Below are 144,179 nucleotides of genomic sequence, written 5' to 3' on the forward strand. Positions count from 1 at the left end.
CTAACCCTAACCCTAACCCTAACCCTAACCCTAACCCTAACCCTAACCCTAACCCTAACCCTAACCCTAACCCTAACCCTAACCCTAACCCTAACCCTAACCCTAACCCTAACCCTAACCCTAACCCTAACCCTAACCCTAACCCTAACCCTAACCCTAACCCTAACCCTAACCCTAACCCTAACCCTAACCCTAACCCTAACCCTAACCCTAACCCTAACCCTAACCCTAACCCTAACCCTAACCCTAACCCTAACCCTAACCCTAACCCTAACCCTAACCCTAACCCTAACCCTAACCCTAACCCTAACCCTAACCCTAACCCTAACCCTAACCCTAACCCTAACCCTAACCCTAACCCTAACCCTAACCCTAACCCTAACCCTAACCCCTAACCCTAACCCTAACCCTAACCCTAACCCTAACCCTAACCCCTAACCCTAACCCTAACCCTAACCCTAACCCTAACCCTAACCCTAACCCTAACCCTAACCCTAACCCTAACCCTAACCCTAACCCTAACCCTAACCCAAACCCCTAACCCCTAACCCCTAACCCCTAACCCCTAACCCCTAACCCCTAACCCTAACCCTAACCCTAACCCTAACCCTAACCCTAACCCTAACCCCTAACCCCTAACCCCTAACCCCTAACCCCTAACCCCTAACCCTAACCCCTAACCCTAACCCACTATTAACCACCATTAACCACTCACATTAAACACCATTGACCATTATTAACCACCATTACCACCGTTAACCCCCACTGACCACCAGAAGAACGTACCAGAAGGCCCTGGGAGACAGGAAATTTGGATGGACAAAAAAACCAGCATGCTAAGAAAGGAAGTTGGGAGTATGATACAGAAGAACGCAGCAGTAGGCCCTAGTGGACAGCTAATTTGGACGGAAAAGAAGTCCACAGTGGTAAGAAAGGAACGTGGGGAGGAAAGATTAAGAACGGGCCATAAGGCCCTGGGGGACATCACATTTCAACGGACAGGAAGTCTGCCAAATATATTTGGTCGGACAGGAAGTTCGCCATGCTAAGAAAGGAAGTTGGGGAGGAAGATTAAGAAAGACGGACCATTAGGCCTGGGGCACAGCAAATTTGATCGGGCAGGAAGTCCGCCATACTAGGAAAGGAAGTTGGGGGATGATTAAGAGCAGACAAAAGGCCCTGGGGGACAGCAAATCTGGCCGGACAGGAAGTCCGCAATGCTAACAAAGGAAGCTGGGGGGATGATTAAGAAGAACGGACCACAAGGTCCTGGGGGATAGCAAATTTGCTCGGACAGGAAGTCCTCCATGCTGGGAAAGGCAGGTTGGGGGTATGATTAAGAAGAACGGACTGGAAGTCGGCCATGATGGAAAGGTCGTTTTTCAAAGGCCGGGGGGGGGGCAGCAAGTTTAATCTGACAGGAAGTCCGCCATGGTGGGAATGTCTCTGTGAAAGGGGACGCTCTGCCCTTTGTGGCTTCGCTTTTCGGAGTCCCGATCCTAGGCAAAAGGTCTACGACGGCCTCAGTGTTAATTTTATGGGACGGGAAAACGTGCTTTCCTGTGGTAAAACCGGGTATTGCGGCCGCCGAAGGAAATAATCCTTTTTAAATGGCATTTTAAGTTTGTTATCCTCTATCTTTATTGTTACCGCCTTATCAGTATAAATAGGGAGACGGGTGGCCTTTTGCTGAGACACAGGCACAGAATAAGATGGCCTAATATTGATAAGGTTTGATTAATAAAGAACAATAATCTTAAAGCGCCATTTAAAAGGTCGATTTATTTTGGTGGCTGCTACGCCGCCTTAGACCGCAGGAGGGCACTCTTTTCCGTCCCTTAGCGATAGCGGCATTGAGGCCTTCGAAAAGGCCTACCGTGGCCTCGGTGCTAATGTTATGGGACGGAAAACTGCCACCCTGTCGTCAAAGAGGGAGTTGCGGCCGCCAAAATAAATAAATCTTTTTAATAGCGTTTTAAATCTACGGTCTACTAACTCGTTGATCGGACGTGAATTCCGCCGTGCCCACAAGGTCGCCGCGAAAAGAAGTTGGAGGATGACTAAGAAGAAAGGACCGGAAGTCGACCGTGATGGAAAGGTCGTTTTTCAAAAGCCTTGTAGGACGGCTGATTTGTTCGGACAGGAAGTCCGCCATGTCGAGAAGGTCACTGTGAAAGGAAGTTAGGGGAATGATCGAAAAAGAAGGGCCGGAAGTTTCAAAGGCCTGGGGGACGGCCGATATCGACGGACAGGAAGTTCGCCCGGTCGAGAAGGGCTCTCGGAGATTACTCGTGAGGAATGAGCTGGCGGATGTGCGCGGATGGACGATGGAAGTGGCTCGTCCCTTTCGGAGGAGCATAGAGTGGCGACGCTTTGGCTGGCGCTCTGCGCTTTGGGACTTCGCTTCTCGGTGTCCCGATCCTAGGGGAAAGGCCTACCACGGCCTCGATGTTAATAATGGTGTGGGACGGGAAACGGTGCCCTCCTGTGGTCAAACCGGGTTTGGTGCCGCCGAAACAAATAATCCTTTTTAATGGCGTTTTAACGTTATTCTTTTTTATTAACGCGTTATTAAATATTAATATTATTAATATAAACGCCTTATTAATATTAATGTTCAAAGGGAACCCTGTTTGCTGCAATGCAGGCGCAGAAGAAATCCTTCTTCAGAAGCCTTAAACCGAATTAAGGCCTACGTTGGCCTGTTAATAATTGTAATAATAAAGAATAATGATTTTAAAATGCCGTTAAAAAGGTTTATTTTTTTATTTTTTTAATGTACTTATTTTTTGAGGGAAGGATTCGGAAAGTCATCTTGCTCTGCAAAAAACATTTTGTTGCACCATAGTTAATTTCCCAGGAAATTATTGGTTAACGATATGGGAAATAACAGATACTGGCAGAATTGCTAAATTTTGAAAAGTGTGGACCTGATCAATAATTAGGATGGAAACGCTGGGAACCTTACGTAAAATGGAAAGATGAAGTAAGGTTTATTTTTAAAAGGCTTCCTAACGCATCTTAGAGTAGAATGGAATATTTGTGACCATTCAACTATTTAAATTATTTTGGTTGCGTGTGCGTGCGTACGCACGTGGGTACACAAATTCAGACCTACCCTTCCGCATGCACGCAATTCTCTCTTTTTCTGAAAATTCCCCGCTTACCTTATCTTTAGAATATGAATAAATTAATTTTAATGTTTGGCCTTCGGTTTAAAGGAATTCCACTTTCATCCTGATAAAAAGCACAAAAGCTCTTTCCTGGGTGGAGGATCTTGGTCTCTCTTCCCCCCCCCCAGATCAGCCCCCTTAAAGAGTGATGCTAGGTGGGCATCAGGCAGTAAGAGCAGAAGACCTGTTGGCGTTTCACAACTCCATCCACTTGCTTGATATCCACCTGCGCAGCACTTTAGTATCGTTGCAATAAAATATTGCTCCTATATCAGTGCAACAATAAAAATAATGGGACTCAGAAATAATCCTTTACAATTTCTGTTTAATCTATAGACTGTTATTGTTTAGTGTTATTGTTTCCTACTCAGCCATTTCCAACAGGTGCACTAAGGAACTTATAACCAATCCTTACTGAAGACAATAACCCTACAATGGCTCCAAGGTCTTCTGGAGTTCTCTTATTTCAACAGAGCCAAAACTGACATGCTACTTCTCTTCTTTTTTGGTCCATTAATTTTTTGTTGTTTATTCAGTGCAAGCTTTCAGTGATAGAAGAGATGGGTGTGTGTGTAGGTGTATATTTTTAAATATTTATTAGCAAGGCTGGGTTGAACAGCCGTTGAACAAGACGTTTTACATAGGTTTTCAAGATACATCCTGTATACAATCACTAAACCATGACATGGATTTTATAGACATCTGAGAACTCATTTAAAAGCCTTTCTTGTTTTGGACATCCTTGCAGATGTTGATGAAATAATTTGAAAGGTTTCTTTTTCTTGGAGGATTGGAAGGCAAAAATGAAAAAGATAATTTAACAAAACACTGCAGAAGCATGCAACGTTCATTGTGGAAATATTACATCTCTTTACATTATAGGATGGGTGTGCATTTGGTGCTCCTGTTATCATTGTTATTCTTTTCATTACTACTCCAAATATCAGGAAAGTTATGAATTTTGTCTATCAGAAGGATGGCATTGAGGTCAGTTGTCACTGCTGAGCGCTCACATTTTTACAAAATACAGCCAACTTGTATTGACAATGACATGCTAAAATAACAGATGAGGTCTGGAATCTAAACTCAGCTGTGTTACTCAATACAAAAATGTATATTTACAAGATGATAACATATTAAGGAAACAGCTTAACTATATGTTTTTTAAAAACCATCAGGGTGCTTGTGATGTTGCAGAAATAAGTAAACAAATAAATAAATAAAGGAACTAGCAGTAAACAAGTTACAATTAGAAGAGAGAGTATCCAGATATTATTGTAGCCTAGTAGCATTTTCTAATTCAGGATCTTGCCCAGAATTACACACTCAATTTTTCTTCAATTTCTTCATCACATGAAAGAGGCTACTATTTTGTTTACTTTTTTCCATCACAGATAGAGCCATGCTTTCATATGTAGAATGACCTATAATTTGAATATTTAATTATCAGGTGCAATTTTAAAAAAGGCCAAAAATACACTTTTAAATCTACATGAAATCTTTAGAAATGGAAATTCTGAATAGTTGTATATCAGGCAGACTAGCTTACATACAATATAAGAGATGTTTACTGTTGACTTTTTCATCCTAAGAAAAAGAAGCCATATCAGCTGGTTACCAGCTACAGATTCACACTCCCCATGTTGTGCCAAACAAACGATATAGGCATTTAGAAAACACAATTTAAGTAACAATAAGGAGCTGGATTTTAATTTTACTGGCATCTCCAATGCACCCACAATGAGACACCGCTATTTGTTCTGGTAGGCACCCCATGAGGTCTTTCAGAGTGGAGCAGGCAGGGCAGAACATAGAACAAAATAAATAGCATTTGTGTTGCTCCTTTAAAGAATTAGGATAACAAAAAATATTTTAGCATTCATCACAGGAACTGAAACACTTTGGATCAGAAACTCAAGCCCTGTGGCTTAGCAGATGAAGGTCTGTGCGCACACATACACACATTCACAGAAATGATCCCTCACTTGTCAATACACATACACATTCTGTGCTTTCACTCATATTTCAAACTATTTTTCCCCTGAACAAGACTTATTACACAACACTATTTTTTACCTTCAGCTCAGTAGACTCATGTGATGTACAATAAAGCTCATTGTGCCACCAACAAGACATATTTTCCAAGAAATCCATATCAGGAGAAACTTCACTCTCTGATAAAAAGTCTTGTTTTTGTCTGATGGAAGAAATAAATATAACACAATTTCTCCCAATCCCATCAAGAGGAAAACGTATACACTGAAATATCTATACATTTTCTTAAAATACTAAGGTTCTGTGATTTTTCTCTGATAAAAAAATAATTGCCATAAGGATTTTTTTTGTCTTCATTAATAAAAAAAGAAACTCCATTGCATAGAATGATGCTAGTACAATCCAGATACCTGATCCCGAGAAAGGTTTCAGAGGCAAGTGCTAGTCCTAGCACTGGTGCAAGAGGGATCAGCTGATGGGCAACATCTTCAGTAGCACTGAATCGTATTTGAAGGACGTGAGGAGAAAAGAAATCCTAGCCTTTAGACACCATTTTCCTAACAACCACAAATTGTCACAAATTAGGTACATTCCTCGAAGCAGGGCTGTTATGGTATGAGTAGCTATGACAGGTCCGACACAGTGGAGCTTGGTCCCATGCAGGCCAGTGACTGAAAAATCTGGAGGGCAAAGGACACAACCCAGGGCAGCAGAATTAAGATTTTTTTAAAAGAACAAATACATGAATATTGGTATTCACATAAATAGTCACTTGCTCTTGACTTCCTCAACCCATAACAGCATTGCTGCAACAATAGCCTAACTTTCTCAATTAAGAGTGATAATTAAAGACTTATTCATAAGCCTTCTAATTGTTTCTTCCTAGTTCTTGAAATCTCCATGGCAACCACTGGAAGAGTCATTGTCTTTGTTATAAACATTGAGAAGAACAAAATTGTCATTCATTTGTACAAATTGCACATTTCATAATTTAAGATTCACTCACTCACATCCCTAGACACCTGACTCAGAATGAGGAAACTGGCTGCCTCAGAAACTTTCAGAGCTATAGTTCCTGTCTATGTCAGACATTTGCTCTCCTTCTCTTGTACCCATAGGCTGAAGTACTAAATCATTTCTGCATGATTTGGGGGAATGGCCATGCCAATTGTCCTCAAGGATCCAATTAAAATAGATATAATTATCAGGAGACAATTGAAAGTCAGAATGTTGGCTGGTTCCATCCGTTCATATACTCTATTGCCCCCCCCCCCCGGCAGTTCATTATAGCCACAGGATCAGATATAAGTAATGGCTACAAACAAAATCGGGACTGTGAACCCTTTCTTAGTTATTTATTGGCTCATGAGGTATTCCTTTATTGAAACATAAAATATAATTTCAATACTCTCCTTCCAGCATTTATTTTCTAGCCTCTGGAGCTCCTGAAAAATGTCCACTGATTAAATTAAATTAAACAGATTGTTGAGAATTTATTGTTGTTCAATTTGTAATTTTCAGATATTTTAACTTTAAAGGTAGTATGATAATCACTGCCATTTGAAGTCAGATTGTTACTTGGCTGTGCATATGGGCTTTTGATACTGCACAAATCCTATAATAAGATCAGAAAGCCAATCAGCATTGTTACTGGCTAGGGCTAGCTAGCCCATTAATTCTGTTTTGGCTGCAGAAGCCACAGGCTGATTCATTGGTACTCCTTCTGCAAAATGCCCAGCGGGTGGCAATGAATGCTGCAGGCTTAGACCTTTCTACAAACGCCTCCATCGCTTTGGGACTAAGACCTGTCTTAATGCAGAGACCACACAGAGCCCTCCTCTCTGCATTGTCCTTTTACCCAGCAGAACGGCGAATGGAGGTGCAGATTTGGGATGAAGTCTGTAATATGGCACTATGCCAACTATGGAGGGTGGTATCACATTCTAGAAGTCATTTAAAAAAAAGATTCATAACTCCAGAATGAGCTGAGGACCAGTGGCATAGTTAGTGAATCTAAACCACGGATAGCTTCAGACATTTTGAGTCTCGGTTGCTTGTGGTCAACAACAGCAAGACCGGCAGGCAGTGACACACAATAAATAGGCATGTCTGTTTAGAAGCCCTTTGAATCATTAACTCCATTATTTGTAAACAAGAGACTGAGAAAGGCAGGGAGGACTGTGGCTTCTTCCACAACTCAGGGCTACGTTTTATTTCATGCTATGGTGGCAACTGTACAACAAATCCTGATTCTCCCCCCCCCCCATTTCTCTCTCTCCCTTTGGACTTAATGTTCTAAGATCGTGATTCTGCATTATTCACACGGAGAAACACTGAAATTATTACTCTGAACTGGTACTCCAAGAAAAGAAATATAATCATTGCTACTATTTAAAATAAAAACAAAAGATGCTGCGTTTTGCCCCTAGGGCACCATCTTACTCTGAACGCTCTAAAATACAGAAGAACAGAGCTGAATAATCTTCTGATCGGTGAGACTAGGAAGGCCGTCCCTGGGTGCTTTTGCATAAAAGGATCCCCCTTCTGATGGCACAAGAACACCCAGGTTCCATTCTCTGGGAGTCTTGCCTTCAAACGCAGCCAGAATTTCTGCATTCCAGCTGCCTTCGCGTGCAGGGGCACCGTTGTTTACGTGGCTACAAAGGTTTTAACATCGCTGAACCCTTGATTCGTAGTCCTTATTCCAGTGGACTTGTATAATCATCTGAGCCAAGGGTGATGCTTTTCTTTTGCTGCCTTGTTCTAGCTTTTTACACAGTAAAACCAATGGACTAGCCTTCATAAAAATGTGCTAGATAGCCCAGAACGGGTGTTACTTGTTTCATATTCTGGAAAGCCTGCCTAAGCCTAACATTAAAGTGGAGTCCTGGGATCGCACAAGGAGACTCTTCCAGCTTGATCTGTCTGACACCAAACAAGGACATCTTTGCTCAATGGGCTTGTGTGGAACTAACTAAAAGTTTGTGCCAGTTTACAATTCTTTTCCTAAGGTCCACTTTATCAAGCCAAATATATGCTTCACCGATCAAGGTTTTCTTCATAAACTTTCCTCCATTCGAAACAAGAAGAATCTAGGAAAAAAAGCAAAAAGTGACATATTTCATATGACATTAAAAAGCAGAGTACACTTTAAAAAAAGCGATCCAATCATTTTAACACTTTGCATTAAAAAGGCTATTGCACAAAACATTCCACATGGGTTCATGTCCAGCCCTGTAGCTCAATATTGCCATGGAATATATTCATCATATATGTCGTTTATTTGAGCAATGGCCTATTTTCCCCTCAAGAGGCAGTTTATGGGAAACCTCCATCCAATGAATGTTATTACATCACAAAGACACACATTGGAGTGAAGGACTACAATACACACACGTGCACACACAACAACCCCCCGTTCCTCAGTGCTTTCAAGCTCCAGTCTGCAACCTAGTGACTCTTTTTCAGCTTTTTAAAACTGGTAATTTTAAGGAAAATATAGAAAAAACTCATAATAATAAAACAACAATTAAGAAATATGAATAAGAAATGTAATATGTAGCTATTCAATTGGATCATATATCAAATAATTAATTTCTATTACCAAAAACAAAACAAAGAACAAACAAAACCAAAGTACGAATTAATATTAAATTAATATAAATCAAAATATATCAGATAAATTAAATAATCCATACGTCTACTCTCATAGAATATTATTTATTTAGCTTGTATAGATCATGAAAACTATGTGAAAGGGAAACATTGTGTGACAAAGAAGAAACCAATCTTGATTGAAAGAGGTTTTACATTTACTTATCACTTTGATCAGGACGTGTGTGTATGTGTGTGTATACATACATACACACACCTTTTTCTTTTACAAAAAAAGCACTGTGTGTGTGTTATATATATATATATATATATATATATATATATATATATATATATATATATATATATATATATATATATATGTAGATCTTTGGTCATTCGGGTTTTTTCCTACGTAGAATTGAAGGTGTAAGAGCAACGTTTCGACGAAATCTCATCCGTCATCCTCAGGCTGGTGACTTCACATTCCTATGCAACTGCCGAGATCAAAATTTAATCCCCACATCCTTCCAATTGAAATTCCACTAACCTCCCACCCAATCAGAGCACACCTCCACCCACAGAACACACCCCCTCTGGCAGTTTAAAAAAGAGGAACAAACAGCCACTACCACACACTTCTCCCAGAAGAACGAAGCTGAAGCCACCAGCCTGAGGATGACGGATGAGATTTCGTCGAAACGTTCTTACACCTTCAATTCTACGTGGGAAAAAACCCGAATGACCAAAGATCTACATACAAACACCCGTGAAAACCTCAGAAAACACACACACACACACACACACACACACACACATATATATATATATATATATATATATATATATATATATATATATATATATATATATATATATATATATATATATATATATATATTTATATATATATATACGCGGTGGCTCAGTGGGTTAGGACGCTGAGCGTGTCGATCAGAAGGTCGGCAGTTTGGCGGGTTGAATCCCGAGTACCGCGTAACAGAGTGAGTGCCTGTTACTCATCCCAGCTTCTGCCAACCTAGCAGATCGAAAGCATGTAAAAAATGCAAGTAGAAAAATAGGGACCACTATGGTGGGAAGGTAACAGCGTTCCGTGCACCTTTGGCGTCTAGTCATGCCGGCCACATGACCACGGAGATGTACTCGGACAAGTGCTGGCTCTTCGGCTTTGAAACGGAGATGTGCACCGGCCCCTAGAGTTGGAAACGACTAGCACACATGTGCGGGGGAACCTTTACCTTTAATATATCTTGAGTGTTTTGAACACCTTGCTGGCCCAAATACGGGCCAAATCTTTTTTTTTTTTTGCCTGTATCAGCCCTTACTCAGGCAGTCCATAGGCAGTAGTCACAACTGCGACAATCATTATTTTGCATAAATGTTTTGGATTGCTAACAAAGAATTAAAGGGAGACTGATATAGCCATTTCAAACTTATTTGTTCTCATCAGTCAGCCATACCCTTCTGAGATTTGAACCTGGGCCGATTGCACATTAGGCAATTGTTCTAACCTTTAGGCCACAGGCTCTTTCTCGCTTTGTTAGCTGAGAGGCAAGGGAGATATGTGTTAAGTGTTTGTTAAGTATTTTAGAATACCTTGCTAGGCCCTAAACACGGGACAAAGCGGCCCAGGTTCGAATCTCAGAAGGGTATGGCTGACTGATGAGAACAAATGAGTTTGAAATGGCCATATTAGTGTCCCTTTAATTCTTTGTTAACAATCCAAAAAATTTACACAAATATGAGCTGTCACTGTTGTGACTACAGCCTGTGGATGGCCTTGGGTTAGGCTGAAACAGGCAATAAGATTTGTCCCGTGTTTGGGGCCTAGCAAGGTATTCTAAAATACTTAACAAACACTTAACACACAAACACACACACAGACACACCCTCAGCACTGGAAAATATTGTCGGCTCTTTCCTTAAAAACCCAGAGTTACAATACCACCAAAACAAAAACACTGATAATTTGTCAATGTTGTTGGTTAATGTTGAACTATAGGATAACTGAAATATCTTCCAAATCGTTTGTTCTCTTTTTTAAAGCAGAAACAAAATGGGATTATCTCCAGTCTACAATATGGTCCTTTCAGCAGTTCGAAGAAGGCTCCATGCCCATTTGCACTACTCAGGAGACCCTGGGGACACAGGAAAGCCTTCAGGTGGCCTCAACGACTGTCTAAAAGAATGCAAATGAACACCTGTTTGCAAGGAGTATAAATCCTTCCATTCTCCACCATCCAGTCAGAGCTGAAGAAGCTTCTTGGATGAGAAGTGAAACGTCTTCAAGGGAAAAACAAGAAAGCCCAGTTGCCTCCTGAAAAAAGCAGCTTTAGGATAACTCTGATCTGGATGACTGAGAATCTCCATAAACAAGATGGGATTACAATAACCTCAAATGAGAACTTTTAAAATCTTCCTCTAATTTTTCTACTCAAAATGTCACTTGAAAAATTCACTTATGCTGAAGTAGAAGAGCATGGAAGTGCTGGGGAACGTGGTTTTCTGCAGACAAAATTGGAAGCATTGGTCAAGGTGGCTTGCTAAAATAAGCAAAATAGCTGACAAAATTGGGACGACATTCCTAGAAACATTATAAACACTAGGGTCGGGTGAGTGGATAAAAGATGTATTTCAGAGGCAAATGCGGAAGGTGCGCCGCGTGCCGGGAGTGAGCCAGGTACCTGGAGCGAATGGCCGGAGGGGCTCAGGCCGAGGCGGAAGGTCTCATTGAAGGAAGGCTCCCGGTCGTGCCGGCACACTCTCGTTTTCTTCTTCACCACCCTCTTTTGAGTCCCAAGGTTGACTACGTACAGCTTTACGTATAAATCTGTGGAAACAGATGGTTTGGGCTATTTTATAGAACACTCAGAGATTCGTAATTAACTCAGGGTAGCAAACTTTCACCCATCATTAAGATCTGAAAGGGACTCCTCTTGGCCCTTCCTCCCCTCAGAATCTTAACCTCTGGCTGTACTTTGAGCCTCACGACACCCCCTGTGACCCCAAAGCTGTCCTAGTGGCTATGGAATTTACTGAATAAAATTCTGCAGAAATCTGTATATGAGGGTAAGGTTAAAAGCCCATGAATATTACGAAAGGGAAATAGGGCTATGATTTATTTCAGGACTCACCTTCCACCCACATTAATTCTGTGAAATTCTATTTCTACTCTATTTCTATTTCTTATTCTATTACACCAAGTGGCCTTTACCTGATTAAAATTATCAGGCAACTAGGTTTATTGGATAATTCAGTTCACTGTGTGAGTAGGTTTTAACTTGAATCATATGAATCAGATTGATTTGGTATGAATCAATTAGAACAACAATGGATGAGATTCAAATGCATTTTTGTTTGGAAAGTCTTTTTAATTCACCTAATGAGCAGCAATGAGTTTAGCAAAGGAGGTGAGTGGGGGAGCTCCTACTCCCCCCCCACTCCATCCAGAAACAGATTTTGAGAGCTCATGACCAGGGCAGCAGATGAGGGAGGTTTCAGGGCAGTTTAGCAGGGGGAATTGGCAGCAGAGGCTCCAACTACCGTAGGCTTTAAAGAAGGAAGACCCAAACTACGCCTTGCGCTATTGCAAGGCTAAGCTTGAATCTTTATTGGATGGGGAAGTGAGAAGAGTTTTTATATAGCAATGCATCAGGAAAGTTTACAATTTCCTTGGCAGGCCAGCTGTAGAAAGAGCATAAAATGAAGAGGAAAATCAGAGAATAGTGGGGTGGGGAGTCCCTTTGTCAGACACAAGTACGTGGAACCAGGATAACTCAGAGAAGCAAAAAGTCCAATATAGCATCAGACTTGTCCCCTGGTGGACATTCCACAGTAATCTCAGCAAACCTTTTTATGGAAGAAGTGGAAGATGCTTTGGCATGCCCAACCTCTCTGGGGATTGGAGAAATCCATGAGCCACCTTGAGAAAGTAGAGGCATAAAATTGTGTAGGATGTTCCTCTCCTTCTTTTAAAAGGTAGTGAGATGTCACTGTATAGACTCACAATAGGATGTTACAGGGGGTCTGTTATCGTCCTGTTTTCTATATCTAGGATGTAATGGGACATTGCTAAGGCTATTAAGAATCCTGGGGGGAAATGATCAGGGGCAGAAAAGACTCTGAACTAGTCTCTGGAGACCATAAAAGCTTAGAAGAGGAATGTATTAGAATTGGGACCACAATTTTTTCCCCCTCATCAGATCTTCTGTTCATAGCACAATTGTTTGAGTGGCCATATCCCCAGGCCTGCTGATTTAAGGGTCCAACGTTAGCTCAAGAGGGAGGAAGCCTTCAGTGGGGAGGCCACTAAGTTCTGTCCTAAGTTTGTGCTGAACAACATCTTTATCAACAATCTGAATGAGGAAGTGGAGAGGACATTTATAAATCTACAAAGCTGAGAGGGGTGACTGGTCCTTCAGAAAGCTCTAGAAATTCAACGATTGACAGTTTACAGCGAGAAACATCAGGGCAGGAAAAAGTTAGTGGGTCCTGCGCTAAACAGGGGTGAGATTACATAACCTCCAATGTCCTTTCCAGCTTTATAATTTTAATGGAAAAAAAATGGGACAATGTAATGGACAACCACTTCAGTAGCTCTACCAAGATGTTCCATGGTGGTGTGTGGCTGTGTATGGGGGGAATCAGCAGCTCACCTTAACGTTTGCACATTAAAAACAATTTCACCCAAAGGACAGTCAATTTATAAGAATAATCTTTTCCCCCTTTGTATCTCATGGCAAAAATCCCACTATGTTATTGCTGTACTTAAAATAATTAATATAATATGTGGTTGGGGCCTGATTATTTAAAAATATTTATTAAAATACTGGCTCATGAACAAATGATACCTGGTAAATGATCTGGAGATTTAAACTTGTAAGTTATATTCCTGCATTGCAGGATTTCCACTATTAACTGTTCTCCATCAGTCTTCATTTCCTTTTTTAAGGCAATCTTTATTTCACCCATTACCTGAGTTTTACCTGTAATAATAGAAGAAAGCAGAATTAATTTAGCTCTACTAAAAGGAAATGCTGCTTTTCTGCCAGATTACGCCGACATCCCAGAATTTGGAACAGAAAGAGTAAAAAGGGCAAGGGAAAAGGAAAAAAAGAAAGAGAAAATCCAAAATATAACTAATAGGAAAGAAAGTGTAGAGACGTGACTTCCAACCTTTATCACAAGCACAAACAAGTTTTACCTCTCCTCCATTAGAAATGACTGTCTCTTTATACCATATCCCACCTCTTATCCACTGCACAAGCCCACAAAACATCGTATTTCCTATCCCAGGGTCAGCAGAAAGTTCACAATGAGTTACCAGAAGTAACAATATGATTTGTTTTAATCTTGATCAAGTAAACCAACTTTACAATCTTTCTTTAGCTCATTTAAATATTGTTGCAGGATTTGATTTCTTCACATTCTACCCCACCCATCTCACCTAAGTGACATTTTAGCAAGCCTGTTTTTTAAATCCAATAAAACATATTATCCAGGTCCCTTTCTTGGTTTATCATTTGCATTTTCCTTGATGTCCAGTTTCTTTTGTACAGTCAGTGAGATTTCTTTTCCGAGTCATTCTTGGATTTCATTTTAAAATCCACTTTTGGGACCACCACTATCTAGTCAGATAAATTTATCCCACATTTGTCATTTCTTCAATGTCATGTTTTGGACAAAATGTATCCATAGAGGAAGGCATCATCTATGACACTGTTGATATTGTGGCTATTAATTTCAAGCTCTGTTCTTCAAAACTCTCTAATATTTTCAGTGTTGTAATGTTTTGCTCATTTTTAGGTCTCAGTTAATTTACAAAAAGTAGATTTGTGGTCATCCCCCCCCCCGCTTTTAAGTCTTTAATCCCCTCTAGTGTCTATTTTTTGAAATTATAAACTTATTTATCTTAGTTATGGCTTGCAAAAACCAAAATATATTTATTTCCCATGAGAAGTTGTCTGTTTTTTATAATTGGTTCTAAAATCGTATTGTAATAATTTCCATATTCTAATATTATCTACATCCTTAGTCTGTTTATAACTTCCTAAGATAGGAGTCTTCAAACTTGGCCCTTTTAGAACTTGTGAACTTCAACTCCCAGAATTCCTCAGCCAGGCACGCTAGCTGAGGAATTCTGGGAGTTGAAGTCCACAAGTCATAAAAGAGCCAAGTTTGAAGACCCCTGTCTTAAGATAAAAATCTTATTTAGTTTTTTCCCATTTATTTCAAAGTCTTTCAATATTTAAGCTTACAATTAAAATTTCATTTCATTCAGGATTGAAGGCAAACTCATCTGACATTTTCTAAGTTGTCATCCTGAAGCTCTCTAATAGCTTGCAAGAATTCAATAAACAACTTCCAGAAGTTATTAGAAAATGAGGTTAGTGAACAGTGCCCTCTTAAAGGTCTCAACTGCAGTTGCAAGCAAGAAGGCAATTCTTGTCATCTCCCATCACTTACACCTGTCGGAGACCCTACTCCTACATTCTCCTTGCGAGAAGCAGCCGTCTGGAGCACAGGTGGGCAATCTCCTGCTCTGTCCTTATTCTGAGGGCCAAAGCTTCCCAGATGGGTCAATGGGGGCTGAGCCCAACAGGATATATTTTTCATAATGATTCCTATATCAGTATAACTAATTTTATATACTAGTTTTAATTATCCTTGTACATCACTGGATGGGATAAATTGTCCCTTTTCTCACAATCTAATTGGAGATGCATGCAGTTTAGATGAATAAGGTTTTCTTACTGACAGTAGGTTCTTTACACCAGAGGTCCCCAACCCTTTGGGCACCAGGGACCGGTTCCGTGGACAGAGGTTTTTCCATGGACCGGAGGGTGTGTGGTTTTGTGTGCTGCCTGCATCCCGTGGATGGGTCTTTGCTTGTTTGTGCGGACCGGTTGCTGGAATGCCACTGTCTGGTACTGGTCCATGGACTGGGGGTTGGGGACCCCTGCTTTACACTGAAAGGGCTATCATTGCTACCATCATAGCATTTTTGAGTACAATAAAAAGTAGAGTTTATTTCTTACAAAAATAGCATCTAGATTAATAGAATAGCAACAAATATTTTCTACAGACTCCTAGATAATTCATTTTGAATTGAGATAGACACTTTACCTTCAATTTCTGTTAATCCTACCCCTGATTGCTTCAAGGCTTCTTGTCCATTCTGGCTCATCTTTCCTCTGTTGAAAAACATAGATGGTCTGCTGTTAACAAAGGCGATTCTGTAAATGTATAAATATATAAATATAGAGAACTCCAAAAAAAATTGCAGTTGATCACAGAGAAGTAAGTAGCATAGTAAAAATATGCAAGGCTCTTGATTCCCTATTTGAAAAAGGCAGCTGCTTTCAATAGAAGAAAAACACTCAGAGCTGCCACATCTGGCCTGCAACGTGATGCGTAACTACTGAATGGCGACAAAGACGCGGCAGCAGCTTTAAAGTTTTGCCACTGCGCAGTGTTAACCTCACTGAATATGAGCCAAAGCCAGTGGCACCAAGAGCCTGCTGAGCTTTCTAGATTAACCAAGTTGGGCTCAGTGCTGCTGCTGCCGACGAAAGAAGCCACTTGCAGCCCCCGTGTGTGCCACAATGGCCCCTCGTGAATGGTCCTGGCGTCCTTGAGGAGACTCAGTGGCTGGAAACGGGACGGGAGGGCAGACAAGGCAGCTGCTTCCTGCTCTCTCTTTTCTCTGTGATTAGCAACAAAGACAGCCCACGATAAAAAGCCCGTACATTCTTGGAATGGGGAAATGGTTGCTGTCCCCCGTGGCGGTGGTGGTGGTGGTGGCGGTGTTGCCGTTGCTTCCTTCACTGTCCACACTGTATCCGCTGCCAAAGGTGCTGGTGGATGAGCCAGTGGAAGAGACCGAGCTTTCTCCTGGCCTGTGGTTGGCAGACCTGGCTGTAGGGAGTAGAAAGAGTGACAGGGATTGGATCCCACCAGTTGGCTGAGCTGATAAAACCGTAAGCAATTTAATTAAGGTCTGGCAATTTGCAAGATGGAATGTAAAGTATGCTCACAAGATTCTCCCGCCTTGTGCTGAATTTTGGCTTTAGGGTTATGCCATACCTTTTCTGGGTGGGCTACCTGGGTGTAATTGGGCTGTAATTACAGAATCTGAAGTTAGCATAGCTGATGGCTATGTTAGCTAGGGCCCTGGCGGAAGGCTACTCTGGCCAAACAATACATTGTTCCCATAATTTCCTCAGAGTTATTGGATACTTAACTGCATTAATCTATCAGTAAAGATGCCATTGTAGAACTAAGTCTTTTTAATTCAGGTAGCTCAAATATTACAATATGAACAACAACTGTTAAAAATACAGTAAATAGCCAATTTGATTGAAGTCTTATCAGTTAAATCTCAGCTATTATACAATCAGTTTCTTGACTAAAAGTGCTTGAATATATTTCTTCAGCTCTAGTTAAAACTACGCGCAACCATTGGGACTGTTTAATTTCAATTCCCCAAAATGATCTAAGGAAACAATACAAGTCTGTAGCAAGTCATCTTGAGAGACCTGGAAGTTATGTCAGGATGCTTTTTGTTGACTACAGCTTGGCTTTCAACATCATTTTGCTGAGCATTCTCATTGAGAAGCTGACTGACTTGAAATTCTCCCCTGCCATCTGCGCTTGGATTCAAGACTTTCTTAGGGATCGGTTACAAACAGTGAGGGTCAGGTCTGCTTTGTCCACCCCCCTGAAGCTTTGCACGGGCACGCCACAGGGCTGTGTGCTTAGCCCCTACCTGTACTCTTTATACACTTATGATTTATTTATTTATTCATTGAATTTATATACTGCCCTATTCCCGAAGGACTCAGGGCGGTTCACAGGGCATGTTAAAACAATACAAAAAGAGAGAATAAAATAAAATTAAATTAATACAAGCCCACAAAATTAAGATAACATTAAAATTGAAATTGAAATTGAAATTTAATTTAATTAATTTAATTTAATTAATTTAATTAATTTAATTTAATTTAATTAATTTAATTAATTTAATTTAATTTAATTTAATTTAATTTAATTTAATTTAAAATCCCTCAGTCCAGGCCAGACAATTCAAACAACCAGGTTTTTTTGTGTATCATCATCATCATCAATCAAATTGGTATCATCAGATTGTGTATCATCTGACCCATCCACTGCGATAATCAAGTACGCAGATGATACGACTGTGGTGGGTCTTATTACAGGTGGGGATGAGACAGCATATAGGGCGGAGGTACAAAAACTATCCATATGGTGTAGTAACAACAACTTGCACCTAAACATTGGCAAGACGAAAGAGATGGTGTTAGACTTCCGGAGAAAAAAGGAGGAACCTGCCCCACTTTACATTGGGGAGGACTGTGTGGAGAGAGTTTCCTCCTTTAAATTTCTGGGAGTCTATCTCTGTGAAGATCTGACCTGGAAAGTTAACACAACCCAGGTGGCTAGAAAGGCCCAACAGAGGCTTCACTTTCTTAGGGTCTTGCGGAAGGACAGGGTAGAACAATGGCTAATGACCCTCTTTTACCGGTCCATTATAGAGAGCGTCCTCTCGTACTGTATTGTGGTTTGGTATGCTGGTCTGACAGCCGTGGACAGGAAAGTATCACAGAGGGTAGTGAGCACAGCACAAGACATTGTGGGCTGTCCCCTGACACCACTGGAAGAACTCGCCAGGGCTCGTTGCCTTGGAAGAGTGAGGAAGATTCTCAGGGATGACTCACACCCTGGACGGTATCTCTTTACTCTCCTACCATCGGGTAGGAGATATAGGAGTATAGCCAGCCGTACCAACAGGCTGAAAAATAGCTTTTATCCGTGGGCTGTTAGGCTTTTGAATGGGATATAATCTCTGTGAACTTATGCAGAATTGACTTGGGAGGCCGGTGTGTGGTGTAGTTGGTTCACATGGTGTGGTAGGATGGAGGGTTTGTTGTCACTGTGTGTTGGGGGGAGGAAGCACGGGGAGAGGCTCAGCTAATCTCAATGTACACATGTTGTACTTTGACAATAAAAGGTTTATTATTTATTTATTTTATTTATTATTTAATGATCCCAAATTCAGGAGGGGGAGCCAAAATGGAGAGAAGGCAGAAACACCTATAAAGAACCCCTCCTAAAAGTTTACTTTTTTATCATCTCTTTTTTAAACTTTTGTTTTAAATAGCCCATTTTATTTGATGTTTATCCTTCCACTTCCCCCCCCCCCACAATGGGACAGACTTATGCTGGCCTATTGGAAGCTTCAACATATAGGAAGAGTAGAGAAAATCTTCATAGAAAAAAGAAAAGCGAGAAGAGGCTCTGACCACAACATGGCCAGGGAGTGCTGACCACCCCTGCAGAGAAGGGTGAGAAGGGAGGGGTCATTCAGCTGGGGGAGAGAGGTTTAGGTTTAGGTTTATTAAATTTTTATACCGCCCTTCTCCCGAAGGACTCAGGGCGGTGAACAGGGCATATCATAAAACTACAAAAATACAAAAGTTAAAAAAGACTTAAATTATTGCCCACAGTAAAAACAATAGAATATATATATAAATATTAAAACCCTAAATAACTCCCCATCAGGCCAGGCCAGCTTGTTCAAATAAATGGGTCTTTAACCCGCGCCGGAAGGAGCGGAGATCCGGTGCCATCCGGAGCTCAACCGGCAGCTGATTCCACAATGCCGGAGCGCCCACAGAGAAGGCCCTCCCCCTGGGGGCCACCAGCCGACATTCTCTGACTGGAGGCACCCTGAGGAGGCCCTCTCTGTGGGAACGCACGGGGCGGAGGGGAGTCGACGCCGGCAGCAGGTGGTCCCCGAGGTATTCCAGACCCATGCCATGTAAGGACTTAAAAACCATCACTAAGACCTTGAACCTCACCCGGAAGACAACTGGTAACCAATGCAGCTCGCGGAGCAAAGGTGTAACATGGGAGTACTGGGAAACTCCCAAGACAACTCTCGCGGCCGCATTCTGTACCAGTTGGAGCCTCCGAGTGGTCTTCAAGGGAAGCCCCATGTAGAGAGCATTGCAATAGTCAAGACGAGAGGTCACGAGCGCATGAGTGACCGTACACAGGGCATCCCGGTCTAGATAGGGCCGCAACTGACGCACCAGGCGAACCTGTGCGAAAGCCCCCCTAGTCACGGCTACTACATGATCTTCTAAGGTAAGCCGTGCATCTAGGAGGACTCCCAAGTTGCGAGCCCTATCTACGGGGGGTAAAGACTCACCCCCCATAGAAAGTGATGGAACATTTTGAATGTCCCGGGATGCCGGAATGTACAGCCACTCAGTCTTGTCAGGGTTGAGTTGAAGTCTGTTCCTCCCCATCCAGACCCGAACCGCCTCCAGGCAACGGGACATCACAGCGAGGGCATCACTGGGGTGGTTTGGGGTCGAAATGAAAAGTTGGGTATCATCAGCATATTGATGATTGTTGTTGTTGTTAGTTGCGAAGTCGTGTCCGACCCATCGCGACCCTATGGACAATGTTCCTCCAGGCCTTCCTGTCCTCTACCATCTTCTGGAGTCCATTTAAGCTCACGCCTACTGCTTCAGTGACTCCATCCAGCCACCTCATTCTCTGTCGTCCCCTTCTTCTATTGCCCTCAATCTTTCCCAGCATTAGGCTCTTCTCCAGTGAGTCCTTCCTTCTCATTAGATGGCCAAAGTATTTGAGTTTTAGCTTCAGGATCTGGCCTTCTAAAGAGCAGTCAGGGTTGATCTCCTCTAGGACTGACCGGTTTGATCGCCTTGCAGTCCAAGGGACTCGCAGGAGTCTTCTCCAGCACCATAGTTCAAAGGCTTCAATTCTTTGGCGCTCAGCCTTTCTTATGGTCCAGCTTTCACTGCCATACATTGCAACTGGGAAGACCATAGCCTTGACTATACGTACTTTTGTTGACAGGGTGATGTCTCTGCTTTTTAGTGTGCTGTCTAGATTTGCCATGGCTTTCCTCCCCAGGAGCAAGCGTCTTTTAATTTCTTGGCTACAGTCCCCATCTGCAGTGATCTTGGAGCCCAGGAAAATAAAATCTGTCACTACCTCCATTTCTTCCCCATCTATTTGCCAGGAATTGAGAGGGCCAGATGCCATGATCTTGGTTTTCTTAATGTTTAGTTTCAACCCACATTTTGCACTCTCCTTCTTCACTCGCAACAAGAGGCTCTTTAGTTCCTCTTCACTTTCTGCCATTAGAGTGGTATCATCTGCATATCTTAGGTTGTTGATGTTTCTTCCGGCAATCTTAATTCCAACTTTTGATTCATCTAGCCCTGCCTTTCTCATGATGTGCTCTGCATATAAGTTAAATAGGCAAGGCGACAGTATGCAGCCTTGCCGGACTCCTTTCCCAATTTTGAACCAATCAGTGGTTCCGTGTCCAGTTCTCACTGTTGCTTCTTGGCCTACATATAGGTTTCTCAAGAGACAAATAAGATGGTCTGGTATGCCCATCTCTTTAAGAACTTGCCAGAGTTTGTTATGATCCACACAATCAAAGGCTTTAGCATAGTCAATGAAGCAGAAGTAGATGTTTTTCTGGAACTCTCTAGCTTTCTCCATGATCCAGCGTATGTTAGCAATTTGATCTCTAGTTCCTCTGCCTCTTCGAAATCCTGCCTGTACTTCTGGTAGTTCTCGATCCACATACTGCTGGAGTCTAGCTTGTAGAATTTTAAGCATAACTTTACTAGCATGAGAAATGAGTGCAATGGTGCGATAGTTTGAACATTCTTTGGCACTGCCTTTCTTTGGAATTGGAATGTAAACTGATCTTTTCCAATGGAATGTAAACTGATCTTTTGATGATACCCAACTCCAAAACCACGAATGATCTCACCCAGCGGTTTCATGTAGATGTTGAACAGGAGAGGCGAGAGAACCGAACCCTGAGGAACTCCACAAACGAGAGACCTAGGGGCCGATCTCTGCCCCCCTGCCAACACCGACTGCGAACGTCCCAGGAGATAGGAGGAGAACCACCGAAGAACTGTGCCTCCCACTCCCAATCCCCTGAGACGCCGCAGCAGGATACCATGGTCGATGGTATCGAAAGCCGCCGAGAGGTCTAATAGGACTAGGACAGAGGAATATCCCCTATCCCGGGCCCTCCAGAGATCATTCACCAGAGCGACCAATGCCGTCTCCGTGCTGTACCCGGGCCTGAAACCTGATTGGTACGGGTCCAGATAATCCGCTTCATCCAGGACCAGAGGGAGCTGATGCGCCACCACACTCTCAACAACCTTCGCAAGAAAGCGAAGGTTGGAGACTGGACGAAAGTTGTTCAAGACAGCTGGGTCCAAGGCAGGCTTCTTGAGGAGAGGTCTCACCACCGCCTCCTTCAAGACGGTGGGGAAATTACCCTCACTCAAAGAAGCAGATATCACCGCCTGGAACCAGCCTCGTGTCCTCTCCCTGGCTGCATAAACCAGCCAGGAAGGGCACGGATCCAATAAACATGTGGTGGAGCTCAACCTCCCCATAATCCTGTCCACTTCATCAGGGGTCACAGAATCAAACTCCTCCCAGATAACATTGACAAGACCGCCCGTGTCCTGATCGTCAGACTCTGCCCAGCTGGAGTCCAAACCGGTCCGAATCCGAGCGATTTTATCCGACAGATGTTGACCAAACTCCTCGGCACGACCCTGCAAGGGATCCTCCCTCACCTCCTGATTAAGGAGGGAGCGAGTCACCCTAAACAGGGCGGCCGGGCGATTATCTGCGGACGCGATGAGGGCAGAGAAGTAATTGCACCTCGCTGCCCTCATCGCTGCGAGATAAGACCTAATATAGGTTCTTAACCGCAACCGGTCGGATTCGGATCGGCTGGACCTCCAGCAGCTCTCTAGGCCCCGTTTCCGACACTTCATCTCCCGGAGCTCTGCGGAGAACCATGGAGCTCGATGGGATCTGCACCGGGTCAGGGGCCGCAAGGGTACAACTCGGTCCAGTGCCTCAGTGGCTGCCCTTTCCCAGGCTTCCACTAAGGCATCCGCCGAGCTGTGAGCGACGGAGGCAGGTGGGGATCCCAGCGCTGCCTGGAACCCGTCAGGGTCCATTAAGCGTCTGGGGCGGTACCATCTAGTTGGTTCCGCATCCCCACGGTGGGGGGTGGCAAGACGGAAGACCAGCCGCAGGAGGTGATGATCGGCCCATGACAGGGGCATAATAAATGGAGAGCCCCCACCAAGATCATCCAACCACCGTCCAGATAAAAAAACCAAGTCAAGGGTGTGGCCTCCCTCATGAGTTGGTTCAGAAATTACCTGCGTCAGGTCCATGGCCGTCATGGAAGCCATGAACTCCCAGGCTAACTCAGATGACCCTCCCAGGGATGGTAGATTGAAGTCACCCAAAACTAGAAGTTTGGGGAACTCAATCAGCAAACCGGAGAGGACATCGAGTAGCTCGGGCAGGGCTGCCGCTGTGTGACTAGGCGAAACATACACCAGCAGCAAGCCCAACTGCGCCCCCGAACCAAACCTCAAAAAGAGAGACTCACACCCGACTATCTGAGGAACGGTGGTCTCCCGCGGACATAAGGTCTCCCTAATAACTACCGCCACTCCCCTGCCCCTACCTTGAGCCCGAGGCCGGTGTAGCGCTCGGAAACCTGGTGGGCAAAGGTCAACCAAAGGGACCCCACCCTCTGGACCCAACCAGGTCTCGGTGATACAAGCCAGGTCCGCATACTCGCACTCCACCAGATCCCGCACAAGGGGAGCCTTATTAACCACGGACCTGGCATTCAGGTACACCAGCCGGAGCTCAGGAGGCTGCACATCCTCGCTCCCGGCACCTCAGGGAAGAACCAGAGGGTCGGAGCGCCTCACCGCTTGCAAACAGCGGAGACGGCCCTCCCGGTAACGATACGGCCCTCTGTCCATACGCCTGCTGCCATACCCCAGTGTCGTGGGAATCGGTAATCGGTAAGAGAGGGGCGTGAATTTTAATTTTAATTTTAATTTAATTTTAATTTGTTTAATTGTGGGCTAGTCTTATTTAATTCTATTTTAAAGTGTACTTATTTGTATTGTTTTAACTCGCCCTGTAAACCGCCCTGAGTCCTTCGGGAATAGGGTGGTATATTAAATCAATTAAATAAATAAATAAAGCCACCAATATTCCCTGCAGCCTAATCGAGACGCTCTAGGAACATCAAGTCATAGAGCCGTGAGAAGACAACAGGGACCTAAAAGAAGTTATCTTGTCCTGAAGCTTCCTCAGCTCCATCTCCCTTTGTTTTTTGGAAGCCCCTCAAGATCCGGCTTGAGTCACTTGCAACCATCAGATGTTGAGCTGGCTTGCCAAGAATAAAGAATTTTCAAACAGAAAAAATGCCTCACTGTGGATATCTCTGTGCAAAAAGGACAGCCTTTACCAGTCCCAGATCTGAGCAGCTGGCCTCCAGGGTTAAATAGGGACGGCTGTGGCTGCTGTGGGACCAAGGCTGGCCGGCCTATGAGATCTCTTAATGGTGGGTGGTGGTTGGGGAGCAAAGTTGGAGCTGGCGAAGGGACCCTTCAGGAGATGCCAGAATGGGAGAGGGCGGGGGTGAAATAAAATAAACAAATAAACACTGAGAAAACGTTTATGTGAGGCCCAAAGTCCTTAAATATCTTTCACCAAACTGAGGTCGCTGTATGAAGATAGTGGCACTGATGTACTAGACATTCAACTTTATTATTGGGCTTTCTTGTTATTTTCTATATTGCTATGAAATGAGATTTTTTTTGTGTGAATATTGCCCTCTTTGGGTCAAATTAGAAATATGTGTAACTCTTTTGAAATCTTGACAAGTTTTAGTCGTTAGGTATATTAATTAGGGATTATTTGCTTCCAAACTTGGAAGCTGCTATGCATATTTGATTATTAATATTTAAGATCTGAACTAGAATCACATGAAAAATTGACACCATGGAATAATCTATGATTCGAAGAGAAGATGTTTTATTAGAAAGCATGGGTTAAAAAGGGATAAAATTGGTTTATTTATAATGGTTGTTTTAATGATTTGCTACGGTACGTTCTGACTTTAGGACTTACCCAGAGTTTTTGCTTGGCATTATCTACAGCTGAAACATGCATTGACAAAATTGCACAGCCCAGGTACCTCAATGGCTGGAATGCTAGTATGCTTAAGAAATTCTTGAAGTGAATCAACAATTAAACTTTACTTAGAGTTAAAAAAACTGGATGAATATTACCATAATTACACACTGGAAATGTAAAAGGAGGAAATATGCATCCTTAGAAAATTAATGGATCCAAATCTTAAGAAATGTAAAATATACTTAAGAATGAAACTAACTCAACAAAAAAATACTGTTTCTTTTTTATTCGTTCTCAAATAATGTTTGAAAATGCTGGTTATTATATTTGCATGTTTGCCTTTGCATCCCTGAATCTTTTTTTTTTTAAAATTCCATTTATATCCCGCCCTTCTCCGAAGACTCAGGGCGGCTTACAAGCTTAGCAGTAGCCTTCATTCTATGTATATGCCTGCTTGTTAGGGCTTTCACACACACCCCAAGCGGCATTATTACAAAGTCAGCTTAATTGCCCCCAACAATCTGGGTCCTCAGATGTTCCAAATATGTGTTTACAACACAAAGTGGAAAGCGCAAAGCAGGCAGCGTACCCAGCACAAAACCTACCTAGCCATTCACAGCCAACATCTGACTGAGTTAGAATGACATTGCCCTTCCTTGTGGACGCTGGGAGGCTGATTAAATAAAGGCAGGGAAGAGGAGGCCACATAGCTAATATGAGGAAAAATTGTACCTCCTGTTTATTCAGAAAACAATCAGGTCGTTTAGGTTCCTGGAATGGCGGAAGGCCCATCCTGCTTTTTGATCAGGATACAAAAGAGTTTGGGAACAAGCTAATTTCCAGCTCCTCTTGTCTACCACACCACGAACAAATGAACATACTCCAGTTGAAATTCAATGGTTGCCTTCACTGAGTCTCTCTATTCAACTTCCAGGGAAGAATTTTCTTTTGAAAGGTAGATTTTTCACAGCAGAATACATAACATATGTCAAAGTGATAGCACCAACACAACAAAACAACAACAAGCCGTCCATGTTGTAATTCATGTATGCCACAACAGACTTTAGTTATACAAAAAGATTGGTTAATCATGCTTAAGGAGTTCAAATTAAAAACGCATGCCATTTATTTGGCAATATCAGCATGATACATTCGAGATTTGGAGGAGGATGGACACTCTCTGTGTTAGAAAGCTTAACTATTTATGTGTCTAGCACTTCAGCAATTAAGAAGTCTCTTTTAACCCAGTAGAACAGGGGTATTTAAACGTGGCCCTTTTATGACTTGTGGACTTCAACTCCCAGAATTCCTCAACTAGGCACGCTGGCTGAGGAATTCTGGGAGTTGAAGTCCACAAGTCATAAAAGGGCCAGGTTTGAAGACCCCTGCAGTAGAATATTACCGCTACGAGCGGAGGAGTAACTTCACTGCGCAATGAATTAGCAGGCCCGGCCAGAAGGCATTCAATTCGGGCCAGGGGCTCCGGGGCCAGATGTCTTTCTGCTCACCTCCTTCAGGGTTGAAGGGTCCATCGGACATCACTTTCCTGAGGGCTAGTTGGCTTTGCTCTTTGCTGTCACTGGCTGGTGGAGGCAGATTGTCAGACTGAGTTCTTTGAATTGGGAGGACTCCCGCTACGCTGTGTCTGTGCAGCTTCCTTGCATGATTAGACTGACCGCTTTTATGGTTAGCTGTGGCAGTTATGGGTGAAATGGAAACCCACAATATGTACCTCAGATGGAACCAGCTTAAATGTTAGTCATGCAAACAGAAATAGGGAAATTCTCTTTTCTGCATTTAAATAGGCAAGTTTCTTTGAATTCCAAAGAGACATCACATGAAGAGCAGTAAATGGTAATTAAACTGGCTGTTTCTTTTTAATTAAAATAAAAGGATAAAGAAGACAGAGGATTTTATTTCCTGCCTTTTGTGTTACGCAACAGTGACTGGGCACCAATTATAATGGAGACAACAAATGGTTGCCACAGTTGGATTATACTAATTTGCCACACACTAAATCCTCAACCTCTAATTCCACGAAAGAATGATTTACACGTGGTGAAATACAGAAAAGCTGTAATTGTTAAGCCTCATTGCTAACTAACATTTTTAAATACCCCCATATAATATAGGCTTTGTAGGGATAATGATTACATGGTTAACAAAGCCAGTATCTAATTTTAATTGCAGCCAATGAATGTCTGTCTGTGTGATTGTACTATATTATCATTGACTGAAGAAAACATTTTAAGGCTATTGCTTTTTAAAAAATAATTTTGTCAAAAGAAAAGAACATTTACCAGTATAAAACTGAACCAAATATATTCTTTCATTTTGTTTTTAAAATTCTGATACTTTACAACAGATCTACCCCATTTGATTTTGAAATTCAGTGTGCTGTTTTTACAAATTTTCCACAATTCTCAGCTAGGGGTAGAGCTGGAAACAAAGTATATAATATTTAAATTAGTTGAGGCATTTAGTGACACCAAAGGAACAAAACACAGCAAACCTTTCCCATAAAGAAGTGCAGGACTGTGACATACTGAGCAAATGGAATACATGCTGGAAAAACAACCAGTTTAGTGGCATTCTATATCTCAGTAGACAAGGAGAGTATCTTCTATTTCTATGTATTTACAGACAAACACACAGAATGCTGAAGAGGTGAAATGCACAAATGTGCCCAGAGCGGAAAGAAAAGGCCAGGAGCAGGGAAGACAGGGGAGGAGGGCGGGGAAGGCCACAGATGAGAATTAAGCTGCCATGCTGAGGAATTTTATTTGTGCCCTTTACTTGGTTGGAGACGGAGCTGTTGGACAGCGGCTTCAGCAGCAGCGATGGCTGCCCCAGCGTCTTCAAGGTGAGTTTGAGTGACACTGGTTTTGCTTTGGCTGCGAGATGGTCCGTGAGAACGCAGATGTCCCTCAGAGGAAGATTTGGAGCTTCCCGGGCTGCTGTGAGACTTCTCAATGGTGGGCATCTGCATATCTGGCAAGAATTGCGGGGGGAAGAGGGGGGAAATACCAGGAATACAGTACGTTATTCTTCTCCCACCTCAGAGCCACAGAGTGATTGTGCAGGCCATATAACTTCTCCTACTCCTTCATCCCTCCACTGAAAACCACGGGCGGGCTCTTCTCCTCACCTTACTTTGTTGTGTTGAGAATAAGAAGCAGGGAATAATGTCCGACCCTCTAACCCTTCCGTAGACTCTGAAGAAACAAACTTTCCCCACTCTCTCCTGCCCCCCGTGTCCCTGTGCTACCTGCTCATTCTGGACATTTGCTTGGTTGGATGCAAATAACACCTCGTGGCCAGAACAGGCTAGGAACTGTATTGGCAGAAATCCTTCTCTTAATTCCCCATCACTTCCAAAGTGAAAATGGGGTATGTTTCTTTGCTTCCCTTTTAAAGTCTCCTTTTCCCCATTATATGCCCCCCCCCGCGACTCCCTGTCTTTGGGAAAATGCCCTTCCGTGGGCCGCAAGGTAGCTCAGCTGTTCACTTGCTGTTTGGCAAAGGAAGAGCCACCCCTTCCAGCGGCTCACCGAGGGCTCTCATAGGTCCTGCACTCCTAAGAGGCGGTGGGCTCAAAGCATGGCAGAAGCCTTCCCCCCCCCTTTAACTATGAGCGGTTTCTCTCTCTCTCTTTACCTCTCTTTCTCTCTGGACTGAAAAATATCTTAAGGTTATTTCTCTGTCGTACTTAAGAAGTGGAATAACTTCCCGGGTAAGGCAGGGAATCCACTGTGCCTCACGTCTGATTTCACATCAAACGGTCTGCATAAAGCCAGAGTTTACCCTGATGTCCGCAAAGAGGGCCCAGGGGAAAAAAGTCTTACCTTTGGACGGGTCGGGAAAAATACTATGACTTCTGCTCTTGATGACTGACGGTTTCGGAGACTGCTGGCTACCCTGCCCTGAGTGGGATCTCCCGTGCTCAAGGCTTTCACTCTGCTCCTTCAGAAGGTACCAGCGAGGAGTGTTATCCAGGGGGCAGGCACTCGACAGCTCGATTAAGACCTACACAGCGACAGAGAGCAAACCTCCAGTTTTGTAAAAGCAACACTATTCTGGATGCACTGAATCTCAAAACTCACCCCAAACCCGTTTTATACAACATTCTTGTTCTGATGATTGTTCAGTGTTAGTGTGCAATGTCCTTATTTCAGGAGATTAGAAATTAAATTATGGGAAAGAAAGAAAAAGAAAGAAAGAGAGAGAGAGAGAGAGGGAGAGAGGGAGAGAGAGAGAGAGGGGTACCTTACCTGCAAGTGAAGTAAGTAGAGTTTAGCTAACTTCTTGATGATTTTACACTCACCTTGTTTGCAATCAGCCAAGGCAGCAAGACACCGCGAAAGAAATAATGGCAAACTATCTCCTTATTCTTGGCATGAAAACGATATGGAGGACTTACCTCAAACTCAATGGAAATCATACTTTGCTTATAACTTTACAGCCTAATGCTAAGTCAGTTTCTTAAATAAAAAAACGAAGGTTACCGGTAATTGCTATGATGAATTTTTTAATGTATAGTTCAGGGGTAGGCAACCTCAGCTCTTTTATGACTCATGGACTTCAACTCCCAGAATTCCTGAGTCAGCTGACTCAGGAATTCTGGGAGTTGAAGTCCATGAGTCATAAAAGAGCCGAGGTTGCCCACCCCTGGTATAGTTAAACCCTAATAGGTGGGTTTGCACTTTTGGCTAAGCCAAAAACAAAGAAATCCATGATTTCCTAAATGGATAAATGTCACAAGACATTACTGTGCATCTGTCTCTGTCATGGGGCCTCCATCTGGACAAATGTTTCTTGGGATTTAAAAAATATATCATGTGATTGTATTGTCATCTGAGGAAAGGAAAAATTAGCAAAATCAAGGAAAATAGCAAACTTACTTCACCCAAGAAGTCATTAGAGGAGAATCTATCATAATCCCAGACACTGACTTCCAGAGTTTTCTTTTTCAGCTGCAAAAGATAATTGATTTTAGTTCCCACTGTGCAATTCACAACCCAGCCCACAAAATATGCTTCCCTGAATAATAGTTGCCTGTAACCCTCTATGCACGGGCAAGGTGACCACCTAGCAATCATTGTCCTCACATCAACCTGGGGGGGGGGGAGGAGACCTTGGGGACCAATTCCAAGTGGAGAAGTTCTTTGGTCAAGCTTTGACCAGGGGCATCCCATTAATAGACCATAAGAGTGGCAATCTGGAAAAGTGTAAGAAGTATTCTTGTCCAACTCCTGCTCTGATCATAATTGGCTAAAGTACTTGGACGGATGGATCCGTAACCTGTTTATTAATGTCTTGATTTTTTTTGAAGGTGAAAGGAAATTTAGTTCATAAAGGTATCATGGCATAACTGAGCTTTTAATTTAAAGACCTGATTGAAAGGTGTTTTGATCTAACGACTCCATGAAATTCAATATTCAATTTAAATTGAACACTTTTGAATCAATCTGGTGGTTTATTAGATTTCTATACATGTGTAACCCACTTTTTATCCAATCAAATTGAGTTAGACTCAACTTCATTGAAGTTGACCTTTCTTCAGATTAAATTGATATACTGTATTTTGATTTGAACTGATTTATTGAACTGATTCAATTTGGATCTTGAATGATTGGCATATGCATAATTGATTGTGTGTGTGTGTGTGTGTGTGTGTGTGTGTGTGTGTGTGCAAATGCCACTGTTAGACATAAATCTAGAGGATTTGCAAGGATAGCAGCCACAGATACCCCATAACTTTGCCCTATAGGGGTGAATGTATACTACCGTCCTACTGATATATGCTACTATGACACAGAATGGTTCTCTACAATTTCCTAAGCAAAGGAAGATAATATTAATAATAGTAAAGTTGGAAGGGACCTTAGAGGTCATCTAGTCCAACCTCCTGCTCAGGCAGGAAACCCTATACCATTTCAGACAAACAGCTGTCCAGTCTCTTCTTAAAAACTTCCAGTGTTGGAGCATTCACAGCTTCTGGAGGCAGGTTGTTCCACTGGTTAATTGTTCTCACTGTCAGGAAGTTTCTCTAGGTTGCTTCTCTCCTTGATTAGTTTCCATCTGTTGCTTCTTGTCCTGCCTTTGGGTGCTTTGGAGAACAGCTTGACTGCCTCTTCTTTGTGGCAGCCCCTGAAATATTGGAACACGACTATCGTGTCTCCCCTCATCCTTCTCTTCAAACCCAATTCCAGCCACCGTTCCTTATATGTTTTAGCCTCCAGTCCCCTGATCACCTTTGTTGCTCTTCTCTGTACTCTTTCTAGAGTCTCAGCATCTTTTTTACATCGTGGTGACCAAAACTGGATGCAGTATTCCAAGTGTGGCCTTACCAAGGCATTGTAAAGTGGTATTAATACTTCACATGATCTTGATTTTTTTTGTATATATATTTTATTAGAATTTTTTAACATAACATAAATCATTCAGTAATTTGTAAACAGTATGTTGTCTGGGTAACATTAATAAGACAGTCCTTAACAATTAATTTCTATGATCTATATTCCATATGTTAATTTCATTTGATTTCCCTTTTCCCCAAAGTAACTTTCTTTGCAAAACTTTAGATTAAGACAATTCTCATTATGTTAATTAACAATTAAGTATTTAGTTTCAATAATCCTATTTGTCATTTTAGTTGCCTTATCATAAATCCTGTTACCGTGTTTATTTCAGCTTATTTCTCCCCCTAAATTCTAAATATTCTTACAAGTGACAATCTTTTCAACAGTTAACTATATTTACATTGGTGGATTTAATTCTGTTTTTTCCATATAAACCCTCTCATGCTTTTATATTTCTTAATCAATAAGTAAAAAAGTAGAAAGAGAAAAAAAAGAGAGAGACAAAAAAGAAGGAAAAAAGAAAAAGAAAAAAAAGAAAAAGAAGAAAGAAAAGGGAAACAAGAAAAAGAGACAAGAGCACTGAGATACAAAAAATAACATATAACTTAAAATATGTATCCCTCCTAATTTAATACATATTTATTCCCTCAATTTCTTATTCTTTTTGACCATAGCTAAGAATGTATTTAATCTGTTTAAACTTTAAGCATTCCATTCAATAGTTCTAATCATCTAATCCTTTAACTCTCATACAAAACACATTTTTATGCTTTTCTTATCGTCACATTTAAGTAACTAAAACATTTGCTTTTGTTTAAATCATTTCAACTTTTTTCAGAAGGAAAAAAACATATATTAGTTAAGAAAAAAAATTCATCCAAGAGTAGTATATTTCAAAGTTTTTCCATTACTTTAGCCATATTCAAACAAATGTTTCTTTTTAAGTATTCTTTCTGATAAGCTCCATCATCTATTTTCTGAATTTCCATTTTAGTCTTTTTTCTCTGGCCATTGCCTTTCTTAATCAATATGTTTTGCTGCATCATTTGTTTCCCTGTAAGGAATTTTTTCTCATTATTTTCCTTATCTTCAAAGTTGCTTGGACGTGTTGAAATATTTCCCATTTGGATTGAATCATAATTTTTTATTTTATATAGTTCCATCTTCAAGTCTCTATCCTCAGAATTATGTTCAGTCATCTCTACTGTATTTTCTTGGGAAATTTCTTGGAGTGAAATTAAGTTGAAAATAAGTTGATTCATACTCTCAAGGTTATTCTGCATTTCCTTGTAGTTTAAAGTCATTGTCCTTTGAAATTTTTGCCGCTTATCATGTTTCCTTTTGTGAAGTGATCATTTTATACGGTTCCATCTTTAAGTCTCTATCCTCAGAATTTTGTTCAGTCATCTCTACTGTATTTTCCTGGGAAATTTCTTGGAGTGAAATTAAGTTGGAAATAAGTTTATTCATGCTCTCAAAGTTATTCTGGATTTCTATGTAGTTTAAAATCATTGTCCTTTGAAATTGTTGTCGCTTACTTTATTTATTTATTTATTTTATTGGATTTGTATACCGCCCTATTCCCGTAGGACTCAGGGCGGTTTACAGGGCAGTTAAAACCATGAATACAAAAAATTAAAAACAATTAAAACAATTAAATTAAATTCAAGCCCCAAGAGTAAATCTAAAACCCAGTTAAATTAACAACCCCACAGTCTGGACCAAACAGATCGAAGAGCCAAGTTTTCAGGTCCCGGCGAAATGAGCGAAGGTTGGGGGCAGTCCTAAGTTCTGTGGGTAGTTGGTTCCATAGGGTAGGCGCACCCACAGAGAACGCCCTTCCCCTGGGAATAACCCGCTGGCATTCATTAACCGGTGGTACCCTGAGAAGGCCCTCCCTGTGGGGGCGCACAGGACGATGGGAAGATGATGCCGGCAGCAGGTGTTCCCTTAGATAGTCCGGACCCAAGCCATTTAGGGCTTTATAGGTCATTACCAGCACCTTGAATCTCACCCGGAGGGCAACCGGAAGCCAATGTAGCTCACGGAGAAGAGGTGTTACACGGGAGTATCGGGAAGCTCCCATCAAAACTCGCGTGGCTGAATTCTGCACCAGTTGAAGCCTTCGGGTGGTCCTCAAGGGCAGCCCCATGTATAGGGCATTGCAGTAGTCTAACCGGGAGGTCACGAGCGCATGAGTGACTGTACGTAGAGCATCTTGGTCCAGATAGGGACGCAACTGGCGCACCAGGCGAATCTGGGCAAAAGCCCCCCTGGTCACGGCTCCTATATGATATGTTTCCTTTTGTAAAGTATTCATTGCTTCAGCTTTGTTACTCTCACTTTGTTTACACAGCTGCATTTTCTAAAAACTTTGAGGGTCAGAGAAAAAATATCTTCACCCACCAGCAGGTGTCAGCGTTTGCTCATTTTTCAGGTATTTCTAGTCTTTTTTCTCTCTCTAAAGGGTAAGTTTTGTGGCTAACCAAAAGGGAGGGAGCAGAGTCCCCCTCCCCCTTTCCTTCTTTGGAGATCTCTTATTTTGGGGACTTTCTTCTTCAGGAAAATAAGTAGGGTAGAGAAAATCAATATTCTTACCCAGATTCAAGCATGCTGTTTTAAATCCGCTTAATTTAAGAGCTTGTGACTTCTGTTGTTTCCAAACTATGGCTGAACCTGCAGTTAGTCAGCCCTTTCTTCTGTTGGTTTCTGGGAGGCTTCTCCTGGACCATTTGGAGAGACCACCATCCCTCCTAAGTCCCTGGGATTTCCTTCCTTCATTCCACCCCTTCAGGGTGTTTTCTGGCCCCTTAGGGCCCCCAACAAAAAGAAATTCCAGCCGAAGGATTCGGCATTCCGAATCTTCAGACTGCTCGCTGGAAAACAGGAACAGGAAGTCCCATGTGATCTTGATTCTATCCCTCTGTTAATGCAGCCTAGCACTGTGTTAGCTTTTTTGGCAGCTGCAGCACACTGCTGGCTCATATTTAAGTGATTGTCCACTAGGACTCCGAGATCCCTGCCACAGTTGCTACTATTGAGCAAGGTACCCCCCAATACTATACCTGTACATTTGGTTTTTCTTGCCTAAATGTAGAACCTTACTTTTTTCACCATTGAATTTCATTTTGTTAGATAGTGCCCAGTGGTCAAGTCTGTCCAGATCCTCCTGTATCTTAAGCTGTCTTCTGGAGTGTTGGCTATTCCTGCCAGCTTAGTGTCGTCTGCAAATTTGATGAGTTCCCCATCTATCCCCTCATCCAAATCGTTGATGAAGACGTTGAAGAGCACTGGGCCCAGAACAGAGCCCTGGGGCGCCCCACTACACACTTCCTTCCATGTAGATGTGGACCCCACACTGAGTACGGCCAATCAGCCAGCTACGAATCCATCTGGTGGTGATGCTATCTAACCCACATTTTTCTATCTTATCAAGTAGTAGGTTGTGATCTACTTTATCAAATGCCTTACTGATAACGCAGTTGCTTCTCATTTAACTTGGTTTTCCATTTATCTATTTATTCACTTCCACTGCTTACCCATCCTGCCATGAGGCGCCGTTTTCTCATTTCCCATGCTGCCTTGCCAAAAATATAGTCTGGCCCTCTGCTCAATGCAGAAAGTCACCCAAACACTATTCCTACCAAGCACGTGCATCTGGCCGCTATGAGAATGGGGGAGGACCTGGAGGAATTTAGCTCGGCTGAACAGCTTTTTCTTAATAATTTTTCTTGATGAACAACTGAAAATAACCTTCTTAAAATTTGTTTCTGATCCTGTGTTCTTGAGCCACTGTGGCCCATATTCTGTAGTACCTGAACAATTTAAGTTGGTTATTGTGTGGCCCTGTAGATAAATATATCTGACACATCAGACTATTCCAGATACATTTTTGCTACAAAAAGCATGGTTGTTCATCTCTGAAAATACTCTAGTTTGTCAATATCTTTCAAAATTGATACAATGTCCCGTGGGCAGAGTCTGACCAATGCCCAGAAAAGAGAAATAACACTTTTTCCACACACTGCTTTTTTCCGCCTCCCCCCCTTTCCTCCCAATTGTGCTACCTATTCCATTTATGCCACCTACATCAATTCCCCCCCCCCCTTTTTGGTATTCCTGTTAAAAAGAGAATTTATGTAGCATATTTCTGTGTATAAAAATGATTTGTGGGTATGAGACAGATTTTATAGGAAGTATATGAAACTGATGGATTAAATTTTATAAATATGGTCCTTTAGATAGATAATTATAATCAGTAATTATTAATTCAATTAGTTCCACCTCGTTTGGTCTGAGCAATTCCCAGTTTGAAATGTGGCAAACCTGGAAATCTCCAAAACTAGTTTCACATAGAATTCACATTTTTTGGTTAACAAGGTGAGCAATGTGGACATTGCACCAGGATTTAAATCTCTGACTATCATTTGTTTTAATCAACACTTCCTTTTAGAAAGGTGACTGCCTCCAGTTCAAGATCACCATCATTCAGGATTAAAAAAAAAGGGGGAGTAAGTATTTTCCCTCTCGTCTGGTTGCCTGAGCCGAGTGCTCCAAGATGAACGGACAGACAACATGTGGTCAAGAAGGAGGGGAGGCTATTATGGAAGAGTTTCATTCTTGATATGCCCTTATCTGAGGACCAGCATTTGTCCACACCGGGAACAAAATATGCCTTTAGCCACATACCTGCTCCATGAAGATGCTTTTATAAATAACCGTCTGGTTCCATTCAGGATTCAAGCTTTTCTGTACGTATTTTGTCTTTCTCTTGTTCTCAACGCTGAAATGAAACAAAGGAACGTAACATAACATTACTTTCATAGGCTTCCTATTGTTTCAATTCATAAACAGTTTTAACACATCTGATGATTAAACTTTCAGGCTCCTATGGTCAAATGACATTAGATTTGTTTCAGCGTAAATGACAATCTTCTATTGAGCATTCTTCATATTCAGTCTTCATTAAAATTAAAGTTTTGAATTGCCAACATGCCTAGCTGGAAGCTTTTAAATCTCTTTTGTGCAACTGAAAACAACTCAAGGAATATATTGCATTTACAAATTGCTTCTGCACAATAATATTTATGAAATAATGATAAAGCACTGGTTTTCCTGAAAAATATAGTCAGTTGATAGACAGATAAACAATATAACATATCATTTCCTAGCCTTGGGTTGCCTTTAATTATAGGAGAGTAATTCCTGTGAAAATCATAAAGGAAAACTCAAATCATTATTGTATTAATGACAAAAACACTAATTTAATATTGATTAAACTGCCACGTGTTTTCCCAAGCCTGAAAAAATACATGTCCCTTTACTGCTGGGAATGTAAATGGCAGGTCATCCACTGTATATCAGCTCTTAATTGAATCAGTCATTTCATATAATTATTTCATATAGAGAAACTTAAAGAACATTAAGTATTTTATATTTCAGGTCTTTGAAAGATCCAGTCGTATGCATGCTAATGGATCTCTGCAACCCCACTTTTGTTTTAATTATGTTTTAGGATTATGCATATTTAACAGGGCATTATTACTTTCATGAATATCCCCCTGAACTGAAATTAATTTTTATATAATTTTAAAGTTAAGTTGTCTCTTCCTATTGGCCAATAATACAGTAATTTTTAATAAGTTAGCTCTGCTATAAAAATATTGGTTTCTTTAGGCAAATAGCTAAAGCCTGAATGTAGTATGTAACTAGTGTCACTTCAGTATAGTGTATGTGTGTGAGGGACTTTTGCAAGCATGCAGTAAGACACTTTATGCATGAAATATTTAGAGCATTTTTACAGGATCCCAAAACAGCTTGTTAGTCTCCGAGGTTGATGGATCAAGAGGGATGCTTTGCTTATCAAGTGATTTAATAAGATCTATCCAAATATCTAACCATTTTTTAAGAAATAAGTGCAATTAAAATTGAGCTGTATATGAATACTAACACATATAGTAAGAATCCAAAGAAACTGCTATAAAATGGAAAAGTACCATTTATGCATAAAAATGATTTTTCTGTAAGGTATTTGCATTTGCTAGCAAGCAATTCACGTTAGAGAAGCAGAACAGAATAATTACTATTTTTTTCTTCCCAATGTTTTTATCTGCCAGATTGTGTTGATCCATTGGTTGTGACAGGAATTGGCTGACCGTCTTGTCATCCAAGTCTGACTTTGTGTCCTGAGACGGAGAGACCGCCCAAAGTCAGCCAGCCTGCTTTCAGGCTTAAGATGGGACTAGAATTCACCGTCTCCTGGTTACTAGTCTGATGCCTTACTGGAACAGGCTCTCAGAATGATCATTAATTGACAGTGCATTATTATTTCTGCATATATCAAAATAGTTGTGATCTTTCACAATTAATCCAGTAATGGTGGGGTAAGATGCTGCTGCGTCAATTTGTTGCCTATTATACATTTTTCACCTCTGGCCATCAATAACCAGATCAGCCATTCTTGAGGGAAATGCACTTTTCTTTCCCGCTTTGCAGATCACTGGAGTTTTGGGCAGACGAGTATATTCTGTATGGATGTGTTCATGCACAGAGCATCAGTTAAAGAATAAAGCACTCTACCTTGCATTCTGGACAACCATGACTTGGCTGCAAACCCAGTGAAGGAACAATGCATCGAAAAGCAGTAGAAAGGGATACAGGAATCAAAAGATTAGGAATACAAATAGATAAAAACATGATGCAAACCATATATCAAAAGAGGTTGAAAATTGGGGAAAGAAGAAATGTTAAACAGATTGGGCAGATCATAATGGAACTTCCCTCCATTGAAAGCCCCCCCCTCCCATAACAGCATTAGCAATTTAGGTCTCAATCATAGATAAATACTATAATATCAAAGTGCAGAATTATGATTCATGAATTCATCTTTTCTTTGAAGATTCTGTTTATGTTTTTGAATAAACTGTCATATCTGAGAATGACAAACCGATAGCTGATCAGAATACTGAATTGTAGCTTGATCCTGGTTTGACTGGTCAATGGCAAAAACAAATTTCAATGTCACATTGTCAGAGAGAAAAGGAACTTTTCACCCTGGGAGCAGATTTGATCTGAACTTTTTCCCTCTCACCGGAAGGACAGAAAAGAACCTAGCTTGAAGCATCCTTATGAGGTCTCAAGGGGTCTACTAACAGCACCCTTCATCAGTGCTTTGAATATGCTGTGTTACCTTGCAGAAAATGTACGGAGTAGAAAATTCCTTACGTAAACTCTCTTCATTCATTGCAATGCAACCCGGGGATGCAACCCTTGGGGGGACGAGGGAAAGAGGTGCTACCTAGGAGGCAATTAGACCAGAGAGGGAGGAGCCTCCAAAGGATTAACAAGATTGATAACAAATTCCCTTGAAAAACCATTCAATAGCCCCCCACCCCCACCCCCTTGAAGCTAGACATGCTGATTATTGGACATGAAAAGAATCCCCTAAAAACAGAAAGAATGAGAATTGTTGCCTTGGGTGAAAATGTCCCTCCACTTACCCTCTTCCTGGCAGAAGGTAAACTTTGACAAAAGGGTCAGAATAACCATTGTTGTCACGGGGAGCAAGATTTCTGGCTTGAAGGACATGAATAATCAAATTACCAAGTTGCTTGTCATAGTTGATTTGAAGCTAAGGAGAACATTAATTCATGTTAGTTATTTCTGAAATGAATTTCTGTTTCTGAAAATAAAGCCATTTTAAAATTATGTGTTTAAAACTTTTTTCCCCACTATGCCCTGATAGCTAGTATAACTGATGAAAATTCTAAGCTTCCTTAGCGGTTTGACTGAGTACTGCCACCTGCTGGGCACAAAAGATGAAGTCTCTCTCTCGTCTGGCTCATCTCCAGAACATGGCGGTGCCAGCGCAAATGATTCCATCTGAGGGCTAGCCAGCTTTGCCCATACAGAGAGGGGGCAACAGTAATTATAGACAATGGATCATGAAATGCTTTGTATAATTGGAAAGGGAGCCCTAATGGAGTGTTTGAGCTTTCTGTCCACTGTCCTTGCTATTCTAGAGGGCAATCTGGGCTAACTCTAATGGAGTCGGCAAAGCTCGTCCCGTGCAAATAGAACCATCTCTCTACTGCTGGGTCCATTCTAACATTCTGAATCCAGAAACCTACTTTTTAAGTTTCTAAAATGATAAAGGACCTAAAGGCTGAGTGGCGTCCAGTGAGGATTTTTAAAAACTTTGCTCTTGCTCACATGCACTATTAATTTACATTGATTTATAAACTATAGGAATATATGCTGAGCTTTATTATACCCTTATAGAACAGATCTGGAGCAGGAACAACATTCCTCCGGGAAGGAATGAAACAGAACTAAGTATGTATTTCTTTGAATCCCATCAAGGAAAATACCAAATTGGTTCCTATTACAGGCACAGGAATAGAATCTGGTCAACGATGAAGCAGCCTTCTGCAGTATCATCACCATCACCATCACCATCATCAAACTCATCAGTCTAACTACATCCTATTTCCCTGGTTTGGGCCTCCCTCCCCGTTTGCAGCTTAGCCAAGCCAAAATGAGACAAAAAGCGCACTTTACCAAATAACCCAATTAATGTATCAAACATCCAAACTGTTCTCAATAGCCATTGCACTGTTACCTTATCTCAAAGTACAAACCAGAAAAATTAATTTCATATTTTTTGACAAAAGTAAATGGTAAATAACTTAATATGAGGCCGTTACCTGGATTTCCCCAGTTATGGGATGGGGACCCCCCTTTGAGACTTCAGCAGGCTATTTAAAAACAAATAAACCAGCACTGATTGTTATTTGTCTCTCTTTACAACTGGATTAGAATTATCACAGCATTCTTAAATTTAAACAATTAAGATTAATGAACCATTCATTTGGTGGCTTAAAATTTCAGAGCTGAAATGAAACTTTGTAAAAAGGTGATATTTCCTGCAGTAATTGATTTTAATACCTTGCCTCAAAGATGACTTGTTTATTAACAATTCTAGATTGATACATGCCATAATTTATTTCATTAAAAGAATTTAAACACTTCAGAATCTCTCTTGTCAAATTACAATATTAAATTAGTGATTCTGTCTGTACAAATACATCCAAGGCTTGGGCCTCAGTAAGTAGAGTGTCTTACGCTTTACATATTTATTAAATATATTTATCCTGTCCTGTTATCCCAGAGTTCGAAGGGCTTTACAAGGGACTCAACCTTCATCATATCCCCATGCAGGATCAACTGTTGTGTGTTTATGTGTGGGCAATGCCTGTCAGCACATGACTGAAGCAGGCACATACAGTGAGAGGGAAGCCCCCAGAGCAGTCACAGGCAGTCAGGAAAGCCTCTCGCTTGGGCCTAAGACACCTTGCTCCCCACCTGACTGATAATGCAGGAAACAAAAGAACCTAATCCGCACCGTCTATTCCTCCACCCAGGGCGAGGCACCCTCCTACCTTGCCGCCGTGCCGCTTTTTGCTCACGGAAGGAGAGCCAGGCTGCCCAGGGCTGGGCACGGAACTGGAGGCGGCTGACGCTGACCCAGAGTGCCCATGGGACCCCTTCTCCATGGCTGAAGAGGCCATCAGGGGAGCCTGTTGCAGAGAAACCTTTTGCAGCTCTGCAGCCAGTTGCTTAGGATCGACTCCTGGAGATTTTGTTTTATCCACTGCAAGCACAAGAATTCAGTCAGTTTTGCAATACAGCAACGTGATCCTTGCCCACCTACAGTTTGCTCAGCTTTTGCAACAATGAGAGGAAACAAACTGGAAAACATCCAGAAAGAAATCCAGAATATTAAATAAAATAAATATTGGAATTTCACACTTTGGGTTCCAGATAAACTATCTCTGGGAAGATAGGAACCAAGCTGGGATGCCTGGATCAACCCATTTGGGGAGAAAAGATGGAACTTTCCTGCACTTGAAACGTTTTGTACTTCTCTAAGAAAAAATACACACACCCTTGCTACACTGCCCTCGCTACAAATTCAAAAGCTACAGGTTGTATGCTAAGTGCAGCCAAATCCTTCCCACCTCAGTTTGTTACCCATGTTAGATGCTGTTATTTACCTGTCTTTCCCGGCTCAAGCCATTCCAGATGTTGGGAATTCTCGCCTTCAGACCGCACGCTGACATTCCTGAAAGGAGGAACAACAAACCTAAGACCAAAAGAACCCTAACCCTAACCCCCAACGATCGCGATAGGATAGATAAAGGAGATGAAGCAGCTGCTGCTGAACGCGGTTCCCATAAGTATCTTTGTGATGCTTTGTGAGCTGGGAAGAGTGACACTGAGGGTGAATTTATGAATGGAAAGAAATGTAGTTTACACCAAAATACAAACACTTTACACAATATCCAGATGAGTAACCACTTGTGCGTGTGTGTTAAACTTTTTTTCCAGTGCTATGAATCCCAGAGTGCCTTACAATCACCTTACAGTAATTTTGAACCATAGTCCTGTGCTTGTCTCTAACAGATTTCCATTAGGGTTTGTTGAAGAACCTACGAGTTTGCTGAAATCTGAATCCAGAAGTCCTTTGATCTACGTGTAATGCAAGATAATAGCGTTCTTGCAATGAAGGATATGTTATGAAGCCATTTAGTTTAAACATTGCCAAAGAATGTTTTTTTTAAAAATGGTGGTTGATTATTTTGTAATTCAAAATGAGTCAGTATGTTCTTTGATATTAATATTGTTTTGACATCTGTCTCAAGTGGAATGCAGAGGTTCTAGCCAAGGTTCATTAATTCCATTTCTTTATGTATCAGTTTACTATAAGGAATAAGGGAATATTCCTTTAATACTTAAAATTCCATTTATTTTCTTCTCATATCAAATATTATAAAGTGCAGCTCGCAACTTAACAACTGTGAATCAAGAAAGCATGAAAACCCCAAAAAAACCAATGGAAACAGGAAGATGAAGAAAAACTCACAGTCTTACACATATTTCAGCTTCCCCACTCTGGAGACCGATAATGCTCTGGACCTCTTCGTAGGTCTTGCCCATCAGAGGAAAGCCGTTCCACTCCAGCACCTGCATGCCTAGGAAAGCGGGCACAAGACAAATTCTGGGATCAGCACCATGGGCTCTAAAACCTTCCCGAAGCAAAATCCTTCCGCTGTACGTGTAACGTAAATACAATTGGCATCTGGTTTGATCTGATAGGATCAAAACCTTTTCACTGCACACGAATCATGCTAATTTTAAATTTTGCTTACCTTGTTACCATACTTCATGGAAAATCTTTGTGTCACAAATAAACTGAATAAAGAGGGAAAGGGGAAAAGGAAATTGAGGGAAGAAGACCTGGCATGAAGTGGCACAAGGAGTCTTTGGGACAAACACGGACTTTTCTGTGGTAGGAAAAATCTGAATGGACGCAGAGACCCAAACTGGAACAAAGGTATTAGTGTCATAATCAGTAGGCGTCTGTGCACATTTCTTGTTCAGAAGGTAGAGGTCTATATTCAATCAATATGGACACTCTCCATTAAAAACTAGCACAGCCAAATGAATATTTCCCACTTAATTTTTCTTTCTTGCCAACTATTTCCTACATACACTGATCTCTTTTCAGCAGGACCAGCGCAAAGTATTTTGCTGTCTAAACAGGGTAGACTTCCCTTCCATGCTGAGCAGACCAAAGTTTTCTTGGGTTCTGTCAGGACTATAATTCCTGCTCTGGCTCTCTGATGAGAGATGAAGGGGAGCCACACCACACTTCCTTGTGTCTTCCAACAGAAACTCTTCCCAGTTTTATCACCCAAAACCAGAAGCATACTCTGCCTTATGGTAACATTGACCTTAGTTTTTATATGGGCAGTGTTCAAACATGCACAAACCCACACAACAAAACAAAGCAAAGCAAAGCCCTGTTACAGGTATTAGAACAAAGGATTTTACTATACCTTAGTACAGGAATTGGAGGTACATGAGATGGAAAAGGATGTTCTTGTAAGATAAAGGAGTTTGTATACAGAGGAAGTAATTGGGCTGAAAAAAACTACCATCTTATAACACGGATTCCATAATATGTATTTAATGGGACATCCTAAACTGGCCTCAATAATCAGTCAAATATGCCGAATGATAACCTTTCGTAAGAACTTGGAGACCTGATTTTGTGCTGGGTCTGGAAAAAAAGATTGATGAAGATTGCAAGATGTTTGTCAAAGGTCTCACTGTTTCTTAATTTTCCTGATAATTGAACAAAGGACAGGGAAATCGGCCCTCAGAGGGTTGACCCTAACAAAGAAGAAAAGCTGAATGAAGAATGGAGAACAACTGGGAACATCATCTCAGTGTTCCAGATGCTACAGAATAAGAGACTGAAGCAAAGCCACACATGCACACGTGTGATTTCAAAGTTGTTGATTTCAACAACTTTAGTGATGTACTTGGTGAGACTTCACAGAAGTCCTGAGGTCCAGTGGAGGACAAGGTTGGGAACTTCTATAAAAATAGTAGAAATACTCCATTCCAATAAGGAAAAAAAACAAGGCAGGGCAACTTAGAAATCAACAGTGGATATACAAGAGCCATTTGAACTGACAGTTAAACTGACAATATATAGGAAACAGAAGATGGGTTGAGGTGTATCCAGAGAAGAGCAACTAAGATGATCAATGGCCTGGAGACTAAAACATACGAAGAACGGCTGCAGGACTTGGGTCTGGCTAGTCTAAAGAAAAGAAGAAATAGGGAAGACATGATAGCAGTGTTCCAGTATCTGAGGGGCTGCCACAAGGCAGAGGGGGTCACATTATTCACCAAAGCACCAGAGGGCAGGACAAGAAACAATGGTTGGAAACTGATCAAAGAAAGAAGCAACCTGGAATTAAGGAGAAACTTCCTGACAGTGAGGACAATTAACCAATGGAATAGCTTGCCCCCAGAAATCGTGGGCACTCCATCACTGGAAATTTTTAAGAAGAGGCTAGACATTCACTTGTCTGAGATGGTATAGATTCTCCTGCTTGAGTAGGGGGCTGGATTAGAAGACCTCCACGGTCCCTTCCAGCTCTATTCTATTCTATAGTGAGGTGTATCTACAGAAAAACAGTTTTAAGGCTAAAGTTCAATTAGTTGCTGTCCTGATATTTAGGTCAGGAACTAAAGCTGACCTAACCTTGACATTACTCTACCACCCTGGTAGAGACACGGGTGGAGTATGTCTTAACTAGCAGTTGTTTAAAGTCTCCATGCAAAACCAAATATCTCTCTCTAACACATACACACAAATTAAATTACACTTAGGAAAAAAGCAGAATTCTTGAGCTGCTTTCACTTACACAAATAATATACTGTTTAACAGGTCATATGTTTGTTTTGAAAATCTAGGTAATGAATAAATAAGAGACAGTGAGACATGCATAACAACGGGTATTGCAGGCATTGCTTAGAGAAGAATGGCAACAATGGCTCTGCATCTCAGAGCAGGTTGCAGCAGTTGCAGTTATAAGAGGACCAACCAGGGCAGGAGTGACTTAGTGCAGGGATCCAGGAAAGGGTTCCCATCCCCCTATATCTGAGAGACTGTTTTAAATAGTTTTTAGATAAAATAAGTATGGTTTCTTAGAGAGATACTTCACATTCTCAATGATTCATGGCTCAATAGAGATGGAGCTAGCATTCATGGATTTGCTTCTTATCTTTTAGATCAGATGTTCCCAGATGTGGTCTGGGAAACACTAGGGTTTAGTAACAGCAAATTGTCTCTGATATGCATACCAAAATGTTTGTTTTCAAATGGCCAAATTCTTGCAAGAGTTTGATGTTCTTCTGTATGTATCCCAATATCAGTTAGGTAAGAGTTGGTTGTCTCAAGAGATTGCAGCCATAGACACCTCTGGCCTGCTGCTTTTACTACCATGTGGCTGACCCATGGCTGATATGGTGTTTCTCAGCAATGTTCTCCATGGAGCTACTCTTGGGGACTGTTTGGAAGCTACGGCTGGTGCAGAACACAGGCATGTTGTTGTTAGCTGCGAAGTCGTGTCCGACCCATTGCGACCCTATGGACAACATTCCTCCAGGCCTTCCTGTCCTCTACCATCTTCTGAAATCCATTTAAGCTCACGCCTACTGCTTCAGTGACTCCATCCAGCCACCTCATTCTCTGTCGTCCCCTTCTTCTCTTGCTCTCAATCTTTCCCAGCATTAGGCTCTTCTCCAGTAAGTCCTTCCTTCTCACTAAGTGGCCAAAGTATTTGAGTTTCAACTTCAGGATCTGGCCTTCTAAAGAGCAGTCAGGGTCGATCTCTGCTAGGACTGACCGGTTTGATCGCCTTGCAGTCCAAGGGACTCGCAGGAGTCTTCTCCAGCACCATAGTTCAAAGGCCTCAATTCTTTGGCGCTCAGCCTTTCTTACGGTCCACCTTTCACAGCCATACATTGCAACTGGGAAGACCATAGCCTTGACTATACACACTTTTGTTGAGAGGGTGATGTCTCTGCTTTTTAATGTGCTGCCTAGATTTGCCATGGCTTTCCTCCCCAGGAGCAAGCGTCATTTATTTATTTATTTATTTATTTATTTATTTATTTATTTATTTATTTATTTATTTATTTATTTATTTATTTATTTATTTATTTATTTTAATTTGTATACCGCCCTTCTCCCAAAGGACTCAGGGCGGTGAACAGGGCAATAAATATCAAAATACCGCAATACAAAAATTAAGAACAGATTAAACCATAGTGCCCGATACAATAAATAAATTACATTAAAACAATAATTTAAAACCCAAACCCATCAGACCAGGCCGGCTTGTTCAAACAAGTAGGTTTTTAGATCATGCTGGAAGGAGCGAAGGTCGGGAGCCATCCGGAGCTTGGCTACAGTCCCCGTCTGCGGTGATTTTGGAGCCCAGGAAAATAAAATCTGTCACTACCTCCATTTCTTCCCCATCTATTTGCCAGGAATTGAGAGGGCCAGATGCCATGATCTTGGTTTTCTTAATGTTAAGTTTCAAAAGACAGGCATATGGACAAGTTTCAAAAGACAGGCATATGGACATTTTTAAGGGCCCCTATGATGCCCCCTGGAAAATCATTGTTATGTGGACCCCATCGGTTGCCGATTTGCTTCTGGGTCCAATTCAAGGTATTAGTTATGATTTTAATTTTCCTAGGCAAGTTTGATAAATAATATAAGTGGGGTCTTCCAGTTTTCTCTGCTGTGCTTTAGTAGCCTTTTCTAAAGTATGTCAGGGTCACAACTGATTTGTTTAAGATATCTAATATATGACAGGTGAATATTTTTGAAATTTTCAGAAGAGGTTTTTACAAATAGACTGTTGGGGACAGTATCTCCATTTACAAAATGAATGTCATGGTGGACACATCTAGTTATTAAGAATTTATTTACAGCTTATCATTTTTTAATTATTCAAGAAAATTATGGGCCCTACCTGAATATACTGTTGTGCAGAATGTTTCATGTTTTAAGCCCATGGAACAGCCAGAGCGACCCAATTCAAAGTAGAAACTGTTAACTGGGAAAAAGTGCTCCAAATTCTAATTATTTTTGTACATTTCTAAGTCCAACACATACATTCATGTATATGTGTGTGTGTGTGTGTGTGTGTGTGCGCGCACACACACACACACACACACACACACTTCTTGACCTACTTCGTTCCACTTATTCACTGGGTCTTCCTAGATTTTTCCTTGAGGAAAGTTATCTTTCCGCATGCAATACTGATCAGTATCAATGAGGACAAAGAACAGATCACTGTACCTTCCATAAGTTTCCCTGTTTGTTCAGCATTTCCACCTGGTAAGATCCTTGCAATGTAGGCACCAATTTCTCCATTGGTTCCAGGAATTTCTTTTCCACCTACAACTCGAATCCCAAGTCCATTGCCTGCATTTAAAAAAGAAAACACACAGTAATTTTTAAAATATAAGGATAAAAACTTATATTTGAGAGAGAGAGAGAGAGAGAGAGAGAGAGAGAGAGAGAGAGAGAGAGAGAGAGAGAGAGAGAGAGAGAGAGATTAGGGCTGTGCTAAGAGACATATTTTAAGAACTGAGACAAGTCTATTCCTGATATCAAGGATTGGAATAAAGGAATCTGTGACTTTTCTTTTTAGAAAATAAAATAGAATCCTACTAACAAAAGTGATTCAGAATGTTTTTCTATGGAATATTATGATGCCTTTTTTCCAATGGCAGAAATTCTAAATTACAATGGGAATCTTGCTCTGAAGCACCCCAGGTCTGTCTCTGCCTCTGGTTTACATGCCAGAGTGGAAGTGGGAGATGGATGGGGGTGGGGGGTGGGGGTTAATCCTCATTCCTCAAGTGCTGTTGCTTTGCTGCTTTCTAAAAATGTAATTTATCGAAAAAGTTTTTCCCTTTCAAGCAGAACAAACAAAAACACAACAAAAATCCAGAGTAAAACAGAGAAATCCAGCAACACTGATGTGCATATACATCTATCCTGGGTCTTTAACTGCTGCAGCAAACTGCCTCTCTTCTCCAGCATTTCTGAGCATAAACTTTCAACAAAAAGGAGGAAACAAATATGGAAAGTCATGAACTGTTCTTCTTAAGAAGAAGGGGTAGAAACAGTTAAATAAATAAACCAATCTATAATAAGAAATTTTTTATGGACTGCTTTTTTCAGTAGACCCTGTCTTCATTTAGTGACTGCAATCCTGATCAATTTTTACTATTTTTTCTCCCTTGCCAGACTTGCAACAAAAGTTTAAAAAAAAAGCTCCTTTCAACATATAAAAACCAGGACTTTCCCCTTGAAAATGTTTCGCTTCTCATCCAAGATGGGATGACATGAGAGAAGTCTTGCAATATTTGAGGGATAGCCACAAAGAAGGGGTGGGGGTCCACCTATTCTCCAAAGCACCTGAGAGCAGGACAAGAAATAATAGATGGAAACGAACCAAGGAGAGAAGCAACCTTGAATTAAGGAGAAATTTCCCTATAGTTAGAAAAATTAACCAGTGGAACGGCTTGCCTCCAGAAGTTGTGGATGCTCCAACACTGGAAGATTTTAAGAGGAAACTGGACAATCCATTTGTCTTAGATGGTACAGGGTTTCCTGCTTGAGCAGGGGGCTGGACGAGATGACCTCCAAGGTCCCTTCCGACTGTTATTCTGTTATTGCTTAAACGTGCTGACTGCAAGCTAACAAGCTGTTCCGGGACCTTAATTAGCTGATTAGAACCCTCAGATACTGCCTGGAACTGACAAGATTCTAATCAATTTCCCACTCAAAATTTTTGATGTCAGGCTCATGAAATTTGGTCATAAACGTGCACATTGATAATTTATTTTTTAAATTGTCTTCATATTTGCAAACTGTCACCAAATGTTAGAGCTGCTAAGTGAGGACTAGCTGTATTATAACCTTGGCAAAACTTTTATTCTCTTTAAGGAAGTAGCATTTAATAAGCATTGGGCTCTATACCACTGCAGAATTTTAACCCTTCTCAGAAATGAATAATTCCTTTGTATGCAACTCAGTCATCCCGTAACACATGTCCATGCTATCATAGAATCCAAGCTGGATAGTCTAGTTTGCTTTACCTGAAACAGAGTGATCCTTTGGGTCGCTCAAGAGTTTCAGCCTTGCATGAGGGAAGGTGTATTGGATAGGCTTCCCAATAATCTAGGGAATACAAAACGCAAGTGTGGATTAAAGGTAAGACATACCCCTTAGGTAAATAGTTACTTTGAATTAACACTAAGTTTGGCAATACATTCTGCCTCTTACAACTACTTGTATTTGCAACTGCACACAGCATGGGAGCTAGTCCACTGCGACTGTGCGCAGTAATGTTGATCCCGAGGAAGAGACGGTCTCCGTTTTGTGGTTCAAGCATCGGGAGCCAGTGAGCGCAGCTAACGGCTGTGGCTCTTCCATTCTGGTCTACAGAAATTGGAGTAAACCAGTAAGAGCATGCTGGAACTAAAGGTCTCCATGGACCTTCTGAGCTGCTTCTATGGAGATGTGTATAATGTCAGGCAATCACCCAGAAGCAATTCATGACCAGGCTCCAAAGTTTTGATGGCCACCCAGTCTGCAGTTATGTGACCACATTTTGGGCTCTTGGGTGACCAGCCCGCATTTATAGCCCTTTGCAGCATCCTGCAGCCACGTCACCCCAGTTTATGGTCATTTTGCCGTAAACTGGCATTTACTTCTGGTTCCTGGCAAAAAAACCCATCCCTAATGAACAATGGCTTTGCTTAATGACTATTGTGTTCACTTAATGACCACCACAAAAAAGGTCATACAATCAGGTCAGTCATGTGATGACCCACAAGTTGACTATCACCACTATGCCCAATTACAGTCTTAAGCTGAAGATGTAAATTGTAATATGAACCTGTCTCTATCTGCATGTCTCTATTTGTAATTACGAGGATTACATTCTATTGGAGTCAAGCTCTTCTCCAAAGCCCCTAAAGGCGGGACAGGAAGCAAAGGATGGAGACCCATCAGGGAGAGAAGCAGCCTGGAATATAAGGAGAAATTTTCTGACAATTAGAACAATCAAGTAGGGGAATGATTTGCCTTCAGAAGCTGTGAATGCTCCAACACTGGAGATTTATCAGAAGAGATTGGACAGTCATTTGTCTGAAATGGTATAGGGTCTCCTGCCTGAGCAGAGGGTTGGATTAGAAGACCTCCACGGTCCCTTCCAACTCTGTTATTCTGTTATGTCATCAGCTTAAGAGTTGTTACATTGCCACGAACGGTCCAAGTCCGACCTCTCTTGATTTCCGTTGACCCTTATCTGGCACCAATTTAGTCAATTGGATCCTTGTGTGTAGATTTGGACTATAAATCCTTCTCAAATTGCGACTTGATGTGTGGTCCTGATCCTTCGCACTTGACAATCACTGCTTCAAGGATCAATAGGCCGTATTTTTGTAACAGCCGGGTCTATTGAGCTATTTATTAGGACCAACCATAGGAGAAATTTTGGGCTGGGGAATAATATTGATCAAGTTTGACACATTTCCTCTTTTAGCTATATGGTGGATCTGAGATGCAGTAGCTGGATAGGAGACCATGAGGTAATCCCAGGATAGAGTTTGGAGTGGAAAATTGAAATAAACTTCCCAGCAGATGTCAGTGACAAGTCACTTCCCCCGGATGGTCAGTTGATGTCCCCTTGAAGACACTAGTGGTTGAGTTCCCTTTGAGAAAAATACTTTCAATTTTCTGATCTCTTTATGGCCTTTGGTTTTTACTGATAAATTGCTTATTGAATGTTCCCTCAAAATTTACTTAACAAGCAAAACAAACTCCCTCCACCTTTTTCAGTCTATGAGCCTTCCCCCCACCCCCCCTTTTTAAAACACACACACAAAGGTTTGGTTTCAAAAAGGCCTTTCGGGTGACAACTGAGAAATTTCTCTGCAATCTGAGCCAGAATGTGGTTTATAGGAGGGGAAATAAGATGTGTGTGGTGGCAGAAAGAGGGGAATATGCTATTAATGTAGGAACTGCTGTGGTTTGCAGTGATGTTTCTGAACCTTTTTGTTTGTTTGTTTAAATTGGACAGTACACTTTGCAGAGAGGTGCATGGATGCTTGAGTTTGCTTGTATTTACTTATACTTATTTGGGATACTTGTTTGTTTTGATTGTAGAAAGTTTATTAGTTTTGCTGCTGCAGCTGAGGCAGAAAAACAGGAAAGTAAAATCAACTGTTACTTGTTTTCCAATTTGTGAATGTTGTAAAAAAATCTAATACACAAAGATGTCACTTATACAATCTGCCTGCTATTATCTGCTTACATAAGTAACCTTATAGTGCAGGTCTCCCATTCCATTCAACACATTTTTCGGCATGGTAACAGAAGCAGCAATGTGACAAGAGAATTTATAAGGCAAGGCAGTTGTCAAGCCAGCCTTTAAAATGCAAAATCTGCAGAAGGGCTGGCTTGACTTTACTGCTTAGGTCATGCAGTGCATAAATGTTCAGTTCGACTCTTTGGTAATTCCTATAAAAACAGGAATTTCCCAGCCCTTGGCTTAGATTACATTGGCTTAACCAAAAACACTGCCATTCCAGATAGCTCTGAATGAAAAGGTTTCACGAATGTTTTCATTTTTTGTGAAATATGGCTTCATTTTCTAGTAATTTCTCACGTATCTAAGCAAGAGGAAAGTCCTTCTGTCAGAGCTGCACCTTGAAGAAAGCCAGGAAAAGAGAGAGAGCGCAAGGTATAGAGGGAACATTTTTTTTAACTGCCCAAAATTGAAACCTCTGCACTGAAAGTTCTTTTGATAAAATGCTAATTCCAAATAAATATTTGGATATTTTGTGTAATTTGTTGATGCTGCCCATCAAAGAGTTGTTAGATTTTATTTTTTAATCTTATTTATGGATGGTTGGAGTCCCCACAAAAACATCTGCTAAAGAAAAATAACTAGCATATAAGCCTTGTTTATAACAGAAATCAAGCATGCAAAAAGTGAATTTGTTCATATACAGCAACTTCAACTGCTATAGCACAGAATTTAGAATTTATCTAGAAATTTCAGAATACCAATCCTTTAGCAGGAAACAGTTTAGTTCACTGTTGGGGCCAACTGAAGTGACTTATGATTAGTGGGGCATTCAGTTCCAACCTCTAAGAATGACCCAGGGGAAAACTGAACAGTAGATATGTGGCTGATTCAATCCCAGAACCAGAGCATGACCAGAAATGCTTCTTGTGGGGAATATGACAGGATTTCCCCAACAATGCCTGTCCAGACACCCCAATGTATTCCTGCTCCCGAAAGCGATTAAAACGCTTGGGGCAGATCTCCATTGCATAAATCTAATTATTGGCATTCTCATCAAGTTATTTTGCCAGCAGCAGTAGCAGGGAGAACCATTTTGGGGTCCAATCTGGGTCAGTCACCGGGACCAGAGGTTTTAGTCTTCTGAGCTTCCCTACTCGTGCTTGAGCTCCCATCCTCGGGGGACTTCCGAGAGAGAAGTGAGAGAACTTCTCCCTGAGCCCGAAAGCTCGGAAGGCTAAAAACCTTCTGGTCCCAGTGACTGACCCAGATTGAATCCTGCAACATTATCCTGGGACACGTAGATTTGCCTTCATTCGTGAGAACCGTTTCAATTTGGTCTTCTTAGTCAAAGCACTTGATGTTAATTCTCTTAGGTGCAGGTAAGTGGGAGAACCATTAAAAAGAGCTGCAAAAGCCTGTAATATTTTGTTGTGAAATGACTGGGGAATTGAGTTTTCTTGCAATGGACTTTCTTAAGCAATATTCTCGATTGAAAAAAAAATGGCCTTCTTACTTGGTCCTGATGCTGGCTCGGTGGTCTTGAGTGGGCTAACTTATCCGGTAGCCTTCTATCAAAAGCAGGCCCATTCTCCAGAGGGGGCTCCCGAGGTTTGTCAAACCAATCTGTTTCTTCCCGACGCAGGTGGTAGGCTTTGAAAACCAAGGACACAGCAGAGGCTCTGAGTGGGAGATGTGAGAAGACTAACAACCCCGGTTGCACAGTCAGCATGCACGGAGCAGCTCATACCTGGGCATGCATTTCAAAGCAAAAACAGCACACAAAAGTTGAAGCAGACAAACACAAATGGACCGTGCCTAATTAAGACTGCGTATATATTACAATAAATTAATCCCTTTGGCCTTTAGTTACTTAAATATTTAACATTTCTGAATGTGGCTTCATAAACATGTGTATGTGTTTGGAGACTATCCTTTACCTGCATTTCCATGGTAGCCACTAAGATCAGAATACGGTATATCCCAGTTGCGTGCAATGTGGCGAGTGGCTTTGCTACTGGACGGGGAATCAACTTGGGTATCAATTTTCAGAGTTCAAGCATAACTCTAAAAATATATTTCCTGCTTATAGCACATTGCCAACATTTATATAAATATTGGTGATCAACTGATTTTAAATCTTAGGACAACCTACAAATAGATTCAACCAATAGTTTCTGCTTTCCTCTTTTTCCTATAATAACAAATCGACCTTTAATTAAATACCATATGTTGTGCAGTGTCTAAACCATTATCCATCCCAGTGTTTTTTAACTTTATGCTGGCTGGGGAATTCTGGGAGTTGGAATCCACTTCTCTTAAAGTTGCCAATGCTGAGAAACACTGATGGACAATATATTGTCCTACTGTGCGGCAGTTGGTTAAGCCGTGGTCCTTGAGTTATATGCAGGCCCTGAGATCACATCAACCAAATGTAGAGATCAGATGTTTTGGTGTCACCAACATGAGAAGCAGTTTGGTGCTGTGGTTGCCGTAGAAAGCAGGAGACGGTGAGTTCTAGAGCCATCTTAGGCAGGCTGGCTGACTCTGGGCCACCCTCCCACAGCTGAACCTACTCATTTATTTTTATTTTATTTATTTTATTTTATTGGATTTGTATACCGCCCTTTCCCAAAGGACTCAGGGCGGTTAACAGGGTAATTAAAACAAGAAATACAAAAATTAAAAACAATTAAAAAGAATTAACATGGGGTTGTTGTGGGGAAAACAGGAGAAGGGAGGAGTATTAGAGATAAATTAGATTAGGATAAAAATATAATAACAAGTTGATTCCTCAGGTTTTTGAATTGTTTTAATGTTTACTTCTGAAAACTTTCCAGGCAGTTATTGCAGATATGGAATTGGTGAGGACACATTCTGAGGGGGAACCATACAATTAAAAAAAAGTTAAGCCATAAAAATAACCAATCTTTCTATGTGCTTACATAGACTTAATTTTTAAAAATACTGATTTGAATATTAAGCTTTAAAAGTGTAATTCACAGAAATATAATATATGCTTGATAATTCCTCTAAAATTACAAATGTTACTGCAGCTGTGTAACAAAACCAAAACAAATTGTGGTAACAGGACATACATACACATACACACACACACACACACACACACACACACACACACACACACACACACACACACAGAGTATATATATACACACATATGTATATCCATTCATGTACATTTTATATATGCACGTATGTACGTGTTTACAGAATCACATATGCAGTTGGAAAATGAATAAGATCTGCCTTAACTAGAAGCATTTGTTTGTCATATTTGCCCCTGAAGGGGAACTCAGGATTGACACCTATGTGGCTCTGATGAAGCAGACAAGTAATTCTTTTAGGAATAAGAAATCTGTACTTCACATCTCTATAATAACCACAGAAAAAGAAGGCACGGATCAAATTTACAGGGTATAATTTACTGATTATTGAGAACAAGCTAACAGAGAAAAATTGTCAAGATTATCTTTCTTACTGCTCTTATAGACAGAGATAATAGCCAGCAATCCCTTTTAGTAATTTTCTTAATAAGGCTAACATAAAAGCACCCACCATCAACCGTTGGCTTTCAGGCTTTCTGAGATTACAGAATTGGGCACAAGAGCTTTTTCTAAGTTTCAACAATAAAATCAAAATTCATATCTCCTTTACCACATCACGTATTTACCTGCTTCAATAAAGCAGGATCCCCATGTATTATACAGTATAAAGCTGGGCATTTTTATGATGTTGGCGATACTTCTTTAGTATAGTTATATTTATTATAAACTGGCTCTTGGGCCTCGCAATCTTGATCAAATCTTCACCGAGCAGCTCGGTCTGCATTCAGTTAAAGTGGATATAAGCCTAACACGCAGATATAACATTGCCAGTGAAATATTATGTGGCTCCTTTAATATTTAGAGCCTGTAGACAGAGATCAAAAAAACAATTTCTAACAAGTTGATCTGGCTTCTGCAGAGTAAGTGATGTGACACGTAGTAATGCATCCAAAATCTGCATTGATATATGTGTAAAGTTCAGTATTTGTATCCATTATTTTAAATTTCTAGCCTTCAAAAATAGAAAAGATTTTGTTGGGCCAACAGAGAAAAGCTAAACATGACCAATCTACCTGCTGCCTGAGCAATTATAAATCAAGTTACATATCAGTATGTAAGCGATATTTTTCATTCTTGCGTAGTGATAAACCCCCTTCAACCACCCATTCATTTACTGTTTCACCTTAACTGAGACCTCCGCTTGCACACCTTAAAATTACTGCCATAGTTTCTCCCTCCAAGCTTTTGCTAAACAGCTTCCTCATAGTGGTCAGGCCCACATTCCCTCCCTCTCGGCTACAGGTGTCCGGCCTCACGATCTCCAAAAGGAATCTGCGGAGAGAGACAGACTGCCGCCCTTCTGCCGCGGGAAAGGGAAAGCCGCTGCCTCGAAGGAGCAGGCACATCTGTCCCTCCAGGGATCCCGCTCCACCTGCAACCACCGGGCCACCTGTCTCTTAGCTGTGGGTCACCCAGGGGCAGGTCACGTGATCACCTCACACGGCCATGCGAGCAGGCAAGGGGACATGGGAGGCAGGAAGCAAGCGATGCTTGAAGCCCAGAGATAAGGGAGTTCATGGTGCAAGTGCATTGAAGTCTGTTTAATCAAGATCTTGCGTTGATTAACTTGTTACAATCAATAATGTGGTTTATCATCCTTAACCATAGTGCCCTGAAGACCTCTCCAACTAAACCAATCCCAGGGAAAAAAACTTTCTGAAAATTCCAGCAAAGAGAAAAGAGAAATGCACATGCAAGTAACATAAAGTCTGCCAGTGAGTTTAGCAAGCTGAGAAGAACATGCCTACACACTCGACATATTTACATACAAAAATGCAGAAAGGTGGTTTTTTTAAAAAGTCACCATAGTTCCCAAAAGAGGTTGAAATCAGACACATGCATATAAATGAGGGTTTGTGCTGTGAAATGGAGAAGGCAGCCTGAAGTCTAGTTTACCTTCACTATCTGACATGGCGTGCTGGAAGTCGTCCATGAAGAAGGCAATATCCCGGTCGTAGCCCCGAGCACGTGACTCCTCCCTCATGTGCTGCTGGACTTCCGGCAAGGAATGGCTTGAGCCAAACTGATCCCTGGTGTCTGCAGATATCGGTGGCAGGGGCCCAGCCGCGGCTCTCGCCATCCCCATTGGCTGCCCCACTGGACTTAAAGGACTTTCTTCCTCCGAGTTCTGTGCGACTATTGGAATCCGCCCTCGGCTTTGACTTATGGGTAGACTAGTAGGCTTCGTTCTTCCAGAAGGAGCTGCGTGGCTGAAGGAAACGTCAAGGGGTTCGGCTTCCTGGGCTTTCGACCTCAAAGAAGAGCTGGAAGTGTCTCGTTTCAGGGACAGGTCAAGCCCATAGACAGAGGAGGGCCTGGAGGAAGGTCTCGATCTCGTAGCGCTGGCATAAGATTTGTCCACATCGTCCTGTAAAGATGACCTCATACTGACACTCAGTGCTGCCCCAAGGCTCGTTCCCAGGGAATGAGACAAAGTCGGAGCGGTGTACTTCTGTTGGTCCGTAATGTTTTTCCGAAGGCCAAATGTTATGTCATCTTGGAGAAGTTTTGCTTTGGAGGTGATGCTCCCAACCGAAGAGGAGTTGGAAGTCAAATAGGTTGAATAATCGAGCTCAAGATCCCTGCTTTCCTGAATGGGTGAAAATTTGGATAGTTTGGGATCCATCAAAGCCTTTTTATGTTTGGATTGCTTCTGATAGAGAAGGGCTGCTGGAAGCTGCTTGGCAGCTTGCTTTTCCAGAGTGAGCCTGCTGATGCTGTATTTCTCAGACTTGGGGAAATGCCTGTAATTCGTATCTGGATGGTAACAGTGGGAGAGGCCAGCCAGGTGATCCATGCTTTCTGTGCCCCTCCGGAACTCCTGCTTGATCTGATGCTTCAGAAGTTTCAGTTCATAAGGATCCTCCATGGGGTCTTCCTCGGTCCTCATGTAGCTGTGCAGCCGGGAAGACGTTTGCAGGGAGGAGAGGAAATCTGGAACCTCTTGCACTCTCCGAGCCTCGGTGGCCCGAAGCAGCCTGTCGGTTTTGCTGAGGTCCTTTTCGTGCAGGCCATAGGTGGAGCTCAGGGTCGGTGTTTCCTTGGTGAGATCCCCCATGTCATCAAGCAGCAGGTAATTGCGAGCGCCGTGGTGGTCAACCTCTGCATAGAAGGAGTCACCCGAGAGGCTGGAGATGGGGCTGCTGGCCAGGCTGCTCCTTTCGTCCAGTCCCAACCTCAGATCCAAAGTGCTATACTTGCTCCCCAAATGAGCCACCGAGTAGGCGCTATCAGAGGAAGCAGGTGCTATCATAAGAGATGGATTGCGAATGACATCATAGTTTGTTGTTATCTTGGGTTCCATGTACAGTGAGGTTTGCCTTGCTTTTTGCGGGATCATCACCAGTGGAGAGGAGAGCTGATAGGAAGGCTGCAGAGTTGGTGGGGGCTGAGCTTGAGGAGTGAAGGACACGGTTACCACGGTTTGAGTCTGGTAGGGCGAAACCTGCTGTTGATACAAAGGCGGCGGCGGCTGGTAATGGGATTGCTGCGTATAGGGAGTTGGTGCCTGAGTAGGAAGGGCAGGGGAAGAGTATTGATACTGTGTGTAAGGACTCGTAGGAGTAGCAAACTGAGTTTCTGGTTGCGTCTGGGGGGGTATGAATTGGTCGAATTCTGTTTGGGGCGCAGTCCTCGGCCTCTCCAGGCCATGCTGGGATTCTGCCCTGGCAGGCCGGGTGCTGCTGACTTCACTGTCGGACATATAATCGCGCTCCTCCGCCACCCCTTGCAGGTAGGCTCTCTCCCTCTTCTCTCTTTCCTTGAGCAGGGCTTCCTTGCGTCGGTTGATGCCCATTTCCAGATACCGGAGTTTTGCATCTATTTCTTTTTCTTCCTCGTCAAGCTCTGCTTGTTTTTTGCGAAGCTTAGCAGATTCTCTTTCTACCATGTCTAGTTCTCTGTCTATATCCTGGAGGATTTTAGCTCTGGCCATCGTGTTGCTTCTGCACATCCTCCGGCGTGAAATTGACCCCACGGTGGAGAAGGCCGGTTGTGTTCCTACCGAAACGTCCTCGGGGGGCGGGTTGGGCAGAGTTCTCTTGACCTTCTTTTGTTGTCCCGAAGATACTCCTGCACCCGAAGACTCTTTGGCTTGCTGCACACACACAGAAAGAGAGAAGATACATTATTTTGGAAATGGATAGCACAACGTGTGACCATCAAGGCAACAACAACACACTTTGCTAGAAAAAGTGGAAAAACAAAAAAAGAAGTAAACAGATGGAACTATTTTCCTACAAAAAAAACTAGTTTAGAACACAAAGTGATTTAATAATAAGTTTGGATGGTGTAGAAATATGGATACAGATACTATTCCCTCTTAGAAAGACAAAATTCAAATGAAAGTGGTTATAATCCGTCAATAAAGACTAAAAGTATTTTGAAATACATAATACAATTTACTGAGCTCTTATGGAGCTCAGTATTAAAGAATAAAGTGTTTGTCATTGTTCTAGACAGTTTTAAAAGGGAATCAATGATATTCATAAAGAAGGGATCTATCATTTTTTTTTAGCCATTAAGCAAAATTGACCTGCCCTGCCTCACCACTGCTGGGAACAAGAAACTGGATTAGGAGACGTCTGATACTGCTGTGGGACAGCAGAGTCAAATCACAAGTGAAGTACTAATACCACTTTACAATGCCTTGGTAAGGCCACACCTGGAATACTGCATCCAGTTTTGGTCACCACGATGTAAAAAAGATGTCGAGACTCTAGAAAGGGTACAGAGAAGAGCAACAAAGATGATTAGGGGGCTGGAGGCTAAAACGTATAGGGAACGGTTGCTGGAATTGGGTATGTGTAGTTTAACGAAGAGAAGAGTGAGGGGTGACATGATAGCAGTGTTCCAATATCTCAGGGGCTGCCACAAAGAAGAGGGAGTCAAGCTATTCTCCAAAGCCCCTGAAAGCAGGAGAAGAAGCAACGGATGGAAACTAGTCAAGGAGAGAAGCAACCTAGAACTAAGGAGAAACTTCCTGACAGTTAGAACAATTAACCAGTGGAACTACCTGCCTCCAGAGGTGGTGAATGCTCCAACACTGGAAGTTTTTAAGAGGAGACTGGACAGCCATTTGCCTGAAATGGTATAAGGTTTCCTGCCTGAGCAGGGGGTTGGACTAGATGACCTCCAAGGTCCCTTCCAACTTTATTATTATTATTATTATTATTATTATTATTATTATTATTATTATTATTATTATTTATTAATTATTATTATTATTATTATTATTACCTGATCATCCACAATATTTTAGGCCTGCAGCAATGCTTGTCTAAGATTGTTATGCCAATTGAAGAGACTAGACTACGAAAAAGTGTAATTTTGCCTGCTTTATTCAACTGCCAAAGCAGCATCCATGTCTACAAAAAGTTTAACATATATACTAGAAGTGGAACAGTAGTGAGAAGATTAGCATAAGGCAGTATCGGTGAAGAAACATTTCCTATGAGTGACAGGGATATGCCTCACCTGCCTTCAATTTATACATTCTAGAAACCGTGTCTAGTGGGAATAGTCCATCCTGGTTTGTATCTTACATACAATTCCCTTTGAAGACAAGTGGTGTTAAGCAGAACACACAAAAAGGAGAAAAACACTAAGCCAAAATAATAGTTTAAAACAATTAAATGCCTGACATAAGAAAAAGAAAACAGAGCAAAAAGCAGTTTACCCCAATACCATTTGCTGGACCAGCCTATACTTTATTGCTACAAATCGCCCCTGCTTCAAAGGCTATTCATTCACCAGACTTCATGCCTTTTATTGTTTATTGGCTTGTAATAGTTCCACATATGTACCGTATATTTATGTGCCTGCTGAATTCCATCTTTAATATTTATTATTTTAAAATATGCACACAGAATTTGGAATTAAAAACCTCTTCTGAAGTGTAGGCTGAGAATTATTTTACAAAATTGTGAGAAGTAGGGGAAAAAGAAAGAATAACTGTTTAAAACTACATATGGAAGAACTGAATCAAATTGATTTGTTTGAAATGCAGAATGAATTTGGCCTATATTAGCTAAATAAAACTATTTTTTCAGATATGAATTAGATGGGTTCTGTCCTCATATTTTCACACCGCAACATACTATTATATGAGAATATAAACTTTCATTGAAAAGTAATGGTTGTTTCATGGATGTAAATCTTTTTCAATTATGGCAAGTCCCATATTCTACTTTCAACTTTTGGTTAGGACAAATCACTGGAGATACACAAGAAATGTATCATCTGTGCCAAAGTTTCATCAAGAATTTCCCAGAAAATACCATCTAGTCACTCTGGATTTCTAAATAAATAAATAAATAAATAAATAAATTGACAGAAAAATACAGCAACATTTATTGCTTTTGTCCTAGCTTTTTTTGCTACACATGCTGCCTAAATAAAAATTATCTATCTATCTATCTATCTATCTATCTATCTATCTATCTATCTATCTATCTATCTATCTATCTATCTATCTATCTATCTATCATATCTATCATCTAAATAAATAAATACATACATACATACATACAGTACAGGCTTCATCAGCCACCCATTCTGCAACTTCCCTGAATATAAAAGGTTGGAGACTGGATGGAAATTGTTGGTCTCTTAAGGAGCGGGGGCACATTTTTCTCTTTCAAGGCCAAGGGGGCTTTGAGACCCCACTCAAAGAAGCAGAAATCACTGCATGGATCCAATAACAGGTCATCTCCCAGGTGGTCTTGATCAAGCTGCACCCAACACACGTGGGTGGCTGAGCTCACGATCTGGAGCACCCGATCCACTTTCAAGGGAGGCACGGCTGGAAACTCACTCCAGAAATCCATACCAGACTCCCAGCACCTCCATTGCACCTGTCCATGGAGCAAATCTGAGTGACACTGCCTGCCAGATAGCAAGGATGCTCTTCACACAATGACCTCCAAAATATTCTGTTTCTGGTTATGGTGATTTTTAGATTAGATTAGATAACCTTTATTGTCATTTTTTAGCTCATAGAATGAACTCAGCTGGACCCGACTTACATTTTTGGAGGGGTGGAAACAAAAAATCAACAAGACTTAACACAGGCTCTGGTATTGAGCAAATCATTGGCAACTCATCTTTTCTGCAAATACAGTAGACATGCTCCATATATTCCATGTGTTTAAGGCACTGTGCTTAATTACAAACCCTTTACTACACACACAGAGAAAAAAAACTTAGAAAGAATACATTTAGTGTATACCCATGTGTCCTTGTGACATGAATACATTTAAGTTTTTAAAAATGGACCAACTGTACAAAGACAAATGTTGATGTTAATTATGTAAAGAAATGACTACATCTCTTTTCAACTTTAAATAAAGTAGATATTGCAATGAGATGCTCTTATTCATCTCTTTCTCCAGTGAAACATTAATAGTATATTTCTTGCAGTATTAATTCTATATTTAAAATAAATTTATCCTGGTTTCTAACATGACAGACCTTCATTTCCAAAACCATTCACTAAACTTTTCATCTACTCAAGGCAGTCAACAAAGCAATGCTCATTATTATCATGCATATACGGTGGTGGGATTCAAATAGGTGAACAACCGGTTCTCTGGGTGGATGCCACTTCCAGAAGTCCATTCTGGGCCTGGGCAACAAAAAATTAGCTACCGGTTCTACCGAAGTGGTGCGAACTGGCTGAATCCCACAACTATGTATATAGCATGACAGTTCAATGTCAACACATGAAGAATTAGATCTTACCAAGAAGCCCTCTGTGTACTGGAAGTGAGCCCTGGAGAGATCCTCAGCTGTGGGGCTCAGGGGCTTCGGGTCTGACAAAGAGCGCTGAATCACCTTGGCAGACTTTGGGCTCAGCTGAGGAGCCGTGGGAACGTCAGCATGAAGAATTTTCTGAGAACTAATATCTTCAGCCATTAGCTTCTCATAGGGCACAAAGGCCGACTCCATGACTGCAGCTGGAGGAACAGGTGAAATGGGAGAATACAGGACTTTGGGAGATTTAGGAGCTGAAGGAGCCACCTGAAAGGTGGTTTCTGGATGCAGGTGGGATGAATAGCCTATCTCTAATGGTGTCGGGCGCTTTTTATCTTTCTGAGGGGAAGTGACTCTATGGTACGGAGGACTCTGGGTGTCTGAATCTGTTTCTGTCTGACATCCCAAACTTCCTCCTTTGTACGTCTTTTCTGGAGCTGAAATGTGTTTGACTATTTCTACCTTTGCATCTAACTGGGCCCTGGCTGATGGAGTCCGTATGGTTCCGACAGGCTCCGTTTGTACAGATATCTCTGCCACGGTCTGCACCGCAATACTGGAGACCTTGGAGAAGGGTTTAGCCTTATCCACCTCTGTGCTCCCTTCGTATTTCCCTACACGGGTCTTTCTTCTTGATCTGTTGGTGGGATCCCATTCATCTTGATCCTCATCATCCGTCTGAACACTTGTGTCAACACTCTTTTTGGTCCTGCGTCTCCGGTCTGCGTAGGCCAGGTCTGCGCTATCCTCATCATCCGTTTGGACGCCACTCTCCACTATCTTTTTAAGACCCCTGGGTTCACCTTCAGTGCCTTCACTGCGCTCCTCGTAAAGGCCGTGCAGCTTTGGCATGGAATTCTTCTTTTTAAGTTGTTTTTCCTCTCTCGCATCCACGTCTTTAAGAGATAGCTCAGAAAGAGAACTTAACGTCCCTGGCTTGGGAATGTACTGAGTCATGCCATCTGACTGGACAGCGTACCAGCCTTGGCTGTCTGGAATTTCCATCCCCAGGAGAGCAGAAGTAGTGGTGGTCACCTCCTCGCCAGGCCAGAATTGGTTGCTTGCAGCATACTGGCCATCAAGGAGGACTTGATCTGTGGTCGTTTGTGGGGTCACCATTTCAGAAGGATCATAATTATATTGATACATCTGGTGGATTTTTTGCTCTTCTAAGTGCTGGTGAAGCTGCTGTTGAAGCTGTTGGATTTGCTCAATGTGCAGCTGCTGCTGAGCCAATGTTTCTTGTCTCATCATGAACTGAGCTTGCCTCTCTTCTTCCTGCTGATAGAGAAGGTGGTGCTTCATGGAATGCAGTTCCTCAAGCTTCTTTTGAACCATGAACTGCTCTTGTTCTCTAAACCTCTGTATTTCTTGACGTTCCCATTCTAGCTCTTCTGCAAAGCGCTGCTGCTTCAGTTTCTCAAGCTCCAGAAGCTCACGTTCTATGTCCAGATGCTGTTGCTTGTCTTCTTCAGGGTCAATGAGAACCGTTCCTTCATCTTCAATTCCATCTATGAACGCATCAGAAGCTGTACTAAAGACAGGCAGCGTTGGCTCAGGGACAATAGTTTCTAGAGGGAGAGCTTGTATCCCTGGGTCAATGCCAGCAACAGAAGTGTCTTTTTCAGAAGACATGGTTGTCAAAAAGTGTAATGATCTTGGGAGCGCCTGGCTCTGTGGCAAGTTTGACAAGGAAGGCACTGAATCAACGGCACAAAGAGAAGGCAGGTCTCGGACTGAAGTGCTAAAAATGGAGCCAGGCTGTGTGGTAATAGCGTAGGTAGATGGGACCGGAGCTGCCACTGAGGAGTAAACCACCCCATCGGATGATCTCAATACACTTCCATAGGGGGGTCCTAAGGAGGAGACCATTCTTGCTTGGGAATACTGAGGTGCACTAATGCCAGAAATCACATGCCGGCTCTCTGGATATGGATCAGTAATCTTGCTTGAATAATCCATAATTTCACCTGAAATTATAGGGGAAAGTTATAGTCCAGTCCCCCAAAACACCGCCGTTAATTTTTGTGTGGATTCTGAAAGGCAGCCTACAGAGATGAGTGATAAATATAAGCGATAAAGCAGGAAGGAGCTGCATGCAAATCTTCAACGTTTTATTGGGCAGGGGAGGAAGAAAAAAAGAACACTTTCTGAGCATGCAGGCACATGCAGGTACCTTTTTCCATAAAACAACTGATGAAAATTGGAAAAAAAATACATGGGTAAATTCCAACAAAATTTGCCACACTGTTGAACATAAAGCCTAATGAAAGGGGGAAAGGCAAAAAAAGAGAAAGGCAAAAATCATCCTGAAATGAGGTGAGCAACGTTGTTACTAAATTTCCAAGAAAAGTCTGACGCCTTGTCATACTGACCTGTGGTGTCTCTGCCAGAAGTCAAGTCTACCGCTAGATCGGCTGCCCCAACCTGGTCCTCAAGGGCGTTCTTGTTTTTGTACTGGTAGAGCCCAGCCTCGGATAAATTGGTATCCGACATGGAGGGCTTCATACCCCCAGTCCCTCTGTAAGCGTAGGGCCCGGAGCGGTCATACTGGTAGTGGTCATCCCTGTAGCCAAAACGATCTTCCGGGAGGGTAGTTGCTGGGGCTGGAGTGGTGCAGCTCCTCCCAAATGGCAATTTGTAAATCACATCGCAACAAACAGCCCTTTTCCCTGCGGTCAAATCTACTGGTTTTTCATCGTCTTCTATTACAGTTGTAAAAAATCCTGAAGTCGTTTCATCAACGGTCACCATTGTTCTGTAGGATTTAGTAATGCTCAGGTCAACCACGCCACTGTCCATAGCTTTGTGAGCAGCAGAAGCGTTGACATAACCGTTGGTTACCCCAACCGGAGGTGCAGTGATAGGCTTTGTAGCAGCCCACGCGAGCGCGGATGTGGGCGTACCAAGGGACAGATTTATCGGAGCATCTTCTCTGTCTGCAGAGAGGGCCTGCCTTCCTGTTATTCCAGGACCAGGCTCAAAATGCTTTGATGTTGTTAACTGAAGTGGAGTTGTCATTCCATGCCCAAGGTCTATGAGGCTTTCTATACTGGTACTGTAACTTAGAGTAGAGGCACAGGTCACCACTGAAATGGCATCAGCCACCGGAGCTAAAGAGAGGCTGACCATGGACACTGTACTAAGATTTATGATCCCTGGCTGAACTGTGCTTACCAACTGGCCAGAAGTGTCACCTGCCATTGTCTGTCTTCTCACATCTGCAGGAGTGGCAGATAGGTCAATGCAGCTATCTGTTCTATCAATACTAGTCTTAGTCAGGGTACGGAGATCCATAACATCACCAAAGACACAGGATCTTCCATTTTCTCTGTATTTGGTTTGCTCTACCGCAGGCAATGTGTCTGGGGGCATAGTTATGGAAACACTATCTAACCCAGCATTTTTTACCAAAGACACGGTAGTCCTTGCTGTTATTAGATCTGTGGTGGACTTAGGCACCATGCCAAAAACTGGTTGTCTAGTAGTAGTGATAGGGATAGGGATAGGGACAGCATTCAAAGCATTTGGGATACTCTTGCTTTGATCTGTTGTACTTTGCATTTGCAGCGAACTTACAGATGGCATGAACATCTGTATAGCTTGTGGCGCTTGTTCCTTAAGGGCTGAAGCCAAAGGCCAAGTGTTGATGGCTTGGCTGGTAATGGATTCCGTTGGAGTCCCGGGCTCAGAGGGCAACGTGATAACAACATAGGTTTCCTGAGAGGATTTGGATAACCTCGGGGAAGATTTATTAGAATGTGGAGATGAAGGGGAGGTGGGAGAGGTCAATCTGTATTCAGCAGGGGAAACCAAGTTCAAAGTCATGGAGCTGGTAAAAGGCAGGCTGGCTGGCTTGGACTGTGTTTCTGTTGGTTTATGAACAGCCACCGGTAGCTGAGGAATGGCTGGTTTAGGAGCAATAGGCGGCTTTATTACCTCAGAAGGCCTGTGCGTGAATACAAGCCCTGCTGGAATTAAAGCTGGCTTAGGGGGGACGGGAGGTGGGGTTGGTGTGCATATTTTTGTGACAGGAGACACACTGGTTTTTATAGCAGAGGTCTCTGCTATTTTGGCAGTACTAATGGATGGTATCATGGTGGGAACTGTGGTCACTGCAGGTTTAACTGGTGGCTTCCTTTTAGGATAAAAGGCTGGCTTTGGTAGAATGGGTGGGGGAGGTGGGGGAGGGGGAGGGGGAGGAGGAGTGTATGGTGGAGAGGGATGAACAAGAGATCTTTCCAAAAATGAGTATGTTTGGGAAGCAGCAATGGAAGCTGGAGAAGCTTCAGATGCAGGGGTAATAGAAGAAACAGTACATAATGGAACTATGCAGGTAAATTCTTGGTCAGATATAGCCTTTATTCCTGCCATATTAATGGAAATCCTTGAATATTCATCTTCAGACACTCTCTTTAGTTCATTAACCTTTGCCACATCTCTTCCAGCTTTGCCATCCTCTGCCAAGGCAGCATGGACAAAACTTGTAGATGTTGTTTCCACGGAAGTGGATACAAAGGAGTCCGTTTCAGGAAAGGTAGCTGATCCCTGACTGGCGTCAGTCAGATCTTTGGCTATGGGTTCCTTCTTGGGGGATAACATAAGAGGTTCATAGTCCTCACTTTGGGAAAATCTACTAGCCTGTGCCACTGAAACGACCCCTTCTGAATCTGAGGGTCCACTAAGAGCCTCTACTGAATCGCTACAAACGGGAGTGATGCCATCTGATCCAGCTATGGGTGAAGGGGTGCCAGCCGTGTAAACAGAAGACGTAGATGACGTGAGAGAACACGTCTCTGATGGGAAGAGAGGGGTGGCACTTTCTAAGGCCTCTGAGTATGTCAACATGGACGTTTCCTGGGAAATAATTTCTTCTGCCTCACGGGCATCATCAGTAAAATAGTTATCCTCTGTTTCTTCCACTGTAAAGTGCTGGGTAATTTTAACATCTGGAATGGGCAGCATTACAGGGCTGGCTGACATTGTGTCTGAAACTGTTGAAGAAGTGCTTGAAACTGGGGAGTTACTATCTCCCGCTTCTCCGGACAGACTCCTCCTCGTTGTGACGGAAGCCAGTTCAGGGGATGACTGGGTAGGGCTGGAGCCCGGGGTCAGCTGTATTCCCTGCCGCTTCATCAGTTCTTCATAAACCGCCTCTGCCTCTAGCAGCTGTTTTTCATCACTCGATGAAGATGGCGCCACGCTGTCCAGGACAACAATTTCATGACTTTCTGGCATGATGTAAGAACTAGAGACAATGTCCTCCTGAGGCATAATCGAATGCAAAAGCTCTACGGTGTAATAGGCGTCTTGTAAACCAATGGGTTTTTGCATAGATTCTTCATAGATTCGCTCCGGGGGGCGTTTCTGCTCTTCCTCTTGGCTAAATTCTTCACACTCCTCTTGTTTTGCAATGACGTTGGGCTCCCCGTTGTACGCATCCTCTACTAAGGATTCATAGATATAGTCTTCTATGAGCATGCCACCGTAGAAAGGTTCCTTCTCCAACGCTTCTTCCCTTTCGTTTTCATCTGGAAGTGGTCTGGCCGTCTGCAGCATTTCTTCGTATACCTCCTCTGCGCTTCTCAAAGTCTTCTGATTGTTCCCTTGCTTGGCCATTCCCAGGGGCTGTTCTTCTGTAGGAGAGTAGAGCGAGACAGCCGTTGGCAATTTATAAACTTTCTGCACTTCTATTATTTTTTCCGGACTGATTTCAAAAGCTTCAGGGTCAGACTCAATACTCGGTGAATATTCAGAGCAGGAAGATCGATGCAGTTCCTCCATTTCTGCCGCCTGACGCAGTTCTTCTGTTGGGGAAGCGTCCTCAATCGGAGAAAGGTTGCTGGGTGGTGTTTTTGGTCGCTCTCTCCTTCTCTGGGCTCTGAGCTCGTCTTTGTCTCTCTTAGATTTCTTGCTTGAGCTCTTTCTTTGCTGCTGCTCTAGTTCACGCTGTTTCTCCTGCTCCTTCAGCAACTCTTCCTCCTCCCTGAGTTCCTCTTCCTCGGAGGAGTCCTCAATTGTCGGGAGAAGCGGTCCGTGTGTCCGGTGTCTGGCTTTACGCTGCTGCTTGCTTTCTCCCCCCATTTTTTTGTGACTGGGACTGCTGTCACTGTCTTCATCAAAGGACGAAACAGAGGTAGGAGACGTACCCGGGGTGAAGCTGGAGGCATGCAGACTAGAAGATCCTTCTCCACGTGATCTGTCCTCTGGTGAATCTGTAAGGCTCTCCATTTCTAATTCTGGCTCTTCATCAAAGTATAAACCTCTCTTTGGTGCTTCTGATCCCTCAGAAAATTTATTTGTTATTGTACTGTTAAGTTCTATTGTTTTGAAGCGACGAAGACCCCCTCCTCCAGTTGCAGTAATTTCTTCACTCTCTTGACTTTTTGTCTCTCTATATTTTGGTTCTGGACTTTCATCAAAAGCCTCATCATCATCGTCATCATGCCAGGAATGGCGCCTGCCAGATTCTTCTTCATAGCCCGCACTACTTTTACGTGATGCCCTCTTATGTTTTCCACCTATTCCTTTTTTGAACTTAACTTCTTCCTTCTTCTGACTTTCATTTGCACTAATTTCTTTTAACTGTTTTCTGATGTATTCTTCGTCTTCGGAACCGGAAGCATCTTCATCAGCACTCATCTCCATGATTTGCTTCCGAATGAAATCCTCCTCGTCACCTGAGGCTGGACTGTCTTCCGCTTTGCCTTCATCATCGCTGCTTGAGGAGCCGGCACTGGTCTGCCGCCTTCTTCTTCTTCGTGGGGCAGGGGAGTTTTCGCTCTCGCTGCTGTCTTCCACGGAGTCATAGCGCTGCCTTCTGGCTGAGGCACTCTCTGCCAGGCCCGCGGTCTGCCTGGGCCCTTTCTGAGGGGGGGGCAAAGCTTCTTCACCACCTCGTTCAGGGCCGCCTTCATCCTGAAGGTTCAGTTTTCTCAAACCTTCTTCCTCACAGCCGAGTGGCTCCGAGGCGACAGGCAAGATCGCTGTGTCAGGAGAGGCCTTGGCCGGCTCAGCCGAGAGGCCTTTGGTCCTCCCAGACTTCTCCTCCACCAGGCTTGTGACCTGAGCCTCCAGAATCGACAACACTGTGCTCTCTAGCTTAGCCAGGTCGGAGGGGCTGGCTGGGCTGCCCCCTTGGGAAAGAGACTCTTTCTCAAAGGACCCTCTCAGTGCATCCTTTTCCTCCATCTGAATAAGGCTTGGAATTTCCCCAAGCGAACTAGAGACGCCATCAGAGGAATATCCTGTGTCACTCAAGCCTTGAGGGCTTTTGGGCTGCTGAGAACTTGATATATCTGATTTGTCATCTTCTTTTTCCTAAAACATATATAAACATACAGACACACATATTAAGATTTATCTTTTCAAGATAATGAAATAATAAATTCACCAACCACTATAACTGCAATTGTGAAAACCTTGAGAAAGCATTGTGAGTGACAAAATTTGGTTAAGCTACAACTTTTAATTTTGCATTTAAGCAATAAAATACCCACTTAACTTACATTTTTCCCAATTAAATACTATATTTAATGGGACCAGCATCTTATTTAGATCTAACACGATTGTATAAGAATACTTTGGTGCACATTCAATTAATAGAAAAATTCAAGTTGCATAAAATGGCAAACATCTCTAATAAAAATGAAACGTTTCAGTGAAGATATACTGCATGTAGAAGAGTGAAGGTCAAAACTATTTCAGTCTTTAAAATTACTGTGTGTTTAGTTTAATTTCGTTTGAATTATTTTTAAAGAAGTTATGAAGATAAAATGGTAACAGATACATAGAACAATCCAATTTAACACTTCATATCTCACTGGCTTATTCCAGGCTGGCTGCTGGCTCCTGAGGCTAACGGTTGTCAGATCAAGTTCTTCAAGCCTCTGACTCATAACAAGTTAGTATTCTAAATTTCAGAATAGCTTATATAGCTTATAAGGGAAAAGTAGTAAGGATTCAGTGAATGAAAATCCTTCCTGGAAAAATATTAAGGACCATTGGGAAATCCTCAAAAACAAGACGATCATCGCTAAGGGGAAAATAAAGCAGGAGATGAAACTAGCACAGAGTTCTCTGATAAGCTGGGAAACAAAAAAGGACAGGTATTACAAAGGGAAAGAAAAGCACGTAACATATGCATAACATTAGAGAATAGTCCAAATCTGTTGGAATGCGTCAGGAAAGCCAAGGATCACAATTCACTGAGGCGTGCAATAAACATCAAAATTAACAATAGTAGGTGTGGAACAAGGGGAAAGTCAAGTAAGCTGTTGGTTTGCTAGTTGGAGATGTTGGCTATAGGTAAAAAATAACAGGGAGAAGCAGAACTATTTAATTATTATGTTTCATCTGTCTTTTTACAAAATAAAAATAGTCTCATTTGGCAGAAGTTACTCTGTGCAGGGTGCAATTTAAATGTAGATCAGAACACAAGAGAAATTGCTAGCAGAGCGCCTAGCTGTTTTGAATTACCAACAGAAGAGAATAGTTATAGCTCAGGGTTGAACTGGGTCCTTATTGCTCTCTGAGCTTGGTTGTTTCCTTGCAGACGTTTCATTGCCCAACGAGGTAACATTACCAGTGCTCGAGAAGAGTAGGGCTTGCTCTCTGCTTACATACAGGAACTAACCATGCCTAACTTTGCTTGGTTTTTTCAAAACTAGCTAAGGTTCCCTAAGTGCTGCCACCTGCTGTAAATTACTCCCTTCAATCAAGAGCAACTTCTATGAATATCTCCAAGTAATTTTTCTGGCATGACATGGAAATAGACTTTGTCAATTCCTAACAAGGGAGGGAGGTCAAGCACTTACTGTTTTTTCTCTCACTGACTCCACAGGGTAAGATTTTGGTAATGAGACGGGTAGATCTGAGAGATTTTCCTCGGGCAGTTTATCAGCTTTTGAAATCATTTCTGATAGTGTGGGATCTTCCTGCCGTTTTGTTGCTAGATGCCTTTCAGATTCTGCCTTTTCTTCAAACGATTGCTCTTGCTTTGGTACTTGTTTGATTTCGGCGAGGTGGTCTGAGGCTTCTGACGATGCTCTTTGGCTACTACTTGTCTCGGAAGACTTTGGTCCTGCCCTGGGCGATTTCATTTGTTTTAGCTCCTTGAATTTCACAGAATCTTTTAACAGCTGGTCAGCAGAAGCCGTTTTCATTATTTTCACTGGAATTCGTTTTGAATCTTCTTTCTGAATTTGATCAAAGGATAGTATTTTGGCCAATTTTGCCTGCTGAAATTTTGGTTCAACTTTCACAATTTCGCCATCTGAGGCTACTTTTGTCATTTTGTCTGGATAAACCTTTGGATCTGGCTTTTGAGTGTCTTGTAGGATTTTATCAGCTGATGGTATTTTTTTCAAGGTCACCCGATCTGTCCGACTCTGATCAGCAGATGGCAATTTGACTTGAATGGCCAGTTCCTCCTTCTGAGTTTCCTCCCTGGCCAGTTTTACCTGTTGATGTTTTGAGTCTTCGGATAGAAATATTTTCGCATGTTCCAGGTTTATCTGATCATGTGAAAGCTTATCAATTATAGGCAATTCTGACTCTGTTTTTAGAATTTGATCATCAGATGATGATTTTCCCAATTTTTCCTTTTCTGCTTTTGAAATTCCTGGAATGATTTTATCAGCAGATGTTGTTTTTGCTAATTTTCCTGGTGAAAGCTTTGGAATGTCAATTTTAAAAATTTCTTCTTGGATCCTTTCAGTAAATATCTTTGTTGAAAGTGTGTCCTTCTTTGCCTTGGGATCCTCTTTCTGAATTTCTGAACCCATCTTTGGTTTTTCAGGCACCAGGGCAGGTTTTGCTGAAATCTTTTGTTGGTGGGGCAGCTCAGCAGGTTTAGACTGACTCTGAAGGACATCTGATGGTCTGACCGAAGATTTTGGAAATACAGGAGATGTGATTTTTTCTATATCCCCAAGTTGTCCTGATAGCGCCCTTTGAGTTTGGCAGTTTAAGCATAACCATTCTTGAACCTGGAATTTAATGAATGGCATTACATTACTTAAAAAAAAAGTATCTTATTAAAATAGTAACATTGATACTTGTAACTATAAACAGCATCCTGACTTTAAAAACAAGGTAACTTACTTGACACTGAAATAATGCTCCTTTCGACTAGGCGTGTTACTTCAATCCTGGCTGCTTTTAGACCTGCTCTTAGCAAGGTGGCATATTATGTTCCTCAGTCTTCCTGCTAGAATGGCACCATTACTTAGGCAGTGAATGTCCTTGCCTGTGTCCTATTCGACCATTAGAGTAGAATACAGCATAGGATTCAGGACAAGAATGGGCCCAGGGTAGAGTCCCTTGGGAAAAAGCTCTGGCAGGTGAGAGAGAACCACCATTAACCACAACCCTTTCCGATACAGAAGCTTGCCAGGGTAATGAGGGGGGCTCTCTTCTAGAACAGGGCTTTTCAACCTTTTCACCCACTGTACCACTTTTAGGATATGGCAACATCTGAGTACCACCAGTCGCCTAGCGAGGTGTCAACAACCTGATGACCCCCCCCAAAAAAGGAAAAAAAGTGATGTACAGGTAGTCCTCGACTTACAACAGTTTGCTTAGTGACTGTCTGAAGTTACAACGGCACTGAAAAAAGTGCCCCCCCAAGCCACAGCCGAGCAAGACACCTGCCTGCCCACCCGATGGCGCTCTTCCTCCTGTCCGAGTTTTTCATTGTTGTGAGCATTTCTGTTGAGGATTGGCAGAGGGGGTGGGGTGGGGGGTGTTTGGTTTTTATTCCCCCCCTCTCTGCTGGGTAGTTGCAGCAGGTTTTGGTCACTTCACATGACCCTGGGACACTGTGACCATCATAAATATGAATCAGTTGCCAAGCATCTGAAAGTAAACCACAAGACCCTGGAGATGCTGCAACATTCCAGCTGATTGGCGCTTCTGGTCTCAGCCTGCGTGCTGAGCTCCAGCTTGGAACCTGGCGCTGATCCTGGCGCTTCCGTTGAGCCCCGACAGCCCCGAAGAAGCGCTGATCCTGGTGCTTCCGCTGAGCCCCGACAGCCCTGCAGCTCCAACCATCTCTCACTCAGGCTTGTGCGGTGCTGCCACCGGTTCAGCTCATTCCCCTCCCCAGCTACCACTTTTCTAGGATGGTCGCATACCACCTGCCAGGTGCCAATGTACCACAGGTTGAAAAGCCCTGTTCTAGAAGCTGCCTTAGAATAATCAAGAGCCCTTAGTTCAAATGTCTCAAAATGTCTCCCCTTCCCTCCCCCAAACAACAACAACAACAACAACAAACTATAGAAATTCACCTATAGAAGTTCTGTTGCAATGCCCTCAGGAGCAGCTCATGTTGCTTTAGTGGGCTCCATGTTTTCCTGTCGTGAATAATATGTCTGATTCAAGACTTTGCCTTAAGTTCCTGTTTTTTATTGTTATCCAGAAAAGAGTTGTTTGACTTCTCAATAATAGAAAGAAATTCTCTAAGATGGCCAAAGAGACAAACAGCTTCCCCCACATTCCAAGTTTCATCAAGAGCCTTGGTGGACCAGTGGGCTAATGCCTCCTTAAGTAACACCAGCTGCCTGCAATTAGTGCAGGTTCGCATCCCACCAGGCTCAAGGTTGACTCAGCCTTCCATCCTTCCGAGGTAGGTAAAATGAGGACCCAGATTGTTGGGGGCAATAAGCTGACTTTGTAATAATGCCGCTTGGGGGGGTCCGAAAGCCCTAATAAGCAGGCATATACATAGAATGAAGGCTATTGCTAAGCACATTGGTTTGTGCTTAAATTGTAAGCCGCCCTGAGTCTTCGGAGAAGGGCGGGATATAAATGGAATTAAAATAAAAAATAAAAAAAATAAAAAAACTTGCCTATGTGAAAGTTTTTGTGACTAGACTTTTGATACACAAAAATAACATGACTGAATTCAAGATGGATTAGTAAGCATACCCACACTATTTTTAGCAGTGTGTCAGAAGCACGTACTATTTAATAAATACATAATTTCAGAAATTCAGTTATATACATGCATTATGTATAATCAGTTACATTTCATAAACAATAGAGTAATGCCTATATAATTACTTAAATTATATTAATTCAGAGAGTAACCCAAAATGGATAACAAGGGTGAATCATCACCTGTGGGAAACAACCTGGAATTTCTTTCCCAAATAACCAAATTCAAAACCATAAGGACTTAGTGTCACTTTATAAGGATATCAAACCTGAGATATGAGAAAATCCCAATACAAATTCTGGGGAAAGCTTTTGTAGGTCTTTATTCACATCAGTCCTAACTAATGTTGCATAACCAGTGCAGAAAATCAAGCCTTGAGTTCTTCTCCTAATACTGGATTGAAGCTACCTAAGTCGCCCATTGTCTCCTGCAACGCATTTTTTAGAGACTGTGTTATTAAATACCGATATTAAATATTAAATACAATATGCAACATAAGGACATTATGAATCTATTCATAGCATAATAAGGAGCTGATGAATTAAGCTTGCTGGGATCCTTAGGAAAACTATGAAGTCACATTCCTGGGAGGTCAAAAACCCTGTGAAGGAAGACTTGAAGAATGCAGAAACTGGCACGATGGGTCCCTCCTTTCCTTCTCTGCCGTAAACATCACCAGTCACCTCTTTGTAAGGATCAAAGTATCAGGCTGTCCCTGTTTTCCAGCAGGAGGGAGGCAGCAGTTCAATTTAACCATCAAAATCCAGAAAAATTGAGGTCAGGCTTTATGAACTACAGCAAAAGAGATGCTGAGGGATTTATTTGTAAGAAGTCAAGAGATCTTGCAATGGGGTAATTTTAAAGACATTTAAATTTTTAAAGAGCAATACTCGATAAGTAATGTATAAACATTTCCATGACACAAATTTAACAAAATCTTTACTTCAGAATGCAAGTACATACTATCACGCAGACTAGATTTAGAAAGAAATGGAACGTATCTGTTACTGCTGCTTATTCTTGTTTATATTACCTCAATAATCTCTGGAAGATCTTATCCACGCTTAGGAACTGAGGTATGATATTTTATTTTGTGTTATATTTCACTTACTGTTTATTTGTATCTTGTTTACTAATGTATAAACTAGGTTTTCTCAGTTTTTGCTCTCTCTCTCTCTTATAACAGATTATTTTGAAGGGCTCTAGATATTGTAAGCTTTAGTTTTCATTTGTAGTATACTCTTATACTCCGTTTCCATTTTATATTACCGGTATGTATTTTATATAGTTCAGTTTTGTAAATATGTTGTTTTTAATTATTATATATAAATTTTAGCCTTACAATGTTTTAATTTTGGTTAGTCTACTATAGCTTTGCTAGTTTATTTATTATTTGATTTTATTTAAATAGCTGCCTATTTTACCTACATGATGCTGGGTGGGGCTTACCACATTAAGAACTAGCATATCTAAGTGCCCAAAGTCAGGAATGTGAGATGGGTGTATATATAAATTGAATGAATGAATGGACAAATAAATAAAAATACAGACAATGCAAAAATAGAACAGAAAGTAAAACACGCAGCTTCTGCAGAATCCTAAAAAGTCCTCGACGTAGTGAACGAATAGACTCTGTTCCACATTCAGGGTCCCAGGCTCAGGCACAGATGACACAACCCCACACAAATCCCAGGGCCTCAAGTGGCCCAAAATCCACAGCTGCTCAGTCTTGCCAGGGTCGAGACAAATCCTGCCCCTCCTCACCCAGACAACACCCCCCCCAACAGTGATCTGGTCCTGGGACAGGATCTCCACGGCACCGATTGGTCCATCCGCGGGCCAACCGAGCATCCCAGGGATTCTGGTCTGGAGGTTGTACAGCCTGGAGGAAGATTAACTGTCAAAGAAGCCCCATCAGGGCTCAGGTGGGGGAGGTAATTTAACCCTCTGGGGCAACAGCTTTTGTTTTTAGAATTTGCATAACAAAACTCCAAATTACCCAGTTAAGGGCATGGCATGCTTCTTTACCACCTCCAGGTGTTAATATTTGGAAAAAATAATTTATATTTAGCTATTATTTTGTCCTTCTCTTTCCCATGCAATCTGACACAAACAGAGGGTGTACAGTGGCCGGCACAATATTCCTTGTAGGCTAATATTAGGTAGGGCATTAGATGCCAGCTGTCTGAATGCTGAAGGGTTCTTTGTCTTTGGCTTCTATTTGTGTGGGATCTAAGTGTATCATCACGTACAAAAACACCCAGATTATTTTCAGATGAACGTATAGGTGAGATTATTTAAATGCAACAGAAAGACCAACAACGCTAAAAATAGAACATCTCCAGAGACTTGTCAAGTTTCATGCCGTGGATCTGATTTAATGAAGCGATTTTCTTTGAACACAAAGTGGGGCCAGGGTGCAGCAATACAGAACTGTTTTTTTAAAAAAAAATACAAAAGAAGCTTATACTATTTCTCTTTTCCCGTCTTACCAACTTTTTTTCCTGCAAAGGTGATAATGGTACACAAACAAGCTACCCACAGCTTATGGGGGACATTGGAGGATACATAGGGCTTGCTATAGTTCACCCAGTGATCACGTCATAAATTCAGGAAGCTGCTCCTTACTTTGGCTGGCATGAAATTGTCTCTTCCCATGGGGTTATCATACTTTCAAACAAGTCAGTTCAATGTCTCAAAGTATTCATATTTTTTTACACAAGATTTTTTTTAACGTACAACTGATGAGCAACATCGGCTGACTGTCACTTGCTTTGAAATCCCCTCATTGCTACAAACAGCAAGACCTTAATTTAACTTGTCATAAGTAACAGATAATTGTGGCTAGTTTAGCAAAGCTAGACCTGAAAAGTCTGAAAGACTTAAAGAACTAATAAATTACTCTGGATAATCTACAAGCCCAAGTTCAGTCCAGTTCAGCACGTGTTTATTTATATATTTTAGTACAACAAAAACAACTGACATCCAGACAGAGTGTTTACTCAAGCCCAGATTGATACTTGGTTAAGTCCTCCACAAAACACAGTAACTTTTGTATGGCGATAACTGTTTATGTTTATGTTTTGTTTATGTTTTATTTAATTTATATACCGCCCTTCTCCCTGGGGACTCAGGGCGGTTCACAGGGCATATAAATAAAAATACAATACTATACAAAAGTTAAAACAAAGATTAAATCAGTGCCCAATTAAAAAACAATAATGCAATCTAAAATGACAATTTAAAACACAGCTCCCCCATCAGGCCAGACCGGCCAATTCAAACAAATGGGTCTTCAGACCACGACGGAAAGTTCGGAGGTCCGATGCCGTCCGGAGCTCCACCGGCAGTTGGTTCCACAAAGCCGGGGCACCCACAGAGAAGGCTCTCCCCCTGGGGGCCGCCAGTCGACATTCCCTGACCGGAGGCACCCTGAGGAGGCCCTCTCTGTGGGAACGCACAGGGCGGAGGGGAGTTGAAGCCGGCAGCAGGTGGTGAGCACTGTGAGCATTGCTGGAACTCCCACATGCAAGGAATCCTATTGAAACCTTATGGGAACAGCTTGGGATTGTTTCAAAGTCACAGAAGCCAGGCTGGCAGGAGAAAGTGCACAAGCCAGCCACGCAAAAACATGCTCTCTGTGAGTCAATCCGCACAAGCAGCATCTGGGAGATGTTTTCTGTAATAGTGTGGAGATAAAAGTCAGATCAAGGGGTTGTGGGACAATTTGGGATTGCCAGTCAGTGAGCTGAGGATCCACTTTGGGACTGCTGCTGTGGTACAAAAAACCTGTGTGAAAAACTGGGTCCTGGGCGGGAGGGAAGGTAATGACCTTCTTTGAGACCAAAGGGGTCGTTGGGTTAAACAGTTTTAAAGAACCACCAGTGTTAGATGACTGCAACTTAGGAATCCAGTTGTCTTACTAGTACTAGCAACTATTTATGCCAGTAAAAAGTTTGCAGATTCAGTTGAAAGCTGAAAGCTCTAATTCACCTAAATGGCACCAATGGTTTTTTACATTTGGTTTCTGTGGGCCAAAATGTGTGGCCAATGGGATGGCAAAATGGATCCAATTAAAATCCAAAACTCTTAGTCACCCATTGGCACCAAATCCATTGACTCTTCCTGCTCCAAATGGATTAATTTAAATGGCTGCATTTCTGGTCTCCAAAGAGTCAATATCCAAGGACAATGGATAATCAGAGACAGTAAAATGCCTGGCCTCTTATGCAACGCTCACTCTTTCTGAGATCTTGAATGAGTTAATAATGGATAATAGCAGCACCGGTGAGACATTGGCTTTACTGCTTCTCATGAAGTGTTTTGCAAGATATCAATCTCAATTTTAAAATGTCAGAACAAGATTTATGTATGGAACTGAAGGAGGAAGACAGCAATGTCTTATGAGTAGGAAAGAGGGTCACTCATCCTGAATCACATTATTTCCTAAAGCAATATATAACATATATAAATAAGCACAATGTATTAGTAAATGAAGTATAATACCCTGATTGTACTTTCTGAAAACATGTGCAAATTAGAGAAGAATGACTGGAAACCTGGAACTGACACAGCCGGTTGCTGCTCAGCTTCAAGCAGAGTTCCTTATTACTACCACGATGTGTGGGAAAGAGCTAATTTCTGATGCTCCAGACATTTTATGCTTCATCTCAGAGGTGTGTGCTCAGAGATGTATCTCTAAAGGCAAAAAACCTGCAGCTCACTAATTGCATAAAAGCATAGCAAAATAAGCCCCTCCGTTTTTTGTAAACTAGTTTTGTAATCTGTTTTTGTAAACAGACACTACAGTCATATTCCATCCCACTGTCCTATTACCAGTGGTGGGATTCAAATAGGTGAACAACCGGTTCTCTGTGTGGATGCTGCCTCCGAAAGTCCGTTCTGGGCCTGGAAAACAAAAAATTAGCTACCGGTTCTGCCGAAGTGGTGCGAACCAGCTGAATCCCACCCCTGCCTACTACCCTGTCCTACACGATGCAATATACCATGATGCTGAACTACATTATAAGAATGTCATTTCCTCTTTTAACTCTACAAAAAGTATGTACAGAAACACCCGTTTCCATTGCAACTCTTTATTTATAAAAGTGACTATTGTTTGTGCCTGCACTAAGATCCTGAACTTCTGGACCGTGTTTATAGATCCAAAGTATTTGTAAGCCAGGATTTGTAACCCAAAAGATCTTGACAAACGTGAATAATGGGCCCTATCCAACAAAATGACTTTCAATGTGGAGCATAAGAAAGTCCTACACTTAGGCAGGAAAAGCCAAAGGAACAAATACAGATTGGGTAAGACCTGCCTTGGAGGCAGCAACTGTGAGAGGGAACTTGGAGACCTGGTGGACGATCACTTGTTCATGAGCCAGCCGTGTGCAGCAGCAGCAAAAAAGCTAATACAAACCTGGGTTGTATAAACAGAGGTATAGAATCAAGATCACACGAAGTACTAGTACCACTTTATAAAGCCCTAGTAAGACCACATCTGGAATACTGCAGCCAGTTTTGGTCACCATATCACAAAAAAGATGTTGAGAGTCTGGAAAAAAATCAGAGAAGAGCAACTAAGATGATCCAAGGCCTGGAGACTAAAACGTACGAAGAACGGCTGCAGAACTTGTGTTTGGCCAGTCTAAAGAAAAGAAGAAACGCTGGAGACAGGACAGCAGCCTTCCAGTACCTGAGGGGCTGCCACAAGGCAGAGGGGGCCAGGTTGTTCACCAAAGCACCAGAGGGAAGGACAAGAAACAACGGTTGGAAGCTGATCAAAGAGAGAAGAAACCTGGAATTCAGGAGAAACTTCCTGACAGAGTGAGGACAATCAACCAGTGGAACCAGAAATTGTGGGCGCTCCATCGCTGGAGGTTTTTAAGAAGAGGCTAGAAAGTCACCTGTCTGAGATGGTATAGGTTCTCCTGCTTGAGCAGGGGGCTGGACTAGAAGACCTCCAAGATCCCTTCCAGCTCTGTTCTGTTCTAATGAGTTGTATATATTTTCTCTGTTATAAAAATAAAAAGCAGCAATTATTTCTCCAGACATTCCATATACAGTATGTCTACCATTAATATGCTTTTATGTATTGAACATTTGTCAAGAGTGAACTTTCAGTGGATAAAAGTGCTGTTATTACTCAACAAAGTAATTCCCAAATAATAAGAGAAAGATTTGCAAGATGACCATGAAGAATCAATATTGACAGATGCTTAATATTTCAGTTTATACATTAACATTCAAAGGAATCCTCCAGCAGCTGTTTCTGGTTACCACTGGAAAATTAAGGACCAGCCTGTGTGCTGTTAAGGACATTGGAATATACCTGGGAGAGACACTATTTGCCTGCGAGCAAGAGCTGGCGGGATCACAAAACAGGCAAAGCAACAGAAAACGAAGAAGCTAAGGTGCTCTGGAACTTTAATTTATATTTATTTAACTTTTTTATTCCACTTTATTATTTTTATAAATAACTCAAGGCAGTGAACATACCTAATACTCCTTGTCGCTATTTTCCCCAAAACAACAACCTCAGAGAGAATGATTGACTCAAAATCACCCAGCTAGCTTTCGTGCCTAAGGCAGGACTAGAACTCAGAGTCTCCCAGTTTCAGGTCTGGTGCCTAAACCACCAGATCAACCAGGCAAGCATCCCAAACCTAACAAATGTTGATAAGGAAGACAAAAAAGTCTGGGAATAGTGGACACTGCAGCACCTGGAGGCAGCAGAATAGAAAAAAAACACCACAACACAAAGACCCGCAAACAGAACTAGGAGGGCTGTGGCCAAAGAGAAAAGAAAAAGGAGTGATAGTGTTAGACAAGTGCGCTCTCAGGCACAGCTTATGGTTACACACTCACACACTCACAGGCCTGGAAACTTTCCACACTCAACCCCACATCAACTGAACACTGAGGCACAGAGGGTCCTTTAACATACACAGAGACCCAGTGAATTTAACAATGAAATAGACATGGAATATAAGGTTTAAAAAGGCAGAAAACTGCAATTAGACCATTTTTAAGACAAAAGGTAGAGGTAGAGGACAGGAAGGCCTGGAGGAATGTTGTCCATAGGGTCGCGATGGGTCGGACACGACTTCGCAGCTAACAACAACAACAAGACAAAAGGGACATTTGTGAGAATAATGGAAATTTCTTAACAGTGAGATTTCTCCTTTATTTTTACTAGCACTAGAACCCTAGGCAATGAAAATATGCTGGGGGAAAATGAAATCCTAAGAATTAAATTAGCTGCACAAGAACATAAATTGAAATTGCTGATTACATTGTGCCAATATTTGCTCAATCTGGAGTCTCCCTAATAAAATTGATGGGACATATGTAGCCATATGGTTTGGTGTCAAGCTATTGAATATCAACAGAGAAAACTCAGATGCTGAGATGGGAGAACCTTTCACAGGGTCTCAAGATGGAAGTTATAAATGTGACAAAAATGATTGCAAAACAGAGGGCATGGGTCACCTAACCACCATCTTGCTTAGCAATGGAAACAGTGTTCCAATTGTGGTTATAAATTGAGGATTACCTGTATAGTACACATAAAATGAATAATAATGTGTGCCGTTGTGCCCACAGTAAAAAAATGACAATAAAGGTTATCTTATATGGTAAATTGCTCATATCTAACCCCTTCATGGATTATTGCCTTGTCGTGGTGAAGGGGCTTGCGTAATTCAATGAAGCTATGACCTATGCCGTGCAGGGCCACCCAAGACGGAAAGGTCATAGCAGAGAGTTCTAACAAAACGTGATCCACTGGAGAAGGAAATGGCAACCCACTCCAGTATCTTTGCCATAAAAACCCTATGGACAGTACCAAAAGGCAAAACGATATGATGCTGGAAGATTTTTTTTAATTTTTATTTTAATTCCATTTATATCCCGCCCTTCTCTGAAGACTCAGGGCGGCTTTACAAACTTAGCAGTAGCCTTCATTCTATGTATATGCCTGCTTATTAGGGCTTTCACACACCCCCCAAGCGGCATTATTACAAAGTCAGCTTAATTGCCCCCAACAATCTGGGTCCTCATTTTATCTACCTCGGAAGGATAGAAGGCTGAGTCAACCTTGAGCCTGGTGGGATGCGAACCTGCACTAATTGCAGGCAGCTGGTGTTACTTAAGGAGGCATTAGCCCACTGGTCCACCAAGGCTCTTGACCTGAGCCCCTCAGGTCGGAAGGCGTCCAATATGCTACTGGGGAAGAGCAGAGGGCTAGTACTAGTAGCGCCAGAAAGAATGAAGCGACTGGGCCAAAGCCAAAAGGACGCTCAGCTGTGGATGCGTCTGGTGGTGAAAGGAAAGTCCGATGCTGTAAAGATTTTTTCTCCATAGGAACCTGGAATGTAAGATCCATGAATCAAGGAAAGCTGGACGTGGTCAAACAAGAGATGACAAGACTGAACATCGACATCTTAGGTATCAGCGAACTAAAATGGACAGGAATGGGTGAATTTAATTCAGATGACCATCAGGTATACTACTGTGGGCAAGAATCCCTCAGAAGAAATGGAGTAGCCTTCATAGTCAATAAAAGAGTAGGAAAAGCAATACTGAGATACAATCCTCAAAATGACAAAATGATCTCAGTTCGAATCCAAGGCAAACCATTCAATATCACAGTAGTCCAACTCTATGCCCCAACCACCGGTGCTGAAGAGGATGAAATTGACTGGTTCTATGAAGCCCTACAGCACCTTATAGAACTAACACCAAAAAATTATGTCCTTATCATCATGGGGGATTGGAATGCTAAAGTAGGAAGCCAAAAGATAACAGAAATAACAGGCAAGTTTGGCCTTGGAGTACAAAATGAAGCAGGGCACAGGCTGATAGAATTTTGTCAAGAGAATACGATGGTCATAGCAAACACTCTTTTCCAACAACCCAAGAGACGGCTCTACACATGGACATCACCAGACAGTCAACACAGAAATCAGATTGACTATGTGCTCTGCAGTCAAAGATGGAGGAGCTCTATACAGTCAGTAAAAACAAGACCAGGAGCTTCTCATTGCAAAGTTTAGGCTTAAACTGAAGAAAGTAGGGAAAAGCACTAGGCCACTCAGGTATGAACTAAATCATATCTCTGTTGAATATACAGTAGAGGTGACAAATAGATTTAAGGAATTAGATCTAATAGACAGAGTGCCTGAAGAACTATGGACAGAGGTTCGCAACATTGTACAACAAGTAGCAACCAAAACCATCCCAAAGAAAAAGAAATGCAAGAAAGCAAAATGGCTGTCTGAGGAAGCTTTGCAAATAGCTGAGGAAAGGAGGGAAGCGAAAGGCAAGGGAGAAAAAGAAAGATACGCCCAATTGAATGCAGAATTCCAGAGAATAGCTAGAAGAGATAAGAATGCCTTCTTAAATGAACAGTGCAAAGAAACAGAAGAAAACAATAGAATAGGGAGGACCAGAGATCTTTTCAAAAAAATTGGAGAGATGAAGGGAATGTTTAATGCAAAAATGGGCATGATAAAGGACCAAAATGGCAGGGACCTAACAGAGGCAGAAGAGATTAAGAAGAGGTGGCAAAATTACACAGAAGAACTATACAAGAATGAGCTTAACGTCCCTGATAATCACAACGAGGTGGTCACTGACCTCGAGCCAGACATCCTAGAATGTGAAGTGAAGTGGGCCTTAGAAAAGCTGAGCAACAACAAAGCAAGTGGAGGTGACAGTATTCCAGCTGAGCTATTCAAAATCTTAAAAGACAATTCAGTAAAAGTGCTACACTCAATTTGCCAGCAAATTTGGAAAACTCAACAGTGGCCACAGGATTGGAAAAGATCAGTTTACATTCCAATTCCAAAGAAAGGCAGTGCCAAAGAATGTTCAAACTATCGCACCATTGCACTCATTTCTCATGCTAGTAAAGATGCTACAAATAAATCCTACAAGCTAGACTCCAGCAGTATGTGGATCGAGAACTACCAGAAGTACAGGCAGGATTTCGAAGAGGCAGAGGAACTAGAGATCAAATTGCCAACATACGCTGGATCATGGAGAAAGCTAGAGAGTTCCAGAAAAACATCTACTTCTGCTTCATTGACTATGCTAAAGCCTTTGATTGTGTGGATCATAACAAACTGTGGCAAGTCCTTAAAGAGATGGGCATACCAGACCATCTTATTTGTCTCTTGAGAAATCTATATGCGGGCCAAGAAGCAACAGTGAGAACTGGACACGGAACCACTGATTGGTTCAAAATTGGGAAAGGAGTCCGGCAAGGCTGTATACTGTCGCCCTGCCTATTTAACTTATATGCAGAGCACACCATGAGAAAGGCAGGGCTAGATGAATCAAAAGTTGGAATTAACATTGCCGGAAGAAATGTCAACAACCTAAGATATGCAGATGATACCACTCTAATGGCAGAAAGTGAAGAAGAACTAAAGAGCCTCTTGTTGCGGGTGAAGAAGGAGAGTGCAAAAGTTGGGTTGAAACTAAACATTAAGAAAACCAAAATCATGGCATGTGGCCCTCTCAATTCCTGGCAAATAGATGGGGAAGAAATGGAGGTAGTGACAGATTTTATTTTCCTGGGCTCCAAGATCACTGCAGATGGGGACTGTAGCCAAGAAATTAAAAGACGCTTGCTCCTGGGGAGGAAAGCCACGGCAAATCTAGACAGCACACTAAAAAGCAGAGACATCACCCTGCCAACAAAAGTGCGTATAGTCAAGGCTATGGTCTTCCCAGTTGCAATGTATGGCAGTGAAAGCTGGACCATAAGAAAGGCTGAGCGCCAAAGAATTGAGGCCTTTGAACTATGGTGCTGGAGAAGACTCCTGCGAGTCCCTTGGACTGCAAGGCGATCAAACCGGTCAGTCCTAGAGGAGATCAACCCTGACTGCTCTTTAGAAGGCCAGATCCTGAAGCTAAAACTCAAATACTTTGGCCACCTAGTGAGAAGGAAGGACTCACTGGAGAAGAGCCTCATGTTGGGAAAGATTGAGGGCAAGAGAAGAAGGGGACGACAGAGAATGAGGTGGCAAGATGGAGTCACTGAAGCAGGAGGCGTGAGCTTAAATGGACTCCAGAAGATGGTAGAGGACAGGAAGGCCTGGAGGAACGTTGTCCATAGGGTCGCGATGGGTCGGACACGACTTCGCAACTAACAACAACAACAAGGGTGATATTGGAGACTTAGTGAAAACTAGCAGCACTAGTTTTCCTTTCTATCAAAAAATGAAAAGAGAAGAAGAGTGCCTACATCTCGCCAGCTTTGCAAATTCCAGACTGTTTTCATCAGGAAGGGTTATCTCACACTCATTTCTTTTGTTCTTTTAAAGAGCTGTTGGTTAAGCAAAAGCGACAAGATTGCAGCTAGGGAAAAAGAGTAGCTGAGAAGTAAAAATGACTGCACGCATTACAACATGCAGCCGAGTGTTGAAAGCAAGGAATAATCAGCCGCAGGAGCAGCTACAGTCTGCTCTGAGATCCCAGCAGGGACAAAGCAGAGCTCTACCTCCTGTTCAAAAGTTCTGGGCAGCTCCTGCTACTCGCATTCCTTGACTTAGTCGTATGCATGCATTGCTCAGGGACACAGGCGCAAGTCTGAAGGGTTACTGAGGGAGTGGCCATTAAACGAGAACCACCCCTGTGCAGTACGATTAACCTAGTTTTTATAAACTCAAGATAGTCTTCCTCCAGGGCTTTTACCAATTTATTCCCTTCTGCAGTAGGTCTACATAGCTAAAATGTTTACCCTATTTACTATTCCTAAATGGCACGGCTTATTTTAACATTCTTAATTCTTTTAGATTAGTTTCAGTTTTTATAGATTTTAGTCTAACTTTATACCTTTACATCTTATACTGCATCCTACCTATGTTGGTTCTGCGTTTTATAGTATTGTACATTTATGTATTGTACTGGTTAATAACTGAAATATAATTGTTTCTAAACAGTTTGAATGCTAGAAGAACAGAATGCAACATCTTTATTCCTTTGAATAAGATGTTGGTAGGAAATTTGCTTAAGTAGGGATTTTGATTTCATTAGTGATCAAAACTATGGAAATAAATCAATTCATCCCAAAGGTGCTTTCTTAGGAGGCAGCCAGATTTTCTTGTTTTTCTTTGAAGACGTTTCGCTTCTCATCCAAGAAGCTTCTTCAGCTCTGACTGGATGGTGGGGAATGAAAGGATTAACAATCCTTGCAGACAGCTGGTCATTTGCATCCTTTTAGAGAGTCGCTGAGGCCACCTGGGGGGTTATCTGTCTCCTCAGGGTCACCTGAGTGGTGCAAATGGGTGTGGAGCCTTCTTGGAACTGCTGAAAGGACCGTGTTGTAGGCTGGAGGGAGATGATGTCGTCTCCCCGCCCCCCAGTTGAGAGAGGGCTGTTCGATTTTGACATAGGTGGCCTCTTTGACCCCTCTTTCAAACCAGCGGTCCTCTCTGTCCAAAATGTGGACCCCTTTGAAAGAGGGGTCAAAGAAAATTTCTCCCACTGCAATTTAATATACCTAAGTAATAACAGCTAAAAGGATTTATGCGTAAAATGTAATGTACCCTTTAAAAAATAGCAGCAAAAACAATACACTCCAAACTTATGCAACAGCACCATGAAAAAAAATAAAGCCAGCAGTACCAGACGTTTAAAAGATCCAAAGAATCTGGAGGTCGGAGTGCTTGCAGAGCTGTCTTAAAACCTTCAGACATCTACCTAGTGCCCGCCCGCAGCAGCAGAAAGCTCAGGCACGAAGAGAGAATATTCCGAACTGAACTCTCGAGAAATTCAATGGTGCACGACTGTAAAAACATTGTCTTGGGCACCAGCTTTCAGCTAGCAGTGAAAGTTCCCTTATGCAACTGTAAAGCCATTGCTCAGCTCCAGCCTGTAGGCCAGGTGAGTTCCTCCAGATGTTTCCCACTGGAATTCCAAGAGGTCGTGTCCAGCTGCTGGTCGTGTCCTAGCAGCTGTTCTTTACCATCTTTGGCAGATCCGTTTTTACAATATCTGCCAGAACTAATATTTGCTTAACTGTGGCGGTTCCCAATGCAGAGGGGCCAGGCTCCGACTGTCCAGGGAGCTCAACGGTTTTCATCATATTGTATTCAGAGTGCCAGAATGATAGAAAAATCCACCCAGCTGCCTGACTCTTTTACTGAGATGCCCAGCCTACATATTTGATTGTCTTCCATTTCTGGCATCGCAGAATGCCTATTCCTTTAACCACGGCAGCACTAGACGTGGCGAGTCAAAAATTGAGCACGTATCAATTTTCCAGGTACAGCAATGCAATGATAAAACAGCAACAAGAACAACAACAAAAAGAGAGGGATGGGGTTTAGCCATTGAGTTCAGCCTTTCTTGTAGTTATTAAGGCACTGGATCTCTGCCAAGAAGAGATTGGCTCTAGGGGTCAAGGAACACAGAGCCTTAAATGAAGCCGCTGGCAATAAGTACATCCTTGAAAGCTGTAGTTGCCACTTGAGAAACCAGCCAAGCAGTGTCTATACAACTGCAGAAACTCATATAAAAGGAGTGGATGGCCTTGTAACATTATGTTGAAGCATGTTTGTTCAGATTGTGTGATGGAATGTGCACCTACAGGAGCAGTGTCTCTCTGTGTGTGTGTCTGTGTGTGTGTTTTAGCAATGCAGAGCTTTCCCAGAAAAAGGCCTGAATTAAGAGTTTGCACAGTCCTGAGTTGCATGGGAGACGGGGGAAGAAGTCCAGGATAGCCACACCCTAGAAACTCTCAGTATATATATCTGGTAGGTTAAGAAGGTTTGGCTCCAGTTTGCCAAGATTCTGTCCATTAGAATAAGGAAATAAAGGACTGGACTCCACTGGATCCCACTGCCTTATCCCTGGGCCTGACCCTGACAGACTGCATCCTTCCTATACTCCGAGAGGCACTTATGTTGCCATGGATCTCCGCCACAGAGGGAGCCAGATGGAGCCCAGAGATCTGCGGGTGGTTCCCGCTGCTGCTCTGTCCCTCCGAAGTCCGGGTTCCACTTGGAAGGAGAGGGCAGCTGAGGCTCTGGGCTGGATTATGCCTACGCGGCCCTCCTGTGGATGCCATCGTTTCCCATAGTTTACGGACGAATTGGGAAAGACGAAATGGGAGATGTCTAGAGTGTTGCTGGCATTCAACTTGGGATGGACAACTGGAAATGCACTGAAGCCACTATCAAAGCCTACCTTGTGGCAATAAGGGCAGATATCTGTCATTCTCTCCTCACCTTTTTAAAATTGTAATATTAATTTTTAAACTGTTGGTTTTTTATATAGTTTTTTTTATTGTGTACTGGCTGGAGTTGCATTTTGTGAGATGAGGAGCTGTGTAAATATGATGAATAAATAAATAGTTTCTGATCTATGCTTTTTTCCTGTGAGCTCTAACCACACACCTGGAGGCAAGGAGAACCCCTGAGAGACAAGTCGTGGCTTCCCTGCAGGCATAAGGCCTGAGAACCGAGCGCAGGGTCTTGTGGCCACACGGGCAGCGATGGGCTTTTTTAAAAAAAGTGCAGAAAGTAGCGAACCAAACGCTTGTCAGCTTGAGTTCAGCCAACACTGTCAACTCTCCAAGGCTAGCCAGAACCTGGCCTCCCACCCACCTGGGCTTCTCCTCAGGCACCCTGCACGCCTAGCGACCTCTTGGGCTGGTCAAGGTAAAAGTGTTACAGTCGCTCCGCTGCTTGTTATCTAGTGTTCTCTCTCTTAGATTCACAGCCTACTTTACCTCTAGGAGCTTAAAAGTTTGGTAATCTCCTCTTTCTTTTTTTTAACACCCCAGAAGATTTCTGTGAGAAAAAGTGACCTGAGACGCAGCTCCGATCCAACCAGGCAACTTCCATGGCCGGTTTTCTGGGTCTTTCCTAGCCCAGCACCACACACTTCCACAGCTCCCTCAAAATTTCATACACATCCTGGCTAAGTGCCAGCTGGAAGACCATTTTTTATGAGGAAACAAGGTTAAATCACCACTTACACATCCAATTATCTTTTATGATAATGAAATAAATTTATCAAGAGGCCTACCGCAAGCTTTTAACAGAGGCAAAAAATAAAATGCAGGGAAATAAAAGCCTGAAGTTCTTTCAGCATCCGCTACGTGATTCGGCAGCATCTGTGAGTTTTAGCAAGTCTATAAATAGCAAGTGGGCAACTCTACACAGTTCTTAGCATTTAGATTCTGCAGATTATTAACAAAAACCTAGAACAGGGCTGGTTGCATTTACTTGCATGGCATCCTTTCACTATCTGAATATTTGATATCTTTTCTAAGGTATTTGAGCACTCTCTTCCAATATTATTGGTGGAAATCCAAAACAGGAGGGAAGTTGCACTATGCTTTAACCCTAAGTGCAAGGCGGCTTAAATTCACCTCAGATTCATTGGGTTAACAATTCTCTTAACCAAGGGAAAGTCGCTCTCTTTGCCTTGCGGGGGTCTTTGCTCGTCTTCTCTTCCCATTGGGGGGCTTCTCTGGGCATCCAATGATGTGGCTGTTTTCCTCCATTCTTCAAAGCGAGGGGACCACAGAGCAAATCTGGGTGTGCTTTGCTCATCAAACTTAAGGCTTTGCAGAAGCAGCCCCAGTAAATAAATATAAGGCTTAGCTGGAGGCACACCATACATCCTTCCATGCTGCTGTTGTGGCTGCAATTAAAACTGCAGCCTGATGCACATACACATCATCAGCCAGAGATCTGTCTCAAATTATCAGCTATCACAAATAAGTAAAGCAACACAGTCATAAAAGTCCATCCCATCAGCAATGAGGGGCTCTTCCTGACAGCGAGAGGAATGTGCTTTCTCCCCATTCAGGGGGGCTCCCTCCTTCCGCCCAGGGTCACCTCGCCCAACCACAAGCCACCCACGCAGCAGCGCTTCTTCCCTAAGGCCAGGGCAGCTGCCTGAAGGCTAAGCTCACGTATGCCGCCGGTCCATATCCAGGACAAAGGAGCCTGCTGGGTGTATGCAGCAAAGCACCACGCAAAAGACTCACAGGAAAACAGCTGGCCTCTCTACGGAGTTCATTTCCCAAACGGGGGGGGTGTGTGTGCCAAAGTAGGTGGTTTTTTTCTATTTCAGAAAATTTGAGCTTGGCAGTTCAACCTCGACGCCAACAGGAACCAACCTGGAGCGAGGAGGGAAACCACCAGCCCAGCCCAGAAGGAGGCCACGATTGGGTTTTTTGCATTGCCCAAGACATGGTTTCATTTGAGGAAGGCGTTAACTTTAGCAACAGCTGTGAAAAGGGGTTTTGTTACAGTTGTTACATTATATTTGGTAAAATGTAAAGGATCCGTTTGACATATTTTAAATATGGCCATATTAATCTAAATCCACACAGATCCCACCCATTTCTTCAAACTGTTTTATATCACTTTATGAAAAAAATCTTCCTCTCAGCTTGTCTGAATTACATTAAATCAAATTTTCAAATTTGTATTTAAAAATTCATAGCAAGGAACTCAACTTTTTCAGCCCAACATGGAAATTAATCAATGTGTGCATAGTGTAATACAGATCCTGTTTATGGTTTCCTTGCCATGAGGTGCTGGAGAAAAGCTTCTTTCACTTATAATTATCTTTAGTTTGCTTTACATTTTGTACAGTCTGTTCTGCAGTCTGTTCCGCAAGTTTTATTCTTATGCAAAAATAAAACCACATTTCTTTGTTTTCAGCTATAATCTAAATCAGCTTTGTATTGAGGAACATTAGTCCTTTCACTGCAGAGACCATTCTCCTTGAAAATGTTCCTGTTGATTAATGAGAATGTTTCCCTGAAAGATGGTGTCTAGATTTCCTAGCATGAGCCAGACATAGGGATACAGCCAGCCATATAAAAAGACACCTAATCAGATGGCGGGGAGAGGAAGGGGATGGCCTGTTTATTTGGAAGAGAGATTGAGAAATAAAAAAAAATAATCCAGGAAAACACAATGACAAACCACAATGACAATGAATTACTTAAAACTTGCTCCATTGTTCAAATACAAGTAATATAAGGGATGAGTGCGAGGGGGGAAAAAGCCCTGCTTGTGACACACCATAAACTTTTAACCAAGCCGCTTGAGTCACTTTTCTCAGACTAGGAAGGGGTCGAACAATGGACTGGAGCAAAAGAGAGCGGCACCTACCTCTGTGATGTGGGGCGTTGGGTTAAATCCACAGAGGCTGCACACAACCGCCTTGCATTCTGTGCATGTGCCGTGATTTGGAGGGCCTCCAGAGCCCACGTTCAGACCCGTTTCACAGAGGGGACACACGGACGCCGCCTCTGGGGGGCCCTGGGGTGCCCTCTCCTCTCCTCCAGCCCCGAGGGGTGCTTGGGAGGCCCCGGCAGGGCCCGGCGGCTTCTTCTCGGCCTCTGGCTGGCTGGCACAGATGGCTTCCTTTGGGGGGCGCTTCTCTGCCAGGGGAGGCTTGGCTTCCTTCCTCGCGGGTCCCACCCTGGGAGATGGAGGAGGGGGCTCTTTCGGCAGGGCAGGAGGAGGGGGCTGCCTGGAGGGGGCCGAAGGGGCAGCTCCGGGCGCCTGAGCTCCTGGCTGGCCCGCTGTGGTAATCAAACTGGAAGCCTGGCTGAAAATTGAAGCCCCAAATCCAAACAGCTTCCCAGTAACCGTTTCCGGAGGGGCTGCAGGAAGCGACCTGGGGGCATCGCCTGCTGTGTGGAGGCCGAAACGCTTGGCCAGCTCCGGTGCTCTCGGAGGCGGTTGGGTCTGGACCTGAGGTCGGGATTGGCCGGGCTTAGCACCCGTGGAGGCTGGTTGGCCCTTTGGAGTCAATTTGGCATCTGACCCCGTGGGGTTCGTCTGGGGCTGGGCTTTCGCAGAGGGCTCTTTTACCCCTCTTACCGTTTCCGTCTCCTTTTGGCCCTTAGCATTTAAATCGGTTCCAAGCTGAGCACCGAGTTTTCCTCCAGACTTTTGAGGGGACCCTTGAGGTAAAGTTTTGCCACCTGGAGTAGCTACTTTATCAACGGGCGCAGGCTTGTCCCGCGGCAGCTTGTCCACTTCTGGCCTCGGAAGGGGCTCTGCTTTGCGTTGAGGGAGCAAAGGCTCAGGGCCATTTTGTCCGGAGGGCTCAGATGCGGCGGCATCGCCGGTGAGTTTCCGAGGACCGGGCTGCTTCCGTTGATCCTCGCTTCCCGATGGCTGGGCCTGGTGGGACTTGGAGGCAGATTCTGCTGGCCTGGGTTCAGCAGGAAGAGCCTTTGCCTTTGCAGGAGAAGAACCGGGCTGGGCAGGCGGATGCTTTGCTTGGGTTGGCGGCTTTTGCTGTTCCGAGGACTTTGTCGCATCCTGTTTCAGAGCACTTTCTTTCTTCTTCGCGGCTGGCTGCGGTTGGGAAACTGCTGTGGCTGGAATCTCTTGCCTGGGTGCCGAAGGCCGAGCAGGAGCCAAGTCACCCCCTAAAGCTCTTTGCATCTGGCAGTTCAAGCACAGCCATTCTTTGATCTGTAGGCATAATTGAAAAATAAAACATCAAGACAGAATTATATCCTCGGTCCACTTTACCTTGTTTGAAGGGAAAAGGGACTCACTAGGTTTATTTTTTTGCTTTTTTTACTACTTTTTACTTTTCCTTCTTAAATTTCCAAATACCTTTCAATAAAATAGTTCTCCCGTCATACTGTATATGTCTGCAGCCATCAGCTACTTTATGATACCTTACCATTTCTGATCTGTTTTCTAAATCACATCTTTAAAAGCACCAAAACTACATTTAAATTATTACCTTGTTAGATTGTACTGGTTGGTTGCAAACACACATGGTCCATATTAACATTTTTGGTGGAAATATGAAATCATTTTTTAAGTCAAAATGATTTGAAGAAAACATTTTGTTGTTATGAATGGAAAATCATAACAATCTTTCACTCCTGCTGTTGAGGTACTATCCATAGTTTGAGTCAAGATTTTTAAGGTTATTATGAGATTTAAGATGACTTCAGCTGTCTTTGAGTTCCTTTGGCCAGAGAGGTTCCCAAGAGGATGACGGGACCGGCAATCTAGTACTAAGAGGAAGGGACAAGCAAATAAAGAAGAAACACCTGAAGGACAAGAACCTTTGGATATTTAAGCATCTTGTTATGTAAGGGGAAGAGCCAATTTCCTGTGGTTGAAGGAGGCTTATTCCGATGGGTTGAAATAATACGGGCCAGTGCATGCAAATGGAAATTAGGGGGAAATTCCTGACAAGTTACCTCATGAAAGACTGAATAGCAATTTGTCTGAAATGCTTTAACATAGATCAGTGGGTTGGGCTATGTGATCACTTCCAGCTGTGTGATAAGCTTTACTTTTATTTTTATTAATGTTTCTGATCATATAATAATGTTAATTTTCATAATTATAGACCACTGGAATACAGAAACGTACATAACAAATGAGAAACTGATTCAGTTCCGATTGTTAGGTGCCAGGTTTATCACAAAACACTGGAAAACTGAAGTCTATTTTCATGGAGTTCTAGCTTCAAAGAACTTTGAAGAAAAAAAAATCTATATTTAAAGATATAGAAACTTTGTTATAATTTCTTAGCTGTGTTAACAATATTTTATCAAATAGATTTTGGACCAAAAATAATATGATTATTTATAATTTTTGAATTATTTATGTGCATGCACTGCTCTAGACAACTCCACATTCCTTTGCCAGGACCTAAGATCTCGTTACCTTCACAATTAATATACTGTACATGCAAGATTCATGGGGCCTTCCATAGACCTGTAGTTTTCTAGAAACTATTAATACAAGATTTAATGATGTAAATAGATTATATTAATCTGGTTCGGCATATCCACTACCCTTCAAAGGGGAGATGGAGATTGGCAGGCATGAGGGAGAAACTGAATGTGATTATCTGTTTCCTCTTTAGATGTCAGGGTGAAGATAAATGAGCAAGAGGTAGATCAGCAGAAGCAATGTGAATTTTACATAGACAGTGAGATTTTCAGCACTCAGAAAATCTGTCTTCAGTTGGAGAGTCCCTAAATTTTGGATTCATTGTGCAGATTTACAGCATACCAAGAAAACCCCAGTGGAAGAAATTAGGTTGTGATAACAGTTGATTACAGCAATTCAGCCTAGCCAAGGAGACCTGCCTTATACTATTTAACATGTTATGCTTCTGCAACATTTCATGTGGCAACGTTCTCTACTGGCTAAGGGGGCAGAAATGTACACGTCAAGTAGCTTTTCCATATTAAAATCAGGAACTCATTGAAACTTAAGCTACATGCATACTTCATTGTTTGAAGGCTTGAAGCATCTGTTCCTAATTTTTAAATGAACTTGTAAGAAAGTTAGTAGTTTAATATGCATGAGAAACTTGTAAATAAAGCAATATTGATTCAAGACTTGGGACATCAGCATCATAAAAAAATCCCACTAAACTCTTTACTTTTGGCATATAATTTCTTTCAAATACTTCTGTGGAGTTCAAATTCTAAAGTTTATTGAAGCAAAATGCATTATCTTAACATTATATGCATAAGGAAGCATCGTGTGGCCCCCATATACATATCAGACTTCAGTTGAGATATTTTATGTATGTAGTACACCCATCCATTCAACTCCCATTAAACTAGCTACCACAACAGGTAAGTGCTTGTGCAAGTTCTAATCAAAAGTGAACCACATTGTCTCCTCTTGTCACCCATGTGTATTATCCTCTTGTACATGGAAAATTAGGGGGGGGGGAAATCTAATCAGAGTACACTACCAAATATAGAACATTTATTGTCTGTAGTGTTAGATAAAGGATAATATTATGGCCTTCTGAGAGGATTAAGCCTGTCTGGCCTAAAATGGAATCACCACACTTCCTGCCAGTGTATTCCCTAGAAAACATCTCAAGTCATGTGACTTTGTTACACCAGCAATTCGTGGTTGCCAGGCAACGTTAATACTGGTGCTGATGAAGATCTGAATTTGCAATCTAAATTTAGGGATGCAGGTTTGAGGTGTAATTTGCTTGGGTGAAGAAAACTGATGTGAATGTTTTGATAGTGATGATACAATTACATAGAGATGCTTTAAGAGATTTGTTTGAAATAATGAATTGATAAAATGAGAAATAAAAATGGTCCGGAGGCTCTTTAATAATGGGATCTCTTTCTGAGATTAGAGACTCTTGGCAAGAGATTGGCTGCCCCTAACTACACCTGGCTGATTTTAAGAGCTTTAACTTGGAGGCTGTGCAGAAAGGGGAAGAGTCCAAGAAATAGTGAGCCACCAACAAGTCTGAGAATGGGGTCTGGAGGCACATTGGGGGATGAGAAGGAATCCCACAATGATCAAGTAAGTGCAGGAAAAGAAATACAGGTCCCACCATACGGTCACGGATTCTGCCGCCTCTGCAGGACCGCTCAGCATAGTGGGAACAAACTGGAGCTGGAAGACTTAGTAATGGAAGATCAATATGATCTAGTAGGCATTATGAAAACCTGGTCAAATGAAACTCGTGGACAGAATGCAAGGATTCAGTGACACCGTTTATTCAAAAGGAATGGGCCACTCAAAATGGACAATAGACTAGGCCTTAGCCACAACTGAGTTCTCATTTACAAAAATTGTGGGGTGCAAGAGCCTTATTGCAAGGTAGACAATAGAAATTAGTAAGAGGATAACTGCTGTGATGAAGAGCCAAATGTAATGTTTTGTTGGATCTGTGTATTTTTGTGTTATAGTTAAATGTTATATTCAGATAAAGAGATATTACTGGCAAATATATTTCCTTTTAAAATCACTTCTGTTTTAAATGAATAACTCATTAAAGTACTTTTTGCTAACACACTAGTTGTAATTTTACTTATATGCAAGTAGATGAACACATAAACTTTATTTTATAAAGATAATGCAGGGCTCTAGGGACATATGGTGCAAACACCTAATATGAACCTCGAAAAAATAAAGTATCTGATTCATAAAACCCAATAAACTTGGACATGGATATACAAAGGCAGTACTTGAATTGTGCAAAGTTAAGACTGGGAAGAAAGTAGAGCCAGACAATAGATAGGACCTTATCCAACTTCATGGATAAATGTGCAGTGTATCTAAAATAAATTTGGAACAGATCTGCAAACAACAAAGTATTCAATTTAATATTACTTCCACCCTAGGAAAAAAGGCAGATTGTTTATCCCCTATTACACTACAATACCTGAAACTGACAGTTTTTTCAAATTTCCTTAATTAACTATAAGATTACATTTTTGGAAACCACTGTGATGATCTTGTGCAAGCCGCATCAATGACAGACAATCATGATTTTTAAGGAAACATAATGGTATCTCAAAGTTCTAGTAAAATTAAAATTTAAAGCTCATATGGGCAAGGAAAAATAGGGAACACTATATAAGAATCTATTTAAACTTTGTAGGTACCTATATGTTCATGAAGTTTCTCTCTCTCTCTCTCTCTCTGTATGAGTAAATTCAAAATGTTCCTTGCAAATACATGCAACCAAGCATCTAAGATGGAGTCCTGCTCCTCCTTAGAGACCAGCATTCAATGGTCACAGACAGGCTTGAAAATAGAATCTGCTGAGAGCAGCTAGAATGAGTGACAAAATGGACCCCAACTTCTCTGAAATTTAGCTTCCTTTCAATAATGTGTTTTTTTTAATGGGACCATACATTTATACCTTAAATGTACTTACCTCTGTTATATGAGGATTCGGATCAAAGCCGCATAAACTGCAGACTATGGTTTGACACTGGGTGCAAGTGTTATAATTGGCCTTTTGAGGAATGTGCAGGAGGAGTTCAGTGGTTGTGCAAAGTGGGCAAAAAGTTTTCTTTGTGGCTTGTAATCCGGGTTGCGATGGAGTTACGTGTTGCTGCTGGGAAGGTCCAGGAAGTGGACCATCAGGTTTTGCAGGCCCCGCCTGTTGCTGGAATTGAATGGCAGACTCAGCCGGTTGGGTGGGAGGCTTTGCAGGGGCCCCAGGCTGCGGAGACGGTTGTTTCCCAGATCCTCCAGGCTGGGGAAGTGCTGCTTTTGCGGGACCAGCCAAATGTTGTAATGGCTGCTTACTGGACGCTGCTGGCTCAGGTTTCGAAGGACCTTCCGGCTGCTGAGGTTTCGGTTTAGAAGGGGGCACTCCCTGCTGGGATGCTGGCTTTTTAAGGACAAAGGCCTGGGACGATGTTTTAGCAAGGTCCATACTAGGAGGCTTTTCAGCTCCCGACTGTTGTGGTGAAGATTTTGCAGGTTTCATAGATTCCTGCTTTGGGAACCGAGACGTGGGTGGTCCCGGATACTGCTTTGTTTCTTCTGTTGTTTGGCCAGAGCCTGGCTTCTGACTTTGCTTAGGCATTCCAGACTGTTGTTGCTGCTGCACTGCCTGTTTGGGAGGTCCTGCTTTTTGTGGGACCAGTTTGACAGCCCCATGTTGTGGACCACTTGGCTTCGGAGATGAATGTTGCAGTGGTTGCTTGGAGATCCCCTCTTGTTGCTCAGATTTATCCTGTTCCTTTTGGGTGGGCTTCACTTTCTTGGAGCCTTCATTCTGGTCTAGATCTGAGTCAGATATCAAATCAAAAGGATTGAATTTATTTACAACTGATGTGACTGCGCCAAATGGGTTGGCATCTGAGAGAAAGCTGGGCATTATAGTTGGCTTCTGATCATCTTTCAGATCAGTCTTTGATTTAGACTCTCTCAAACTCATGGACGATGTGCTTCTTCCAGGGACCTGTGGCTCCGTTTTCAGGGTATCAACTGTTCTGCTTTTACTTAGCCTGGGGGGCCCAGGATCCGGAGGCTTGCCCTGTTGTTTTGGGTGATCACTGTCATCAGGTGGAGCAGATCTGTAAAGATATCAAAGAAAGTTAACCCAGTGTGATGATCTCTGAATATCAGAAAGCAAAACCATAAAATGAATTCAATGTTTTAATTCCAAAAAAGATGCCTTTCTCATTTCCCATCCTTCACATGTGGAGGTCATTTTCCAGATCGAGAGTGTAGGTGATAGGTGACAGGTACTATAGGTGAGGCAAAATTATATATGACATTTCCTGATGGGGCTGATGAATTTTATTAGCGGTAATTGTGTACATTTGCTATATTTCTGACTTTCACTATAGTAGGACCAACAAAAATCCAAAACAATTGAATATTATCTGAGAAAATTCTCATCTTCAAAGAATCCTAGAATTGGAAAAACTCTTGACGGTCTTCAAGACCAGGAAAACCTCAGACCATCTCAGGCCAATGGCATTCCCACCTTCACTTCAAAACCCTCAGGGAAGGTGACCCTACAACTTCAGCAGGCAGAGAAACTGTTCCGCTATTTAAAAGCTCTTGAAGAGATTACATGTGGAGCAAAAGGCTAAACGTTTGACAATTTTTGTCCAACCTTTTATCCAGGCATTACACACTCTTAAGGTATGAATACATAATTCAAAAGTCAAATGAATCCCACCAACCAAGGACTGAAGTGGCTGTTTAGTCTTAAGAACAGTAAGTATGGCCCATGTTTTTCAGACTACATCTGAGTAGATGGTCATAATTTCTGCATGCCTGTAATATTTCAGAAACTCAACATTGCACATGGAAGGTATCAAAGCTTTTTTATCTCAGTAAATATACTTCTGGTAAAATGATAATAAAGTACATGAAGCAAGTCAATAAAAGACTCAACTTTTATGTGTGCTGCCACCATTTTGGGAAAATGTCAGAGTGAAATTCTGCTCTCTTCAGTAGAGTTGGCGTTGGTGAATGGTTGAGATGCATTTTTATCTCTCTGAAGAGTACTTTCCTCCTTAACACTTCTATGTGTTTCAGTTTTCAGCATCAACTATTAAAAGTCCTGACGGTCTACAGACATTATTCCCTGCTGCACATTAATTTTAAATTATGGTACTCGTGACATTTAACCTATTAAAATTTCTCTGCTCTGGGATTAATAAAAGTAAAGTGACCCTGCAATATTTTTAATTAAGAGCTTCATCAGAAATGAATTGCTGTCATTGTACAAATATTAGGAACCTACTTATTGGATTTATCCAAATGCCTAAGTAAGTCCTTTTAACTGGTTAATATTTTCAGCTGGCAAAATCCTTATGACATTGGATCCTACTCAAAAGCTTCCATGTTGTTTGTCTATTCCTAATTTCAACTCAAGCATGTTCTCCATACATAACTTAGCACTATTGCCTGTCATAGCCAGGAAAAATATGAACCGAGCTGTCCCTAAGATAGTCTTGCCACACTTGTCACCCTGCAAGTGTCTTGAGCTGGAACATCTAACATTCTTTGCCCTTGATGGCTGAGATTTAGTGGAGCTGCAGTATCAACACATCTAGAGGGCATCAAATTTGGAAAGGTCGCCCTTTCTTTCTAAATTAGGAGCCACTATAATCCTTGGTCCCTCTGTCTGGCTCTACTATGAAGTGAAGTCAAAGTGGCTGCATATCAAAGGGATGATAGGCAAAGAAGGAAGCAGCACACTAAGTCAACAAGTTGTTAGAACGAGACAGATAATTCACTACATTCACTATAACTTTGGTTTTATCATATGAAATCAGGGCAGAAAAGACATTACATAAGAGACCAGGCCTATATCCATGGCAATCAGGAACGTAAGGCTTGTGTGCCCTCCCACCATGATTACATAAAAATATCATGCCTTATACAGGGAAAGTATAGCTTCCCTGTATAAGATTCTTAGGAAATCTTTCATGTAAAAAATAACCATTAAAAGGTTAGGAACATGCTGCCATTCCACCAACCTTTCTTTTTAAAATATTTCATTCCTCAAAGCTCATTTCTCCAGCCTTTAAATATAAAGCAAACACTCATATTTACAAAACTGAAAAGAAAACACGCAGCGTACAGTTGATTCCCATGCTGATTGTTTCTGCCTAACGTTTAAATGAACCATGATTTTAAAAAATTACATTTTAACTGTTGCTGTAAGATGTTTTATTTCCCCTTTTTGGAAATAACATTTGATGAAACTTTCGTATCAAATTTATAGAAGCAGACATCATAAAATTTCTTTACAGGGTAACATGGAAGCAAAATTATGAAGATTTATGGTGGTACAGTGATAATCCGTATCACAATTACTTTAACAGTTAGTTCTGATTTTCTCTGCTTTACTTGCCAATAAACTGAGATTAAAGCCACTTTGTAGGATCCACACAGTCTTCTTCACCGTAAATTAGATCCCAGCAAGTTTTTTTTTCTTTATCCCCTTCATAGATTACTGCCTTGTCGTGGCGAAGGGGCTTGCGTAACTCAATGAAGCTATGAGCTATGCCGTGCAGGGCCACCCAAGACGGACAGGTCATAGCCGAGAGTTCTGACAAAACGTGATCCCCTGGAGAAGGAAATGGCAACCCACTCCAGTATCTTTGCCATGAAAACCCCATGGACAGTACCAAAAGGCAAAACGATATGACGCTGGAAGATGAGCCACTTAGGTCGGAAGGCGTCCAAAGAGCAGAGGGCTAGTACTAGTAGCGCCAGAAAGAATGAAGCGACTGGGCCAAAGGCGAAAGGACGCTCAGCTGTGGATGTGTCTGGTGGTGAAAGGAAAGTCTGATGCTGTAAAGATTTTTTCTCCATAGGAACCTGGAATGCAAGATCCATGAATCAAGGAAAGCTGGACGTGGTCAAACAAGAGATGACAAGACTGAACATCGACATCTTAGGTATCAGCGAACTAAAATGGACAGGAATGGGTGAATTTAATTCAGATGACCATCAGGTATACTACTGCGGGCAAGAATCCCTCAGAAGAAATGGAGTAGCCTTCATAGTCAATAAAAGAGTAGGAAAAGCAATACTGGGATACAATCCTCAAAATGACAAAATGATCTCAGTTCGAATCCAAGGCAAACCATTCAATATCACAGTAGTCCAACTCTATGCCCCAACCACCGGTGCTGAAGAGGATGAAATTGACTGGTTCTATGAAGCCCTACAGCACCTTATAGAACTAACACCAAAAAATTGATTTGATTTTGATTTGATTTTATTAAATTTATATGCGGCCCTTCTCCCTGAGGACTCAGGGCGGCTCACAACAATAAAAATTAAAAAACATAGAGTAAAAAATTGAAAAGAGATTTAAACAATAAGTGCAAAATTACGAGACAATTTAACCCAGTAAAAAGCCTAATTAAAAAACGTTGTCAGTCCAGGCCTGCTTGTGGTTTTCAGGTCACGGCGGAAGGACCGAAGGTCAGGGTCCATCCGTAGCTCCAGAGGCAACTCATTCCAGGGGGTTGGCGCACCCACAGAGAAGGCTCTCCCCCTGGGGGTCGCCAGCCGGCATTGCCTGGCCGATGGCACCCTGAGGAGGCCGACTCTGTGGGAGCGAACCGGGCGATGGGAGGTTGACAATGGCAGCAGGTGGTCTCGCAAGTACCCCGGGCCTAAGCCATGTAGGGCTTTAAAGGTTATTACCAGCACCTTGAATCGCACTCGGAGGGTAACCAGAAGCCAATGCAGCTCGTGCAGGAGTGGTGTAACATGGGAGTACCGAGATACTCCCATAAGCACCCGCGCGGCCACATTTTGCACCAGTTGAAGCCTCCGGGTGCTCTTCAAGGGCAGCCCCATGTAAAGAGCATTGCAGTAATCCAGGCACAAAGTGACGAGGGCGTGGGTAACCGTGCATAGGACATCTCGGTCCGAAAAGGGGCGCAACTGGCGCACTAGGCGAACCTGTGTGAAGGCCCCCCTGGTCACGGCCGTTAGATGATCTTCCAAATTAAGCCGTGAATCCAGGAGGACACCCAAGTTGCGAGCCCTTTCTGAGGGAGGCAATAACTCCCCCCCATCAAAAGAGATGGAACTTGTTGGATAATACGAGATGCCGGTATCCACAGCCACTCGGTCTTGGAGGGGTGAAGCCTGAGCCTGTTCTTTCCCATCCAGACCTGCACTGCCTCCAGGCACCGGGACATCACGTCAAGGGCATCAATGGGTTGGCTTGGGGTGGAGATGAACAACTGGGTATCATCCACATATTGGTGATACCTCACCCCAAAGCCACGGATGATCTCACCCAGCGGCTTCATATAGATGTTAAACAGGAGGGGGGAGAGAACCGACCCCTGAGGCACCCCACAAGTGAGGGGCTTCGGGGTAGATCTCTGTCCCCCTGCCAATACAAACTGTGAGCGGCCCGAGAGGTAGGAGGAGAATCACCGTAAAACAGTGCCTCCCACTCCCAACCCCTCGAGCCGTCGCAGCAGGATACCATGGTCGATGGTATCAAAAGCCACTGAAAGGTCAAGTAGGACCAGGACAGAGGAACAGCCCCTGTCCCGGGCCTGCCAGAGATCATCCACCAGTGTGACCAATGCCGTTTCTGTGCTGTATCCGGGTCTGAAACTGGACTGGTACGGGTCCAGATAGTCTGCTTCATCCAGGAATTGAGGGAGCTGACGCACCACAACACTCTCAACAACCTTCGCTACAAAGCGAAGGTTGGAGACAGGACGGTAGTTATTCAATGAGGCCGGGTCCAGAGCAGGCTTCTTGAGGAAGGGCCTCATCACTGCCTCTTTTAAGGCAGAGGGGAAGACACCCTCCATCAAAGAAGCATTGACAACTGCCTGGAGCCAGCCCCCTGTCACCTCCCAGGCGGCCGAAACCAGCCAGGAGGGACATGGGTCCAGTAAACAAGTTGTAGTGCTCAGTCTACACATAATCCTGTCCACATCATCCAGAGTCACAGGGTCAAACTCACCCCAAATGGTATGATCAAGATCTGCCCTCTCCACTCCGCCGGATTCCGCCCAGTCGGAGTCCAAGCCAGTCCGGATCTGAGCAATTTTGTCCTGCAGATACTGTACAAATTCCTCAGCCCTACCCTGCAAGGGGTCATCCCTCAGTCCCTGATTAAACAGGGAGCGGGTCACTCTAAACAGGGCGGCTGGGTGGTTATCTGTGGATGCAATGAGAGTGGGAAAGTAAACACGCTTTGCCGCTTCTATCGCCACTAGGTAAGACTTAAGATAAGTTCTTAGCTGTGTTCAATCAGATTCGGATCCGCTGGACCTCCAACAGCTCTCTAGGCGTCTTTTCCGGCGCTTCATTGCCCAGAGCTCCTCGGTAAACCAGGGGCCACCCGGGGTCTGCACCGGGTCAAAGGCCGCAAAGGCACAACTCGATCCAAGGCCCCAGCAGCCACCCTCTCCCAGGCTTCTACTAGGGCCTCGCCAGAGTCGTGGGCAAGGGAAGCAGGAAATGTCCCAAGCTCCATCTGGAACTTTTCAGGGTCCATCAGGAGCCTGGGGCGGAACCACCTGGTCGGTTCTGCCTCCCAGCGGCGGGGGGTGGTGTACTGAAAGTCTAGCCAGAGAAGAAAATGATCGGACCATGACAGGGGTTGGATGATTAAATCCCCTTTACCCAGATCATTAATCCACTGCCCAGAGATAAAAACCAGGTCGAGTGTGTGCCCTCCATTATGGGTCGGGTCCTGAATTATTAGAGTCAGGTCCATGGCCGTCATGGAAGCCATGAACTCCCGGGCCAACTCAGATGCCTCACCCACGGAAGGCAGATTGAAATCCCCCAGAACTATAAGCCTGGGGAACTCAATCGCCAACCCGGACAAGACGTCGAGAAGCTTGGGCAGGACCGATGACACGCAGCTGGGAGACAGGTACGTAATCAATAGGCCCAACTGAACTCCAGGACCCCACTTCAAAAGGAGAGACTCACACCCGCCTATCTGAGGGACAGTGGCCACTCGCGGACAAAGTCTCTCCCTAATAATAACCGCTACCCCCCCACCCCTGCCCTGGGCCCACGGCTGGTGAAGCACCCAGAAACCTAGTGGGCATAATTCTGAGAGAGGGATACCTCCCTCTTGGCCCAACCAGGTCTACGTGATGCAAGCCAGGTCCGCGTTCTCCTCCTCAATAAGATCCTGTATGAGGGGAGCCTTGTTCACCATGGACCTGGCGTTGATATAGACCAACCTGAGCCCAGGTTCCTGTAATCCTATGCCCCCAGGGGAGCGAGAAGAGCAATGAGGGTAGGAACAGGCCACCGCTTGAAGACAGCGGTGGCCCGTTCCCCGATTATGATAAAGCCCTCTGCTCCCACACTCTCTGCCCCTCCCAATCATTGTTGGGATAGAAAGACCCTCCTCACTCGGAGCTGTTCTTATCATTATGGGGGATTGGAATGCTAAAGTAGGAAGCCAAAAGATAACCGGAATAACAGGCAAGTTTGGCCTTGGAGTACAAAATGAAGCAGGGCACAGGCTGATAGAATTTTGTCAAGAGAATACGATGGTCATAACAAACACTCTTTTCCAACAACCCAAGAGACGGCTCTACACATGGACATCACCAGACGGTCAACACAGAAATCAGATTGACTATATGCTCTGCAGCCAAAGATGGAGAAGCTCTATAAAGTCAGTAAAAACAAGACCAGGAGCTGACTGTGGCTCAGACCATGAGCTTCTCATTGCAAAGTTTAGGCTTAAACTGAAGAAAGTAGGGAAAAGCACTAGGCCACTCAGCTATGAATTAAATCATATCCCTGTTCAATATACAGTAGAGGTGACAAATAGATTTAAGGATTTAGATCTAATAGACAGAGTGCCTGAAGAACTATGGACAGAGGTTCGCAACATTGTACAACAAGTAGCAACCAAAACCATCCCAAAGAAAAAGAAATGCAAGAAAGCAAAATGGCTGTCTGAGGAAGCTTTGCAAATAGCTGAGGAAAGGAGGGAAGCGAAAGGCAAGGGAGAAAAAGAAAGATACGCCCAATTGAATGCAGAATTCCAGAGAATAGCTAGAAGAGATAAGAATGCCTTCTTAAATGAACAGTGCAAAGAAATAGAAGAAAACAATAGAATAGGGAGGACCAGAGATCTTTTCAAGAAAATTGGAGAGATGAAGGGAATGTTTAATGCAAAAATGGGCATGATAAAGGACCAAAATGGCAGGGACCTAACAGAGGCAGAAGAGATCAAGAAGAGGTGGCAAAATTACACAGAAGAACTATACAAGAATGAGCTTAACATCCCTGATAATCACAACAAGGTGGTCACTGACCTCGAGCCAGACATCCTAGAATGTGAAGTGAAGTGGGCCTTAGAAAAGCTGAGCAACAACAAAGCTAGTGGAGGTGACAGTATTGCAGCTGAGCTATTCAAAATCTTAAAAGACAATTCAGTAAAAGTGCTACACTCAATTTGCCAGCAAATTTGGAAAACTCAACAGTGGCCACAGGATTGGAAAAGATCAGTTTACATTCCAATTCCAAAGAAAGGTAGTCCCAAAGAATGTTCAAACTATCGCACCATTGCACTCATTTCTCATGCTAGTAAAGTTATGCTACAAATAAATCCTACAAGCTAGACTCCAGCAGTATGTGGATCGAGAACTACCAGAAGTACAGGCAGGATTTCGAAGAGGCAGAGGAACTAGAGATCAAATTGCCAACATACGCTGGATCATGGAGAAAGCTAGAGAGTTCCAGAAAAACATCTACTTCTGCTTCATTGACTATGCTAAAGCCTTTGATTGTGTGGATCATAACAAACTGTGGCAAGTTCTTAAAGAGATGGGCATACCAGACCATCTTATTTGTCTCTTGAGAAACCTATATGTGGGCCAAGAAGCAACAGCAAGAACTGGACACGGAACCACTGATTTGTTCAAAATTGGGAAAGGAGTCCGGCAAGGCTGTATACTGTTGCCCTGCCTATTTAACTTATATGCAGAGCACATCATGAGAAAGGCAGGGCTAGATGAATCAAAAGTTGGAATTAAGATTGCCAGAAGAAATATCAACAACATAAGTTATGGAGATGATACCACTCTAATGGCAGAAAGTGAAGAAGAACTAAAGAGCCTATTGTTGTGGGTGACGAAGGAGAGTGCAAAACCTGGGTTGAAACTTAACATTAAGAAAACCAAGATCATGGCATCCGGCCCTCTCAATTCCTGGCCAATAGATGGGGAAGAAATGGAGGTAGTGACAGATTTTATTTTCCTGGGCTCCAAGATCACTGCAGATGGGGACTGTAGCCAAGAAATTAAAAGACGCTTGCTCCTGGGGAGGAAAGCCATGGCAAATCTAGACAGCACACTAAAAAGCAGAGACATCACCCTGTCAACAAAAGTGTGTATAGTCAAGGCTATGATCTTCCCAGTTGCAATGTATGACAGTGAAATCTGGACCATAAAAAAGGCTGAGCGCCAAAGAATTGAGGCCTTTGAACTGTGGTGCTGGAGAAGACTCCTGCGAGTCCCTTGGACTGCAAGGCAATCAAACTGGTCAGTCCTAGAGGAGATCAACCCTGACTGCTCTTTAGAAGGTCAGATCCTGAAGCTAAAACTCAAATACTTTGGCCACCTAATGAGAAGGAAGGGCTCACTGGAGAAAAGCCTAATGCTGGGAAAGATTGAGGGCAATAGAAGAAAGGGACGACAGAGAATGAGGTGGCTGGATGGTCACTGAAGCAGTAGGCGTGAGCTTAAATGGACTCCAGAAGATGGTAGAGGACAGGAAGGCCTGGAGGAACGTTGTCCATAGGGTCACGGTGGGTCGGACACGACTTCGCAGCTAACAACAACAAAAGTTTTTTTTGTAGGATTCTCTATGTAAAACTAATGCTTCTGCTGCTTCTCTCTCCCCCATCCCCTACACATACTTCAAATAAACTGTAAATAACAAAATGTATTATTTTAATTATATGGAGAGAAACACATCTAAGTCCTAACTGAAGAGTTCACTTACCAATTAAAAGCAAACTACTTGTCGCATAGATAAACCAAACCATTTTTTTTTCCAAAACCAACGCAGGAACAATGACCAAGCAAGACCATCATATTCACCCCTATTAATATCCTGTAAAGGATATTTCAACTATTTCTAAATCATCGCTTATAACAATATACCATAAAAAAATAATCCTGCTAGAAAATATGACAAAACCCTAGAAAAGAATATGGGTTACAAAACTACTGTAATTTCAGATTTTTAATTTTTAGATCCTACTACTTCACTGTGTTTTGGAGAGGGGGGAGGGGGAGGGAGATTTAACAGTTGTATTATTAAGATACTTCACTGTGTGTGGCCTTATGGTTGTAATAAACAGATTTTATTTCATTTCATTTAAATAGATGCAGTTGGGTCTCTCACAAAGGGATGTATTAACCACAAAAAAGTTTACCATTGTGAAGATATAGAACGTTAATGTACAGTTTCATCCATCACAACATATCTTGTCCACCCGAGCCCTCACTTGCTAAAATTATATCTACAACCAAAGGCTACACTTCAGAAAGACACATAAAAGTGCCTACGTAAGCCTAGGATAATCATTCCTAGGTAAAATAAAATTTATATCAATGGATTGGAGATAAGTCTCTGGAAGGGTTCCCCTAAAGAAGCCAAACCTACTTTAGATGTGACTAAACCACCATGACTAGAAGTGGAAAGGGTTAAGGTTTAGAAACTAACTGCAAACCTTCCTTGTCACCAGAAGTGATGTGAACTGGTGGAAATAGCTGGAGAAAAGAACATAAGGCCTCTAAAAAGAAGCCACCCTTTTTCCAACCCTAGAAGTCACCCCAAAACCTGAAGAATGGACCACATGAAATTCGTTATGATGCCAAACCTCAAAGTGCAGAGAGTTGAGGTTATTCCCTCACACAGAAGTTGCATTTTGATTTTGTAGAATGAATAAAGTCAATGAGTTTAATACATTAAGATTAAAGTTGTCTAAGGGTGGAAGACTGGCATAGCTGTATGTATATACACATACATATTTATATACACATATACTTCTGTGCATACATATACTAATCCTGCTTACATGGAAACAAGTACTAGTAAACTCACTCTGCTTTTGTTTTTCCCCCAGCAAGACTGGCATTTCTTAAAATTTCATTTCAATGTGTGTGCGTGTGTATTGTAATATAATAATAATAATAATAATAATAATAATAATAATAATAATAATAATAATAATAATAGTAGTAGTAGTAGTAGTAGTAGTAGTAGTAGTAGTAGTAGTAGTAAAAAGTTGGAAGGGACCTTGGAGGTCATCTAGTCCAACCCCCTGCTCAGGTAGGAAACCCTATACCATTTCAGACAAATGGCTGTCCAGTCTCTTCTTAAAAACTTCCAGTGTTGGAGTATTCACCGCTTCTGGAGGCAGGTTGTTCCACTGGTTCAGGGGTCAGCAACCTGAAACAGTGAAAGAGCCACTCGGAACCGGTTCCCTCACAAAAGGAAAAACTGGGAGCCACAAAAAAATGTGTGCACATGCACATACATGGGCTCATGCGCAGAACAGGCTTTGACTGAAGAGTGGAGCCAAGGCGAGATATGCACCTACCCTGCATATTTGAATTGATTGGTTGAACTTTTTTAGTCCCACTTTTTTTTTGGACTGCACATGGCAGAGGACTGGGAGCCGCAGGAGACAGCTGAAAGAGCCGCATGCGGCTCCGGAGCCGCGGGTTGCAGACCTGTGCACTGGTTAATTGCTCTCATTGTTAGGAATTTTCTCCTTAGTTCCAGATTGCTTCTCTCCTTGATCAGTTTCCATCCATTGCTTCTTGTCCTGCCTTCAGGCGCTTTGGAGAATAGCTTGACTCCCTCCTCTTTGGGGCAGTACTGTTGTATTATAATGTAATTCTAATGTAAAAGCTTTCTGAATTCTGAAAAATAACTGTGTACCTACCCCAAATGGTTTAGGCCTGAGGTGACACAGAGTGCATCTGTACATGGCATTTGCTGCCTAGCAACAGGGGTTTTTCATCTGTTTAATACTTGCTGTATATCAAAAGATTGGCATTTTAAAGAAAGCAGCCAACATTCTCTTCTGACTAAAAGGTTCTGTCGTTTAACTGTCCCAAATTTCTAAGAGGGGAAAAAGCAGCATTCTAGTTCAGCTAAGGGTGTTCAACCCTCCTCACTCTAAATCAAAACAATTCAACCCCTTAATATTTTAGCACAAACATTCACCAATAAGGGACAAAATGCATGGGTTTTATATTCCATCCAGCTCACGGTCTGCCTGGGGCTAAGACCTGGAGAGGGAGGAGCTTGGGCTAAGGCCACAGCTGAAGACCCCAGGCAGGGTCCGCTCAGTCCTCCACCACAGAAGTCCAGCCTACCTCACAGGAGAAAAGGCCGCAGGCGGAGGAGGAGCTGGGCTGGAGTGGCTCTGTAATAAGACATCTGCCCATTTTATTTTGTAAAACATGGCTTAGGATTTGTGGGAACTCAGCTAATTGTGGGTTATTTGATAAGCCATAATTAAGCGAGTCTTGGCCTAGCACGATCTGTGAATTGGATCTTAAAGAGACACATTTACCTTTCTATGGTTGAATCTTAGATTGGAAGGGACCACTGAGGCTATCAAGCCCAACTGTTTGCATCCCTGACAGACTTCAAAAAAACTAAGGGACAGGCTAAAACATTACATTAAAACAACATGGTCATATACATATTTACTGGGGATATAAAATTATAAACAACTTAAAGAGGTCCTGACTTCTACCGTCAGTAATAACATTTTAGGGTTATGATATATTTTGCATAGTTCTGGTTTATATCTTTATTTCTGTTCCTCTAAAAGCGTCCGTCTCCTTCTTCCCTTTTTTCCCTTGCAGCCGTGAGAAACTCAGCTGAGTTTTTCAGAGCTGCTATGTCATTTGAAGTAGGCAGATCAACTAAGTTCATGGAAATATGTACCCTTCAGATTTGGCTTGTTTTTTTTACAAAGCTGGCTTGTTTCAACTAACCACAGTTAAGACTGTGGATTTGGGCCTAATGCAAAATGCCAATTAATCTGAAGTAGAAGAGGGTGAAGCCTGAGGCTTGCTGTGCTATTACAACATTAAACAATGTTTTACCATTTACAGAGGCAAACAATTTTCATACTGTTTCCTAGCTATGTTCATGCCTGTGAATTTACCAGGAACTGAATCTGACTTGAGGGAGACTTTTCTCACTTATTGCAAAAATGTACCTATTAGGCCTATCTTCATTTGGTCCCATATAATTCCAGTACAATTTCAGAAGTTTGATTAAAATAACTCATACAATGAACAATTACCGGTACATATACAAATCAAAACCACTGTGGGATCATATTATCATATTAAGCAAAGCAAAATATTTCTTCATATACTTGTAGGGCACAGTGAAATACAGAAGTTACTTCTGTATGATGTAACGGTGGCTATCAACTCTTTAAAATGTTAGGCCAGGGGTGTCAAACTGCCGGCCCGTGGGCCAGATGCGTCATGGTGAAACCACACCCACCCCATTGCCGGCAATGGGGAAAAAGTTGCAATACGTCACGACACATCACATGACATGGCGCGTTTGACACCCCTGTGTTAAGACAAATTTATGGTCATCTAGTATAAGAGTTACATACTGCCTACACAATCAGAGCCTGTTTGTGAGATTCCTTTAAGCATCTTAAAGAAAAGAGAAGAAGCATTTCCCACCATTTGTGTGGGAAACTATGAATATATTGGCACATCCATCAACATTTAAATTTGCTCAAGATCCTGCAAATTAACAGATAGCATTGAATGTATCTCATCAAAATTAATCCACTGGATGAATTTTCCCAAATGAGGCACCTTCTTGATATTGTATAATTGTTAGAAAGAAAGAAAGAGCTTTTCAACCACTTTGCAACTGGAGATAACTGGCAATGTTTCCAGGTACAAATTAATATTGTAAATAATGTCAACATACTTTTAAATCTAATTAACAAATACTTCTTGAAGAAAAATTGGTCAACCTGGCAACAAGTATTAAGCATAGATAAAAGATAGGTCACGGTATATATTAACTTCAATAAAAATAGGTACAAGAATGAAAAATGGTTTAGAAATTATTTTCTCCATTGGTAGCAATAAGTAAGACAAAGTAGTAAATAGAGCTAAACCTGAGATGGGAAATGGGAAAATCTCCAATCAGCTACTAACTCAAGATAAAAATAACACAAAACATATAAGGCACATGACAGTAAACACATAGAACAAATGGAATACCGTTTTAATTTAAAAGGATGCAGAACATCTGTTGGTTAAGCTGGCCACCTCATTCAGCATAAATTGTAGGCCATAGATGAACTATGCATATAATTGCTACTATGTTAGAGAGCATATAAAACATTAAGTACATCAAGTAAACATTAACTAAGAAGTATTTATGTGGGATATCTTTCTACTGTTTGCAATCCACAAAACTTGTTACTTTAGATTAAGTTAATTCCATTAAGATTGAATTATACAGAAAAGGGAAAATGTCACTGAACAAGTAGGGCAAATAATTAGCACCAAGTGTGTGTGTGTGTGTGTGTGTGTGTGTGTGTATATATATATATATATATATATATATATGTATATGTATATGTATATGTATATGTATATGTATATGTATATGTATATATGGATCTTTGGTCATTCAGGTTTTTCCCCCGCGTAGAATGACCAAAGATCCACATACAAACACCCGCGAAAACCTCAGAAAACATATATATATATATATATATATATATATATATATATATATATATATATATATATATATATATATATATATATATATATATATAGTTTTAAAGAGCTATACATGTTTGCAGAGAACATGTACCAATCTGCTCAGATACTATGCTTATCTTCATACACAGGAAAATCTTCAACGCACAAATACATATGTAAGTTGGTGATAGCTCATATCACCCCTTTGTAGATTTTTAAAATACAAGCATCCCTAAAAGTAAAGAATGAATTGGACACATCCAAATTATTCTATGTGGTGTCAGTAGTAAAAACACATTAATTTGGATCCAAACTCTGTTATGGTAAATCAATTCAACAGATAACATTTTTCAATCCTTGCATCATTTTCTTGTACAAATCATGTTACTTATATTGATTTGGACTATTTATATAGTGCTAAATCTAAGTCTAAGTGCTATTATATACACAGAGATATGACATATGTCTGCACCGTATGTAATGATCTAGCATACCTTGCATAAACCGGTGTAACAGACCCTTTTTCACAGCAGTCACTTGAGCTTGACATAGTAGGACCCACACAGGTGTCAGTAATGACAGATTCCTTAAGGTTGATGGGAGCCAGGTGCCTGCTGTTGCTCAGGTGTAAGGGGAAGTCACACTAAACATTTGCCACTATGGAAGCTGTTTTCTCTGCCTTTTCCTGCTTTTGAATACTGCATGCAAATCTCCTGTTTTTTTCTGACTGTATTCTAATAAGGAGATTTTTGAGACATAATTACATATGCTCATTATACCTATTTCTACAACAACGTATCTAATGGTAGCCTAAGATTTTTGCACAGTACTGTGTGTGTGTGTATGCATCATTGTCAGGCTCGCAGAATGTGAGTTTGACAAAAACGTTTGCACTCCACACACACACAGAGGGGGAGAGGGGGAGGGAGGGAGGGGGGAGAGAGAGAGAGAGAGAGAGAGAGAGAGAGAGAGAGAGAGAGAGAGAGAGAGAGAGAGAGAGAGAGAGAGAGAGAGAGAGAGAGAGAGAGAGAGAGAGAGAGAGAGAGAGAGAGAGAGAGAGAGAGAGAGAGAGAGAGAGAGAGAGAGAGAGAGAGAGAGAGAGAGAGAGAGAGAGAGAGAGAGAGAGAGAGAGAGAGAGAGAGAGAGAGAGAGAGAGAGATCGCATATTGCACCATGGCTGGGCAGCGCCGGGAGAGGCTGCCGCGGGAAGCGGCTCTTTCAGCACCCTGGACAGGGCCTCGCCCAGGGTGCTGAAGGGAGGCGGGCGGGGAGAGCCACGCGCGGATCCCTGTCGTCGCCGCCGGCAGCCTCCCCAGGCGGGTCGCTCCCTTCACCCTCCGCCCTGGCCTCGCCAAATCGCCCCGGCCGGGGAGGGCCGCCGCCGCCGCCGCCACCCAACGCCAAAGGGGAGTGGGCGATGCTTAAGCGCAGGAAAAACGGAGGCGACTTTCAAATTGGGGCGGCTGCAGAGCTTCACACACCCACCCACCCACCCACACGTACACACACACACACCCGTGAAGCAGAAGCCGCTTCCATTTTAGCTCGGGTAAACGCCGCGGGGAGGCCGGGGGGGGGGAAAAGGCCATTCTGGAAAGCGTCTCTAGAAACCGACGCTTTCCAACACCGGCAGGGGATGAACACCCCAGGAAAAGGCGGCACGTGCGGCCGGCCGATCCCGGAGCGATCCTTTGCTCCATCACTCGCAGCTGGACCCCCGCTCGCTTCGCCCCCGCCCCCCCCGCCCGGCCCAAGATTTGCCCCCCTTTCAACCCCCCCCCGCCGGGCGTGCCTTGTCAAGGGAGGCGCCTCCGGGCCGGCGGTCTTTCCTGCGGGCAGCCCCCGCTGCGCCCTTGACATGACGGCGGCGATCTGCCTCCGTTCCTCCGGGCTCAGGCGGCTCAGGTCCTCCGCCAGGCCCGCCGGGTCTCCCGCAGCAGCCCCGGCCGCACCTTCGGGCAGCCCGGCCAGACTCTCGCCGCCCTCCAGGCTGGCTTCGTTGCCCATGGTCGGAGAGGGGGCCGCCGCGGGCGAGCAGGGGCGGAAGAGGCCGGTGGGGGCGAAGGGGCCCTTTCCGGCCGGGCGCTCAGTCCTCAGCGAGGGGGGCTCTCATGGCCGGGCGCCTCCCGTGGCTGCGGCTGCGGCGCTGGCGGAAAAAGAGCGAGAGGAGGAGAAACATCCCAGAGTTCCCCCGCTGCGGCCGCAGAGCGCATGCGCCTGCACCAGAGGTGGGGGGGCTGTCCCGCTGCTCCCGCCTTTACGTTGGCCCGCGCAGCCTCGCGCGGCGCCTCCTGCTGCCCCCGCCTGGGGAGAGGGTGCCGCGCGACGCCCTCGTCCCGTTTTCCGGCGCGGAGGCCTCGGGGCCTCCGAGAGACGGGCTGGGAGGCGGTCGGGTTCCAGGGATGCCCCTGGCTCGTGTACGCCGTCCGTGGTCTCGTGGCGAGAGAGGGAAGGAGACGGGCGAGGAAGGGTCTTCTGCTGGCGCCGGCCCGGGGGCGTCCAGGGGAAAGTTAGAAGGTGGAGCGATATTGCTTATGATCCAAGACGAATCAATGCGGAAAGACAGCTAAAAGGCGCACAAATGATTTTAAAGATACATAGAAGACACACACTACCTAATGACAATTTCATGAAATACGTGTAATGGAAGCTGAAAATAAATGCTTGTATTCATAAATGGAGAAACGGAAACCGAAGCGCCCCCGCCCCCCCGTGCAGCAACTGAAGTTAGACCGTCGCAGAGTAAAACGGTTGTGTCTCAAAACCTCCCAAGGAAGGGGAGCCCACCGCGCGGTGCCCCTGGTTGCCCCGTTGCCCATCCAGAGTTCCACTAGAATCTGCTTTCCTGTGGCTCAAACCGTTTTTCTGGCTTCTGCACTCTGGAATGGGAGAGAACTTCCCAAGGTTCACCCTCCCCACGGCCTGCTTGCTTGCTGTGGTCATAGGCGGCGTCCTTGGCCTCTGCATAAAGTGGTGAAATGCAGCCTTTTGTATTTATGTTGCAACATCGCCCTCAAGTACATGAGTGGTAATGTTTGCATTGTGATGCTCATTTAATCGTGTTGTATTAATTGTAGCTGCACCTGCCTTTCAGGTGTTTGAAGAATGTTAACCTGCCAACCTCATACCCCCCCCTTCTCTCAGTTCTTCAGTCTCTTCAATTCTTAAGTCTTTCTTTGCAGGAAGTGGTTTCTGCTCCCTGGAGGTCCAGTTTTTCTGGATGTTCTTTAAAATGTGGCACCCAGAACCAGGCACAGTATTTGAGGTGTGACGAATGCACAGTGGAATGGAGTGATCGCTCCCTGTGTTTAAGGTAGCCTAAAATTGAATTGGCTTTTTTCGCAGCCCCTTCGCATGGCTGATTCATAGGCAGTTTACAGTAAACTCCTCCCCCCACATCCCCACTTGCCTTTTCTACTGACTCACTGTCACTTGGCTCTTCTGCCCCCCCCCCCCCCGATTTTCCGTGTCTGCCTGGTCTCCCTGCTCGGCTGAAAGCAGAGCAGTCCCTGCTCAGTATTTTATAAGAGACAACAACGTGCATGTTTCCCCCCCTCAGTTCGGGAGCACAGTCATCTCTTGAATCCAGCCAGCAAAACTAGGCACAGAGCATGAAATCAGAACACCAATTGAGGATCAAAAGAATCCAGCAGCAAAAGTCAATACCAGAAGCAGTTAGGAGTTAAGTTCTGGAGCAGCAACCCAGGGGGAAAAAAGGCACAGGAACCATTTTCAGTAAAATGGAGGCAAATGTTTTGTGGAACCTGGCACCGAGGTGAGGCTTTGCAATCGGGCGACTTGAAGGTGCCTTGAAGGTGCAGAGGTCGGTCAGCTGGGCTGACTGCGGAAACAACGATGCCCGGTGCCCTTTGAACCTGATTTCAGAGAGTTGTCATTGGGGAACCTTCCGGCACCATCAGCCTTCTGCTCAACTTGCATAGTTGTTTATTCTTGCCTTTTAATCCCTTTGGTTCAATATGAGTGGTTCCATCTAAAATGCATTTCCTAAGTGTTGATTTTGCACAGCAGACTGTTTTGGAGAAGAAATAAAAGAAACCCAGCAGAATGGAAATTCTGCACCTAGTTTACATAAATCAGTGCGTGTCATTTCATTTCTTTGCATATGTTGTCTGTGACAGCCTTAGAAAAAATATTTCCTTCTTTGGGATGAGCAGGAATTTTCACGTGGTGCAAAACCACATAATATTATTCTGATTCACTTGCATGCAGCCTTCCAAAATTGAGTTTCAAACCAAGTGGCCTGAATTCTGAAGAGTGACTGTTTGGGACTTGTTATATTTGCTACAGGATACAGTATAGCACCCTGGTTAATGAGGGGCTTCACAAGTGTGTTATTTTGAAAATCAGAAACCTAGATAAAAAGTCGCATAGGATGAGTTAAAAACGATGCTGCCCTTTGACTTACTGTGCAAAGTATTTTGCTCAGCACTGAAGGGTACCTGGAGCTGACTTCTGGTTAGATGTAAATACAATGTGTACATGAATTTATATGAATGTTTCTTACTCTTTATTTGATTACTCTTTTATTCTATGAAAAATTTGTAATAAATATAAATAAACCATGAATTTACACAAATGTGTCTCTGTGTGTGAAAGAGGAAGAATGGCACTATGTTGCTTTTGCTTTGGGCTCCACGCATCTAAGACGTGGCTCTATTTACACAGTCTACTCAACCCGATGATGCTTCTCCTCACTACTTGATCGAGCAGCAGGTGGCTGGGCTAACCCGGTCAAGAGCTGCTGTTCAGGGGAACGCAGAATCCTTTCCCCTTCTGTTTAGGCCCCGGGTTGCAAGCAAGATGTCGGCCGCAGATTCTCCAAAGGGCAGGCAGGCAACTGGCCAGTCAGCCAGGGCTTGGGGGGGGCATGCCTGTGGCTGCCCCAGAGTTCAGCCGTGGGGCCACCTCACCTCTGCTGCTCCTCCATGGTCCCATCTCTGCCGTGGCTCTCCCCAAAGGTTGCCAAGTTTAGAGTTAGTTCAATGACAATTGTTCCGGTGCAGTCTGGGTTCAACTGCCCCAGATTTGCCTAGTTGGGAAACAATTTATCTTGTTAAGTGTGTTCTGTGATAACGTGACCAATTTTTTATTCTGGGGTTTGATCCTGCAGTTGTGGCTACCATCTCAACACGGATACCTCTGCACTGATTTACTCAGTGCGATAAACATTGATTTCTGCAATATAATACATTAACATGAAATTTTAATGTCTTCTTATTTCACATAATGCCTCACATTTTGCTAAAAGTGGCATGAAGAAGATGCATTTTAAACTCTCTTTAAAGAATATATTCGCAAGGCTGGATGTCATCTAGATCAGGTCATCTGGTGAGCCTTAAAATAACTTGGAGAGAGAGAAAGATCTAAACTCAGAACCAAAATCAAAGCATATGTTCAAGGCAGGAAACCTTCACACACACACACACACACACACACACACACACACACACACACACCTGACACACACCAGGGAGAAGGCTGAACTAAAGTCTTCTTTTGATCCCTTTGTAGCATCCTTCAAAACAAAGTAGAGAGAATATCCTTTCTTGGGGGTTTTCCACAAGGGAAACTTCAAGGGTGTCGGACTCTGTGATGAAAGTCTGGAAAATCAGAATTCTGCGGTATATAGAAAGCCTTTGTGAATTAATTGCTAAGGTTTTCCACTTTGCTTGCTTGTGCTAAAAAAAAAATTAAGAGCACAGAAGCAACAGTTAGGCTCATTGCTATCCTAGTCTGGACACAGGCCGGACAATGGTCAGAGGTTATGCAAGGCACATCTTGAGGGGGTTGAGGCACCTTCCTTATCTTTTGAACACAAGGGCAATTTTACCTAACAGTAAGCCAGGTAAGAGAGCCAGTTACGTGTGGTGGTCCCACCTGAGGCACAAAGTCAACTGGGCGACGTTGGGCCAGTCGCTCTCTCTCACCCCTAGAAGGAGGCAAGGGCAATTCACTTCCGGAAAGCCTTGCCGAGAAAACGTCCAATCCAGACGGTCAATAGGAGTCAACACTGACTCGCAGGCACACAAAAAAACTTTGGGTTTCTTTTAGCTAAGACTTTCACTTTTAAGGTTTTGTTTCATTTGCTCAAAGGGTAATATTCTTAGTTTTAGATTAGGAAGACATTTTAATAATTTCTCATTTTGGTTTATTGTTCATATTATACTTTTATCATTATTAATCATTGCGTATTGAATGGATTTCATATTGTTCAGAAGCTCTTAATTGATACAATACGCAGCACATACCTAATGTTATTTTGAAATGTTTGCTTACTCTTTTCTTATAACGCTTTTGTACCTCTTTTAGTTTTTGTTCCTTTTCATTTTTCTTCTTCTGTTTCTAAATAGCTATTAAAATGTAAAATTATATAAATAAAATGAATTAATATTATAAACAGAGGAAAACCTCTGAAAAACCTCTGCTTTAACTTCATTCTGGAAGGTTCTCCCTGTGGCGGCCTATGTGAAATTGAGGCCATTCCCCCCCCCCCGGCACACAAAAGTCTCCTTTTCCCCCACTTTGTGAGCTGCATCCGTTGCCTGAGTGTCTCCGGGTGCGATTCAAAGTTGCCCGTTTTAAGGCCCTTCACATCTCGGGACCGGGTCATCTCCCAGGGGCTTCTGCTGCCTGTCCGGTTTGGTCCAGCAGATTAAGCATAGTAGGGCTGCCATTATTAGCCAGGGAAGGTCGGCTGGCTTTGACTAGGAGACAGCCTGGAAGGTCCACCCTTCAAAGGAGAGGGTGGCCCTGACTCCGCCTGGCCTTTCACGAGGCTTGGGAGACGTGCCTTATGGGCCCTTTTGGGCCAGGGACCTTGTGGTGGTGAAGAGCCCACTTTGCTGGCTAATCTATTCACCGCTCTGATGACATTTTTTTTCTCAGCTGCCACACGACGATAGTAATTGAATACAGTAATTCTGTACTATATTGTTTTTAATTGTTTTATGATTGTTTGCCACCCAGAGTCACTTGTTTCAGCTGGATGGCTATATAAATTGAAAATATACATAATATGGAGGACATCTGAACCCAAATAAGCTTATTCACGCGGACTATTAGCTAGACAAAAGTGTATTGAAATTACGATGACATAAATTCAGTCTGTCTTTCTTCAGTTTAAAGGAATCAGTGGTGAAACGTTTTATATTTCATCACTGAGACAGACTCACTGGTCGCTGTGAATCGCAATGTAACATTTAAGGATAGTTAGGATGGTGAGAAAGCTCCTTCCACGTAATTAGGCCTTTTTCTTTATCCGATCCTTTTAACAAGATCGCTGCTTTCTACGTACTGTCTTCAGTTCTGTTTATTAAGCAAAAGTACTTGCAAAGGAGCCAATAACTTGATCTTCTCCAGTTAAATCATTTTTCACACCTGTACAACATATGCTACCATGATGCCCTTCTTACTCCATGATGTAGGTATTATTATTTGAAAAGTATATCCTATTTTCACTCACAGTCTTAAGGGAGATAGATTGTTCGGTCCTGGCTTGTGTTTTGCATAAATCTCTGTAGCCTCAATCTGGGTTAAGGCTTAGCATGCTCTGTAAATGCAGCCAATGTTATTTAATAAACCCTGATTAAATAAATTATAGATTAACACATAAGAATTGTGTCTCAGGAGCAAATACAGTTTGATCACTCCCAGATTAACTGCAAAAGAATAAGCCATTTATCTGGGTCAAGAAATTCATACCAGAATTTTGATTTTATCTAAAAAGCTTAAAGATATTGAAGAAAAAGATATAAATGTAATGTAAAAGGATACTACATTTATTCCAGCTGTCTAAACCATCATTTCACAGTCCGATGCAGCAGAGAGTAAACCCAGTAGCCATAAATCAGTCCACTTAAGATCCTATTTGGTCCTAAAGGCATAAATCAGCTCTCAGAGTTTGGTCTGGCAGTAGCAGCCTTCAATCTGCCTCTAATGCCAAGGCTGAGACAGCAGCCTCTGCTGAATCCAGCCCAGAAACCAAGGGAACCACACAAAGCAGCAAGTGAGGGACTTGCCCCTCCTGAGGACAAGTGGAGCAAAGCAGTGGAGGCCCTGTTGTCACTTAAACAGCTGGAAGCATCAGCACTTGGGCCTGTCTCAGGGCCCCACGGAAATATCCGCGCCCCCCGTTGCTGATTTGGGCAGAACGTCAGACCAGCTTTCACCAGAGCCCTTTCCTCGCCTCCAGTAATAGGTGGGCAGGAAAAAGCATCGCTGATGAGGCTGAAAAGAAACTAGCAAGGACTGTAGTTTCTCAGATAAAGCGTAAGGATTATTCTCAAACATTAAAAAGTACTAGCTCCACACTGCTCTTATTTTTTTTTTTTTTTTTTTTTTTTTTCCTGCCCAAGATGGCGACGGCCGCAACTTAGGCTTCGGGCGCTCTTTGAGGGCTTCAAAGGATTTAGCTCGGGGAAGCCCACGGTATGTCGAGGCGATTCTGGGGGTGGGGGGTCTAAAAACAGCTGCTGGGCGCTGTTTTTCTGCGGCGCTGATCCCCCCCCCTTCGAGCCAGCGGCTTTTGACATCTGCCGCCTGTCAACCTGCCGGCCCATGATGGCGCCGAACGCTGCTACGCTGTGAAACCCGAGATGTCAGCCCTGCTTTTTCATCTGCTGCTGGCCGAGGCGACTTCGTGCTGCTGTTGGCTGTGGCTACTCCGGGACTCGGGGGTTTTTAAAACAGCTGCTAAGCGCTGCTCTCTGTAGCGCTGAGCCCCCCCCCTCCGAAACAGCGTCTCGTGGATTCTAGCGAGCGGTGCCGAGAACTGTCTGTCGACTTGCTGAGCCTCATCATGGCGCTGAGCGCTGCCACGTCGTGAAGCTCGGGACGTCTGCTTTGTTTCCATCTGCTCGCGGGCTGAGGCAGCTTTGGGGATTGGGGATTGTTGGAACAGCTGCTGGGCGCTGCTTTTCGTGACGCCGAGCCCCCCCCAACCAGCGGTCTGCTGATTTGAACGAGCAGCGCTGAGAATTTCCTGCCGACCTGCTGAGCTCCGTTATGGCGCCGAGCACTATTACAGCACCGGGAAGCCCGGGACGCCTTGCCTGTCTTCCTTCCTCTGCTTGCTCGTCGTGGATACCCTCTGTTGTTGGAGGGGCAGCGGCGATGATCCCACCGGACGGAGATTCTTCTACTACCATTGGCTGGCTGGCACCGTTTTCTGCGGTGCGGAGCCTCCTCTCCTCCCGGATGGTGGTTGCAGACTGTGGGCCTGGTCATCGGCCTCGGCGGACATGCTAGCGAACTTTTTTATTCAATATAGCTGCTGGGACTACCTCTTTCCTCCGTTGGAGATGGTTTGGACTGGCGGACGGGCATTGACTGACGGCGCTGATTGGCGGTGTGAGGATCAACAGAGGCTTGGCCTCCCTGTCCTTTACTTTTTTGCTGCCAGGCAGGCGTTATGACTGGCTCCGTACCTGATGGGAATTAAGATCTCCCTATTGATAGTCCAATGTGGACGGGACCGAACCGTGGTGGGAGGACGGTTTTGGACTGGTCAGCGTCCACCTCACTGGTGTGAGAGACCAGTTGGGGTGGGCCTGGCTCAGGATCCCCTTTTTCTCTCCCTGCTCCAGTCAGATGCCTCAGCCGGAGTGAGAGGACGGCTGAGGTTGTCTTTTGGATTTCCATCTCAGGTGAGAGCTGAGATGGCTTTGCAGATTGAGAGATACGCCCACTGGACTTTTTCTTTCTCCATCTATGTACCATCAACGAGCGATCCTCTGGATATATTTGTAACATCGGCCCTGAGAGACTATTCGAGCGCAATATGATCTATCGTTATTCCGAAGCGGATTTGTATGCCCTTAGGGCGGTTCCTGCCTCATGGGCGCGACCTGTCGCCTGTTTCCATACTCCCCTTAATGACGGGTCCAAGCTTTGGGACTCCGAGAGGTGGTTGGGCTTGGACAGGGGCCTCGAGTTAAGACGCGCTAAGAGGCCCCTGATAAGATTCTTAGCCGGTTATTTTAAGAGGTTAGGGAGGGGGAGGAAGGGGAGGGTGGGGAAGGAATCTGTAACCGGCACTCAGTCTGGACCTGTTAGAGGTCCCGACGGGACGGGGTCGGGGGAGGTGGCTGCTGGCACTGGGAATGTGGGGGTGGGGCATCGAATCCCCACGGCGATAGGGTATGGCAGCAGGTGTTTGCGCGGAGGGCCATATCAACATCTGGGATCGCGCCCCCGCTATCTCCGAGCGGTGGCGCGCTCCGACCCTCCGGTTAGCACCCTCCTACCCGGGGATGAGGGTGATCAGGCCCCTGAGCTCAGGTTGGTCTATTTTAACGCTAGATCCGTAGTTAACAAAGCTCCCCTCATCCGTGATCTGATCGAGGAGGAATGTGCGGATCTAGCGTGCATCACGGAAACTTGGTTGGGTTCGGAGGGAGGGGTGCCTCTCACCGAGTTATGCCCGCCAGGTTTCCGGGTGCTGCACCAGCCACGGGCTCAGGGCAGGGGTGGTGGGGTGGCAGTGGTTATTCGGGAGACTTTGTGTCCCCGGGAGGCCACCATTGTCCAGATGGCCGGGAGTGAATCCCTCCTCTTGAGATGTGGTCCTCGGGTTCAGTTGGGCTTGTTGCTCACATACCTGGCGCCCAGCTGTGTGGCAACAGCCCTGCCTGAGCTGCTCGACACCCTCTCAGGGTTGGCGGTGGAGTTCCCCAGGCTTATAGTCCTGGGTGACTTCAACCTGCCATCACTGGGGGGGTCGTCGGAGTTAGCTCGGGAGTTCATGGCTTCCATGACAGCCATGGGCCTGACCCAGGTTATTGAGGGCCCTACTCACGAGGGGGATCATACTCTCGACCTGGTGTTCCTGTCTGGACAGTGGTTGGATGATCTGGGAGGGGGTTCTCCGTCCATCACCCCTCTGTCATGGTCAGATCATCACCTCCTGAGGCTGGTTTTCCGTCATGCCATCCCCCGCCGCTGGGCGGCGGAACCGACCAGGTGGTTCCGCCCCAGGCGCCTAATGGACCCGGATCGGTTCCAGAGGGCGCTTGGGCCGATACCTATCACCCTTACCCACAGCCCAGTCGATGCTCTGGTGGAGGCCTGGGAAACGGCCGCCACCAGGGCACTCGACTGTGTTGTACCCATGCGACCTCTGACTCGGCGCAGATCCCGTTGGGCTCCATGGTTCTCTGTGGAGCTCCGGGAGATGAAGCGTCGGAGACGAGGTCTAGAGAGCGGTTGGAGATCCAGCCGATCCGAATCCGACCGATTGCAGTTAAGAACCTTCATAAGGTCTTATCTTGCGGCGATAAGGACGGCGAAGTCTAACTACTTTGCCGCCCTTATCGCGTCCGCAGATAATCGCCCGGCCGCCCTGTTTAGGGTGACTCGCTCCCTCCTTAACCAGGAGGTGAGGGAGGATCCCTTGCAGGGACGAGCCGAGGAGTTTAGTCATCATCTGACGGACAAAATCGCTCAGATCCGGACCGGCTTGGACTCTGACTGGGCAGAGTCTGATGTGGAGGAATCAGGCGGTCTTGAGCACGTTATCTGGACTGAGTTCGACCCTGTTTCCCCTGATGATGTGGACAGGATCATGGGGAGACTGAGCTCCACCACCTGTTTGTTGGATCCGTGCCCCTCCTGGCTAGCTTATGCGGCTCGGGAGGGAACACGAGGCTGGTTCCATGCAGTGATAACTGCTTCTTTGAAGGAGGGTGTCTTCCCTGCCGCCTTGAAGGAGGCAGTGGTGAGACCCCTCCTCAAGAAGCCTGCTTTGGACCCGGCTGTTTTAAACAACTATCGTCCAGTCTCCAACCTTCGCTTCCTGGCGAAGGTTGTTGAGAGTGTGGTGGCGCATCAGCTCCCTCTGTTCCTGGAGGAAACTGATTATCTGGACCCGTACCAATCGGGCTTCAGGCCCGGACACAGCACGGAGACGGCATTGGTCGCGCTGGTGAATGATCTCTGGAGGGCTAGGGACAGGGGTTGCTCCTCTGTCCTGGTCCTATTAGATCTCTCAGCGGCTTTCGATACCATCGACCATGGTATCCTGCTGCGGCGTCTCAGGGGGTTGGGAGTGGGAGGCACCGTCTTACGGTGGTTCTCCTCCTACCTCCAGGGCCGCTCGCAGTCGGTGTTGACAGGAGGGCAGAGATCCGCCCCGAGGTCTCTCATTTGTGGAGTCCCTCAGGGGTCGGTTCTCTCGCCCCTCCTGTTCAACATCTACATGAAGCCGCTGGGCGAGATCATTCGTGGTTTTGGGGTGGGGTATCACCAGTATGCTGATGATACCCAACTTTTTCTTTCCACCCCGAACCAACCCAGTGATGCCCTCTCCGTGATGTCCCGGTGCCTGGAGGCGGTCCAGGTCTGGATGGGGAGAAACAGGCTTCGTCTCAATCCCGCCAAGACTGAGTGGCTGTGCATATCGGCGTCTCGGGTTAACCAAGTTATTCCACCTCTAATGATGGGGGGTGAGGTGTTACCCCCCGTTGATAGGGCTCGCAACTTGGGCGTCCTCCTGGATTCACGGCTCAATTTTGAAGATCACATAGGAGCCGTGACCAGGGGGGCTTTTGCACAGGTTCGCCTGGTGCGCCAGTTGCGTCCCTATCTGGACCGAGACGCCCTACGCACAGTCACTCATGCGCTTGTGACCTCCCGTTTGGACTACTGTAACGCTCTCTACATGGGGCTGCCCTTGAAGACCACTCGGAGGCTTCAACTGGTGCAGAATGCGGCCGCGCGAGTTGTAATGGGGGTTTCCCGATACTCCCATGTAACACCTCTACTCCGCGAGCTGCATTGGCTTCCGGTTGCCCTCCGGGTGAAATTCAAGGTGCTGGTTATCACCTATAAAGCCCTATATGGCCTGGGTCCGGGTTATTTGAGGGAACACCTGCTGCCGGCATCAAACGCCCTTCGCCCAGTGCGCTCCCACAGGGAGGGTCTGCTCAGGGTTCCGCCGGTGAGAGATTGCCGGCGGGTGACACCCAGGGATAGGGCCTTCTCAGTGGGAGCGCCTGCCCTCTGGAACCAGCTGCCAGTAGAGCTGAGGACTGCTCCCGACCTCCGATCATTCCGCCGGGGCCTGAAGACCTGGCTCTTTGAGCTCTCGGGCCCAGGCTGAGGGGAAAATTTTAACTGGGGTTTTAATGTACAGGGTGAATTTAATGCTTTTTAAATTGGTTTTAACTTTTGTATGTTTTGATTTTAATTCCCTGTAAACCGCCCTGAGTCCTCAGGGAAAGGGCGGTATACAAATGCAAATATTAAATTAAATTTAAATTATTTTTGATTCCTTTTCCTGTGTTTGTGTGCAAGAGGGTAAATGCATTTGTCCCTTCTGCTGGTTTGCGAACACAAATAACATTTTCCATTTAACTTCTCTATATTGGTATTTATTTGATAATGTTTTGATTTTTGCAGGGGAGAACCAGAAAGGTTAATCATTTTTAATCCTTTTTCATGCCAGAATTTATTGTCAAGAAGGAAAAACAATCTGAAACAATGTCAGAACTAAGGTTTACATGTAATGGTACTAAATCTTCAGCATCTGCTCTACTAAGAACAGTTTTGTGCCTTTGACCAAAGAAGACAAAGGGAAAGCATCACCTGTTGTTGTTATGGTCCGGGCTGCACATGGAAGCGACACAGCTGAAGCGAAGAGTTAACTCCCTTTCATTGCTCCAACTTTCCCCCCAAAACCTCCCATCGCTAACTGCAAGTCCAGGAGCCAAAGCTCTAAACAAACACACTTGGCTGCAATAGTTCCTGGTGACTAGAAGCCCAGGGGAGCAGCCCAGTTCAGGAAGCTTGGTGTCACTGAGTGTCCTCGTCACACGGACGGTTCACTGGGACTGCAGCACAACTCGGAGCAGAAGTGTGTTGCTGCAAAGTCCCAAATGGCATGGCAGGGCATGGCATGGCATGGCAGGGCAGGGCAGGGCAGGGCTAGGCAAGGCAAGGCAAGGCAAGGCAAGGCAAGGCAAGGCAAGGCAAGGCAAGGCAAGGCAAGGCAAGGCAAGATGTTGGTAACAGCAAGTGTGGCTAGAAATATGCAATGCTTGTTCCCAACAAAAGTGTCTCTTTAAATCTTATTCCCCAAGTGAGCCTTGTGAAGAGGGGTGGGCACCCTCCTCCCGAGTAGTCAGGTTGCCTCCTCTCCATTCTCTGTGCTCGAGCGTTGGGTGAGGGAGGCCATTGCTTGTCTTTGGAGCTCCTCTGCTTTACTGCCTGCCCTTCCCTCCCAACTTGCTGGGTTGTCCCGCGCCCTCCCTTCCTCCCTGGCAACTCTTCTGAGGTCTGAGGGACCCCGGACTGCCTGGCCCTCCTCCTCTGGTCATTCCTTCTGGGCCAGAGAGGCAGCACCATCTCCCTCCATTGGCCCCAGCCCCCCCTCCTCCTCCTCCTCCTCCTCCTCCTCAGAGCCAGGCTCTGACAGGGCCTTTGCAGTGGTTGTTGTTGCTCCCCTCCCCTCCAGAGCTCCTTACTTGGAAATAGAATCCTTTTTTAGTCATAAAACTTAACAAGTTCATTTGAAGTATGCCATATGGGGAACAACTCTGACTAACTCTTCTTTGCTTCACTCTTGCAAGCGCAGCAGATTTTGAGACATGATGGAGCTCTAAAATGCTATGATCTATTTTTAGTTCTCTCTACGGGTAGCTGATACAGAAGGAGATTTAATGTAATATGTCAGCATGGGGGGAGGGAGTGTTTTTAACATAAGAAAGGGGATTCCATGAAATTCTTTTGAATTTTTACCCACTGCAGCTTAATTTCAAATTGAAAACATTAAACCTCTTTGCCGCTTTCTAGTATTGGCCCATATAGTAAATACTGGCTATTTCAATAACTCAGAATGGAAGCACGATTTGAACCACAGAGCATCTTTAAATAATCACAACTAATTCATTCAAAGGTTGATGGACTTTTAGAAAAAGAGGGCACCCTGGCAGTGATGGCATCAGGAAGATTAGTTCTAAAAAACTGACTCCTGATAAAGGCAATGTGATAATTCCACTCAGCAGGAATGGCTTGCTCCCTTTTCATTCCTTCTTTTGCGAGTACTTGACACTATGCTATGGAAATTATAGAAGGTAACTATACACCAAGGTTTATGGAATAAATTGATTTAATTGTATAAAATGACTGTGCTTCTGAGAACAAGATAGTAGCAGTGAACAGCAGAGAACAGTCCTAGCAGCTTTCAACAGACACTCACTGAGTGTTAAAGATACAGAAGCTTGAATTAGAACTTGATGGATCAAACAGGGCAGAACATGATTATATTATTTTACTTCAGATCTTCAGAATTACTTTGTGCATGTTTATGATCCAAATTACACCCAGAAGCGGGGGGGGGGGGGGCGCAGGGGAAGCTATTCTTCAAAGGGTGGCATCCTTGAGGCGGATAACTGTCCATTCCTTTCACGAGGAAGAGGCCGGCGTTTATGGAGCCCCGGGGGCAGAGAAGATGTTCTCTGAGCTGCGGCTGATGATCACAGAAGCAACATCTGTTCTCTTCCAGAACTTCATTTTATTCAGACAGAAGGAAGGAGGCAGAATATTCATCATCGCTGAGCTATATCAGGAGCTGCACCTGATTCCTCCCTGCCCGTTTGTCTCAATATTCCCACCGTTTCTACTTAGATCATCTGTTCAGAGTTTCAGTGAAGCAGCTATAATTGTGAGAACAACAGCTCAGAGTCTTCTGCTTTTCTCTACTTTATTAACATTTCATTTTAAATCGTATTTTATTCTAATTCCATTTTAAATTGTATTTTATCAAATTCCATTTTAAATTGCTTGTATCAAATTTTAGTAACAATTTGTGCTGGAAATTTGCACTTTGATATGGCCCAAGGGCTAATCAATAAGGTGGTTGTTGCTTTTCTCTATTTCATCTTAGAAAATCAGTTTCCCTGTTGTGGGGTGAAGCTCAGATTTGTTCACAGAGAGAACTAAGGGAGAGGGATCTTTGCAGCCAAGATCTAAATGATGAGATGCCCCACCTAGCTCACGAGGCGCTTCTCTTATTTTTGGAAGAGAGTTGAAAACTGTCACGAGTAGGTCTGCAGCGGCTGAATTTTATATCGCCATGAGCCAGGTTAGGGCAGCCCTTTGTCCGAGCTGGGAACCATTTCTCCTGCTTCCTTCCCCTGACCTGCAGCTCCGGCAGCCTCTTTTATGTTAGCGGAAGGCAGCTGCTCCGCTCCTCTCCCTCCTCCTCTGCTCTCTGGAGCGGAGCTCTGGCAGCGGCTCAGAAATCCAGTGAGCGACAACACGGAAGATACGTTTGGAGTCCAGGAATAGATTCTGGTCTGAAGCATTCGCAAAAGCATCTGTTTTTCTGGCTCCCCTTCCTGTGCCTCCCAGGGCCTTTGAAACTCTCCTAAAGGGTTCGTTCTGGAACACCCACCACCCCTGGAGCTGTAAGGTGCTTTGTGTCAGAGTAGGGAAAAGTGGACATCTCCAAGCGAACTTTGAAGCTGCTAGAAAACGAATAACTCCTCTAACACCCATCACTTCCGGTCTTGGTCCGCCATGAACTTGGGAGAGCCCGTCCATTGTGGATAACCAGACTGCGACAGACCTGGGCAGGCAGACAGAGCCCCACAGGTGTCTGTGGGAACAGTTTATCCGTGCTTGACAGGTGGACAGGTTTAAAGAAACGAGAATCCTCCCTGCGTTCAATATTCCAAAAGGCGAAAGATTGCCTAAAGAACAATTGGGAGATCTGATTGGTATTTCTCTAGCTCTTTTTCCCATAACGAAGTAAACTTTGTATCTTGTTACTAAATATGGTAACTGTTTTTTAGAAAAAAGGTGAAATAATAATTAGGTATATAGAACAATAGACCATCCAAGTGGATTGTGGCCAAATACACAGACCTAAGTTTGCTTGTGAAAGGGAGAAACTTATGCCAACGGATGGATGTATTGACAGTTTGTTAGCATTTTAGACATATTTCCAGTTTCGACATCAAAATACATTAAAAATGCTAACACACTTGCAATTTTACATTTGCTTTCAATTCTAATATTCTTATTTTGTTAAATCTTTCATATACATGGATTTTGTGTACACATTTTGTGTCAGGAATTTGTAGCAAAAATGTGAAAAGCGCACAATCTGACAGTTATGCTGATGGCATGTATTAATTGCACAAATGGTAATGGGATGCTTCATTAAAAAGTAAAACAAATATTACACTTGTAAATACATAGCTTGGGTCCTAAGATCCTAGTAATTTTAAAATCTTTATTTTGATAAAGATTTCTGATGCAGGAATTAATTGCCTTCTTTGTATTACAGGAACCTTCCTTCTAAGCCATGCTTCAGTCTAAGTGGGACATCTCAGAATTTCTGTTCAAGATGCCCAAGTTTTTTTTCCATTGCACTTTCTTTTCCATTGAAAAGAAAAACAGAAAAACATCAAGAAATGAAATGTTTTCCTAAATCTGCAGAAATATACTGCTGAGATCTTTTTAAACAAAACTAGCTGGCGTGGCATTTTTTTTCAGGGTTTAGCCTCTAGCTTTGCTATTAATCCTTGAATAATAATCCTTAATCCACTTGATATTTTAAGAAAAAGAAGAAGGTAATGCTCTCTGCACTGGTGCCTTCTGCCCCGGTGCCACGGCTCAGAGCGTGGTCACTTAGTTAAAGGCTGAAGTGGGTTTTGCTTTTTTTTTAAAATGCACAATTAAATGCAGTTTTATAAATAGGCTTGCTCGGTCTTTTCAGCAGGAGAGCCATGCAACAGGCTCCATCCTCGGGGTGGGGGGTGGGGGGATAAGGGCGGGTCAGATGTGCCAGCAGCAGGCGGCTCTCCAGATTCAAAGCTGGGCCTTGTGCCATTTTGGAGCAATGCACAAAAGATACCCCTAGGATGGCACAGCGAGGCAAAACCGCACAAGTTAAATGCAAGGGGTCACCAATGGGAAGGGAAGGGGAGGATCGGGTCTACCTGACCTGAAATGATATTTTTGGTTTGGATAAAAGAATAGGGGTTGTTGAGAAATACAGCAAAATACTTTTAGAGTTAGAAGAACATGATCTTAGATTTCAGTGCCATAAGCCCCTGTGTTACCGTAGACTCAAAGTTAATGCAGGCTTCAAAAATCATCCTGTTAGTCGTGACATACTGAGATTATGGAGTAGCTACCAACCCAGGCTGTGCTTGGAAACACCTTTACGGTTCTCAGCACAGGAAGCATTTTATAGTGAAGATGTAACAGGCAAAGATAAATGATTAACATGTTGTTAAGTGCTAGAATTTTTTCAAGGGGAATATAAAATAGAATTAAGACAACATTTGATGACACAGAACATAGTTGTTAATGGTTTTATTGCAGCCATAGAAAGCCTTAAAGTAGATAAAGAACTAATGGCATTGAACAGTGTAAGACAAAATTCAAAATGGAATTATATAGAGACAATGAATTGCTAAAATGTATAAATTTTCATTGAAATTTGAAACAAAAGAAGAACAGGTCAAAGAATGTATGGTAAAGTGAGCTAAAAACTTTGGTTATACTATACAGATGGAACAATGGGAAAATATGTTGTTAAAAGAAGGGAAATTTACATTATGTTACAGTCTTAAAGGGAATTTTTATAAAATGGTTTCACCATTGGTATATATAACATGAGAAAATTATCTAGAATGTATGAAGTTACTTAACACTTATGCTGGAAATGGGATGTGGATGTGTAAAAAAGCTAAAAAATTTGGGCTCAAATATATAGAAGTGGAGTCTCTTCTCCACTTGGACTGCAAGGCGATCAAACCGGTCAGTCCTAGAGGGGATCAACCCTGACTGCTCTTTAGAAGGCCAGATCCTGAAGCTAAAACTCAAATACTTTGGCCACCTAATGAGAAGGAAGGACTCACTGGAGAAGAGCCGAATGCTGGGAAAGGTGGAGGGCAAGAGAAGAAGGGGACGACAGAGAATGAGGTGGCTGGATGGAGTCCCTGAAGCAGGAGGCGTGGGCTTAAATGGACTCCAGAAGATGGTAGAAGACAGTTAGGCCTGGAGGAACGTTGTCCATGGGGTCACGATGGATCACACACGACGTTGCAACTAACAACAACAACACATACAAGTGATTCAGACGATTTTAAAGATTAATATTCAATTAAATATTAATATTAATATTAAACTTTACCTCCTATAACGGATGGATGAACAGAGATATGGAACACTGTTTTTATGTATAAAAACCTATTTTTTACTCAGGAGATATTATTTCAGTCAACTACCTTTACAGAAATTGCTTAGTTACCTAATCATGTCGGGATCTGCTTCCCTCCTCAGTGGAATTATTTCCGCCTTGCTGTTTTTCCACACATTACTTTCGTTCACCTCCTTTGGAGGGGCTGCTTGAAGGGGCCTGATTTGATTTGATTTGATTAAATTTATATGCCGCCCTTCTCCCTGAGGACTCAGGGCGGCTCCGAACCATAAAAATTAAAAAACATAAAGTAAAATTTTAAAAAAAGAATTAAACAATAGATGCAATAAATACAAGACAATTTAACCCAGTAAAAAGCCTAATTAAAAAACATAGTCAGTCCAGACTCACTTGTTGGAACCACCAGGTCTTCAGGTCACAGCGGAAGGACCGAAGGTCAGGGGCCATTCGCAGCTCCAGAGGCAACTCATTCCAGGGGGTTGGCGCACCCACAGAGAAGGCTCTCCCCCTGGTGGTCGCCAGCCGGCATTACCTGGCCGACAGCACCCTGAGGAGGCCGACTCTGTGGGAGCAAACCGGGCGATGGGAGGTTGACAATGGCAGCAGGTCGTCTCGCAAGTACCCTGGGCCTAAGCCATGTAGGGCTTTAAAAGTTACTACCAGAACCTTGAATCGCACCCGGAGGGCAACCGAAAGCCAATGCAGCTCGCGCAGGAGTGGTGTAACATGGGAGTACCGAGATACTCCCATAAGCACCCGCGTGGCCGCATTTTGCACCAGCTGAAGCCTCTGGGTGCTCTTCAAGGGCAGCCCCATATAAAGAGCATTGCAGTAATCCAGGCGAGAAGTGACGAGGGCGTGGGTAACCATGCATAGGTCATCTCGATCCAAAAAGGGGCGCAACTGGCGCACTAGACGAACCTGTCTGAAGGCCCCCCTGGTCACGGCTGTTAGATGATCTTCCAGATTAAGCCGTGAATCCAGGAGGACACCCAAGTTGCGAGCCCTTTCTGAGGGGGGCAATACTTTCCCCCCATCAAAAGAGATGGAACTTGTTGGACAATACGAGATGCCGGTATCCACAGCCACTCGTATCCACAGTCTTGGAGGGGTTAAGCCTGAGCCTGCTCCTTTCCATCCAGACCTGCACTGCCTCCAGGCACCAGGACATCACGTCTAGGGCATCACTGGGTTGGCTCGGGGTGGAGATAAACAACTGGGTATCATCCGCATATTGGTGATACCTCACCCCAAAGCCATGGATGATCTCACCCAGCGGCTTCATATAGATTTAAACAGGAGGGGGAGAGAACCAACCCCTGAGGCACCCCACAAGTGAGGGGCCTCGGGGTAGATCTCTGTCCCCCTGCCAATACAAACTGCGAGCGGCCCGAGAGGTAGGAGAACCACTGTAAAACAGTGCCTCCCACTCCCAAACCCTCGAGCCGTTGCAGCAGAATACCATGGTCGATGGTATCAAAAGCCGCTGAGAGGTCAAGTAGGACCAGGACAGAGGAACAGCCCCTGTCCCGGGCCCGCCAGAGATCATCCACCAGTGTGACCAATGCCGTTTCCGTGCTGTATCTGGGTCTGAAACCGGACTGGTACGGGTCCATATAGTCCGCTTCATCCAGGAATTGCCTGGGAGAAGAAGACAAGCGTGGGGTGGTGGAGAAGTCCCAGCATAATCATATCCTGTCCTGTTTCTGTGGCAGAGCCTTGGCCTTTTCCCCACCAGTTGTGGACGTGAGTAGAAAGAGATGGCAGCCAGAGGAGAAACCAACCGGTTTGCTTGCAACATCTGGCACAGATCTCGGCAATGCCACTGGCAGACATCACAAAGGCAGGATCGATGGATCACAACATGGACAGCAAATTTTATCTCCAGGGTTGTGTTTTTTTGTGCCCACTCAAGGATAGGGCGGATAGTTTGAGAGATTGTGGGAAAAGGAATACAAAAGAGAACAGACATAAGTATTTAAGGTCACAGATGTTAATGATTGTAAATATCTAATGCTTTGCCTACAATTTATATTCAAAGAATTAAGAACAAGACACGTATAGCCTTAGTTAAAGAAACAGGATTTTTCTCTTTCAACTAAACCGACTTTCTACATGAAAGTGAAAGCCATACCTTCAGGGAAATACTTCTTCAGTCAAACTGATTTCCACTCCGTATTAAAAGAAGTGCTAAATTTCTATATATTGGTTTTTATTAGAGTCAGGTTACCAAGTATCAAATATTAGATCAAGATCAAAATATGTAGAGTATGTTTCAGCATCTGAGAGAGAGCTGAGGACTACAAATCCCTTAGGTTGGACCGAGGTTTGTTTAAGTACAGCTGGACTGATCACCTCTCCATCCCTTTGAAAATGCAACTAATTTAGTGAGCTAACATGCCCCATAATCTGGTTGTAATACACACAGATAAGGAAGAGGCTCACCCAGTGTTGGGTGGTGGCACCATGGGAACCTAAGAGGCTGTTACTCTCTCACAAGGAGCACGTGGGCTTGCTCCATGGTTCAGACACCGGGTTGGCCAGCCCGTGTCTGAGACCTGAGGGCTGCCATGGGGCAGGGTGAGCTCTCCTCCAATGCTCCAGGTCCTGCCGGGGACATGAAAGAGGCCCCCCACTGGTGCCCCCCCAGGCAACAGTCACTGGTCAACCCTTTCAAGTGCAATGCGATGTGATTACGGGTTGCTTTCCTCCATTTGTCAGTTTCATCATTTGGCATCTACTCCAGTGGCGTAGCGTGGGGGGCGCAGGGGGGGGCTGGCCGCACCGGGTGCAACATCTGGGGGGGTGCTCGCACTCGCAGCTCTCTGCCCCTGCCTGGCTCACTCACTCTCTCTCACTGCAGTGCTGGCTGTGCGAATCCGATCCGAGCCGCCGGGTTGCCGCCCACTGTGGAGGGGGGGGGGTGCCAGGCGTGCGGTGCGGTGCGGAGAGAGAGCGAGGGACTATCTGGGGGAGGGACAGTGCAGACTCGAGTGCTAAAATCCACGGGTTAGGGGGCACAAATTACTTGCCTTGCCCCGGGTGCTGACAACCCACGCTACGCCACTGATCTACTCATTCAGTCTGCAGGTCTGATGTAGTTGTTGACACTGTACATCTTTCCCTGTGTTCCTTGCCTGACCAATTCCCTTTCTAGCAGCAGTGCAAAAGCTCTTCCAGGTTGTCTCTGGAGAGCCCACAATGCTGCTGCGATTGCCAGGGGCTGCAAGCAAACCTGCAGTCTGAGCCTAGAACAGCCAAGCACCAGCCCTGCTAAGCCCTATTTATAAAGTCTCAACTGTTCACAACATGCTCTTCTGAATATTTTGCATAGCTCTGAAAATAGCTTCAAATGCAAATCTAAACTGACTGCTCCACTTTGATCCAGGCTAGGACCAGCCCTGAATGCTGAGACTTTAGCTGTAGGACAGAAGAATAGCAAGATGTGGTTATTCGCAGGTAAGAAATCCCCTGGGAATATTTAAAGCTTGCTACAACTGGAATCAGAGACGTCACGCAAGGTGCCATTTAAATATTCGTCCTTACTGCTGAATAAAATGCAAAGTTTTATTTGGAAAGATTTTCCATATTATCTCATCAAGAAATGGTTCACATATAGATTCTCCCTATTAGATAAAAGCCAAGTTGACATATACTTAATCGGATGCCTGGAGCAATGATTTAGTTAGCATCGCGTGAAGGAAGATAGATATGAGCCATTTCATCTCCTGCTTCAGATAATAGTTTCTCCACCTAGTTGCAGCTACAACCATTCTCTAGAGGAGCCCTAATGCAATGGACCGAGTGCACATGTTGAAACGCCCGCATGAATGGACATCACCACAAATCCGGATGGAAGAATTGCGCCCTGCAGCCCAGCATTTCCATAAAAGCCCAGCAGATGTTTCCAAGCAGCTGGAACAAAGGGATGGTCACAGCCACATTCTCCCTCCTGTCCAGTTCCAGCCCTGAACAGTGTCTCATCAATCAGCACTTTCGTCCTTAGGTCACCCATGTGAAGGGGCTACATTATCCTTGGTCTCTCTTCCTAAAATGGAGGAGAATGATGTTCAGTAAAATTACTCACATAATGCATGATTTATCTTATGAGCAATGTTTTCACTTTTTCTTCCCAATATGTTCCTAAGAACAGTTGTATGTCTCCTTTGATGATCTGAAAGGGATAACCTAGAGAGGGATTTCAATTTAAAGAGTTATTAATGGGGCATCAAACACTGCTTCCTGTGTTATAGAAAGAGAAAGATCCAAAGATTATATATTCAGAAACACAGAAATACTGATTTTCACCACATATGCATAAAGAGAGAGGACTGGGATAATTCATGACGTTGTGTCTGTTATTTGGCAAAGAGAGACGTTCAGATCCATCCGGCTGTCTAGATTTTTCCAGCTTAGATCTCGGAGACGTATAATGTAGGTATATACAGTAAATGTGACTAAATAATGACTATGGATTCATAATGGTTACGATACTGAATTACTATTAAATACTGTAGCTATTTGTTTTTTTTATTCATCATAAATGAATCTGTGGTTGCATTTCTATTCATCCACTGGCAAATTGCTTTCCTTTTCCTCTCTCTCTCTTTCAAAAAAGAGAGAGAGAAACAAGTATATATAGTTATGAACAAATCAGCTAAAACTGAGAAACCCATTTTCATGGTCACCAACAATTTGTCACTGGATTCCATTCCCCAACACTTTTGAAGCCTCAAATAACACAGCAATTTGCACTAAAGTAAATCGAGAAGGATGACAGGAATTGCAAAGAACCTGCTAGGTGCCAAATGAAAAAAAACCCTCTCTTTTGATAACTCTTATCTGAACAGTGCAGCTTTATAACACATCTCTGACTTTATGAGCCTTGAGACTCAGGGGCAGAAATATCTCTGCCTTCATTACTGAAGGTATAAATAAATGAGGAATGAATTTATTATATGAAAAGGAAGCTAGTTCTCTAGGCTTCAAGGAAACCTCCCCCCTCCACAGAGAGGGAAGGAGGGAGGGGGGGGAGACATGATATTTTTATTAGCTATAATAAAAAAATAATCACTTGATCAACTATGCTGAAATGCAATCATTTCAAAATGCTAATGCTAACTCACATAGTCAAACAATTAGAAAGGATTGCAAATGTATTTCTGGTTTTGAAGTATGCACATCGTTGCTGCCGCACATCATTTTTATTTGCAAAACCATGATGCTTTCCCAGCTCTGAAGGGACTTTGGAGACCATCTAATCCATCCTGCTGCCCACAGCTGCCTCCTGCCACAGCCCCAACAGGTGGCAGAATTCAGGACTTGCTGTGGAAGTCTCGGTTCTAAGTTACCAGTACAATTTTTAAAAAAACAATGTCCAGCCAAAATCAAATTCCTTTTCACCTTGTCCTATGTTGTGGAACAACTTTAGACAAATGAATTTTGTCACCTGAAGAGAATTCAGAGTATGCAACAATTCTGAATAACTCTATTCCATATTGTACAACATGACAGCCATTCAAGTGTTTGAATACTTAAGTCACATTTTTCTGCAGTTCTCTTCTCTTTCCTAAGCTAAATCCATCCAGTATTTCTTTCTCACATGTTTGTCCTTCCAAGCTCAGTTCCTTTCCTCTGGACAAAGTCTTCTTCTCCATCAGTGTCTCTTCCTAGAATGCAGTTCAGTCATAAACTCAGAATTTAATAAAATCCATCATATGTAGAAAAAAAAGAGCACCTTTCACATTTTTCTTTTCCAGTAATTTTATTTTATTTTATTTTATTTTATTTTATTTTATTTTATTATTTATTTTATTTTATTTTATTTTATTTTATTTTATTTTATTATTTTATTTTATTTTATTTTATTATTTTATTTTATTTTATTTTATTTTATTTTATTTTATTATTTTATTTTATTTTATTTTGTTTTGTTTTATTTTGTTTGTTTGTTTGTTTGTTTATTTTTATATACCGCCCTATTCCCGAAGGACTCAGGGCGGTTTACAGGGCAAAATTTAACAAACAATATAAAAGTTGAAATAGAAATAGAATTAAAATGAATTAAATTAATTAATAGCCCAACAAATTAAAACAAAGTTTAAAAACTTAAAACCCCTCAGTCCAGGCCAGATAGATCAAAGAACCAGGTTTTCAGGTCCCGGCGAAACAAACGAAGGTCGGGGGCGGTCCGGAGTTCCACAGGCAGATCATTCCATAGGGCAGGCGCGCCCACAGAGAACGCCCTCCCTCTGGGGATCACCAAACAAAAATAATTTGGATTTTTGATACATACGATGTGCTTTAGAGAAATATTTATCTCTTAACATAGATGAATCTTCTTAATCTAGCTGGGATTTAAGCTTGTACACTTAATATTGTACATATGAAGCACATCCTTGTGAAAAGGGCTACCCACAGTCATCACGAATCACTGGTAAATTGGGCTCTAGGCTCGATTATGAAGTCACCCCCACCAAAAAAAAAAAAGAAAGTAAGTAAGAAAAAGGATTTGTCCATGAATAGGATTTGAGCTTGATCTGAAGAAGACATTACATTTTAATTTCCAGTATAGTTTAAGTCTGGAAAGAATTAGTGGATTCTCTCTTTATCATCAGACTCAAAAGATCCATGCATGAATTAAGGGGAGAGGGCTTCCTATGACATTTTGGTATACGAGAAGGCTCCCCTTCCTCCTCCAGATACAACATGACACAATTGTTTGCTACATGTGAGCTTTTGAAGCGGAGGCTCAGACTCGCCATCTTCTTACGATATCTGGTTGGTTTTAGGCAGGAACAATTGCCCAGGGTTTTCTGAAATTAGGTTTATCGTTTACATTAGAGGCAGAATTGGTCCAGCTCCTCCATGAAGATGACCCTGTGGGATTGGAAGCTCCTGGAACCATCCGAAGAAAGGCCCGGGTCTCCTCAGTCAGTGGCATATGGCCCATGGGGTGGCCGAATAGCAGACCACCCCTTTTGGTATATAATCTCTAAGGGCGGCTATGTTTCGAGGTGGGGGTGAACGAGGGTATGATCCCCACGACCTGCAGCCCAGAACCAGGCTCCCTTCAGCCTGGCACGGGCCAGTTGCTAAAAGAGCTAAAATAGCTCTTCAGTTACAGAAGGAGCTGATTTGCTCAGCCTCCCAAATTCTATATTTAGGTCAGCTACCAATGCTACCGTTGTGAGACTTTTTTTTCTTCCATAATTAATTAATTAATTGCAATCACCATTTCCTTCCTGCTCATGCTCCCAAAACGAATTACCACCTCTTTCTGACCTAGAAGCATTTCCAGTTACAAAAAAGGTAAAATGATTTACAGTAAACCTTGCTATTTGGAAGACGAAAAGCAAAGAAAAGCTACTGTACTTTTCATTTGTATTTTTTTATAATTGGAAAAATATGAATGTTTAATCACATGGTGGTTGTAGCATTCTTTCTCTCTGTCTGTCTCTGCATGCCTGGGAGTGGAATTCTTAACCCTAAGCGCTGAGCAGTGAAGCAGTTTTTATAACAGAAAGGAGATTTATTCATTTGAAACACATTAAAGACATTAGCGTCTGGCTAATTGCGTTCCCCTTGGAGGAGAGTCTAACACCTCGTGTACTCCTCACTGCAGGCCTAGAACAAAGTGACCTCAAATTAGCCATCAGACAACGAGGGCAGGCAGAGTCCTTAAGCATCTTGACTGTCTTGTTCTCTTGTGCCACAGAAGAGCGCGCTCTGGATCTCCAGCGTCAGATGCCACAATGCATATCTTTGCCATCTTGCCATTTTAGTTTAAACTTCAGAAAGCAGGGATCTAAGCCGGGTTGCATGGGCTTTGGAGGAGCTAAAGCCATTGCAGAGAAGGCAATGCGAGATGATGCACCTTTGCAGAACAATCTCAGCATCAGAAAGAGGAAGGTCGGGGTTGGTTATAACAAATCAGAAGGCGGATACTGAAGTCCCGAAGGAGGAAAAGAGGAAGAAAGTGTTAGAACAGTTAACAGTTGATGCTGTAAGAAATGCCAGGCTAGCGTGCAGGTGCTGAAAAATAATTCATGGCCGGAACCATGGCCCAACGTAGTGATGCTTGTTTAATTAAGGTTTTTCATATAATCACTTAGTAAGATAAATGCACATATGACTGAAGGCTTAAATAAACCAGATTATTTCAGTTCAGGAATGTGTGATATTACAGAATTCAGTTAGAAAGTATAAGGTGCAATACTAGCAATAGTGCCTGATTGTTACAACACAGATCTGAGAAATTGGCAACATTTTCCAAGAAAAAAACAGTGCAACTCTCTTGGCTTTCTTTGTAATGCCATTCTATTCTGGTTCTGCATTACACGTTTATTAAAATACCTGTTTCAGTAGATACTAGTTTGAAACCAAGTTTATAAATGCAAGTGCTTTCTTAAAATAATGTATTTTAAATTTGTAATGTGATGATTCCATCAACTAGAAGATGCTGCATTGCTACATTTAAAGTGATATGAAATTAATTACACATAAGAAGGTTCTGATGATAGTATTTCAGAATTCCCAGGTAATGAGAGATGTAAAGAACATACATGTTTGTCATTTTGTGCAATTTATTTTATCATAACACTTGAAAAAAAGTGTGTTTCAGAAAACTAAGCCTCACTCTGTAGTTCTGTGGAGCTGGATGGCCACAAGCGAAGAAAGTACAACAGGAGTGAAAAATTAAAGCTGCACCTAGAGGAAAAAACTGCCACAATATACAAGAGATCTGGATACCTGGACCATAAACTATTTCTATGACTTTCAGTAGGGAAGTCATGTTAACTGTCAAATAATAATATACTTTCCTTTTCATTCCCGGTTCTTAGGTTACCCGCAGGGCTTTTTTTCTCATAGAACGCTCAGAATGGAGTTCTGGCACCTTTTTTGGATGGAACCTTGTAGGGTAGGCAACCTTGTATGACATGTGTGAGTTCTGGCACCTTTTTTTTTTAACAAAAAAAGCACTGGTTACTCATGAACATTTTCAGTTCAACTGAATAAATGGGGACTGGTCCCATTTACACTGAGAAATCAATGTTTGATTATCTTTAGAGGGGCAGAGATGGACGAGCACAGCCACTTGTCCATGTGGCCAGGAACTATGGGTCAAATGATCTCTTGGGGTTTCTGTGAAATTAAAGTGAGTCAGTACCTATATATCCATTTTTTTGAGCCCTTTGGAGGAAAACAGGACACAAAAAATACCTAAATTGTGCCATCTATAAATATATTTACAACTGGTCAAATCCCACTGCAGCTGGTGGACTCTGTAGCGGAGACATTCCATTTTCAATGCCAGATTTCTGATCGGCCATAGTCTGACCAGTGTCTCCTAAGCCACTTCTGCTCCCAGAATTCTATGCTGGCTGGGAAATTCTGGGAACTGAAGTCTACTTACTTTAAAGTGGCAGAGGTTAAAAAATACTGTCCTTGACCTCCAGATCTGATCATATTCTACACAGTATGCCCAAAATGTGCCTGTCCCAACAGGGCTGGTGATTTCAGGGAAACGGAGGATTTCGGAGATGTCTATAATATTTGCAATGCCAAAAAAGCTCTCTTTTAGTCTTTTTAAAGGAATGTTGATTTTTTTTATTGTGGAATGTTTTAAATAGTTGTTTTATGGTTGTTCTTTATTGTATGCTGCCAAGAGTCACATTTGTTAGATAGGCAGCTACGTAAATGTGAAGCAAATAAAGTTTAGCATTGGTTCATTTTTGAATTACTGTAAAGCTACTAGACTAGAATTCAGGTTGATCACTAGAGGGCAGCAAAAAACCAGGGATTCTTATACCTCTTTGCTATCCTCTATGGTCACCTGATTTTTGAAGTCCACCTGTGGCGGTCCCACAATTATCCTGACTTTCCCCATTCCTGGCTACCTGCAACAGAATTAACTGAAATAAATATACTGAAGTGGCTCTCCAAAGTGGCCAGAAATTAAAGTGGACTATTGGCTCTGATATTAAAGACCTGTAGCTTTCTCAGTAGGTTGACTTTGTATTAAAAATTACTCATGATTTACTTAAAACATAATTTAATCAATGAAGCCCCATTTTCTTGATTTGGAATTTTTTTATTTATTTTTTATTTTTTATTATTATTTTTATTTTTATTTTTATTTATTTTTTATTTTAATTCCATTTATATCCCGCCCTTCTCCGAAGACTCAGGGCGGCTTACAAGCTTAGCAGGAATGTACAGTGACCCATAATAAACAATATGGGATTTCATCCCAGAGCATTTTAATCTAAAATACAGGTAGTTTAACAATCACAACTGAGGCCAAAATTCCCATTGCTAAGCAAGACAGCTGTTAAGTGAATTTTTCCCATTTTATGACCATTTTGCCACAGTTGTTAAGTGCATTACTGCAGTTGTTAAGTTACTAATACGGTTGTTAAGTGAATCTGACTTCCTTATTGACTTTGCTTGTCAGAAGGTTGCAAAAGGGGATCACATGACCCCCTAGGACAGGGGTGTCAAACTCAATTTCATTGAGGGCCGCATCAGCATTGCGGTTGCCCTCAGGGGGCCGGGTGGGTGTGGCCAGGGTGGGCGTGGCTAGAGTGCGTATGGCCTACTGGGTGGGCGTGGCCAGCTCTACATCGTTCTCATCAAGGGTGCCTATGGGGGCCTGGGCAGGAGTGGGACAGATCTGAGGTTCTCTGGCAGAAGGAGGGTCTCTGGGCCAGGGCCAAGGTAGTGGGGGCCGTTCCCTCACTGTTTCCAGGATGGCTTCGCGGGCCACATAAAACCACTTCGTGGGCTGGATCTGCCCCCCCGGGCCTTGTGTTTGACATGTCTGCCCTAGGACGTTGCAATTGTCATAAATACACCCAAATTTTCATCACGTGACCATGAGGCTGCTCCAATGGTCATAAGTATGAAAAACAGTCATTAGCCACTTTTTCCAGTGCCGTTGTAATTTTGTATAGTCACTAAACGAATGGTTGTAAGCCGAAGGCTGTCTGCGTAGTTGGACTGTGCCTTGCTCACGAACTCCCTTATGGACTGAGGGGGCTGATAAGATTACATTTCTTTTCCAAAACAGAACAAAAGAAAAGAAAAGAAAAGAAAAAAACAAAAAAAAAACCAAAGCCCTCCTAGGCCATATCCCAAAGAGGCATCTTTGCAGAAAACCTTATTTTATATTTATTCCAAACGCTTAGGATGGCACGTCTAACAAATTGGTTGTTGAAATCAACATTTACTTTGACCTTATCATAGCATAAATTGGTGTGCCATCCAAATCTTAATTCCTGTCCCTCCAGCTCAAATCTTTCTTGGAGAGCCACCTGCATCAAAGTACAATTTGAAATCTGGTAAATCCAAACCTCCTCTTTTGTTAGCATCTCGCAATAAATTACAGTGAATCTAATTCTTGGTTTTTCCCCTCGCCCTATAAACTTAGAAATTTCCTTCTGACATTGTTTAAATGGAGTATCAGTTACAAATATTGAAAGAGTCTGAATCAGAAAACAGCATTTTTGGTAAAAACATTCATCTTAATTACAGAGATTTCAGAGATTAACCCAATAAAGATAGTTGTAATTTATCTCATCTCAATCAGTCTGTTTAATATCATTCCAAAGAGGCACAAAGTTATTTTGAAACAGTTTAGAACTTGTATTTGTCAATGTCATCCCCAGGTATTTCCACTTTCTCTCCTCCTTAAAACCTGAGTTTTTTTGTTAACCTTTCATACTGCCGAGAGGTCATATTCTTAGCATATTTTGAGAGGGGGGGGGAGGAGAGAGACCGCTAGCAGGCATGCAGGCCTCTTCAGAGGATGGAGGTCCATCCTGGAGAAGGGAAGAAGGCCACTTCAGGTTCCCCTCCCTCTTCCCAGGCGATTCTGCAACCAATTCCTCAGAGGGCTGCTTTGTATCTAAGAATATCTTCTGCTAATTCAAGGCAGAAAGTTGGCCAGTCTACAAACTCATATGCAGAACAGGAAACCCAAACAGAAACTGGTCATTGCAAATGTAGGAACATTATCTTTTTTTTAAAAAAATGTTTATCGAGAGTAGCCTCTTTGGCTGAGAGGGACTGCTACTATTTTGTTTATCTACAATTTTTTATCATATGAATGAGCTTTGTTTCAAACAGTAAATAGATATTTTAAAAACTAGATTGATAGTGCAGAAATCAATTGTATCATCTTTACCCAAAATCTCTTCCAATTTCAACAGGTATAATTCTCACTAAACTTTTTTTTAGTAAGCCAATGAATAAAGAAACACCCATTTATAGAAACTTCTCCCATCAGTAAGGTTACTCTAGCTCTATGCGATGCCATCAAGAGACTAAAAGAATGGAAATGGAAACGGGCTGCCCGCGTAGCAAGAAGAACTGAGGGCAGGGGGACCAAGGTGTCATAGAACAGATCCCACTTGATCAAAAGGGTCCACGAAAGAGACCTAGAGTAAGATGGATCAACATCATCAGCAAGTGCGGCGGGCCCAAATGGCCACAGGAAGCTCAGGACCGTCTTGGTGGGAAACATGAGATAGTAGAGGCCTTCATCCTGCAGTGGATGGGTCATAGCTAGGATGGTGATGGTGATGATGATGATAGTTTTATTATTTCAATGAGAAACAATTCCCAAATTCAGCAAATTATATTCTCAAGGCAATTCTTTCTGGAATTAAACAGTTTGACCATGTCATTGTATATCTGCACTTATGCCAATCAAAATCTAAATAACAGGCAAAATGATTCAACAGATGTGCATGCCATAAACAACAGTTCTCCATTCCCTCTGCATATTTCTAACCCAAAGTGCCAAAAAAGTGCAGGCTTTTGCCTGCATATTTTAATTAGCTGATTGTTGCCAGGTCTTTCAACCCACTTCCTGACCAATAAAACTTATGATGACTAAAGCTGTAATTCTAATATGTTCCCTGCAATCTGCACAGTATTTGCAGCAGAACTTTCAAAGCTTTTCTAACGGGTACCATATGGTTTGCACAATTCCCAGCTGTCTTGAGATCAAAATTCTTTCGCGATAGATGAAAAGCCTCCAGCTCTCTGGGACTTACATTAATTGGCCTTTGTCAATGCGTGTGGTGCATTTTAAACCCCTTGGGTCAATGCTGGATTTCCCCCGAGCATCCTCGTCCTCCATGGAATTCCAGAGAAGCTGCGAGCATACTGTGCATTTTCCTCAATCCACTGGAAATATTAGTTCGTTTACCTTGATCCAGGTCAGTGTTTCTCAGCCTTGTCAACTTTAAGATGTGTGGATTTCAACTTCCAGAATTCCCCAGCCAGCCGTGCTGCAACATCAAGCTGAAGTTCTACCACCTCCAGCGTTTTTAGTCTTTCTAACCCAGTGAAAGGCCATCATTCCCCTTGGAACCTCTGAACTCTAAGGGACCACGTAGACCACAGGTGGCGTCAACATGACTTTGGAAAATTATTATGGGTGCCTTAACCTCCATATAGTCTAACTAGGAAGTCGAGGAGAGGAGGAGGAAATCATGGATTTGCAGATATTGCTAAACTTAAGGATGACCTATGATGAAGGATGCTGAGACTTAAATACATTTATATCTAGGGAACCCACCTGATAGATGATATGAATGTCACTAATTTAGACAGAGGTTGTTTTTCTTTTTAATTGTTGGCTGGTTAGTC

General features: G+C 43.1%; 1 protein-coding gene across 1 annotated transcript; it reads right to left on the reverse strand.

Annotated features, from left to right (window-relative positions):
- Positions 1 to 8,119: 8,119 nt before the first annotated feature.
- On the reverse strand, positions 8,120 to 113,335 carry PCLO (piccolo presynaptic cytomatrix protein; the record flags this gene model as incomplete). The annotated part of the gene is made up of 26 exons (XM_081330814.1): positions 8,120 to 8,260; positions 11,468 to 11,613; positions 13,634 to 13,768; positions 15,909 to 15,976; positions 16,532 to 16,700; positions 26,354 to 26,536; positions 27,642 to 27,836; positions 28,691 to 28,871; positions 29,747 to 29,818; positions 35,897 to 35,990; positions 37,787 to 37,813; positions 38,707 to 38,837; positions 39,913 to 39,963; positions 40,648 to 40,859; positions 41,263 to 41,330; positions 42,132 to 42,240; positions 46,944 to 47,069; positions 48,755 to 48,836; positions 52,487 to 52,623; positions 55,995 to 58,194; positions 61,839 to 63,820; positions 64,226 to 69,170; positions 70,667 to 71,839; positions 90,945 to 92,264; positions 96,475 to 97,627; positions 113,121 to 113,335. 26 exons carry the CDS (start codon positions 113,333 to 113,335, stop codon positions 8,120 to 8,122), a joined length of 15,315 nt encoding a protein of 5,104 aa, XP_081186940.1.
- Positions 113,336 to 144,179: the final 30,844 nt, after the last annotated feature.

Source organism: Vipera berus, assembly GCF_964194415.1.
Source record: "Vipera berus genome assembly, chromosome: 6".
Classification (NCBI taxonomy): Eukaryota; Metazoa; Chordata; class Lepidosauria; order Squamata; family Viperidae; genus Vipera; species Vipera berus.